This window comes from Ischnura elegans, chromosome 1, assembly GCF_921293095.1.
Source record: "Ischnura elegans chromosome 1, ioIscEleg1.1, whole genome shotgun sequence".
Classification (NCBI taxonomy): Eukaryota; Metazoa; Arthropoda; class Insecta; order Odonata; family Coenagrionidae; genus Ischnura; species Ischnura elegans.
This window is the reverse complement of record NC_060246.1, coordinates 143,035,909-143,147,781: the sequence shown is the minus strand read 5'-3', so window position 1 is coordinate 143,147,781 and position 111,873 is coordinate 143,035,909. Positions and strand designations below refer to the sequence as shown.

The 111,873-nt window shown below is 39.5% G+C and overlaps 1 protein-coding gene across 1 annotated transcript; it reads right to left on the bottom strand.

Moving 5' to 3' along the window:
- Positions 1-5,009: 5,009 nt before the first annotated feature.
- Positions 5,010-70,725, bottom strand: LOC124171386 (alkylglycerol monooxygenase-like). Its single transcript, XM_046550560.1, has 9 exons — positions 70,385-70,725; positions 10,778-10,905; positions 10,083-10,234; positions 9,581-9,684; positions 8,772-8,934; positions 8,043-8,194; positions 7,720-7,854; positions 7,379-7,492; positions 5,010-5,492 (listed from the first exon to the last, which is right to left on the bottom strand). Exons 1-9 carry the CDS (start codon positions 70,571-70,573, stop codon positions 5,229-5,231), a joined length of 1,401 nt encoding a protein of 466 aa, XP_046406516.1. The 5' UTR covers positions 70,574-70,725; the 3' UTR covers positions 5,010-5,228.
- Between the last annotated feature and the right edge of the window lie 41,148 nt (positions 70,726-111,873).

Genomic DNA, 111,873 nt, shown 5'->3' with positions numbered 1-111,873 from the left:
AAAAGTTAATTAGGTTTTTTAATGTTGTACATTTTATACCAGTTGCAGCTGATACTCCTGGGTTCCATCATATTGTACATCCTATCCAAATGACCCTTTTCATTAATTTTTGTGGCTGAAAGTTATGTGCATATTTAGAATTTTTACGTATAAAGTATAATTTCATTCCTTGGATTCCATAAATTCCTTGTGAAATTCAGTTAAAGTGATGGTTACTGTGAAATATATAGTTTCATTGGAATTTAGGGGCAAAATATGAACAAAAAAAACTCCAACATTTTTTTGAAGAAGGAAGAAAATTTTTACTCTAGGGTGTGTTGTTTGTTGTTCGAGATAGAGTTCGGCTTATGTAAGAGTGAGTATCATTGAATCAACTTAGGTCTTTAATACTTAGAATTGAGGCAGTACCGTAATGGATAACCATCACAAAAGATTAAATATTAAGTTTTTGTTTTTTTTGTTGGCATTGTACATATTTCGAACTAAAATTAGAGCAGCATATGAACTACATTTATGGGGATGTAACCAATGTCACGGTTCTAGTTTGCCACTAATTTATCACTGCCCAGCAGTACTGCAAAGGGCTCCTTATATTCAACGGATTAAACTGACGTACTGTGAATCATTGTGACATTAAGGATTCCCGTGGGGGAAATAGATTCTGAGATTAGAGGATTTTCCATGGACCTTATTTCCAAAGAACTGCTGCTCCTTGTAAATCCTTTTCATTTCAAGAAAATTATATAAAGTGCCATGGCTGAGTGGATTATGGTTCCAAAGTTGCAGGTCACATTTAAAGTGGGTTCTTGCCCTTGGTGTCAGGATGTGAATAATCACACACAACTTATTAAAGTATTTACTGCAAAGTTTATTTCCATGTAAAATCCCTATTGCAAGTCAATTTAATGAAAAGATATAAATTTTAAAAAATGTGTACATTAAGAATACCCTAAATTCAAGCCAATGTCTTGGGAAAGAAAGTAGCTACTGGTGATGGCACAAGTGGATAGCTAGGCACTTTGGTAGCATGGGCCATGGTTCGGCAAATACTGACATAAATTATGACTGCACTGTCAGTGAATGACTACAGAGTAACCAGTTATTGATAACTGACCAAGGAAAGACAGCTAAACCAATCTGATTGACCAGAGATGAGTGACTAGTGAAGAGTGTCTAGAGTCTCCTAGCATCTCCATCATGTCATTATGTAGGAAATGTGAAACTAGGACGTTTTCGACAAAGAGGGAGGTTATCCATTCGTGAAAGTGAAAGGTACAGTTCCCGAGACATTGTTTGGCAAAGCTGGTTAATGTCAGACGTCACACAACAACACATTTTAGCATATTTTGGGTGAAATGGAAATCTTCCATCTACCGATCATTCCACTAAGTGGCCTCGATACTCGTCAGCTCTCGATTGGCTACTGGAAAAATTGGCTAAGGTCTACGCAGTCCTAGGTTAATCAGGACGTAACGCACTTGAACACTCCATTGATCAGGGCCCATGTTTATCTGCAGATCATGAAAGTACCTTGCTGATTGTTCATCCAACTTAGCTGGCCAGAGTGTAGTGACTGGGACTTGTGCAGTTTCTCCATAATTTTATGGAATTCTCTGTGATTTAATATTACATATTATGTATTTATATTACAAAAAATATGTCAATTTTTAATTTTGATATTACTTTTTTGTGATACCCAGAACTTTTACATCATAATATTTTAGACCTATTTTAAATTTTAGCTGTGTTACTTCAGGAATATGTACTCTTTCACTAAGCTAAATGCTCATTTATGTTTTATGCAAGCATCATAAACGAACAATTTTTTTCTTCTACCTTTTGTACAAGTTGGCTTTCAGGAAGGCTCTGTGGTATTATCAAACTTATTATGTGATCACTTTCCCTAAGCGTGTTTAGCTTTGTAGTGATTTTGTCCAAAACATTGAATTTTTTCTGTAGTTTAGTGGCTGTTAGAGCATTTTTTGTACCCATTGTTTTACATTTATTTATAACTGTATTTATGATTGTAATTTCTCCTAGCTCCAGGAAGTGTTTCAATTAATATGGAGGAACTTGTTACATAGTTGCCTCCAAACTGAGATCTCTTGCAGACTGATCAAATGCCGTATATATCTGATTATAGTCCCCCTTTTTTCTAAAAATGCCTGTGGTAAAAGTATAGGGACTATATTCCTATGCATTTTTTAAATTTTTTCCTAAAACTGAAGCCTCAAAATAAGGAGGGCTATCGATATCAAAAAGTAAGTAATTTTTAAATTTTGAGTTTAACATGCAGCAATTTAAGTTTCTATAGCTTGCATCATGTTGGTCCATGCTGTGACCATTGTCAACTTTTTCTGCCTATCTCTGTCAACTGTCGTTATTTTTCTTCTACTTGTATATCAGTAGCAACTCAGCCGAAAGACCCTTCTTTCACATGGAAACAGTTTCAAGTATTTCTCTAACTCCTCAAAGTCATTCAGTTCTCTCATGTATTGCTGTGGACTCAATTTCATTGATTTTTTTAGATATTACTCTTGGGTCATTCCTTCATGTTTGGAGGAGGCTGCTGTTGACACTGTGAATCCCAAAAAAAATCTACACAACATTCTTCCACGGATAAGTCGTTAACTGTCTACATTAATTTTACTTATTCCATAGAGGTCTTAAAGGATGCTTTGAAACTGCATATAGCCATGTACAGCAAACTCCTGATTATCCGGGGTAATGATGGGGAGAGGCGGCACCAATAATCAGAAAATACGGATAATCCAAGCACTCATTAATTTCTTGTAATTTTCATCATTTGCGGAAATCAATCAATTATTATCTATGCTCATTTTATGTTATTTTAGATTGCTTTCTTGTATCATTCACAGCTGTCTATTCCCTACCGTGATCTTTTTAGCGGCGATAATGTAATTGTATTCATATTCCTACTGCTTCGTGGAACACCTGGTTTCCGAAAACCATGCGTCTGTGGCTACAAGATCACAGATTCAGAAACATAGTTTGCACGAATGCTTCAAAACCACTTTGCGACGTCGGAAACTATACTGTCAGGCACCACGCTGCGTATTCCCTTCTCAGACAGGTTGCCCGAGATGCAGATCCGTGATCAAAGAGCACAATTGTGCTCCGTGATGCTTGGAAAACAGGAACACCGTACTCCTGTGATGGCAACTGGTGCGCGATCACCCCATCGCCCAGCAGTGGTTATAGGAAACCAGGAGTTAAGGCAAACTGTCTACGTAAGGAGGTGCTTGGCTATGACTCTCACTATCTCTACTTCCACTTCCCTCGCTGCCTTCACTTCTACTATTCCCTTCCTCTCCAGGTTGACATTGACTAATCGCGGCGTAAACATGCCCGAATTTGATGCGGTTGCCCGATGCCCGATGAAATCTGCGGTTCCCTTGGGCTGTATTCAAACATGCGAGTCCAGGGCAATACTTGTGCATTTGTGATGTAAAATATACATATAATGATCGCAGGTAACATTAATTTTCATTTACGATTCATTTACCATTCAAGAATTTTCGAAAATTACTCGAGTTTTTTACCCGCCGTTGATCGTCGTCTGCAATGTCAGATCAGAAGTACTTATAAACTTGAAACATTCTTTGTCAGCAAGTAAATAAAGTAATTCCATTTTACGATGGGAATTCTAATGCAAATAACAGGCCTGGTGTAGCCATGCATTATAATGCTAATATCCTGCGGATTTTGCGTCCGATTTTATTTTTTTTACAAAGACTGCGGAAAACATCGAAGGAGTATGAACTCATGCACAGATAATATGCAACACAGATGAGCCACACCCGGATAATCGGGAGTCTGCTGTGTGCACTGTAATTAGTTAATTGGACTCATGTGAATTTTATGGTTCCTAAAGGTGGTGGTCCTGCTTTTTGTATACCCAAGAATGGTGGAATATGGCCTTAGAAAGAATAGGCTAGTGCATTCCAAAAGTTGCTGAACATTACCGCAAATTAAATTTTGTAGTTTTGCAAAAATGCTTTCTCCAGAACAATTCCTTCAATTATTTGCCTCTGAATTATAAAGATCACTAAAGCCATTCAAGGTATTGAATTCATATGTGCATATGTATAATTTCACAGTGGACACCATGTGTAAGCTAGTATGATTAATATGAAATCTGTCCATCACTGTCATTCATTACCTACCATGTTAATTGAATGTGTTTTCAGCTCTTGTCAGCTCAAGCTCTCCCAATTTTACTCTATAGCCTTTTTTTGCTAATCCTTCATTACATGTTTCCATGCCATGCAATTCAGTATAGAATATGCCATAGCCTTCTTCATCCTGCCATAACCACTTGTAAATATTTATAGCTTGTTATGTTTGCACAGGTGAACATCCTTTAATTCTCAACTTACACTCCCCTGGGGTATCCTAGCTTTGTAAGAATGCTAAGATATCAGTGGCGGATACAGATGGGGGGCGCAGGGGGTGCGCGCCCCTCCCTTGCGGGTCCAGCCGTATTGCCAAACATTGCAGAACCACAATTGACTTTTTTATATCATAAGATGGCAACGTCTTGTATATGTGTATAATTACTTAAATTAAAATTTTATTTTACTCTGCCTGTGACTTGATTATTTTTTATCACGATAAAAGTAAAGGCAACTCAATGTATCTTTTGCGCCCCCTCCTTGAGTGTTTTCTGTATCCGCCACTGTGAGATATCCACTGTATCCTATGAAAATTTTCATACCTTATAGTTGAGAGGAGACTATCAGGTTTTGGCTGAAGAGTTGTCCTTATAATGAACGTTTGCTTAAAATTATAATTATTAAAACTGTTCATCTTGGTAAGGCTACTTTTCTTGATCAGCCGTAAAAATTGAGTAGCAATTTTATTTTTCTACCATTTTAAAGTAGGCCTAAATAAATGATTAAAATTTTTTAACCCACTTCATTAGTAATGTCAATTTAATGCCCAAATATGGTCGGAAACATTTTATAATGTGGAATCAGACAAATCAATTACAACATAAAAAATTTATTAAAAATATACATAAAAATATTTCACTGGTCCCTTCATCGTATCTTGTATATTGCTTGTGCATTCCACTTGCCACTGGCTTTAAGTTTTTGAGTGAGCATTTAAATGCCCTTCTGTTAAAACCACTTAATATTTAGTCAAGCTCCTTAGCTTGCTTGTAAACTATGGTCATTGTGGACGTAATGTGTTTTTTGTCAAAATCAGTCTGTTTTGACTTTAATCTGTAGAATCTTCAAAGATTGAAGAGCCCAGAAGGTACCTGACAGAGCGAATAACACTTGTAGGAAAGCCATGAAATTTCCTACGACAGGTGATCCGTAGTGCTGCACGTAAGATACAAACAAAAGGCATCGCAAAAACTCAAAAGCACAAGCATTTGGACGGTTGTCAAAAAGCATTCCAATGGATGTGAGGGAGATGAGGATGTAGGCACTGAACCAGATAACTGCCAATGGACTCATGCTCTGTAAGAAGAAGAGTCACATTTATATAAATACATGTATAAATTGAAAAATGTAGCTATGTGATTTCAGTCAGGGGCGCAGCTATGAAATTAAGTCTAGGGGGGTTTTCGGCACAATTAATACTGGGGAGTATGGGAGGTATATTATTTATTTACTTTCATCACCCCGAAAAAAGCTCATTTAAGGCCTTTTACATCAGGGGAAATAACATGAAACAAGGACTATCACACACAACCATTCCCTGGGTAGGGGCAACCTACCCAAACGGGACTTGAACCCGTGACCTTCGGTTTGGCAGGGAAGGACTTAACCCTGCCACCGGGGCCAGCAAAGGTATGGGATGCACAAGGGGTAAGCGGGAGGTGGGGGGGGGGCCCTCCCCTAGTAATTTTTTTAACGATAATTGGTTCAAAAGGTGCCCCCTTCGCTGGGCCACTGATTTCAGTTTAAGGAAGTTGTAAGGATACAAATTAATAGCTCAAATAACTGGATTACTGATTAATCTTAAAAATGGATTTGGAATAATTGAAAATCAGAGGCATTATTTCTGTCAGGGAACTCTATATTCATGATCACATCTATACATTCGAATGTTAAGTTAAAAAAAGGTGAAAAATTTTCAGTTTTTTAATTTCATCAATTGGGAATAAAATTTTATGAATCATATATTTTTCCTCTCACTAAGTCTAATTGAAGTTATTAAAGGACTGAAAATGATAAATTTGGTGCAAATAAGGTAAAATGCGCAAAGATGAAAGTGACCATATGAAGTGAAGAAAAAAATGTTGACTGCCTGGCGCTGCGAGAAAGAAAGCACTATTGTGAAGATGTGGCATAGATCAGGGGCGCAGCTAGGAATTAAGGCTGTGGGGGGTTTAGGTGCAATCAATATTGAGGGGTTTGGGGGTGTGGAATACCCGCCATGGTAATTGGGGGGCCCTCCCCCGGAATTTTTTAAATATAAATGGTGAGTTTAATGGCTTTATAAGAGAGTTTTAAAGTATACCGGGACTAGCCGCGGTGATAACTTTTACGGGAGTCACCCGCAATGCACAATCGTGCGAAAGATCCACAGATAAAAATCATTCGCCTTGACCGGGATCCGGATCCCCCGATTTCCGGTCGAGTGCTTTAGCCAGTTAAGCTACCGAGGTGTCATTCTTTCCTGTGGATATTTTCGGACACTACCGGGCAAGATGTAACTGGACTGCTGAGCATATGATGCCACAAGCAGTCCAAATCGAAGGCGAAAGATTTTTTCTCTGTGGATCTTTCGCACGATTGTGCATTGCGGGTAACTCCCGTAAAAGTTATCACCGCAGCTAGTCCCGGAATACTTCAAAACTAGTCTAGAGCGAACACCTCTTTGTGTTCTATGTCCGGGCCTGCTCTCCGGCTGTGGCGCTGTGCGCACGATTTGGACTGCTTGTGGCATCATATGCTCAGCAGCCCAGTTACATCTTGTCCGGTAGTGTCCGAAAATATCCACAGGGAAGAATGACACCTCGGTAGCTTAACTGGCTAAAGCACTCGACCGGAAATCCGGATCCCGGTCAAGGCGAATGACTTTTTCTCTGTGGATCTTTCGCACGTTTATAAGAGATATTTTATTAATTCTTACACTATTCAATTAGTAGTATTAATCCAATTAAGTAAAATGGATTAAACTTAAAAATTTATCTGTGCTCTGGGGGGGGTTTAACCCCCAAAACCCCCACCCCCCTCGCTGTGCCACTGGCATAGATGATTTGCGTATTCAATAACCCCCTCCAATATTTTAGCTCATAGGAATCAATAGCTCAGGCTGTAGAACTCTAACAAAGAATGCTACATTAAGTGCTTTATTATGGGTTTACCAAGGCGATCCTGTTTATTCTAATCCTTACCATGTGTCTAACTGCCAGTTCTTGAAATCCAATGATGACAATGCAGAAGTGCAGCATTAAGTAGAGGTTGCACCAAGTGGGTAGTTTGACATCATACTTTTCTCTCTCTTTCACCTGCCAGGATAAAAGGAACCATTAATAAACTTGTTTATCACTCAGATTTCAGTATATATAAGTACTACGATGCAAAATACTTCCTTATCACTTTTGAAGCAGTTGATTTTACTTTAAGATTACTTTATCATATTCTAAACCATCTAAGATTAATCTTGAGGCATTCATAATTAATTACATAACAAATAACAATCATTGTGATGCCTAATGTCATTTTTGATACATACATCTATCTTATCTTCATCAGCCCCAAGTCTTGGTTTACCCGGAAGCCAACTTGGTCCTTTCCAAATGGCTGCCAGTTTGTTTTGCCATCCTTGCATTGACCTCCATTTTTCTATCACATGCTGATTATAGAATACCTATGGAAAGAGGATGTATGTCAAAATTGTCACATGCATTTCTGATGGCTCATTATACCATTATGTTAAGTTCAAAGACACAAAGGGAATATTGGTGTGAAATTTGACTTGAATAATGCACATGAGAAATCCGTAAGTATCTATTTCCAAGAAAAAAGCTATGTATTACTAAATCATGATTCTCATACCTGAAGCCAAAGAGGATTGAATGATGGGTTGTTTAAGACAAGACCGTAGATGATTTGCTCCCCTTCCTTCTCCGAAGCAAACGTGCCAAATATCCTGTCCCAAATGATGAGGAAACCACCATAGTTCTTATCTAGGCAGTACAAATTGCATCCTGCAAGAATGTTGAAGTTTCTATGAAAAATTGTGTTACAAAATGTACATATTCATAGAATTCATATCCCTCAAATTGTCCTTTTTCTTTTTCAAGCTAAAGGTTAACATAATTATCTTTGTATGGTGCCAAAGTCTTAACATTAGCCGAGTGAAATTATTGTGATGTAAAAATGTGGGAAGAGTTTCATTTAAAAAAGTGTGATTAATACTCAAAACTAGTAATATGTATTCCTATCCTATGACTCAAATGCCTTTATTTTGGAAGTACATACCGCTAAAAGTCACAATTTTGATGATTCTCTGCTTCAGTGATATTATGTAATTGGAATGAGAGAAAGACAGTACATTTGCTCTGAAAAATTCATTTTTAATTCTTTACCAGCTTTTTTATTTGCTGTACAGCAAATAAAAAAGCTGGTAAAGAATTAGGTACGTACCTCTCATCTTTTTTATGATAAGCCTTGAAAATGGAAAATAAAGTTCTAATATGTCATAATAATGGCACATATGTTTTTTATACGAAAGGATGTAAACCTTAGAAACTTTTGGATATGATTTGGTGTGATGTCACTCACCGTGATGCACCCTGTGGTGCCTTGGTGTGTTGAAAACCCACTCCAATGGTCCTAAGGTGTTGATGGCACGAGTGTGCATCCAAAATTGGTAGAGGAGGCTGAAGTGAAGATGAGTGAGGTAGTGAGCTGGAGGCACAAAGAGTGCCATGGGCAGATAGAAGAGCTGCAATAGAAAGAGAGAAGAAAATTAACACCATTAATGATAAAAATTTGTAATGTTTAAAGGGAATATTTTCAGTAGCATGCATGGAAAACAGTGCCAGTCAATCTATCTAGACCAGAGTTCTCATTACGAATGTTAGACTTTTAGGACTGAACTGGGAAAGCTACTTTGAATTATGATGAAGTCTTGTATTTCATGGATATTACAAACCAAGAAAATCTAGGACTTCAAGAATCTAGGACCTTGAAACACATCTGAGAATATTATAAAGCTGGCTGAGAAAATCTGCATTGCAGCAAAGGGTGATGTAGTATGTGATAGTTGCTGGCTACTAACTACTGATAAATTTGTTACTTCAGATAAATTTCATGAGAGAAAATAGAATCCAGATCAAAGAAGTTCTCTCCTCTATTATGCACTCTTTTGACCTAGATGGAAAACAGAAATTAATTTGCCTACGGTGGCAAAGTTAAAACTGGTACTTATATTTGTGTCAATACGAATATTGTAACATATTATATTTCGATTTTTTTAAAACACCTTCAATTTTTTATCGAAAAGTATCATCCCTGAACGAATATATTAGTGACTCTCAGAATCGATTATGATAGCTTGGGAACAATGAAGTCAATAAAATAATACTCACTGATCCACACCAGCCATGTAATATGGACTGCCTCAAGCCAACAGCTAAGTTGTACTCTTCAGAACTGTGGTGAACTTGGTGCTGAGCCCATAAGAAATGGACCTCTATTGTTTGGAAAAAAAATATTTGTTAGAGTTGCTTCATCATTAGTTCATATTTTACATTTGGTCAATGCTATTTTTTATTGTTGATGTTAACCTCTTAAGGTTTCATGTGGTTCCAAAAAGGTTTTTTTTATTTTAAAGAAATCAAAGGTACTTGATTGGAAAGACAGATTACATGTTAAATCAAATTATTGAAAACTCCATAATGTTTTTAAGTACACAGGAGTAGTTATTTATTTTGAATTAGTATTACTTAAAATCCTTAAATAATGCAGTCTGCGGTTAGTGCTAATTTTCTTTTGGCTGGAGATGGGATAAAGTTCCTTCTCTAAAAATACATGTCTTGATTCACCGATCCACCCCTGCAGAGTGGCCAGGCTCTAGGAATTAAATATTACCGTGATTTGCTCTGTGCACCCAGTAGTAGCAAAAGTCCACTGCCAAAAGAGCAATGTACCACGTCCATGGACTGTCCCAAGGGAGGTCCACCACCCTCCACCGATCATATACTAACATGTAGATTGAGCTCTCTGCCCCACGGAATAGAAGCCTAGAATGAGGGAGACAAAAAACTTTAAAATAAATCATCACTTCCACTCTCCAATCCAATTGCTCTTTATGGTAAAACCTCATAATATGGGTTTGGATTAATATGGATTTGAAGTATCAAAAAGCTTTGTGTGAAACAAGTCCACTAAATTGCATGCCACACTCTCTTTGAAATTCTTTTTCATTCAGTAGGAGAATAATAATAAGAGCCAGCCTCGGTGGTGGCGGGGTAACATCCTCGCCTGCCAAACAAGAGGTCACGGGTTTGAGTCCTGCCTGGGTAGATTTCCCCTGTCCAGGACATGGTCGTTCGTGTACGTTTAATCATTAAATTTATTGAATACCCCAATGTAAAATGGCCAACATGAGCTGTATTTGGAGGTTTGGGAATAAAATAACAAAAATAAAAATTATTTATTATTATTTTTGTTATTTTTAAATTTTATTAAATGAAAAATAAATTTTACTAATAAAAATAAATCATTGGAATGAGCATCAGGAGTTATTTGTTGTATGGAGTAATAATATACTTTTTAGTATTTACCTTCCAGTTTCCAGGATGAGACCATGACTGAGGGATGTAATGGTGTCATTGAGGCGATGTCTTGGCTTCCCTTGCAGCCTCAGTACAATATGCTCCAGGATTATTAAGGTTACAAAGTAAGGCCATGACTGTAATAAATGATGGATATTAATGAGTTGCGTACAATTGTAAGGAGAAGTTTTGACAAGATAAATGGCAAGTAAAGTGATATAATTTCACTTGTAAGGAATCAGCATTTTCTCTAATGATAGCTCTTTTTTGCGCAGTTTTTTCTAAGTTAATTTTGGTTTTATGAACCAGCTTAGTTCTTATTCAATCTGAAAATGGTCAAGGTAAAATGTTAACATTAGGCAGTTGTTTTGCTTTTCGACAGGAAAATCATTTTGTAATCGTAAAAATAGTAATTTCACTGCTTTCAGTGGTCCGACCTCCTCTATGGATAAATCGTGAGTCAGAACGTGTAAAAGTAAATTTCAATGAAATTTCTGAAGTGATTGCGAACGAAAGTAAGTGAGAAAAGCTACTGTTAGTTGCGCGTGTGTGCATACTCACTAGGATAAGTTTAAGATATTCCAGATGTATTCGGATGTGCATTAATTAATAACTTATTTTGGTAAGCAAATGCCATTGGAAAAGGATCTGATGGATTGAGAGATGTGTAATTTAAAACAGCCGCAATTAGCAGCTTGTGCTCAAAAAAACTTTATAGTAACAATACTGATGGACCCGAAACTCATATGGCGTATTGCATGTTTATCTTTTTTAGCATGGTTTTGACTTGCTTGCAAATTCGCACATACCACTAAAATGTTAAGGGTCGACGTTAACTTGATTTTATTTTTTACTCTCCATCCAGCCATTTCACTCCTTGAGTCGCCTTCCTTAAATATTGGTTTCATTGCAAAAATGTAATTTTTAAAATTAAAGCATTGGTAAATGTTTTCCTTAAGTAATATATTTTGCTGATTTTTTCGTCGGCAGAAAATCAAGCATTGATAAGGGGGATGGGAAGAAGCATGAGAACATATATGCAACTTAAACACGCGATTTGTTTACTCTTGATGTTATCGAAAGAAATGTGGTGGAATCAAGGTTAATATCAAAGGTAGAAAAAGACAATGCGCGACTTGTTAATCTCCCGCACTTGCCTTTCACGGTTCTTACACGCACTTGGGGGGTCAAGGAATTAGCGTCCGCTGTACTCCTTGAAAGCAGAGGAAAGGTTTGCTTATGCGCTTTGCGATTGCCGACCTCAAAGGGGCCACGAAGGTCCTCCGTCAGAATCATGCCAAATGCGAAAAGGTACGATGATAATGATGATGACGACCTACCAATTTATTGAGGAGAGTTCAATGGATCTTTATCTACCGCGTTGACAAGCGAGGTGTCAGGCAAGTGTAACGCTTAGATGTTTTAGTGAAAGGGAGGCTGAAATACTGTATTTTCTGACATATGGGTGGGAGACAGATGGCTTGTATCCTATAAGAACTTGCGCGACGCAAGAGGAGATCTTTTTGAATGAATTCGCGTTTCTCCGTATGGAGTAGCCTCCCTTCATTTTCGTAAATATATACGGAATTCCAGCGTCACACCGTTCTCTTATTTCGTCTCCTGACTTACTTGCTAAATTACCTCCGCTGTTTACAAATGATTGATATCAGCTCCTGTCACTTAATACTTTCAAACCCAGCTTCTGGGAGCTATTAAAGTTCAAGATTTTTCATAAAATATCTACTCAATCATAATTATTGTGGCAGCTACATGTTTTGCCATTAAAATTTACAGCACAAAAGAACACTTAGTTTAAAATTTTCCTGAATAGAAATGAAAATTTATACATTTTTGATGTTACTTAGAAGCAACAATGGATTATAATGAGTTAATACCAGTGACGTCATGGCAAAATTAGCAGCGCTGGAACTTTTTTTAGAGGTTAAATATTATTCTGTGTGTTTTTTATTACAAGTTATTATTTACATTTTATTTGAAAAAAAAAAACTGTTTTGGTTACGAATTCATGCAGAAATTTTTAGGCAATAAAAATGATGAAAGTGTTTTTGTCTATTACCCTATGTCTTTTATTAACCGTTCCGCCACAATGACACCACTGGTTAATACCGCAACATGTCGGCATATTACGGCTAGTCGGGTGTCGAATTAAATGTTTTAAAGAGGTACTGTTAATCTTTGACTGTTATTTCTTCAGCTGTATCTCCATTCATGCTGAAACTTAGGAATATTTTACTTAGTGCGTGTTACTCCGACGTTTACAATACGTGTTACTCCGACACCCTGCGCTCAAATCCGTACCTCTATGGTAATTTGAAAGTGCGGAAGAGTGACCTTAAACCCAAGGTGGATTCCTATACCTGACAGGGGAGGATGGGGGAATTACGTTGTTGACAGGGGAAATCTTATGTAATCTCGTTGGAGGTTTGGGGCGTCAGAAAATATACTACATTTTCTTATTAGTCTTTTCGTAGTATCTTTGTTTTACGCCAACTAACTGAAAGCTTAAAACATTTTGTTTCAGGACATGTAGAAAGGAATTTATTCGTGGAAGTTGGATGGGTGAATAAATTAGGTATCAGAATTAGCTTTATTTTGGCGCAAAGATCGTAGTGGATTGTCCTAAAGAGATCTTTGACCGTGATAGGACATTACTAAATGTATTTTCATTCAGAAAACACAAGGGTGCTGGGTGAACTAAAAATCCCATCCCCCAGGCCCCTAACCCTCGATGGCTGGATAGAAATCCTACACGTGAGCCACCTCAACACTTAGTTCTGTGTCTTAGTATGAGATGAATTTTTGTGGCAAATATTCTTAGCTTACGTATGGCAAGTCTGTTGTTTCAGATTACTGTATGATTACTTGCCCATTTAAACCAATCACTAATCGGTTGGCTACCAATTACTTGCATTAATTTTATTCAGAAATCAGCTCCGATTACTACTTCCGTGTTGGGGATGTAATCCTGTTCCAGTCAAGGAAATGGAAGGGGTGAATATTCATTCATTTCTAGCATTGAAACTGTGCCGTTTTTCGTATCATATCGCCGTTCATCGATCTGTTCAGAGAAGACGCATCTGGGCACGTGCAACCTTCATACTAGACAAGTGAGACGGGCCTCATATCGCATTCTCTTCCGCTACCTAACGCGTGTCTTTCCTCTGTCGTTAATGCATAGAGTGCGTAGATTTCTGTTACGATAATCGTGATGTATTGGCAGCGGCCATTAGGTCATTAGGCTTTGAAACGAGCGCGACTGTGGAGCAGTGGACTACTTTGTCTTCCGTTAATTGCTTGATGACGTGTTATTGTGCTTTATCTCCCAGGCAATCACGAAACAACCTCGATTTCTACCATACTCGTACAATCATTGGAGAAAAGAGACTTTATTTTATAGAAATATAAATCTTGAGATACGGTGGTGAGCCAAATAGAGACTCTTAGTCATGTGGTCAACTTTATTGTCGATTTTGATTGGAGTTATATTTACGGGCAGTGACGACTTCGAAGTGAAAACGGGCTGTAACATAAAAAGAGGGGGTGGAGAAAGGTAATTAAGGGTTTGTAACAGTGTATTAAGTTCATTTAAGGACGCCTCCTCGTTCTTCTGCCCTCAGGGCGATGCGACGGACCGCCTAGGAAAGCTTTTGTGGTAATCTTCTCGAGTCGTTACTTTCTGCCTGATTCTTTGAAAGGTGATCATCTGAGTGAGTCCAAACTAGGTCATAGCGTGGGAAGAAGACTCTCTCGCGCGTTGTAATGGATGCATCGGGGCAATTACTCAGCGACTGTCGATGATTCGGCTTGATGCACTTGCGTAAATACTCGAGCAGCTGTGCCGTAAGCAGTGAAGGATGCGTGCGATACGAGCGCTCCGTATGATTTGGCATATAAAATTATGATTGAAAAACTAGGATCGTGAGCTACAATATCTATCGAATACAGTAACAAGTTAGCCATGATGACTGCGTAAATGACCTCTAAATTTTTGCCTAGTCTCGTTGGCGAAAAAGAATTAAATTTTTAAATTAAATTTTCGTGCCTTTCATTGGCAAAAATTTTAAGTACGAATGACGAGTTACATCAAATAAGTAAGAAGAAGCAAGCATTAAAGAGGTTGACCGATATAATGACTGATTGGTTCTTGTCTGTTTAAGTTAATGCCTTATCAACGTAGCTCTGCAGTCTATCTTCTTTGTCTAAAGTCTATATTTTCGTGTTCTGAAAGCAGTTTCAACAATTGCCTGATCTGCTAAAGTGGAATACGGACATTCTGGATCCTCGTCTTGTCATCTTCTCCACATGTTTTTCTCCTATTATGCTACTCAGAAAATCATTGCGTCTTACGGAATCACGATCGTTGGGAAAGGCTGCTGTCAGAAAAATTTTTCGTTTCGGGGTGGATTTCTTGAATGGTAAATAAACTTCGAGGGGGGCAGGAAGGAATAGTTTGGAGGGGGGACACCAAATACTATATCCCCCACCAGACATTATGATAGGTTAGACCCTCCCACCGCCCAGGAATGTAGCCCGAAATTGGATTCGCGGGGAGTTAGGTGGTATTTCCCATGCTGACATTTTGTTGAAAATTCGCAAGCTTCATACATTTCATTAACTCAGATATGGATTTAATTTGCTCAATTCTGAAATTTAAATTCATCGTTGGCAGATACTATGAAATGTAGCAGTATGGAAAACCGGAGGGCGAAAGGATAAATTACCCCGCGCTAGTGGTCTCCTCAGCAAAAATTGTCTTCCAGTACAATTTCTTTTAAATAATTTAATGTACTTTTATATTTATGAATTATGATGAGTCAGTGGAACTTGTAGTGCTTATTCCCCTAGTTGTTGACCCATACCTTCCCCCGTTCACTACGGCCTTGTCTTAAGAATTATTTTATTCGCAAAGTTTTTACTTCGATAAGGACTAGCCGACTGGAGTGCCCCACCCGCTCGAAATTCACCCGAAGCCAAAGATTATCTGCCAAACACTCGATTCTGGAGGTCGAACTCGGCGCGAGTGTGAGCTCTCCCGATCCCTGACGAGAATTAAAAGTCGCGCAGCTTTATTGCTGAAAAAACATGCCAGTAGGCCGAGGCCTCGAGGCGACGCCGTCTGTGGGAGGAGGTGGGGAAGGGAGGGGGATGTGGTAGGGGAGGGTATCAAGCGACCGAAGCTCTTTGCTTTGCGTGATTGCTTGTATCACCAAACTTCTGTAAGTCGCCATGGTATTCTGGAGCCAGCTATTGGCGCCGAAGGCCATAGACCAACCCGCCTCATCAATTGGGGGAGAGGATCTGCTTGAGATGCTCCCCAGAATACTTGATATTGAGTCCGTGCGAGACTTAACTAATATGCATCTATTCCTACTTCCTACTTATAAGGTTTTTCAGTGGAAGGGAAGAAGGGCAAGGGACGGCCACGAATAAATTACTCGGGTCAGGTTATAAAGGATATACAAGAGAAGAAATACGTCACTATGAAAAGGCAAGCGGATAGGAGAGAGAAGTGGAGGGCTAAGTCAAACCAATCTCAGAATTGTTGACTAAAGATGATGCATTTTTGATTTTAAATGATATAATATGTAGAAAACGAAGAGTTTTAAATAGAGCTCGATTTAAACATCACTTAAATGAGTGGGACCTGAAATAGTTGAGCAAAGTTTTCCTAGCCAGAGGCAAGAGTCCTTCTTTGGAAGAATTAATAAATGTTCAAAATTTTAAACTCTCTGTTTACAGAACTGAGTTTATTTTAACTTATCTCGCAATGTCACTAAGTACTCTTCATTTTCCTATGGACATGAACTTCGAAAATCATTAAACAAATTAATCTCTTAGTACACTTATGTGCGATAAAAAAGTAGTGAAGCTAATTTCACGAACTTGCAAGCGGTGAAATAATGGGTATACGTGTGCGTTAAAAGAGTTTGTTTTACCATACTGATGTTTGGCTGAAAGAAGAAAAATGTTTGGGAATCTATTGGGCTAGAAAAAGAAACACTTATCGGTAGCCGACGATGAAAGAGCAGTCTCTTGGAAGCTGCCTGAAAGAGAACGTATTCCAAAGTCGTGACTCGGGAGATCTGTGGTGAACTGCATTAAAATTCAATTCGGAGGTCAAAATGATAAATTATGCGGAAACTATGAGATTTTCTCAAAGGAGAGTTGAACTGGATGAGATAAAGAGCCATTCTTCCCATTGATTACAGTAGTTGATGCAGTTGTATTACGATAATTCAGTAATTTTAACTTGTTCCGACTTCCTCGAGGTAAGCTTTGAGGCTAAGATTGAGATTTATAACTTGTGTGCACAACCCCTCAGATTCCTCCTTTCGCTTAAGCTTTCGAAATCGATGTTGCTTTTTTATTTATCTACCTCAATGGTATCTTTTTGCGCAACTAGAGTTATGCATGTTACTGAGGCTGTGGAAAAATGTGCAATGTCTGCTCAAATTATTTTTAAACCTGTGTATGTTTAGTACAACCGTCGTTTTATTTGTTTTCGAGCCAAAGAATTAAATGCTATGGCAATTCCGATCACCACAAGGACTATATTTTGCTGGCCTCGGTGAGTGTGGGGTAAAGTCCTCAGCAGACGAACCGAAGGTCGCGGGTTCTAGTCCCGCAGGGGTAGGTGGACCATATCCAAAGCATGGGTGTCGGTGTGTGTTCTTTTGGTGTGGGTTGCGTTGTACATTGTTTATTTTGGTATCCCCGTTGTATAAGCCTTTATGCGCTGTTTTCGGGGAAGTTGGAAATAAATATGTAAATAAATAAATACTTCAATGGTTCATGCAGTTGTCGAAGATACACGTTAGAAGAATTTGGCTTGGAGGGTGATGTAGGGCAGTACCCACCCCAGGACCACCCACAGGACCTACTCCTGGGGGTTGCTCCAACTTTAGGAGGTACCTAGTGTTTCTCTCCCGGAATTTTTTTTATTTAACCTTCTCAGAACTACTTAAATTAAGCCAATTTTTCTGATGGCATTTTTGTGTAATACTGAAATATTTGATTTTTCGATTTGTCAAGTTTTTATGGGAAGGGGGGTTTCTGGGAGGGGGGGGGCGCCATCCCTATCCCCCTCCCCCGTTGGGATCCCACAATGCGATGGCCAATGGCTTTGCTGCTTCCGTTCGGTGACGTGGAGCTTCGTCATATCTTTGGTGGGCCCCACGCCGAATGGTGGTTGCCAGTTGCGAGGTATCTTCTCGCGCGAGGCCTTGCCTTTTCCCCTTCATCTCTTATCTCTTTTATGGTTGAAAATCTAGAGCTGTTGACGCGCTTCCCGAAGTTGGTTTTCCCTCCTAGAGGGAGCCGTCTTTTATTGAAGCGCTCGATTGTGAAAATCTTTGCCCTCGGCGACAGGTCACCAAGAATGCGGCGACTCTTTTCAGTGGGGAGCATTTTGTCACTCTGGGAATATACGGCACCAAATCATTGGACATGTTTTCGCCGGCTGATGGAGAATCCCGGCTCGTAAAAATGGTTTTGACTTTCTGATATGTTGCGTTACAAGTCTCGAGTATTAAACTTGAAGTTTTTCCATCAAATTTCCGTTTCTTGATTATCCAGTTGACGGCGTTTCATTTTTGTAAACTTAAGTGGCTATAGTAATAATTTTGTCCAGCCAGATTAGGTACTTGTCAAAACTAGTATACTTTTATTAAAAAGCTTTCATTACTACGATAATATTTGATTATTATGTATCTGCAGTATTTCGCTGTAATTCACACTATTGTCCAGCGTTCTGACGGGAGTCGAGCGATTTTCACTTTGCTACGACGATGGTAAAGAACATCAATGTTGTTTGTTAGAAAATAGCTAAGGCCTCAAAATAAACAATTATTGTGATTTTCCATCTACTAGCACCATTTACCACTTTTTGGAAACATCCGCAGTCTGGCCAGAGGAGAACTGTACTAATTGTAAATGTTATTGATAGAATTCATGTAACATTGCTAAAATTCGCTGAGGAGGAATCAAATGCTTCCAGTGAAGCTCGATTAGAGACCCCTAGGCTCGCGAAATCATTAAAGACGCTTCAAAAATATCGAGGAGCGTAACACGCTATCAACACACACATGTAATTCATAGAATAATTCATTGCTGGATTATATTTTCACCCTCTAATAACACTCTTTTCGATTTAGGTATGCCTTTTGTTATTTACGAAATCTTTTATGTTTGTCCAGCATTAATGTGGTCGAGACCACTTTAGATTCTTTAATAATAAATCATTTCATATCAAATGGATTACATTTTAATCATTAACAATTTTAAATTTAATGTAACGAATAAATATATCGAGGAGTAATTTAAACTTAGCTTAATTAACCACAAATACTTTATAATCCACCAAGTTGCAGAAGGGTATCTTTGCATTTATAATTAAAAATTTGCTTACGTACAAAATAGTTTACTAATGGAAACGATTTATTAAGGGAGTTTACTCAAATTATAATGTGGCGAAATTAGATCGCCCATTGTTAATGAGATGTGTGAACAAACTATTAAAGAAAGATGATCTTTCCCACTGAAAAGAAGAGAATAAAATGAAGCATTGAGACAAGTCTTCAATTCCGTCGATAATCACGGGTTGATATATTATTGTTGGGAAAATGTTTTGATATAATCCTAGATCCGTAAAAGGAAAGGCCGAAATCGGTCCCTGATTGGTCATATAAAAAAACCGAGTTTAATGAGGATACACATGAAATTTTCTCTTTTGGTACCTATCTTTAATTCGGTACTTTTTAAGTTTATCAGTTGGTTCAATCGAAAAATTTAACGAAGCCTTCCGTTCCTTCCTGTTCAGTATCATAACTGTACAATAGACGACATTTAACGGGAAGGAATGCCATTCGAACCAATATAAGTCGCAATGATATCGAACTCATCTTTGTAACAACAACCATATTAACGAATTACGAGCTTTGACTCAAAACCTTTGCGTATTTCGGTTTAATTTTATCAACGCCGTGAAGCTGCGTTGATATCACTCTTTATCTATCAGACGCGTGACGTCATGCTAAAGATTCCGAAAAATACGTTTTTATATGTCATTTTTGTGTTCGTCGGACGATAAATTCGAAACGAATTTATACATGAATCATAAAACGGCTTTCTCAAAGTGGAAAAATACTAAAGGACTCTTTAGCATAGATAAAAACTGCCTTTTTCCTATCAATTACACTGCGAAATTTATGCAATAGAGCATAATTACTTTTATAATTTTGAATCTCATTTTTACTAGATCACATCCTGTTTGTCATTGGAACGTACAATGAGGGCGTGGATTGTATATGTAGAATTTAAATGTTAGATCTGAGATGATAAATACTTAAGGTATGACCTGTTGATGAGAATGATGTGAGCTGGATATCTCGTTGCACGATTATATTTATGAAGGCCTTCGGTGAAGTATAAAGTAAAAAGGAGACATTTACAAATGACAATTAATTACTCGTTGTAAAGTCTAAAATGTAGTTTCGGAGGTAAGGTATTTCCACATTAGCTCCCTCACTTGAGAAACCTTAGCATTTAATTGTTCTTGGGTATTCTTATGTTAGCATCTGGATCCAAGATGAAAATACCCAGTTTCCGCAAGTGCTCGGAATCACAGGAGTTGGATTGTCACGGCAGCATAAGCAGACTATTGCATGGTGTCATCTTTTGTGCGCGTGTTCGAAGCATTGAACGAATCGATGCTCGTTAAATCCGTAGACATGAGCGCCTTCTCGTCTCTTCCACCGATATTCGGACATGGGGAAGGGTTTGCCTCAGCCTTGGCCGGACGAAGGCCACGACTCAAGGGACGCGCGGGTCTTCAAAAAAAAAAAGAAATAGCTGTAAATTCACGGAAGTGCTCCTCCAGTTCACCCCTTTTGACCCCTCTGCATGCTTCTCGGATGGCCAGGCCATTGCGATCGCAGATTTATGTCGCATGCGGTGCGGCGTCGCGCGGGAGAGGACACGACCAACCGCGACCTAGGTCATAATCCCGCGTCGAAAGTACGAGAGAGGAGTGCGCGTGAGAGGCGGTTGGCATTGGTTTGGCGGAGGGATGGAGCGTCCTTCGACGGACTTCTCTTCAATCATAACGCTCTCTAACACGTTCGCTCACAATCAGCGTACTACGGTCCAGAATGGATTAACAGAACTCAACACACAAAACAAGCATCTATGTTTAAACGTTCGTAAAACATGGAAAATGTGTCATTTTTGTCTCAGTCCTGCAATCATATTCACATTCTTGATCCGATCGATTTAAAATGTTGAGGAATGATGGCTCAACACATGTGAAGAATCAACATTTACATTTCAGCCGCGAAAAAGCAGTGGCGCAGCCAGGAATTTCATTTGGGGGGGGGGATCCAAAACCAGGGGAGGAAATTTTTGAAAAACAGGATAGTAAGTAGACGGTTTTAAACTAATTTTAACACTTTTCATAATCGAAATAACTTCATTTTTAAAGAAATATTTTGTAAATTCATGATTTTTCAATATTTTGTTTTCTTTTATGACGGAAAATATTTGTGCTTTTATATTTTTGGGGGGCGAGGAGTCCGGACCCACCCCCTGGCTACGCCACTCCGGCAAAGGCCCCAAATATGTGAAATGATTGGGAATTGATGAAGAGGTTTTTAAATTTAATTTTCCAATTAGCTTATCTTTTAATATTAAGATACTCATTATTGTTTTTACAGTTAGATAAAGTAATATATTATATCAATCATGCTATTTTCGTCCAATATGAGTTATTTAGCTTTTAACGTCAATTTCACTCAATTTTCTCGTCAGATCACAAACGGGCGTTCTCTAAAAATCACACAATAGGATACATCCATTTAATTCATTGTAACCTCCAATTGCTAGTGAAATAATGCCATAGATTTAATGCAAATGGGATATAATGCATTGCTGAATACGATAACCATTCGATTCTGATGCCGAGGAGAGATATAAGAGACACCACTTATTATCGCACGAACCGAAATTCATTTTGCATACTTAGATGTCATTTCTCACGCTTTTCACTGCTGATATGAATTCTTCACGGGTTTCCTACCGCGTAAGGTCTTCTACTGCCAACGTTTCAATGGATAAATACTCCATCGTCCTCAGGGCGTCGAAATATGGCGGAGTTATCCATTGATAACCCAAGAGCAGACCTGACCCGGTGGGAAACCCGTGGAGAATTCATCCAATTAATGGAAGAGAAAGAACTAAATCCTTCAGTTTTCTACTAATGCTCAACATTTAGCAAATTTTTTGCAAACGGGATATAGCTATCAGCATAATCAGCATCCGGGGTTGTCAAACCAGTTTTCCGAGCTTTTGCGTATAATTTTGGCCGCATCATCTGGGATTAAAAAGGGAAACGATTTTTGATCGAATATTTTCCCATATGTTTCTAGAAAACATTTCACTTCTTGACTTAGGTATCCAGGTTTACTTGCTTTGTAGCCTCTTGTGTAGCCTTTAACGTCAGCAAGTAAGGTGCAGGAAAGCTCCATGCGTGGAATATCCCGAAACCGGTGAATGTAAACAATCAAAACTATTACGTCTATCTAAAAAAAATCGGCGCGGATTACGTCATGTTACGCCCTAATTCTTCTCGCACGTAGCAGACGGGTGACGTCTTAAGATACGAACAAGATATAAAAAATGATATTCCACATCCTGTTAGGACTTCAAATGAACAGCCGTATTTTATGGCATAAACAGGAGAATGCTTTCTAGTCTCCTTTTATTAAGAATGTCGCTACTCACGCTGCAGGTACTTTCGTTTTTTATTTCCTTCATTTTTGTAGTTTATGCACAGCCTCAAATTAAGTAGCGCATAGGCATTGCTATTTATATTCATTAGCTACAAGTAACCAACAATTAATAAATATTAATAATTATTTGAAATTCTTATAATATATTTTATAATATTTCTTGGAGTTCAGGTAAAAAAAAATATACATAGATATACCCATCAATAATAATAGGTGGCTTTTTTATGTAAAAATATTGTATATCGTTGTCATCTTTGTATTTTATATTGTTCATGTTTTCTCTTTCATAGCCCTGAGGATGATTTTAAATAAATCGAAACGTTGGCTATACCTTGTTTCACATTGACCTAAACTCCAAGAAATATTATAAAATGTATTAAACAAGGTCAAGAATATAAGAGGAAAAAAAATAATTCTTATAATGCGAGATGCGTTGTCGACAAGCTTCTTTTTTCACGAAGTACCTTCAATGTAGGTGAATAAAAATTGCTTGTGATTCTGAGTGGGCCTTTCTCTTGCATTCATTTCCATCCGAAACGTGTTCATCTATGAATCATACTGGTTGGTTTCAAATAAAATTATACTAATCAGGAGGTTTTTACTATACATGACCTTTTAAAATTTTTACTGTGAAATCAAATCGGAGAAACTTCCGGAAAACCTTGTTCAACGCAAGCGGAATAAATAAACGAATCTGCATCTGAAAATATTATTTCAAATATTAATAGTTTAGTACATATTTCAAGTAAGGAATTCTTCGTCGAACATCTACTTTTTTGAAGCTCCTATTACTCGCATTCGCTTCGACATAATTTTAACCTTGATTTTCACTAATTATCTATGATATGTTATAGTAACCAATGCTCATTGTAGAGATACTAACTTTTTCCCATAAAAACCAGCTTAATTATGTGTCTAGATACATTTCTTATATCAGGAATAAAGATGGAGTTCAGACTTGGATATGAATTGCGAGCAAGAAGAGAAATTCAAAGCTAGTTCAATGGATTTATTAAAAAATTAGAAATTTTGTTTGGCAATCATCGGTCCATCCATAGTCGATCTCTTCATCATCATTAGTCAACAATTCTGGGATTGGTTTGACGCAGCTCTCCATTTATATTGTCGATAAACCCATCTAACGATTTGATCGTTGGATTATTCTTCCTCATAGAATAATCCTCCAAGGTCGTTAGTATATTAATTGCGTTTGCTTGGTTTCGCTTATAGTAGGGCCCGCCCGCCTTGTGACGGTGCGGGAATCCTCGTCCCTTCCCTTCCTTCCCCGTCCTTTCCCTGGAGGCGTCGTCGGGCTCCTATCGCGGCGGCGCCTCCTTTCCTTGTTCCTTCCCGTCCTTCCCCTTCTGGTGGCAGAGGAGAAAAGCTAATCGCTTATAGTCCCTGCCCCAGGAGTGTATCCCGCGAACCCGACCCAAGGGTTTCGTTCCTATTGTCGATAAACCCGCGAGAAATCGCTTTCATTCCTCGTCTGGTAGCATTAAAGCAATTCATCCTTCTGTTGGGCCAGAGTGGATTAATGGCATCTAAAGCGATGAGATAAAAGAGAGAATATAAGATTTTATTCCCAATGTAATTATAAATCCTTGACCATCTTGAACGAAGGAAATGAAATGATTCGTGTATTGAAGAGCAGATAACGCACGGAAGATGACTTCAATAAAATATTTAAAGGAAATTATTTCCGTAATCAAGGCACCCCTATTCATCTAGGCCGCAATTGATTCACGTAGTACATGTCATTTCATACTTCAATGATAGCTCAAATCTAAAAACTCTGTTCCACTAGAGAGAATCACTGCGATTTCTCGTTTCATCATCGAGGTGACCGCAGGTAAACTCACACCCATAGACTAGGCCATTCCCTACATGTTACGAAAAGTTTTCCTGAGGCGCATCCTCATTCTAGGTGTCTCTAGGTTTTGGAAATGAATGCGAAAGTCGATATAAGAGCCTGTCCATGAGATCACTCAAGAGGAATACAAACTGGGCACGAGCTAAGGAAGCCAAATGTTATAATAGCGACTAGATTCGAGGCGAATACGAACGAAAGGAAATGAAAGTTTTCTGTCGACTTTCGTGTATCCCGTTTTTTCATGCGCAGTGTGTCACTCACTCAGTGGGAGTCGTGTGTCCTTATCTCATGCTGGACTACCTATCTTGAATGAATTATCAATGAATAACTCCTTCTCAGATAAAAAATATATTTTTTACCTCCTAATAAACTCATTGATGAGTGTTCATTCGATTTTTTTCTGTTTTAGCGTGTAGCCAAAATGTTTGTCTGTTGAGTAATGCCCATAAAATGATCAGAAATGGAAGGTGATGTGATGTATTAATACTCAAATACTCTATTTTATAACGAGATGGAAACATACAAAATTGCACCACGCCTTGTAAGGCCTTGTGGTGGACCGGAATGAACATTTGGAGAAAAAAAATGACGGCTCATCTAATCTATATTATAATTTTCTATTATTCGGCCGTATCCAAATGTGTAAAATGAGTTATCATAGCTATTCAAATTATGTGAAGAATTTAAAGTGAAATGTAAACTTCATGAAATTACATATTCCCTTTTTAGTCCTTTGGTGGGAATGGAAAAGATTTAGATGAGGCGCAAGAGTCATATAGAATATCGACGTGAAAAGAATCGCCCATGAGATTACATGGGAAATCCTCTCAAGACACGCTTAGCTGGATTGAAAGAGAAGTCAAACCTCCTCCTGTGGTCCAATCCGTTACACACTTGTTTCCTCCATAATGCCATCAGGGATAACATTGGCGATGATACTGACGCTAAACCTTGTCGGATATGGCTGTTCCATCTCTAGATCTGAAGCTTGCAATCGAGGTATGTATTACGTTGTGGCGAAAAAATTATTGACTTCAATATAACAAGCAAATTACGTAATAATGTATATTTCAGCAAGTAGTGCTTCTTAGTTAGCGTGTTCCTCGCGATTCACCTGTCCAAAATTTGCCTCTACATAGCTACCCCAATAAAAAGTATACCCCGCAGACAGTGAATACTTGGCTCATCTTCTATATTATTTCTACTATATAGATACCTTTCTCGACTTATACGCAACCAAACTCTACAAATGAGGTACCAAAATGCACAAAATTTATCAGAGAACATGCGACGGCATACCTTACTTCCTAAATATTGCTATTGTTTCCTAAAATTGGTTTTAAATAATAAAAAAACAACAAAAAACCGGTAAATATTCCTGACGTTAACGGCGCACAAACTGATACATTTGTTCATTTGCAACTATATCTCGCATTCTTTAAATAACTTTTATCAAAATACGGCTGATTCCACATTCAAGTCTCCTGATGATACGTAAGTATGAGTCATCATGTGCGTTTAACATAGGATAGTGTTATTACTTCCAATGTTGTGTTTAAAGAGGTCCTCTGACCTCAATTTGCACATGATCATTCCAATTAAATTTGTACATAAGACCCTGCCTTTTTTCTACATTTTAAAATTAGAAACGCTCCTATCCCTCTGTGGACCTGCATTAAAAAAAGCGGGGGAAGCGCTGGGAGCGGGCGCAGCACGCTCGTATCACTTAATTGCGGGCGAATTTCAAACCCTCATTATCAGATTTTCTCATAATTCTACTTAAGTTTGAAGACCACCACTATGGAGATGCGAAAGTTGGATTAAAACTGTTGATAGATGTATTCATTCCGACGAGATTTAGTAGAGGTATTCCACTGTGGATAATTAAAAAGAAGTTTAGGTGAACATCAATCAAAGCTGTAGTTATATATCTGACTGATTAGTTCTGCATTGATTGAAAGAATAACTGAATTCTTGCACAGAATACCTGTTAATGCTTTTGTAAGGGGAAATTCTTCTTTTATATTATTCGTCTTCCGTTTATATATAAAATATATCAAACGATGAGGTTAATTTTCAATGTTGTCATAGCTTCAATTGCGACTAACAAGTAAGTATTAGTAAACGCCTCTGATTATCGTTTATTTGCTTCTCCCTTTGCTTGCAGATGATTCTGGAGACGACAATTTACTTTAACTCTCTCTCTCACCAACTGCAGATCGAATGTCATCAAAACTCAACAAGTTATTTGCATAAGAGATCGATTGAAATGAAAATGAAGGATGGGTGGGATGAAGGACCCACCTACTGTGGCCAAAAATTATCTTTCAAGGGCTGTTCGGTGTGGAATGGCGGAAGTGTTCTGGCCAGTGGATGACTCATTTGGATATTCCTATTGAGCCGTCGAAGGCGTTTACCTCGCCAATTTACAATCGCTCCGTCCTTGATGATTCCATCGCTGTCTGCTCTTCGGTCGCGCCGTTGGAACAGGAGGGTGATTTACACACTTACGTATGCACTGACAACGTAGCGCTCCCTGCAATTCAAGGCCGGTCGTGCCAGCTTTTAGGTACATCTCCACGTGAAAAAAAAGATTGCGTCTCTCACCGGGTCGGATGAATAAAATTTTGATTCATCGCCGTGTATCTCGGCGAATATTCCAGAAGATCCGTTAAGAATATAAATCCGTTATATTCCTTCCTCCTCCGAATTGAATTTAACAACGAGTAAATTTCATGGTAATGTAATGAATAAGGGAGATAATATTGCATATGGTGTGTACATAGCAGTCGTTTCAAGTGCCGTAAAACTTTCTGCATTCATGTTTTTACCCGTCCAGATAACCGGAGTAAAGGCTACATTTAACTATGAGAGTATCGAAGTAACTTCCTGTTATAAATGGTGAATCTAAAACTTACCAGGACAGCACAGTACACGAGGTGACCTACAATTTCATACCACTTATAATTCGGGAATTAAACGGTGGGAAATCTCGGCGCAAAATCTACGGATATCATTTCGTGATATTAAGTCTGATGTTTGAAAGAGTTGGAGGTTTTTGGTAAATCTGGTCAGTAAATATGGATCAGAAATCTCGTTTATTTCGAATTCTCACAAAAAATGAAGCAATACTGCTCCATACTCTTCCGACGATGGGAACATTAATAAGCGATCAAGTATCAAAGAATAGGCTGTTACTTCGAGGTGAAAAAACATATTGTCGAGGCTCGGAATGGGATAGGTTGCTATTTTAACATTTTTATGAGAGAAGAAACTCGTAACTTAGAGGCTGAAAATCGTGAGTTGTGAATGGAAAAACTATTCCCAAATATATATTTATTGTCAGGCACACCCAGAGTTCTGATTTTACTTCCTCGTCGGTCGTAGTCGACTTTCTATTGGACCCAAGCCACCCTCATCCCGTGCCGTGCATTTGAACGAACCTCACGAAAAATGGATGGATTAGAGTCAAGAGTCGTGACATGTGTGATACTTCTGATGAACACGAAGTATAATATTATTCCAAAGGGTCCATGGCGACACGTAATGGGTACCTAAAGAGGGCCTTAGACGTGAGTAAGGTGGCTAATACTGATTATGGCAAAGAAAACATCGGAGACACGTTATTCCGCGCGGCGTGTTCTGGGAATGAATTCCGGCGTGCTCTGGGAATGAATTCCGGCGTGCTCGAATGAATTTGCAGTGCAGGTTAAGTCAGTATTAAGAAACAGCCGCCTTTGCCGTGATATAGGTTCTGTTTGCTACCCGGTCAACTTAGATGCTACCAGTAATTTCGCTGTATAGTATTTATCGTGGTGAATGCTATTAACAACTATTCGACAAACTAATTCAAATTAAGTAAGTATCGTAAGTAGGTAAGTGTCAAATAAAGGAACAAAGTATCTAAGTATATTATAAAAGTATCCAAGTAATTAATAAAGTGATGAGTATGCAGTGCTAACTGTTTGCGTCTCGTTGGAAAGTAAACTACTGATAATTTCTGACCGGTCTCTCAGACAGCGGATCCCCTCCCTCCCATTCGAAGGCCACGAGTTTGAGTCCCGCCGAGGCACTTTTCAGTGGTTCAGGGAATAAATATTTTCGATATTTCTCTTGAAATTTTTTCATAGCCTACAATGTTAAAGACTTTAGTTACAGCTGCTTTTGGGATCTCAATACAAAAATTAACTGATATGAATCGAGATCCGGGTCCGGATTGGTGTGGTGGCGCAAAAATGTTGGTGTACAATACCGAATTTCGGGGTTCGAACTTTCGTCAGGAGCTACCTACGTCAAGTAATATTCCTAACTCTGCCGCGTGAATGGCGGTGAAATACACAAGAATTGCCATGAGAAAAAATTCCCCTGGACCGGGAATCGAACCACGGACCTTTTGCTTTCCGGGCCAATGGGAATTAAAGAACCTGGATAGCGTAGTGGTCTCCACATTGGCCCGGAAAGCCAAAGGTCCGTGTTTCGATTCCCGGTCCAGGCGAATTTTTTCTCATGCCATTTCTAGTATACCTACGTCGAGTTTCTCTAAGACCGAACATTTTTCCCTCCCCTCAAGGACTACAAATAAAAAAGCATAAAAAGTGTAGAAAGGGGGTGATAGTGGCTAAATGTACTGTTAGATTGTAGAAAATGAAATTGTTGCTTGCTTTACAAGTTACATTAAATTATACCGTAAAATAAGGAAAATAAGCGTCTTGAAAATTGGCGATATTATATTTTCCGCTCTACATAATTCTCTTTTACTAGGAAAAGTAGTCGTTTGGCTTTTCTCCTTCTATTTCTCACCTATTTGCTATTCTTTTCAGTGATGACGGCCTTCGAACATTTTTTGATTTCAGCCTTACTTTTTCATGCTTCTCGAGAATTGTGACTGTTTTACCTCTTTTACGCAGCCCTTTCGAGAAGAGATCATAGTATCGTATTTTTCGATGTCGTTATCAAATTTTAAATGTCAATTCCTGAACTGCTAAACTACCTTAGCTAATGGTAGGTACCCATGCCGAAAAATGGTCGAAAAGAATAATTACTCATATATTGCGTAATTACCATTCGTAGGGAAAATAGTTGAAAATTTCACCAAAAATAAATGAAGAATTAATTGCGGTAGAAGTACTTTTCAGCGCTGTTAAAGAATTCCAGACATTTTACTTTTGATTGGGAAACTACCCGCGCTTTACCAGACGGTTTTTATTTTATAGTAAGAGCTATAAAGTATTCATCACTACTCACGAGCAAACACACTGTAGGCGACGGAAACCATTCTATTAGGGAGTGGCTCATACCCTTCGCAAGCTACTCTAGTAAATAATTGGGGCAGCTCTCAATTTGGCGCAGGTAATTGGCGTGCTAAATATTATTGCACGGATGATGTCTGTGTTTGTTAGAGATTCCAAAACGACAAAGCGATTCAATACATATACTTAATTCTAACTCATTCTCAGCACTGTTTACAAAATACTGCATTCATATATTTCACGGGGTCTGCACTCTGTTAAGAACCAAGACGCATCAAAACAAGAGAATACGCAAAGACCACTATGAGTGCTTATAATTGAAAATGATGAGCAGAGATGGAAAGAAAAATAAATATTAGGATAATGGACGAAGGTTAGAGAAAGGCTAAGTCAATAAATCAGCATTTTTCGTAGTTATCTCGTTGTATTTAATATTGTAATGATGTGTTGCCTTTCAAAAAATTAATGTAACAAATCGCCGCTCTGACTGTTCTTCTCAAAAATGGCATGTATGAAGGCAAAAAATATTAACTTTACCTCATTCATCACAAAATATATTCAACTTCGACTTGGAAAAATATGGAAAGGCATGAATAATCAACTAACAACAAAAAAGACAACCTCGAATGGCCGTTAACTACCCAATTAGAAGCATACTTATTTGTGCTTCAAATATCCTATCTCGACGCACAATTCGACTTTTGTATGAGATAAGGGCGTGGCATACCTAATTACAGCACGCGCAAGAGAAGGCCAGCGGGGTTGAAAACAGAAATTGAGGTAACATGGTCGCGAAACAGCTTTCTAAGGAAAATTTCTGTATCTTGACGGGAGCAGCGTGGAAGGGATAAAGTGTACGAGGGGGGTGGAATAGGCAAGCCGTGGCTCTAATAGGTTCATTTATATCGGTAGCTTTCCACTGAAGTTGTCCAAACCTAACTCACAGCGGATCATTCCGGTGCAATTTAGTTCACATTAAAGGAGTTGTGGCGGAACGGAACGATTTTTAAGCGCGTAAGTGCTTTAAGCAGGCGTACTTATTAAAAAAAATGCATTTCCGGCAACTCTTTGAGCCCTTTCTTCCCCGCCTTCTTATTTGGCTGCTTTAGCACCCCCTGATTGCGTCTTTTGTCAGTACTTTAAAAACTATCAACATCATCTGCAAAACAGATATATGCTGATAAATTGTGAAAAAATCCGGGTTGTATTTGTTCACAATTTATCAGAGTTTAATTTAATTTATATATTTTTCTATTTGAAAGCTATCCAATTAAAGTCTCACTTACTTTAAGAATACTCTCAGACAATGGGAGCAAATAAATACCTCGCCTAATAATGTTATCACTCCTATTGCTAGTTATTGTAGAACACTTAACATGTATAATCAAATGAGCCTTGCATTCATGTACTCCTTGAATACGTTACCATATCAATAGGGGATGTAACGCAAGACAGGTCATGCAACAAGCTGTTGGAGCTATCAAGACGAATAAACCGTACGAAATGGATCTCTGTAGAGCAGTAATACACATCGGTAAATATATTTTGACTTACGAAACCTCATTACTTATGCAGTTTGTTCAGATAAATAGGACAAGGCAGGTATAACATTATTAGGAGAATTGCTTTTGATATTTAGGTAGTCGACGCTGCAAGTCTTCCAACGAATGGAACTCAATGCAGTAAATAAAAAAACTCTGGTATACATAAAAAATGGGATCGCAACCTTGTACGGGACAGACACGTGGACTCTATTTTGAGAAAAGACGAGAAATAACTGAGGATATTCGAGAATTAGGCGTAGAAGAAAATGGAGGTGAGTGTAAATGAAAGGGATGTGAACTAGGGAGTACAAATGCTGGGTGATAAAAATCGAAGACGTGGCAGTTTTTTTAAAGCTGAGTAGGCTATAAGGGGGTCGAGGGCAATTGAAATCTCAAAATTGTGGGTTAGATTTATGACAAGTGAGGCAGTGCATATCCTCCAAAGAAGGGCAATGGTACTTTACGAAGAGAGGAATGACACATGCCGAGGCAAAGAAAAATTGTTCTAAGAGACCGAAGGAGTTGCCTCTCTAAATGCGCATAAAACTCATGTCCTGTAGCAGTTGGACTTAAAATGCTGTTATCTGATCCATTAAACGCAAGATACCTTAGATGGGGCTTTCCACGTGGTTGACTGAATATTTTATTCATTATAGGTACCATTCTTCGTCATTTACCCAGCTCATTGCAGAGGATTATGATGGCTAGAAAGTTACTGAGGTGTGTTGTCATGTGAGTCGCGTACTGGAGTGAGCGGCAAGCAACCTTCTGCTCGACCGACTCTGGGATTCCAAACTTGTCTGCTCTCACCACTCGGTGTCGGTAGCTCACCGCATTAGGAACGATTATACGTAGACAGCACGCCTCTTACTTTGTTGCTTGCAGCATCGTGTTCCCATAAGCTTTCGCGAGCATCTCAAGTAGGTTATTGACCTGACCGAGGTCCTTCAAATTCTACCTTCTCCTAGGTAATTTGTCATTGTAACAATCGGTTCATTTACTTTTCGTACCACCAAATATGAACCTCTGCTTAGTCATCACTGTATATTATATTTCATATTTTGTTTTTGAAAAATAGGGGAATGATCGTCATGTTATATCACTCAGTGATTAAGTAGGTTTGGATAGCTGCGGTTAGAGATCCAGACTAAGTTAAATTCTCACAATTAGGCCGTGGGCGTACCCAGCGAGGGGCAGGAGGGGGCAGCTGCCTCCTCCCCCCCCAGAAGCAAAAATCGCAAATGTCTTTAAGGAAAATAATATTTTTATAGAAATAGAAATATAAAATAGAAAGTAATTTTAAAAAAATAATAAAGAGCTGTTACAGTTTCCTTGAATTTGTTGGTTTCATTCACCTTCTCCATGCTTAAATCTTACCTATAGCTTAAACAACCATGGCTTGCCCCCCCCCCCCTCCTAGTTTTGATCCTAGGTACACCCTTGAATTATGCCTTGGGAGGGTGAAAAAATTTATTTAATGAGCACACTTTTTATCGGTAGCAATTTATTTTTTATGATAGACCAGTGGTAATTATTAGCTTGTTTTGTATCACCTTCACTCTGTGATTCATCACAAAGGGTGTTGATAGATGAGGAAAGAGCTCGCCCCAGACTAAGCCATAGGCAGGTGAAATTTACACTATCAGGATTGGGGGACAGGATCCTTCCCTTGGATATCTCGCTCTTAAAGAGTTATGGTTTGGAGGTCCCAAGTCTTCACTCTGGGATTTGAATTCGGGGCCATTATATCAGTGGCAGAATGCACTACCCACTTGACCGACAAGATTCCGAAAGTTGGGATTCTGGTGGTATTAGGGAGATAGACCTGGTGCTGATAAAGAATAACATCAGTTTTTGTAGGAACTGTGGAAATAGAATAGTATTAATTGTAAATACGCTTTTATGGACGGTGTGAGAATGTAAAATGCTCGTATGTTTCAGGGTACACTGGAAGTGACACTTCATGAGGAAATGTATCTTGTGGAGACAGATCAGTCAATGATGCCATTAAATAATGCTTGTTCCAATTTTAGACACGATAGAAATGTCGAGTAAGGTCTTCTAGACTGTCAAAGACTGTCAGTGGATGAAAGTAAGTGTTACAAGGTTTTCTTAGAAAACGGACTTCTTAAAGGGAAATATTTCGATCCTGCCTGAGAGACAGTTGGAATGCAGTCCAACTCGGTCAATTCCTACATTTTAATAATGTATAATCATGAGATATACCAAATTTGCGCTTCAAAAACCGCGGATTTAATATAAGGGTTATAACTAAACTTTGATGGGAGTAAAAGTTTTATTGGAACGACTCTTCTCAAGCCTTATTTCATTATATTCTCCCCATTCCTCCAATGCTGCCGTTCTACGATCGCTAGATGCAAAGGTCGAAATAATTCCTTTCAGAATATTTCGTTAATTCCTAAGAGAGAAGAGTTGTGAATAAAGCGGAAATTATTCTTTGGGAATTTTTTTGTCATCGAAGTTGTTTTCACTGATACTGATGGTGTCAGACGTTAGAAAACTTGTTGGCGAGTCGTAGCGTTATTAATTAGGGTCAAAAAGTCACCAAATATCTATGACTGCGTATTAAAATTTGGAGTCAACAGAGATAACGCTACTTCATGATATTTTCATGTTTACTCTGCGGAGAACTTGAGCCCTGTGAGGATCGACTGTCATGAATTAAGATAGACACATCATATTAACTCAACTCTACTCCTTTTTTTGTGGGGTTTGCACTCTTTGAAGCTGCCACATACTTATAAAAATGATTAATCGGAAATAAAGAAACGTTTCGTAAACCATTAATTTGTATTCTTTGTGATACATGTGTCATAGATGTAGCATTTATAAGTAGTGCCTTAGCGTCATTCATTTTCTCCGACCGGATCGGCTGGGTGCTACATTCGGACGTGATTCAAGATGTCACGTTGCTGCCTCTAATCTCATTTTTCATCCCTAGCGTACGTGACTTCTGGCAAATGAAATTGGGTTTTTGCCAGTGCAAATGGTGTCGCTCGTTGCATGTCTTCAAAATGTCGCCCCAGTAGTGGTGCTCTTTGAAGAAACACCTTCTCTACCACCCATCGTTCTGTTACTACAACGCTTTCCTTGTTACCATACCCGAGAACGTGGGTAATATGTCGTAGTCCAACGGTATATCACTCATGCCAGTGGTAGGTACAGGTTTAATTATAGAAAATTAAACTTACTAAAACATGATATACCATTAATTTAAATGAAAATCGGGTAAGAAGATAATTTTCCGAACCCGGTCACAGATTATATCCATTCACTGCCCACTTACATATCCACCAATTAGGAAGGTCTTATTTTGTTTTATTGACAGGTCTCCATTATTTACACAAAAAACGCTCATATGTATTAGTTTATAAGTAAGCGAGCGATAAGTGTGATGTTGGTACTGATAATAATATTTTATTACCATTTCTCGATTGATGCCTCCTCTTTGATAACGGCATTAATATCCTCGCCTTCTTGGAAAATATCTTATTCTATCTTATATTAAAAATCGTTTTATGTAGATTAATCTTCTTTGCATAGCGGTAATGAGCTACAAAAGACGGCATTTAATTTTTATGTCCTTCATATTTAAAACTGTTTCAAGTTTCCTTGGTTGAGGCAATGACTGAACAAACGAGTCCCTGCCTTTCCCATTTTGATTGCAAATAATTTTACATTCCATCAAAAGCTTGAGGAAAGAAAAAATAATTTATAGTTGACAGTGATGGTGGATTGGTGCTAACTAATAATGGGTATGCCTTTTCTATGAGCGAACCAACGTAGTTTTTCTATTTACATTAATTAAGTAGAAATGAAAGATACACGGTAAACATAGTCTGAACTTATGGTTTTGTTTGCATTTTCGATGCAAAGGCCATCATTTAGGTTCAAGACTGAGGAACTCCATTATATACTTTATAACAGGTATTCCATACTTGCTTCGTAAAGAAAATAGGAATGGGATTCTGATGAAAAAACGCAAAACCACGGGTTGACCACTAGAGAGAAACTTATCTGACGTCTGTCGAGAAAAGCGTGAAAGAAAACAGATCCTTTGCGGAAGGCCACTAGTGTCAGGAAACCGAGAAAACGCGAGGGATAGGCATTCTAACGGAAAAAGTCCCATGCGGCTAATAGTGGAAATGGATGCTATGGGATAGGTTCACGGTGTGAATAAATATTGCTTACTTTCTAGTCTTCTCAACATTTTTGATTGAGCATTCTCTCGTGGCACGTGACTCTATACCCCCTGCGTAGAATGGTAACGAGAAAGATTTATGAATTCTTTCAATTTAAGCGTATGGCATCTAGATTAGCACTAGGTATGGAATCAACCATTTTTATAGGCATCATATCGATTTCACGGTAGTTTGAGGCACTTTTTGTGCAGTTGATGGTAGGAAATCAACATAGGTACATTGAATGAGAAGTGTGGCTACGATAAATTTGTCCACTCCCTAAAGCTGTGAGAATGACGACATTACCAGAAATAACATGCATACTTAGAATTTCTTTTGGCGAGACAAAATTTTATTGAAAACCTTGTTATTCGCTGGGAACATTTGTTCGTGTATTGTGATTGATATTCAATGCCATAATATCGTAAGCAAAAGGTCCGAAGCAAACGTCTGAACTTAATCTGAGCAAATGCACGTTGGTACATTTTTTTGCTGAGTTCATAAACTTTAACCATGTTTATGCTGTGGATGGTATTAACATAAAGGCAAGAGAAGAAGTGAAGTACCTGAGAGTTACGATAACCTCGAACCTCTCCTGGGGAACACGTATAAGGGACAGAGGTGTCATGGTGCCGGAACGCGCCGGAACATCGTTCCGGCACTGGTTAACAAAAGACATAATAGTCAAATAACACTTTTAACAATTTTGTTGCCTTAAAATTACTAATACATTCACCCGTAACAAAAAATGCAATAAAATATAAATAATAACTTGTAATGAAATAACAAACAGAGTAATATTTCACTTCTTAAAAAAGTCAAGGGAAGTGCGTTCCGGCACTGATAATTTTGCCATGACGTCACTGATATTTGCGGCATAGCCCTGAAGAAATTAGGATTCGTCAGGAGTATTATGGGAAGATTTTCGGATGAGAATGTAAAAGAAAGGTGCTATTTCGCACTCGTCCTACCGCACCTTGAATATTCATGCTAGCGTATGGGACCCGGTGCAGAAAGACTCAATCCGCGAACTGAATAAATAACAAAGGAAGGCTGCGCGGCTCGTCAAAAACTGCTGCGGGTGTACAGACAGCGTTACCCAGATGTTAAGTGAATTAGGTCGAGAGCAGCCGGAGTCCGACAGAAGCGATAAATGAAAAGAAATGTTTTGCCGAACGGATAGTTATGGGAATTCGTTTTTCCCTTGAACCAGAAAGTCATAATTTCGTAAGCGCATTTCCTTTATATGTATAAATGGCTGTTGTCCTAACACCCCCTGCCACACGCCTTTTAGGCAGCTTGCGAGGTAGTATGTAGATGTATCCTCAAGGTAATATTTCATGAAGATCGAAACCCGAGCTTTAGGTTGAGTGAAGAAGTGTAGGAGTGCATCATTTTTGTCATTTATACGTTTCATTCGACTTTTAAATGTTATTTGATCTTCCGTCATTCTTAGAGAGCGTTTAGTTATAGGTAAAATTTTGTGCAACTGTCAGAAATAGCACCGAAATTTCTGTTACAATATAATCAATATTTTTCTATTCCCATGAAGCCTTCTCTGGGGTCTTGTAATATGAGAAGATTGCAATGAAAATAATTTAAAGCATCTTATTTTTAGTGGGGCGGCGGTGATGTGCTGTGATAGTGACTAACGCTAGCTAACAATACGTTACGCACGAGGGACCTACAGCTCAAAATTTTCCCTAGGACAAAATAGTGATGAAGGCTTATAGAGAACCCATCGTTGATCGACTTTCAATCAGTGTAATAAAATCTCCAAGCTAACGGTATTTTTTTACGTTAAAGTAGAGTATGTGAAGAGAGGATGATATTTCGGTCATCGGAAGGCAGACAATATCAAGCACAGTTGTCTATTTCATATTCTGCACCATGAGTAACGATTTAAAGTTCTGGGTTTCCTCGTCCTCAATCCGTGACACATTCTGTTTTTTATGACTCTGTCCATGGTTGTGCGACATTACACCAATATCAATTCAGCGTATTTTTAATCGCGCGTGATATTCCCTTGGACGTTAATGTGAAAGGTGATGTCAAGTTCTCCCATCTGTAGATAATTATTATTGGAAAACTTTGTCACTACTCCGTACTCCGGGCCAAGGTTGCGCAAGAATTTTACTTTTACGAGAGTTCCAGAAATTACTCCATGATTACTCGAGCGCAAGATTCATGGTTGTAGCCAAATGGTCATCTTTGATCAATAATACGTATAGGTCGGAAAATATATGTCCTGGTCATATTTCCATGGCGGGACGATACTTGAAGAGCCCAGTGGTGACTGAAATACAACTAAAATCCGTCTTCCATGTAAGTGAGGAGAACATTTTTAAGTTACGGTAGTGTGCGCTGCACCAATATTCAGGCACTTGCGGTAGTAAAGTAAATTACGAAAATGAGCTAGTCGAATGGGTGGATGAATTGGGAATATTTTCAGCATCACGCTCATTAGTAAGGGCAATATTATTTATATCAACCTCGTCAACGAAAGAAACGCATTAAAAACTCCATAGACGTGAAAGTGTTTAAAGAGAATAAAATCGTATTTTAATCATAAACATGAAAAAATATGATATTATATTGGGGTGAAAGTTGCTCTTAGTGAGTAAAATGGAAAGTGAAATATTACAGTGTTTAGGATTACAGATATTAGTATCCAAAACCGGAGGGAGGCTCTCAAAAAAGTCTTTTGACAGTTCAAACACTTTTTTTGGAATTCTTGTCGTCTTTAACGAGTGAAAATTTAACATTTTTTAGTCAGTACTATAATTATTGCTCAATTTTACGACTACATGTACGCATGAGTGGTATACTGAGATTGTTATACTCAGAATTTGATCATTGTATGTGATAAAGTTTGAGTTGACAGCGTGGCGTAGTGATTGTTTGCGAAGGGATGTCTTTCCTCGGAATAATCCAGCTACTCATGCATGCTTTTGATCGGAAAGGTAGCAGACGACGGGGAGTGCGTGGATACCCGCCGGCTTCACCTTGAGCGCCTCGCGGAGGGCGCCGTTGGGGGCGGTGAACGTCCGTCAGCGCCTCGGACGGCGCCGAAGAGTGACGTACCCCCGATTTATGGAGGGATTGCGGCACCAACCCCCGAATCGCTCCTCTCATAGCATCCCCTAATCATCACTCCTCGCCCCATCCATCACCGCTGGCGATGTTGTGGTGAGCGAGGCGCACGTTATGAGTGACTGCGACCGGAATTGACTCCGTCACGTAATAGACACGAGTGGTAAACAGTAGTTACCAGCTTTGCTGGAGTCAAAGCTTTTTCCTCAGTAGACAACTCTATTTTGCCGCACCATGAACCAATAGAAGGTGAGCTCCGAGCTGTTTGGTCGAGTGTGTGTGTGTGTGTGTGTGTTAAATTTTCTCGAACGTAATAATTCAACGTAATCCCTGGGTGAAAGAATTGTTGTGATCAGTATCCTTGTGTTCGGTTTAGGTAGAAGATTAATTTGTTTTATCATTTAGCGCTATTTGCTCCTTGCAACGCCTAATATAACCTTTTAGCTACTAAAAATATTTTTAGATGGCCACCAGTGTTCCTCGAGGTGCATTATGGGTTCTTGCCCCATATGACCTATCCGATTATCCAGCTAACAGCCGATAATGGACTGTTTTACTGCATTAATCACTTTAGTAAGTATAAAAGTTTAAAGCCATTCTCGACCCTGTGATGAGAACTGTTTACTTTTTTATAAACTACGTCTTTTCTCCGCAACTTGAGGCCTAAAGATCCTCTATTGTAAATAAAATGTTTGGCAATCACAAATCCCATTCCCAAGGAGGTGCGAAATCCACTTAGACGGGATTATAACCCGCGACGAGGACTACACGTCGTCGCCAACGAGGCCAAGATAGGCAGAAATTAGTGATGAATTCGCGGTGATATACTTTAAAAAGTATTCCCGGCCGAAATTTTCATTTCGTATGGCTTATCGTCTCTTGTAATAATTCTCAATAAAAACTCTGAAGCAATGGCGATATGCTTTGGGGGGTATGGAATGGCCTCGAGCGGCAACACTCCCCTGTGAGCGGGGGTCCGGGAAAATTTTTGAAGAATGACATCCCTTGAAATACATTTTACATGGTTTTGGCACTAGAAATTTAACTTTCAGCTGGTGCAATGATTATGTTTCAAAACTAGGCAATGTTTTAAACTAACTTTTTAATTTCTCTGAGGCTTTGGGGGGGGGGGGATCTTATCCCCTTATCCACTCGTCCCCCCCCGCATAGTTACACAACTGCTCTGGAGTATGAAAGGTAGAAAAGAATTAGTGTTGCTAAAATAGATGATATGATTCTCATATGTTCTCGCTCTTTAACTCTCACGTTAAAAATGATCTCCTATCTATAAATATTTACATAATCATCAAGACATGCAACCTGGTCGGTTTCACTGAGAGGAATTGAAATCCCCCAAACTTAATATCTCTCAACTAAAAACTCTCAACTCAAAAACTCAAATATCTTAAGAATATTTTGGCAGTTAAACCCGTTTCACTGCGGTTTTCACTGACCTTTGGCAGTTAGAAATTGGCGACGCCAGGATCTTAGTTTGCGTCCCAATGCTTTTCACCCTGATTTGATCTTAAGAGGTGCCGGCGTTGCGCAGTAGGTTATTTAGGGATGTACAGAATTTATTCGCTGAAAACCTGTCGTTGCAGGTTTCGCAGTCGGAATAAAATTTACGACTTTCACTACCAGCTTGGAAACTTGTTCTATAGTTTGAATTGATATATCAAAGCTGCATGTTAAAAGCCGCAGAGAGATGGCGGGCACTTGCTTGACAGAGCAGGCTGAGGTAGAGCGCGAGAGGTTTTGCGGAGTAACCTCTCTATTCTTCACAACGAGTTTTATTGGCCAGTACCACTCAGAAATACATTTCTAAATTGGCTATTCTACTTTCCATTAGGCCATTTTCCCCTCCGTTTTACCCCAACTCTTTACCCTCCTTCCTCAATTCGTCGCATCTAGGAGACGTGAGCGTACACAAGGATTCTAAATCCATTTGTGATCGACCGGCCTTAGCACGCGCATGAAAAAACGAACAACACAACTCCTCAATCCATCGCGCGCCCTTTGAAGCCGACTGCTTTGAACACTTGAATTCCTCTAGGGACATATGTTGAATTTCAAAGTTGGCTTCGAAGGCCGTAAAACACAATGTCCTTCCAGCTCTCCTCTTTCTCCGCAATAATCGGACTTAAGACAACACCCCATTTCAGTTCCAAAATAATATTATTACATAAGCATTCGCGGAAGCTGACGTTTCCTTTCTTTGTTCACATAATCCTGCTCTCTGCGTAACTCCTTACCTCTAACCCACATACTACGCCTCTGAATGATATCGCTCGACGCACTGACCTTTATTAGGGTAGTTATCGTAATTCCTTCAGTAATTCCAAATTCCCAACTTATGGCCGAATCAGCCGTAAAATCTTGCGGAGTCTCCTAGAGGTGCGCTCGGAAATTTCTGCAGAGAAAATATTCGCTTTCATTCGCAGCTATAATTTCTAACCGAGTGATTTAACCAATCGATTTTGCCATAAATTGAACGATACTTCTTCACAAAGGTATCTTAAGATCAAACAGAGCGGCTAAACTAATGTTAGTTATAATATAAATAAAGTTTTTGTGGAGTAAGGAAAGTCTATATCCGCGTCTCATTATATAAATTTGCGATTTGATTTATATAAATCCGCGTTTGATTAATGCGGGCGATCCTGCCAACTCGCGTGTCTGAGATTTTCCTCAGACAAAGTCTTTGAACGCACGGTCGTGTCTGGGTCGCATGTCAAGGAACTAGACAAAAAGCGGGAATCCGGTTGGTATTCCACGGCTGCTCCTATCACCGGTGATTCATGTTTCAAGCGATTGAAAAAGTAAACCAAGGAAATAACACGAATGCTTCCGTAACCAGACGATTAGCTGTATTTCCAGTGTCAAGTTGCTCGAGAGAAAATTATGGAAATTTACTAATCAAATTAAATGAAGAGAACAGACAAACATTAGATAATGTATAATTAGTGAATTTTGCATTCAAAGTAACCCGATCTCATTTCATTATTCATTATGGTTGTCCCAGAATACTGGAACTTATTGCTTAGGAGAGGGAAGAAGTTGGTTCGTGGAAAATGATAAAAGTTATGAATGAATTTTTTTTTAAGGTCTCGGTAGCAACGTTCATGACACCCAAGTTACGAGCTCCTAATCATTCCACGTCATAAGGGAGAGTATACAAGTATTATTAATAATGACGGAGCACGTTGCGGACCTCTGAAATTTGGTATCCAAACAGCAACTTAATTGTTTTGAAATAATTCATGCAGTAAAATTTATTTAGGAGATGAGGAAATAAATTTCATTGGGGGATAATTGATGCAAAAGAAAAGAAATACGTCGCTGTGAAAATGCTTGCAGATAGGAGAGAGGAATGGAGAACTTCGTCAAAAATCTAAGGATTTATGACTAATTTTTTGACAAGTTTCCGCTAGATAATGTTGATGATGATGGGTAATAATAATTTGCATTCCACAAGGCGTCAGTGTGAACTAATCTCCACTTACTCAACGTTTTGTGGATTTTTCAGTTCAGCATGCATCTCATATTTACTGAGGTTTAATTGTAAAGCTTTCATAATAATGCACAAGACCCCTGCGCAACCCTACGCAAGGAAGATGGCCCAAGAAAATTAACACTAACGCCGTAGTTACTGATAAACCTGTCGAATATCGGCCACACCCAAAAAAATCAATGAATGCAACCCGATATTCTGCACCTTGAATTGAATAGAGTCGAGCAGGTGATCTGCTGGTTATGTAACTACCTTCGTCACTCCTTGCGGTCGATCCCGCTTGGAAGGGCGACTTCTCGACCTTAATTCCAATTGAAACGTTCATTCGGATCCGGCGTTCAAGTTTCCGCTACGTATTCTCCCTTGTGTCTGGAATCTCACGGAGAGGGGAGAGGGCGATGCGTGTCGGGTTCAAGATAGCGCGACTGGCCTTCTGAGATCCACTGACACGTGGCTAAATGTATAAACTCTCAGGGTTCAAGCCAGCGGGCACACCTCAATGGAAATGAAGACTGCCGTGGCCTCGCGCATCAAAACGAAACGACGGAACACTAATGTTCTCCACTGACTTATGTTAGAGCTTAAATACTGGGATTGGTAGAACAGGTAAGGTGAGCTCTACGGCTTCATCGACATCGTAAAGCTCGAAATTGCCGAGAATGACTTGTTATCAAGGTAATTATTCAAGGTAGAGATACCTAAATTAGCGAATTATGTTAGTCAATGCAATAAAAATCTCAGAAATTGTACCACCATGGCTCGGAGAAACTGATTAATATCATTTTATAAAGAATAACGAGTTTGTTTCAGAGAAGGATAAACTAGCGTATTCCTGCTGACTTGAAACAGTTTTCTTTTCTTTTCCTCGCGCAAAACGAACGAGAACTTGAATCAATGATTCAATACGGAGGTTACTTGGCAGTTAACGTTATTAGAATTGAATTTCTAGCTATTCTGGGAGAACGCTCATCTACCATTATAAATATTGTGAATAATTAATGCTTTGGGGTCTGCTGCTCCATTGTATCTTTCAGAATCGTAATTCTGAACACAAACCTGTGTATTGCAGAGCACCTTCGCATATGAAGAGGTTTTAATCGCAACGATGTATTTAAGGAATTTGATATTATTTACTGCTGAGTCACAGTTTTACTGCTGGGTATTTTTAATGGTGAAAATGGTATTAAAATTGAAGATTTAATTGTCCACCACGTTCTCCAATGGATGCTGACTTTAATGGACCATTCGCCCCTCGAATGCTCTTTATAACTCGTCGCTATTACTCGTCGCGTCGCATGAAAATCGATAGAGAGAGACTCTTCTATTATCAAACAGCTATTACCTGAAGGAATACGGAGAACGATACTACACAACTTAAAAATATACAGACAGTGGATTACGGGAGATATTAGTTAATCTAGCATGGTATATCATGATAAGCAAATACTTACCTTCTGTGGCATACTTGTTCCAAAACGCAAGCATTCCACTCATAAACGATTACCTCGAGAGGACTATCACTAGTAGTTAGTATAGTACTAGAAAAATACATAATACTTGGTGAAATGGAAATTAGAGGTAGGTAATTACCAATGGCGATACCAGCAGAACATTATTAATTCAGTTTCCTCGTAATTTTATTGTTACATCGCGTAGAAAAAAATTGAATGAAAACGGCGGCTCGGGAAAAAATCGGACCTTATGCTACCCGCATTATGTGTCTATTCCTCTGTGCGGTTGACGTGATTATTATTATAGTATTCTACCGATTAAGGTATATTTCCATGGAGTACTAAAGAAGTAATCTAGGAGACTCCCTTTCCCTCGAGCACTGTCTTCTTCAATTCACTGCAAGGCCTACTCCTTTTCAATATATCTAAATATTCTATTCTCTTCCTCCCCCCTCGTTTATCTAACATTCTACCCTGTACCACCGTTTTCAACGTCCCCTGCCCGCTTAGCTCCATCCGTTCCTTCTGCCTCCTCAGTATCTCATCTATAAGCTGCCTCTCTTCACCCACCATGTCCAGCACTTCGTCGTTTCTCCTCCTCTCTGTGCATTTCACCTACTCCATTCTTCTCCATACCCACATCTCGAATGCCTCCAATCTTCTCTCGTCCTCCTACCTCAGTGTCCACGTTTCCGTACTGCAGAGAGCTGCACTCCAGATAAAACTCTTCACTAACATTTTCTATGAACTCTCACATAAGTTGACGAGATATCAAATAATAAATTGATGATGAATAAAAAATTGCATAGCTAACAAATTACAGCTAAGAAATTTTTTTTCATTAATTTTCCCAGCTCTTTTGACATCCATGCATGCGTTTTGCATTGAAAAACGGAAGCCTATACAGGGGATAATCTTGAATTTTACATGGTCAGTATTGAAAGTGTAAATGAATTTTACTGCGTCGTAATCGACTGGCTCTCCATATCACATTCAATCCTCAACTCATCTCCGTATATTGATTGCATGGAAAACCTAAAGTCTGTGTTTCGATTCCTGGTCTAGGAGAATTTTTTCTCATGGCAATTATTTATGAGTATTTCTCTTGCCAAAATTTTCCATTTCACATAATAATATAATGATTTCTTATAATGATATAAGTTGGGTTATCAGTGATGACCTCTCCTTGTGGTTACTGTGCAGGTACCTTGAGCGCTCTTGTTTGGGAACCATCATGTGTACGTTGAATTGTTGCGGTGGGAATATAGGCCCACTACGTTTCCAAATGCCTTCTTCCTCCGATCCTCGGGATGTTTTTCTTGCGCCACCCACACCAGCGCATACGGGGGGCGCTCGCCTTGTTGTTGTGATCCTCGACTTCGGGGAATGAATGTGTGCAAACATATCATCATCAGCATCATCATCAAGGGAGACTGACAGACGGCTGGGCGTGCGCATGCCAAGGACGCGGTCGTTCGGCGAAAGTGATTTCTCGGGCGATACCGTGATCTGACACGCTGCCGCACCGGTTGCCCCGGAGCGCGCACGCGCCGCGCTGCGGGTCAGAGGCCCGGCGATAGGGCAAGGTGAGCAGGCCAGTGAGGAGGTAGGTCATTCCACTTCGCACTCGCCCACCGGAGTTGGATATGCGCCCGCTGAAATGCACCCCACGAGTACAATCGCTGGATATTCGACGGAGACCCGTTTCTTCCCGAAACTTTCCATTCAACTAACGAAAGGTTATGTCCCAAGGTGATCCAACAATATGTTTATATTAAAAAATCGGAACGAGAAAGAAGTCTGCGCAGTGGCCCGGAAAGCCAAAGGTCCGTTGTTCCATTCGCGGTCCAGGGGAATTTTCCCTCAACGCAATTCATGCATAATTCACCGCCGTTCACGCGGCAGACTTCGAAATATTACACGACGATACGTTTCTAAAATTTTCGTCCGATGGTTTCAATCTTACCCTCGAAAACGGTGATAAACATTAGTATCCCAAGTTACCTCAGTTATCCTTGCTCATGCGGTTTTACTTCCGCTCGACCTACGAAACAAAATTCGACGGATGGCGAGAAATGCCCGTTTGGTCGGAAGTAGTCAGGATAGCCCTAAAATAAAATAATAATGAATGCCAAAGCTGCAATCTCATTTCATAATTTGAATTTCGTTGTGCTCAAGGCATAAACTGCTAACGCCGTTCTTAGCTATGCATTCGATGTCTCACTGTGGCAGCCCATTGTTACGGAAGGCGGCAAATAAATCTGTTAAATTTAGTCGTCGAAGAAAGACTGGACATTACTTTTTATTTATGATTAGATCTGAAGTTTTAGCATCATTAGAAGACTAGATTCTATATCGCATCCGCGTTTTTTTTCCTTCTATTAGGAAAAAGTACAATCACTCTGACTGTTTTTCAGGGTCTGTTGGTAATAATTGCTCCAAAATTCTAGCAAGCATTTTTGAGTTGAAACTTTGAGATGAGTTCTGTCGCCTCAGTGGTCTATCTCTTCTCACCAGCAAACAGAATGGAGTACCTAAGGAAGGGCGGTCCAAACCACACTCTCACAGTTTGAACTGGGACAATCAGTCTGGCGTTAGGGAAACTTCGCGGAGTGCACATAGACGCGCAGTTCAAACACTGATTTCTCTCATTATCGGCACAACTGACGTCAGACAGTTGCGCTGCACAACGTAACATGAACCAATTATTAGGACGACAAGATGAAAATTTTCTGTTGCAGGAAGGAAAGATAAGAGGATATTTTGACGAAAATCATGTCGATCTTTCCCTTTCGGTAATACGAGAAAAATGAAGTGAACGATCACAACTGAACATACTCTACGTCATTATTTTGTTTATCATTCGTATTCGAACTCGCACGATGGAGAAATCGACTTCAGTTCCTTTCGAGATACCAAAATACCTTGTGCAGTATACGTCCGTGCCGCTTGCTCTCGCGTAATCGCTTGCTAAACAAGAAAATTGTGCCGGTGTGATTTACATAAGTAGCATCTTATACCGAAGGCCACGCGGTGAGACGCGGAAATCACGTAGGAAAGTTAACGTAGGAAAAATCGGTGAAACGTACCCCGAAGGATGAAAGAGTCAAGGCTCTCAATATTGGGGAAAATTACGAAAGATTCTTAGAGGGACAGGCATGGAAAGTAAAGGAATTGGCACAGAAAGGTGGAAAATTGAAAGAAGTAGAAAACAAATCTTGAGACTACAACCATAGTAAGTATAGCCAATATTGACCGGTCACGCAGAGATAATTTACCTCGCAAAGTCTATGTAAACTTCGTATTTCAAAGTCGCCCGGTGATTGAGTAATTAACCTCGAGCCCCAAGGTGTTCGAATGAACTTTCCATTGTGATTATTCGTTCCGTCGAGAACCATCCGAGCTGCAGCGCTAATTCCTGTATGGTTACCCTTGGGGAACAGTAGGAATTGTATTTACTGTAAGGAACGGGCCACTTGCATGAATACCACTGAACGAATTTCAGTTGGACCACGTATCAGCTGGTTAGTGGGATCAGTATGTCCTATAATAATACGTTGTACTTTAACTTTTGTAAGCATAATAAAAAGGAAGGATCCATGGGGCTTAGCGCCACGAAGATTACTGATGCATTCAACCAATCCCTTTCGGTAGGAAGAACAGTAATGGAATTTCGACCTAACACGGTATATTATCGTACCCAACTCTGTCGGTCATGGACAGTAAAAGAATCCTTCAGAGAACCTTTTCCGAACCCCTATACGAGGGTAAACTCTTATGTGTCGAGAATAGAACGTTCCTTATCGCCTAGCAGCTGTAAATGGTATTTATAAACAACTTTTTGAGTTGGTTAATGCCCTTGCAAAGTTTCATTAAGATCGGCCCGGCAGTTTTAAAACGGTGGCGTGTCAAAGTTCCCTAGTCGCTGTAAGAGATGGAATTAACTCATGAAAAGTACCGCATCATAATTTTCTACAACTTTCGACGAAGCCTCACCCAGCAAAAATGCGTTACTGAACTTTTTGTTGTTTTTGGCGAAGAAGCGCCATCAAACGTAACCTTTTATCGCTGGTATGCAGAGTTTCAGCGAGGACGCTCAAGCCTCAGTGACGAACCGCGTGAGGGCGACCAAAAACCGCCGTCAATCAAGAAAACGTGGATGCTGTACGTAACATAATTATGGAAGATCGTCATATTGCATACCGTGAGATTCAGGCATCACTAGATATCTCGGGGACCTCAGTTTAAAAGATCTTACACGAAGAGTTAGGTGTTAAAAAATTGGTTTCCCGCTGGATACCGCACCTCCTCACAGAAGAACAGAAAGCAGATCGAGTCAAATGGTGTCGAAAAACTCTACAACGATTCAACTCAGGAGCATCAAAGCACGTTCACAACATCGTAAGTGGAGGTGAACCATGGATCTATAGCTACGAGCCTGAATCGGAACGCCAATCTTCAGTATGGGTCTTCCAAAGTGAGCTCAAACCGGTAAAAGTTGTTCGCTCACGCAGCGTTTCCAAGAAAATCGTCGAATCGTTGCCAAATCAGGGCACGTAGCAACGATTGCTCTTGAAAATCAAAGAAAAGTTAATGCTCAATGGTATACGTCCGTAAGCTTGCCGAAAGTAATCGCCGAGCTTCGGAAAGATAGCCCAAATCGACGCATTACGCTCCATCATGACAATGGAAGCTCACACACACCGCTCGAGTCACAAAGTCGTTTTTGGAACAGCAAAACGTCGAAATTCTTGATCATCCTCCATGCAGCCTGGACTTAAGCCCCTATGATTTTTTCACATTCCCCAGAATCAAGAAAATTCTACGAGGAAAGCGCTTCCAGACGTCCGAAGAAGCGGTTGATGCCTACAAAACAGCCATTTTGACTACCACTACTTCGGAATGGAATAATTGTTATATTGACTGGTTATATCGAATGCAAAAGTGCATTGACTATCGTGGAGAGTACTTTGAAAAACAATTAAAAAAATGCATTATTGTACCTCTTATGGTTTTATTCATTCCCGACGCTTAAAAGGCTACCCACGTACACGGCCATATCTCTCCACTTGTGGATGCTACACGGAACACCTTTCCTAAACAGAATACTGATGATGCGTGAGCGGTTCGGTCATCTCGCTAGATTTTATACGTTCTAGAAGTGTGCTGCCATTAAATGGAGGAAATATTTATCTAAATCCCGCGACAACGGTTGAATTTTATCAGACCATGTCAGCAATGTTCTATATCTCTACGTTGAATTTTATTTCAGTAGACGGATATGAAAGGCAATTTTCTTTCAGATTTAGGATTTCTACAAGTGATCAGTCTTCTTAAGCAAAACATTGAAATACTTTAAAGTAAAAAAAACCTTGTCATTGAGTCGACTGTTGACTTAAAAGCAGTTGTGGTTGTTTTAGGAGTCAGGATGTGGAGAAATAATCGCGTAACTGATTTTTTAATTGTGTAACGGAAATAAAATATTTATAACGAAAAAAATGTTAAAGCAAGACCAAGTCTTCTAACGTGATTATTAAAACGTACCATCGAATTTAATTTAATCTAAACACATGGCATTTGTGGAAAAGTATTAAATGCATTGATAAATCTTGAAATCGCATCACAGCCGGGGAAAAAGATGAGTAGTGCCCTGGGAGAGTGTTTTCTCTGTAGAATTTTGAAAGTAATTCTTCTGCACTTGAATGCGTAAGCAGCGAATTCATCCATGAAGGTAGTGAAATTCAGGCATACATATGACTTAGTTAATATATTATCGGAAAGTCTCGGCATTTTAAATGTGCTCATTTTACATTTATGTTACATAGGTACATTTTTTATTAAGTACACAATAACACAATTCTGCGGTTGACACTGAAAGAAATGAGACAAATATTAATCGGCGTCGATGAAGAAGTGATATGTCAGGATTGTTTGATCTCGCATCTTTTTGATGTGAACCTATTTAAAATTCCATCAAGTATAATTTTTCCACCCGATCGGAAACTTCATCGCAAAATTATACAATGTATCTACATGGTCGATCGGGACTTTCCATTTATGTACTCATGAATGTATTCCAAAAGCTTAGTACCTCTAATCTACCGTCACCCGGAGGGCTCAACAAAGGTTATGGATCCTCGTCGACAGGGAAATGCAAAATTTTCATCGCGGAGGCAACTCGACATCATGCTGTGTCAGGGGCGCAGCTAAGAATTAAGGCTAGGGGGGTTTAGGCGCAACTAATACTTAGGGGTGTTGGGGGTATTACATACACGCCAGGGTAAGCGGAAGTTGCGGGGGCCCTCCTCCAGAATAATTTTAAGTAATGGTTCAAAATAGGGAGTTTTACGGCTTTCTGAGGGATATTTGATTAATCCTAACGCTATTCTATAAATAATATTAATCGAATTAAGAAAAATGGATTAAACTTAAACATTTCTCTGAGCTCTGGGGGGGGGGTTATCCCCCCCCCTCGCTGCGCCAATGTGCTGTGTCAATTGTTTTCCTCACCGGAAAACTCTTGTTTGCAAGAGATGGATGAGTCCTGGTTGTGAATAAATCGTGATTTCGGATGAAATGTGGTAGGATCCATAAGACCATAAATAGAGACATATTTCGGGGGTAGCTCGTTTTTTTCGCATTCATAACGAAGACGGTAATCCTTTCAATCTCCCTCTCTGGATGCCAAGACACGGAGTATCAGAGTTACGCTCCCGACGCCCACTTTGTGACTCGCGTGCTTTGAATTGCTATTTCCGCATAAGGAAGGGATTGAGGCGTATTCTCGCGGATCAGGTGAAGGTCGAAGTCTTATATGCAGAATTTAATGAACCACGGTCTGGCGGCGGAGGCGGCCCCGAGCAGTTGGGCGGCGGATGGTGGCGAGGAGGTTGGCGTAGAGTTCCCGCAGGTCAGAGCATCGACTTTTGAAAACCAAAAATATGAGAATCATCCCTCATGCAGTGGAGGATACATATTGGGGGCGCCCCCCCCCCCTTGTTAGGCCGCCCACAATGCCGAACATTGCATAACCACAATTATAACTTTTTTATCTCATAAGATGGCATTGTCTTATATACGTGTATAATCAATTTCATAAAACTTTTTTAAACTTTTCATGTGACTTTATTATCTTTTTATTACGATAAAAGTAAAGGTAGCTCAATGTATCTTTTGCGCCCCCTCTCCTTGAGTTATTTCTGTATCCGCTACTGCCCCCATACCGAGACATGTCTCCTCTTACATACTTAAAGGAGACAGGGCAGGACCTATTGGAACCCACCCATAATGTGACGAGGCCCACTCACGAGCAGGGAGTCGGCCTCGTCACCTTATGGGATCCTCCCCCGTTGCCTCCACGGCTGCATCTATCAGGGGGAATCGCGGGCACGATCCAGGATTGTGACCCAAACCCTTACGACTGTCTAATCGTACTCACCGCGTCGGCTAGGGATGGAGTGGACTACAGTTAAAGTACCTATTACCCCGTTGCGGAGAGAGACTAAAAAGTGATGTCTGGAGGAGGAGGCCCTTGTAGACTTCATAAATGTCTCACACAATCGAAAAATGTCCTCATAGGTGCAACTGAAGATCTTATTTTACGATTTTTTGTTTGCTATTCCCTTATTTTGAAAAATACCCTGAGGTTTTTTTTACTAGAGATATGCCAGCAATTAAGGCAGGTTTACATGGAACATTTTGCGAATTAACCACCGATTTTCCTCCCCCGAAATTGAACTTCACTCTTCAATACCCGTCAAGGTGTATATCATTCCATGCTATATACTATTTATTTTCTTCTCCCCTTTATTTCCTCTTCCATTCTCGCTAGCCTATAATTCTTACTGTCCAGTAATCCCAATAGAGAAAGTATGTCCCATTTGATATTGTAATGCAAATATTTTTATCATGGCGAGTGAGGAGATAAGAACGAAAAGTTGAGTGTACGACACAGGCGTCAACGTTCACAGTTTTAATTATGTATCGGCACGATAAATACATTTTACTGAACCGGGAATGGAACTAAGGGCCTGTGAATGTCTGACCTATGAGAAGGCAAATAGATTACTCAATATTCTGACTATTGATCCAAAATACCAACAGTCGGTGATCCAGTAGATATTCGTCTTGGCATCCGGTATGTATCCAACCTGCGCTTAGGCGTCAGCCACGTATAACGGCATTTTCTCCATCCTCTGTCACTTAGACCAAACCCATCTCGCTCTTGTTGGCTCTTACGTAACTTTCCCCTTTTCCCGCGGAAGTGATCCCATGTGAACGAGCACTTCCTTATAGCAAATGACCTCAACCAGAAGCCCTTAAGATAGCCAAGTTTGGTGGTTTCCATGTTGCGGCGTGGAGGCGGGACAATCATCCTATCCCAGGCGGAATTCCTTCTCGGAACTAGCTAGTTGGAGTGGACGGCGTGTAATAAGACAGTTTTTCACGAGACAACCTTCCGCAATTCCTGGCGATAATTCCCACGGACTGGCCCTCAGACAACCGCGACCGCAATCTCGGACACCGAATACAGAGATCGATGGCATAAAACCAATGAAAGGCTCCACTCTATGAGAAAATGTGTACAATTTCCACTAATGATGCAAACAAAATGTACCTATATTTAGTACGCAACCCCGGATGATGATCTGTTTCACTGAGTATATTGTACTTATAGCATTTAGAATGCGTTTCCCCAAACTCTTTCTAAAGCCACTTCGTACCTACCCTTTACGCAACCTTTTGCGTAAAAATGTACCCGATTTGAATAATTCCTTGAAATATGTCGCGTATTCATTTATATAGGCTGTTTAAGCTATAGGCGACCTTTTGATAGTAAAAAGGATGCACATTCCGTAAATTTAGTGCAGACAGTTGCCAAATACGCATACATTAACCTAAATTATGGAAAGCCATGACTTTACTAAAAGTATGCTCTGAAATGGAAAAAAACTTTTGACGGCCGTACAAAATGAAAAAAGAATTTTCGGACCAATATAACATGGAATAATGATGATTTAGCGTGTTAGATACAAGAGGCATCGCCATTTTGAATGAAAACGTTTGTAATGGCTCAGCTGATAGCTGACGTAAGGGGTGTCGTCATATGCCGGAGAATTAAATTTATGTAATCCCTATAACCAGTTGTCAAACCCTAGAACGCTAAAACCGTTACAGACACCAGGCGCTTTTGCCTTTGATAGCTTAGAAGACAGGCTTGACAACTGGGAGTCAGCTCACCCGATTAAATCCCTGATGGCGCGTAGTCGTGACTAGAAAGATTTGCGGGACGGTTTGGCGGTCCCTAGCAAGTGGAAAGTCAGATAAAATGGACCGGCCGTGGTTTTGCTGGTTGAACGGGTTTAAACCTTGTCGACCTCCTTTTGCTGTGCAAATTTCCATGTCTGGAGGGATTGGTCAGCTACCATGTGAATTTAAAGCTCCTGAAAATTTTCGATAGTGATCGAGATTTTTCTCCCTTCTTTTACTTTTTACAAACGGGTAGCAGATTAATCTGGCGAAAAATATTTGACAACATCAATAATCCCTGGATTACGTGTATTTGAGCTTAGAATATCTTTTTGGTATTCTGCTACCGACATCGCCACTAATGGTAAGAAATAAAGAAAATATTTTGGTTTCTGAGTGTCGCGTGTGACGAAATGATTTGGATTTCGATACGGCTGTAATCGTGAATCCTTCCTTACGAAAGAACTTAAGACACGATTTATAGCTAATGGATTTTTTTTTACAGATTTGATGGAGAGATCCTTATACATCATTCAGTGGTCCGGTCGCATATGCATCTATAATCTCAGCCGGACATCGTGGCCTATGAAACACACGATTATATAGTGTTAAACACAATTCAAAGCAACGCTCAGCCCAAGCAACGCCCATATTTTACCGTTAATGGTATAATCCCAGTCTATTGCTGTGAGAGTAAAGGACTACGCACGAATTTTCTCTCTTAAGCTTTTTAGGATTAAAAAGCCAATCGAGACACCGTCCCGCTATCCGCAATTACATTTGTGTTCAAAAATGATATTAAAATCACACTGCTCGTGAGCTCGTATTCCCCAAAAGTAGAATATAATAAGGAGAGGGTAAGAATTGCGTCGATTACAAATATTAGGAGCACTAATGACATGGCGTCCTTACTCCGAACGTATTGGGGTACTCACTGGAAGGAGAATAAAATCACCAGCGAAACGGTATGAAAAATACTGGAGGGTAAGAAGTGTTGAATATCGTCTTCAGAGATAACCTGGGCGTGATTGCCTTCATATTGTCAAATTAATTGAATTTCGTAAGCCTAATTAACGAGACGCTTTCTTACATTTCCTGATATTGATTCGTTATATTAAAAAAGCTATCATGATGCCACTAAAAAAAACATAATTCCGGCAGTAAAATTAAATTTTACAAATCAAGTAGTAGGCTGCCTTAAGCCCAAAATATTCAAAAGTGCCCAATATTCATAATTTACACGTATCCCGTACGGAACCTACGCATCTCCTGCGTCTTTCATGCAGCGCGTTTTTGAGAAGAGTTACATAAAAATCGTAATGGTAAAAAATGTGCACTTCACATATCGTTACCAGCAAAATTTTCATGTAAGGAAATAAAAGCAATTCTAAGAGTTATAATATTATCTTTCGAAGAAAGTGGTAATTGTTATGGATTTGGCGATCGTAATATCCACAATTCTGGGCTTCATGCTGGCGAGTAATAGACAACCTTTCGTATGAATTAAATTGTGTACATTGCTATCAATTTTTAATTAACGCCGCAAAATAATTTAGTTGTCTACTGAACGTTCATTGTCCGCAAATAGTTACGGAAACACCATCTAACAAGCATTTTGGAAATTGTTCCATAGAGTTTTAAATATTTGAACTGAAATACATTTACATGGGTTCAAGTGACCAACGACTGATTCCTCATATCCCCCAGGGCATGCTTATGAATGGTAGTTACTTTTACGTCATAGCATTTAGAGAAAAAAAAGAATGATTTGAAATTACAAAATCTTTGAATGCGATATTGTTACTTTGTTACGAATATAGTATCAATGCTAAAAACTCTAGGTGCAGACAGCTCAACGTCATGCGCGAGCATGATTATATTCAGCTAAGACATGAAATCTAAGTAAGTGAGGCAAGGACGGAGAAAAAGTATAATATGGACCTCGCTCAACTCCATCGTCAACCGGGTACCATTACAGAGCGGTAGTAGTAACCTGCACTTTGGAGGAAACGATGAAACACAGGAGTATAATAATCGACACTGGTGAACCTGAGCCATCATTTGACATTCCCATTATTTAACAATGACGATGAATGTCCCGCGGGCGGATGAAATAGACCTAGCTGCTGAAGTAACGACAAGGATAAAGCGAACGATTCGCAGGAACGAACTTATTTCGGTCTTAGATTACGCGTCCTATCTGGCACTTCCTCGTTGGGAATAAATGATGAATCCAGGCCGCCGAGGAAGTAGTAGGGGGGAATGAGAACGTACTGCAATTCCTCCGCGCGCATAAAAACAACACGGCAGCGGTTAAAATTAGAGGGATGCGCCGTCGGAGGAGGGTGAGGTTAGGAGAGAAATAACATGAGCATCGTAGGTGGATATTGTCCATTCCCGCGCGACCCCATAACTTGCTCGGAGGCTGTTGACGGACCCCAAACCATTTTTAGATTTCCTTAATCAGCGCGTGTGATGGGAGGGTGGAGAACCCTCGATCTACTAGAAATTTTACCCGGAGGACGCATCGCTCGTTTCGTCTGGCCGTATATTTTTAATCAATTTTCCTCTCTTCTGCCCCAGGTGAAAAGCGTCACTTTAAAATTTTATTCGTGTTTAGAGTGGACCCTGGTCAAAAATAACCGAATTAATACGAAAATTTAACCTGAAACTAAATGCACCCGTCAGATAATTATACTTGAGAGACAGGCCAATATATAGATGACTCCACTCTGTGCGCTTAGAAACTTTCAGGAATATAGGAAGTTTTGCTTCAGGAAATCGGATTGGTGGAACGGGAGAACACACAGCTTATGATCTTAGTAGAACGACGCACGGAAAATAATCCAATGTCATCCCTCTGATCTAAAATTTACGGATAGAGTAAATAGGTGCCGATTTACTTATGGTACTGTGTTGAACATGAAATAATTTTCCAACTGGCGAATTCGAGCGACATATACGAGAACACATTGTTCATCAATACTAATTACATGAACACGGAGACGCCACATTGCACGCTATGTATCGCCTCCTGTAGGATCGAGGATACTATCGTCGATGAAATTGATTTTGAGTGCCACATCGTCAGCCTTAACACTAAGCTACACGTGCCATTGCTTCTAGCCTTCTCGTTGACCGGCTGTTTCCGCTTCATTCAGGTCAAGCAACCCACTCTGTTTGGATGCTGAGACCAAATCTTAGCGGCGAATTGCGCAAGATCGGCGGCCTCTGGCAGCGTTCCCTTTCCCTGAGTAAATGCCGCTCGTAGAAAAACGTGAGAGGTAAAAATTCCTTAGCAAGTCGTATATAAGGATGATATAGAGACTCTCAAAACGGATGACATCTTATTTTATTATTTTATTCATACGCATCGTCATACTTTTCAAGGAGAATACTCATCGAATCGACCTATTAACTATAAACTTAGGGCTTAAGCGGTGAGGAATGCCTCAAAAGAGTTTACGTAGCACTCGTCGATGTTTATGCGACCAGTGAAAGTAACGGAATATCGTAATCTCCCAGCAGGAGTCAATATCTGGGGATACACTTTGCGAATTCATAGCTATAAAACTATACATTTCCAGTAAAACCGTCACATTTTCTCGTTTACATCTTCGTACAAAAAGTGATGGGAAGATATTTATACCGTATATCGTTAGATTTCTTGTAAACAGATAGGGAAAGTTAGATGAAGTACACTGGAAAAAAGGCTTTAAATAGACCAATCCACATGTCACGGGCTCCCTTGGCCTAGAATTTGATCCAAGAAACAATATAACTTCTGGGGCCGATGGGAATGTTAAAATATAAAAAAGTATTTTCTTGAAAGACTTCTATTCCTCAACGTCAGTCAGGATTGGAAGACAAAAAATAGTCTGAACGAGGTCAATGTTCTGTCGAATGAAGCAAAAGATATTTAAGGAGAGTTCAAGCCATGTTAGGCACACGTATGATGCAATGAGATAAGAAGGAATCTCACACCGGGTGCCCTCTTTAAACCCACTGGCAGCCTTTGTGAAAGTGTTTAAGAAAATTGTCATTGTTTCTACAAACAATGACAATAGGTATGGATTGAAGATAAAACTATGCTGAAGAGCTAGGTTGTGAAATCTCTCCCCGCCATCTCAAGAATAAAGCCATCTATAATTTTTGATGCATTACAGTTAAAAGATCGTGATGCCCACTAATTCTGTCATGACGGATTTAAATACGAATACATCCTTTCAATTTCTCAAACGAGGTAATGACCGAGCAGAAATGGTAACAATACTTTGTATTTCGACGCTTTCTGATATTTAGCAGGCGGAATTGCCAGCTGAAAATGTAGCGTATCCTTCGTGCTTCCTCCTTTTCAAAAGACTAACCACATCTGCGCACTATATCCACTGTGTATAAATTTTTCCTACCTCTGCTATACGTATATCTGCTACAAATTGCACACGGGTATTTTCGATCGACAAGATGCGAAATGCTCGCGATTTAGAAAATAGAAATGAAATACGCATCGGTAGTGCAACAGATTGAGGTTTTATTATTGATGTCAGCTTTGAAATTAAGTACGATACCTCCCACAGCGAAACTCTATCTCGGTATACTTTATCTTAGACTTCTGTGCTGGCATTTCTTGCTATTGATTTTCTTTTTTCATAACCCAAACACGTATTTACTATCATATTTACTTTCGAAACGAAAAGAAGTGCAAGCCTAAGTCGTTAATTATTTGTAACATCCCATCAAGTATGAGTGTTATCAGTTGCAGGTGGTCAAGATAGATCTCCAAAGAGTGTCGTCGCAGACAGCAACTTGTCAATCGTGTCTACTGAAATCGCTAGGCACGATGCTCCATGCAAATTACTTCTACGGAACTGGCTGCACAAATGCCCTTAACCTTCTCCTGAGAAAATTAAAAATTCGAAATTTGCGAGGACCCTGTGGTGCGTAATTAGCCGTGACCCTGGTGAATCCACTAGCTCAGCCAACTTGGCAAAGAAAATGGTGGGTACCGTCACGAGTCAGGGATTGCGTTTCAATCAAGAGTCAGCGAAATACCGAGGTGATTTATTGGAGATTAAAAAAACACGTATCTCTAAGTTTCGAAATCGAGTTTATACTCGAACGAGAATGGCTTATAACGGGTTCTTCATAACCGCCTAAAACACGCCAACACGAAATAGAAAGGAAGATAAAATGTAGTAATTGAAAGCAATAAATTTAGAGATTTTCGTTGTAAGAAAACCGTATATCGCTCTTAAGAACCGCAGCAGCGATGGCGAGAAGATGTCTATTCCAAAACTAAAATGTAGTCCACAAGAATTGACTTTCTCGATATTGTATCGAGGGCAGTAAAAAAGTAGGCTACGTTACCTCCGATACACGTGCTTCGCCAGAGAAGTAAACAAGTTTGAGATACATTGCGGCCTTTTTAAAATCGTACGCTCTTAGCATAAATTCCCTTCCAGCCATCGCATACTGCCCTGAGAGTTGCGACGAAAATATGAATGCCACTCGCAACAAACCTTCAATTTATCCCCCTTTAGGTTCCGTCATACAAATCACATCATACAATGAATTATGCAAATTGAAAAATTCTCTCACAGTTGTCGCAGCTTGAACTGAAACCATAATTACTACACTTGTGGCAATAAATGATTCCAGAATGTATCAATTAGCTTTTCTATTCATACTATGGCGTATTTTTTACTCTTAGCACGAAAATTGTAACATAAGGTCAACCCTGTCCTGCAGCTAAGCGTTTACAGGGATCTTGGATATTTCCCTTTGCCCCCAAAATTCTTATTTTTATCAGCCTCATCATGAAATTCAGCCTATATGAGAGTAAGCTTGTTTATACGGTTATTATTAACCAAAGACCTGTGAGAGATCCGCTGGGTAGGGTCCTTGTTGCCCTGAAGGATTTCACCACATTTATCGTTTAGCCAAACCAGAATCTTCGTTAAAATAAATGCATCATCGACCAAATTTTCGGGTCCTGCCACACTGACAGACGCTTCAATAGAAGAATATCCCAATAGCTCTAGCGAGTCGATGAAGATTAAGAAAGGCCCGGACTTCGAATTCCGAAAATCATGCTCGAAAATCATATCATAATATAAGTACGACGCGCGGCATGCAGATATATTCCGGAAATAGAGCCCTAAAATTCGACGCTATTTTATAAGGCATAAATTGAGTTGTGCGAAACGGGCTTTAACGCAATTTTCGTCTGCCTAAGTCATGGCGTTTTTAACCGCATTTCATCTCGAGTTTGATGTTCATCTAGTATAGTCGTGTACATAGACAGTGTATAACCTCCGTGTAGGAAATGGGAAGAGTTCGGAAAGAGCGATGAAAAGGTCTCTGAACCGTTTTGCAATAAAGACAAGGAGAGAGACATCATGATACTCAAGTATTATTCGTGGCAAGACCTGGCACTGCCAAGACAAACAGCTGTGGTTTACACCTACCTTTTAGCACATGTCGGAACATTACGTATGCCGGAAATATCATCGATCCGTTACATAAGTTATCCATTCGGTGTATGAAAGGTTTTGTCTGTTTTTTTTTCCTAAAATGCGAGGAGAAGTACATCATTTTCACACCACTTGCCGGTAAGAGAAGTTCGGGTAGGCATCAAACGTAAATTATAACTACGTACTCAATATTCGCCTTTGATTGCCATAATATTCCGTGGCGTAGTTAAAGCAAAATAATGCATCGGATTAGGTGAACAATTTAAATGATTCGGCGGACAACCTCTACCACTCAAACCGGTTATTATCAATACCAATGGCGGCACCGATCAAACACATTGGGCACGGGAGCGCTAAAAATGATCCAAAGAAACTAATGATCAATGCGTCAAAAGGATGTGTCAAATTGGGGAAAAAAATGGTCAAGAGGAAATTAAATCTCAGTGGCAGAAATGTGTCACTACATTAAGTAAACCATGAAAGGCTCCGTATTATTAGTCTCATTTAGTGAGTCTATCGTCATGCAGTCTGTCAAAAAATTTCAATTGCTTTGGATGGACAGTTTCAAATCTTATGTAATGCAACAAAAAAAACTCAAAATGAGAACCACCATATAGTTTGAACAATGTTAATACTGCAATTGGGGTACACTAAGATTATCCGAATAAATAACAAAATATGACTGCAATTAACGGAAAAAAATACCTAATTAATTGCCTTGCGATAAAATGATCTTCGGAATACTCCAGTAATTACATCAAAACGAAGAAGACTTTAGATTTAAGTTTTACGCACAATTTAGGAAAAATGCTTGAATTTCCTCTTACAAAGCATCGTGTCATCCAGTAAGTTTTAAATTCTACTATCTCATTAATGTTTACGAATTGTTCGCAGATATTTAACCGATGAAATGAAATCGAAAGACAGATAAGACATACATACATTACATATACTTGCGTAGGGCATAATTGCGATGAAAACTCTGTCATCACGTCTAAAGAATGCTGACATATTTTTTTAAAATGTCGTTTTCTCGAAGGTAAAAAGATAAAGCATGCTAAAATGGGAAAACCATTACGTAAGGAAACTTTTCAAACGTATCAACGAGGTATTACACAGCCCAACCCCGACCACGTGTTATTGCTCTGCCGTAATCAGTGTACATGCTATTTCTTTGGTTTTTATTATACATGAACCTCCGCCAAGAAAATTCAGGGAAAGTCATGGGACTGCAAGTGTCCACATGGGTATCAGTGAGACCGTTTTCATTTTTAGGGGTGTGAATGGGCTCTCACATACCCCATACGGAATTACCCTTCCCGTCCGTACTGCTATTGATTCTCATCCATCTACCTCCTTCTCAACACTTCTTTTGTACCCCAATCCCAGCTCTCTGCATAGATGAACGCTTGGCTCGAAAAGTATAAGGAGATAGCATCCCCGTAATCTAACTTGCTCGTAACTGCATAAACACCATGAAGCTTTCTTTACTTGGATACAATATACACCACGATACAGTCAAGGTTTATGAATCAGCTGCCTCCATGGATTTGGCAGATAAATAAAAACAAAATATATCGGTTAATAAATGCGCAAAAAAGTTAATGCGCACATTATTGCGGTGAAGTGAATTAACTCGCTGTTACCTAATGGCATAAATTCCGCCTGCTTTGGACGTTACGTAACGCTAACTGCGACAGGGAATTACAAACATTCCTGTGGAAAACGAGAGTGCTCAACGATTTCTGTAACGGAGGGAGTTCCGATTTGCTCAGCGAAGTCAGTCCATAAATCACGCATATCTCTTCGGAGAGGAACGATATGACGAGGAGGGATCACTGAATGTCTGAACTTTGAGTGCATGTGGCCATCAAAAAATTGGCGCACGGGGTTTTCCGAGCCTGTCAATACCACAGTGAATTTCCCGCATTCCCAACGATCATCGTAAGCTGAAAAAATCTCTTAATCGCTCAAGTCCCCTCAGTCAAGTCCAACGTTGGGGTTCATGGGAAAGTCATTGTAGGAAGAGATAAGGGGGATAATTTTTTTCCGAAGACCTTCCGCCTCAAGGCGTAGCGCAAACAGTATTCGTATACTATAAATTTGGTGTGAGATGGGCGATCAAGATGTCATTAATCGCTTCTCGAACGTGGAGGAAACTATCGAGGAAAATGTCGAGGTATCGATACTATTGGATGACCAACAGTTGAATAATCTGTGAAATACCATGACCTTGTCTTGATTCGTGGACTTTATAATGCCGACGATTTGAATATTAGATGCTAAATAAAAGTAAGTGAGGGAGGAGAGATATAGTGGAAAGAAATCCTATCTCGCATTTTGTACGTAAACGAGGAAATTTATGGTTGCACACTGCTACAATTCAAAGACACATTTTTAATAGTCATGCACAGTTGTGGTATAAGCAGATAAGTATAATATGATTCAATGAAGAGATGGAAATATTTCCACAAAATTATTTGATAATGTACGCCGCTTTTTGACCTTCGGGTCATTATCAAGTACAGTAAATAGTATATTGTACTTGAGAATGTCCTGAAGGTCGAAACGCGTCGTACATTATCAAATAAATGTGAGGGGAAAATTAAAGTTAAGAGATGCATATGTGATATCATTCTTTTCCGAGGAATAATTTTCATGAATTCTCGGGATTTCCATTTTTTTACTCACTCAAACTAATTCATCCATCCTGACGACAGTGGACGAGTCGTCAGTCAAAACCATGGCGATACACAACTATTTAATTCCCGAGAAAAATTTATGAAAGAGATGCTTCTGTATTTAAAGACCTTAAAAGTAGGAACCCTACTATATATACTGCTCGTCGTGAAGGAATAATGAGATAACCATGGTAAACTACCCGCATAATAAATATCATAAAAAAGTATGTACTGAAAACCTTGATGAAGAGAATGTTCGATTCCAAAAAGCAGGGAGCACAGGACTCAAGTAATAAAAATGGAAGAATAGTATTTCATGATAATGAACTGGATTCAGCGCAGGATTGGCCACAAGTCCTTCACGAATGTCTTATAAAAAGATCTCTGCTTGTCCTGTCGCCTGAATACTATCGGACCAATCGTCGCAAGACCATCATCGGAGTGAGTGAGTATCAACTAGATTACTCAAGACATTAGGATTAGTTGGTATTGTGGTGAGCGCATCCGGCTCTCACCTTGGGGGCCTAGGTTCGATACTTCGTTGCGGCTGTAAGTTTTCTTGTAGTGTAGCTTACTAACCTATGGAAACTTAATGCATGTTTCTTAATTTTATTATTATTTCTAACAGCATATGGTAATATAATTTGTTAGTACACGTGACGTTTTTTGGACCGTGCGGTGTGCATGTGGGAGTCCAATTGCATGCTGGTGATTGATCACTCCCTGCCAAAAAAAGTTTCAGTCCCATACAGTGTAAATATGTAAAGTTCACCATATTACTCCAAATTCTAAAGGTCGTGCACAATCCGATTGTAATAAGTGCACATATTTATTTTTCATCTAGAAGTGCAGGAAGACCTTTATTAGGCAGTGCCAGCCTCACCGCCAGGCATCGCATCGTTGCAAATCATGCAGCCTGTCTTCCACTTCCAGTTTTAGAAAACTATCGCATCGCATTGTTATCACAAGGGATGAGGGGGTTCATTTATAGATAGGTTCACCATATGTCCTTGTAGTTTGTTGTATCTTACAAAAAATATTGACTTCTTAGTATTTAATAATAACTCATAATAAATATCTAATATCGTTGAAAAGGACGGCAGGGACAATTAAAGAGTGAACGCATTACTATAGATTGGACGATTATCACAAAATCAGATAAATTAATCCGGAAACGGAGAGGTGGAAAAATCATTCTTTCCGAGAAGCATAGAATACTATGCTTCTCGGAAAACCCCTCATCTGATTGTCGTTTTCTCGCAGCAGCTCCCACTCGGGTGTATTCTTTATCTTATAGTGATCCTTTTCATCCCGAAGCGATTTATTCTTTGAACACTTCAGATTCAAGGAGAACACCCGAAAGACCAACTTATCATTCGTATAGCCGAGTGCTGATCATCTCAAATTGGACGGAAACTGCCTGTTTTCCGGCAAGTCATCCGATCTTCGTGCATATAACGTGGGATTCTCAGCGCGTGTCCATCCAACTGACCTTCGGTTTGAGTGAAGCAGAACATTATTCATTGAAAACAGAACCATTCATATTCCATCTGCAGGTTAAAAAAACACTCCCTTACTCCCAACAACACCTCTGCCGCAGTTCGTATTCCTGGCTTTGTGCCAATCGCAGTGGTTTATTCTCGTCGGGTAACTCTCGCGCGAAGATCTTCCTACCTCCACTTTCACGGGTTCCAAAATAATTATCCATTCTGCCCAATACCTTGGAAACCCTAATTTGCGATTTTATCACGGATCGTGCGATCAAGGAAGGAAAGATACGCAGTTTCACGGGAACCTAAGAATCGGGAATAAGGGAAAAAATAATATTTTTAAACTAGTAAATTCGGTGATACGAAAAAGTGATTCTGCAAGACACCTCAATGTGCTGAAAACTATATAATGATAGCATATGTTCTCGATGTATTTCTTAGTCAAATACGTTTTTGGTGTATCAATTTTCACTATTGAACGCGATAATTTTTCCTGAGTCCTAATCCAAGAATAATACTGACCGGAGACCTTTCAGTGGCCACTGTGACAGATAAATAAGTATAACGTATTATAACCTTTCTTCAGATCCCAAATTATTGCCATTAGTTGCGCATTATCATTATTAAGTATTGAATCAATTTATTCTGGTATGTTATAATGGTAAACATGACATAAATGAACATTATGTTTACCATTGATTTATCGACCTATCAATGCGCTGGTTGTGGGAAAAAGAGAATGAGGCCAAAGCCTTCCCTTACATGCCGTAGCTAGGCGACAGAACATTATTGCGACTTCCGCTAAGCCCACACAGCAAGGTAGACGGGGTGGAGCACAGTCTTAAGTGGTTTGGTGATTGATGGGTACTTGATTGCGCGAAACTGGATAATAAACCACTGCGATATGCCATGCCCAGCATATGCGATATTCGATCTCTGATATTGTCTCTCGAACTTAAGAAACCATTGTATAGAACGACATCAGTTTTAATGCCACTAATCCGTGTGAGGGGTTTGTAAGCATTTTTTTCCCAAACAGAACTACCTCCAGTAGCAATATGGTAGCTTATATCGATTCTATTCCCCATTACTGCAATTTAGTTAAGTCCCTCCAGCCGTCAGCCCCTCTTCACCCAGGTTATTCTTGAGAGTGCCGCGTTTTTTAGTAAAGAACAAATGAGGCTAGTTTACTAACTAAACTAGCCTCATTTGTTCTTTACTAACTAAATGAGCTAGCTAACAAATGAGGATAGTTTAATAGAAAGTTTACTAGCTTCACTTTTCTAGTATATGCTTACTTCGACTTATCTTCTTATACTACCACTGTACATGACTATTAAAAATGTGTCTTTGAATTGTAGGCGTGTGCTACCATAAATTTCCCCGTTTACGTACAAAATGCGAGTAACACTATCAGTGGCATGAAAAATGAGCCATGAGTAACATTGTCACTTTAACTTACAATTATAGCTCTGTGGATACCTACAAACGATTCAATCACCCACAGTCGGAGTACTAAATTGATTGATTGCTTGTGCTTCTGAATAACAAATACTACTAGAAGAATTCAACTAAAAATCAATCTTCCAGCTCACTCTTTAATGGCCCATGCAAGAGATATTAATACGGGTGACCTTGAGCTTCCTTCAAATTTTCCGATCTTCCGAAAAAAAACCCTCAAATCTCTGACGGGAAATTCGTAAACATTTCTCATATCTCCTATTCAATTTCTCTCGCTATTCACATCGCCCGTCACAATTCTTAAACTGCTCCCGGAGTCCCTAGATTAAGCTTTCTCCAATGCGTCTCAATTTTCAAATCTTTTTTGCAGGTTGTCCCTCCTATCCTCCCATGTGTAGTGCTTTTTCAATTGTCTCCCTCTCATCAACCGCACACTTTCTCTTCTCTCATCCTCACTTCTACTTACCGTATCAAATAAGGTATAATTGCATGCTTTCATCCTTCAGCCTCAAACATGGGTGGAGGGAGAAGAATAACGGGCTGATGGATAGATGGGTGCGGGCTGTCATCATTTTAGGGAAGAAAGGGTATATAACCTCTCTGTTCTCGAATATGTTTCACTTATTTTGTACTATTCGCTTCTTCCACCATAGTGCGTAGGGTCCCTCAAAGCATCGCCGTCGTAGTGAAGATTTCTCGGGCTAAGTTTAAAAGTGAAAGGGATCATTAACGTATAATTACTTAACATTCCGTTAATGTAGCAATTAGGGAGCGAAAAAATGTCTAAACGTCATTTAAAGTTTAAAATTCATCAAATAAGTCGGAGGGAGAAATATATGCGGACTACGACAATGACAATGTAATTTTTTTTTCACGGCGAGCAATTGAAGTGAAGATTTCTCGGGTTTTACCACGGGTCAGACCCTCCATGTCTCCTTCCAACGTTTCGATAAGCAACTCGCCCACTCATCTCCAGGGATTCAGGAATCCAAATCATTCGGAAAACGCTGCTTTGTGAGTTGGCTTAATGTGTCTCGGTGGTTAATCCTATATCACGAAGGATTCACAAAACTGAGTTGTGCGCTTGCAGCGAAGATTGGCAAGTTTTGTGTAAAAGCGGAAGAGATCATTTACGTATAATTACTTAACATTACGATAATGTAGCAATTAGAGAGCGAAAAAATATCTAAACGTCATTTAAAGTCAAATAAGTTGGAGGGGGAAATATATGCAGTCTGCGATAATGATGATGTAATTTTTGTTTCCCCCCCCGCCGGCGATTTCCAATGGATTTTTGGTTTTCTGAATCCCTGAAGACGATGGGCGAGTTGTTCATCGAAACGTTGGAAGGATACATGGAGAACCTAACCCGGTGCAAAACCCGAGAAATCTTCGATTCAATTGTTCGCGTATTAATCAATTAATTATACGTAAATGATCTCTTCCACTTTTAAACTTAGTTGGCGATATTTACTGCAAGGGCACAACTCAGTTATTGTGCTTCCTTCATAAGATAGGATTAATCTTTTAGTTGCACGGAGTCACATTAAGACAACTCACGAAGCAGCGAATTTCGACTCCCCACGAAGGAAAAGTAGCTCAGAAAAAAATAGTCATGGACGTATGAAATAATTATACTTTCGCCAAAACCTAATTTTATATCATTGAATGACAGCGAATGAATTAATGTGTAAATCGCTGGAGTCCGAGTAATAATAGGTTGGAATTATGTGATTTTGCTCGTTTGAGAGGATCAGCGCGTTGACAGGAGACTGGCCTGCAGATCGGGGTCGGTGGAAGGCCTTAACTGCTATCACAACTGGCTGCAAGTAAAGCCGACACTCCCTGGCGCTCTGCCCTTTAAAAAATTGACTTTCCCTCGGGTTTCTCGGTTCCACCCCTCCGAATATCTTAGAGGAAGTTAATCCTCCAGCACAAGTCACCGAAAAAGGCGCATTGCGTGCCCGCATTCACTGAGGAGCCGAGCGATGAATCTTCGGAGGACATTCACTTTCATCAAGACGCGGGTGCTTGCTCTAACGCATCGATTTTAATCTCATCAGCGGCATCAATCCGAAAATTGACTCGCTTAAGTGGTCTATGTCCTCACAACCTAAGAATGGAATGATGCTGTAGGAATTCTGGTTTCTAAAGAAAGTGTGCTACTCTAAAGCAGTGATGGGAAGAGTACCAAAATAATTAACTAATGTCAGTTTTAGTTACTTTTTAAAATCTTTTATCAATTAAAAGAACCCGTCACAATTTATAAAGTAACTAGTTACCGTGAAATTTCGTAAAACCTAGCTTACTAATATATTTATTCAAATGCTTGTACTTTCCGTGAAAAATAACATTATTTGAGTAATATTTACAAAAAATAGTAAATTTTCATAAAATAATTACGTTAAGTTAACGGGAATTCTATGGGGTGATGAAATTTAAAATTTTCGCAATACCGTACATCAACCGAGAAAATTACTTTAAGTATCTAAAGACGTTTACTGCTATTTAGTTGATTATATAATTTCAAGGGATTGGAAACATTGGCTTAACGAAGAAGTTTGACAAGAAACTTTCCTTCTGAAAAAGTGGTTATATGTCATAACGCTGTCTCATTGATTTAGCCACTTCGTTGATTTCCAATCCAATAAGTCAATACTAACTTTCTTGGTCATCACAGTTTTACAGCGTATTTACGGCAGAACTGCCGTATCAAGGTACAGAAATAGTATCCGAGGCTATCACAGCGAATGCAAGTGAATGGGACGTGAATTCACGACCATTACTTGCAAGTATATTTTTTGCCGCGCTGAAACAGTTTGTAGGGAAAGATAACCATGAAAGTTCTATGCAACGATAAAGTTCTATATAAAGATAACCAAATGAGTTTTATCAAACTTCTTCAATTGAGTTAGTTGCAAGTTCAATATCCGCACTAATATTCAGCAATATATTTTGATCCGGCAATTGTTGACATAAGCAAAGCGTGAATGATCTCGCGCCGTGAAGAAGTTTGTAGGATATGAAAGTTTGTACAAAATTATCATAAGCAAATTGATTTTTACCAACCCATAGGCTTCAGTATTATCATAATTAATTAAACACAAAATATAGAACACTTAAGGGTGGATAAATCACGTATTAAAACCCTTTGATGGTCTATAGGGACACGGTTTATCTAAAATGAAAATCAAACGCTTTCAACTAACCGAAGTATCAAGCAAAAAAATAGACTAAACCTTTTAGATAAATTCAAGAGCAGTGTCTTTTCTAACGAAGTTATCCATATTTTACGGACGCCAACATACTACTGAAGATCAGATCATATAAATAAAATAAGAGAGATAGACTGTATAACGGACAGATTCAGAATGTCTTTTTCCACGATCAAAAAGAGATTATAACGGCAGCTTTAGAACTCACAAATAGATTAGACGACTTGTAGTGTAGCCTACAAATTTATGCATAACTTAATGCATGTTTCTGAATTTTATTATTATTTCTAACAGCATATGGTAGTATAATTTGTTAGTATGCGTGACGTTTTTTGGACGGTATGGTGTGCATGTGGGAGTCCAATTGCATGCTGGTGAATGAACCCCCTAACCTAACACCATAGAGGTGGCTCGCAGGGTATTTTGTATATGTAGATGTCCCCCACCATCCCTCTGGATTAGAAATCATCCCCTTTCACAACAAAATGCTACTTCACCAGGAAATCCATAATTTGAGACGCCTCTTTTAAACTCAAGACCACTAAATTATAGATGAGGGAAGACAGGCGCTCACAGTACTGTCCGAGCGTATCGCTACTCAAATAGGGCACACGTGGAAACGGGTCCGCGCTCACCGGTTCATTTACAGTCGCGTGTCTTGACGATCGACGGCGAGGTTTCCATCTCATTCATCAACCGCCACTCACAGTGTATCGGGAACTATTGTGGATAAGAACAAAACAATGTATCAAGCTCCCGGCGACCTTCGAGCGGGGGGACGTCCATTGAAAACGCGAGATCGCTCGCCGAGGAAACTGCGAACGAGAGGAAGCAGAAAAAAAGCACGCAGCACCGCGAAAGGAGGAGGAGGAGGAGTGGACGGCGCACCTCCAGTGACACCCAGAAATAATCGCAAGGTGAAAAGCACTCACTCGAATCATGCTGTGTCATGCTCGACCAGCGATATTCTTTTGTTTTATACTCGTCGTTAAAACGTGCGCGGGATGCAAGGATCGCGGACGTAACGAAGGCGATCTCTCACGCACGCCGGCTCGGCCACCTTGGACCGCGGGCGTACTCTATCGCGCTGCGATGGAAGAGAATGCCTTGTTTTCGCTGCAGCGAGCGACTTCATTGCAAAAGGAGGCTCATTAATGATGCTGCGGAAAGGGAAGGAGGGGAATCCTCTTCAGGGAGAATTAAAACACACAAAAGGCCACGTGCTCTCGCGAAGGGGCTTGAATTTTTTTTCTTACTTGGCCTAAGCGCTCCCATCTAAGGTGATAAAAATAAACAACCCAGACAACGGCTTGTCTCGGTACGGAAAAAAGTAAGTAAAGCGGGACGGAGTAATAATTTTCCTCCCCAGGGTGGAGAGGACGAGGCGTATGATATCTATAAGGTGGGGAGGAGTGTGGGAATAGCGGAGATAGCGGCGAGGAGGAGCGTGAATCAAAAGCATGGGAGGAGGCGAGAGGGGAAGACGTGCGATAGCGCCGAGCGATGCTCCCTCGCGGATGCCACCACACTCCGCGTCCACCGCGACTCCGAAGTCGCATTCGCTGATACACATTTCCATTCGGGAAACGATGGTAGCTTCCCATAGCTTCAACAGGCGCTAAGGACAGCCGAGTGGTCGCTCTATTTCACCATTTAACGTTCAATGGTTTGTCCAACACACATGAGTGGGAGAGAAGCCAAGGGGTACAAGTGATTATTTTTCTAAATCGAGTGAGGTATAGAAATTGATAGAATACATGTACAAAACCTTGGTGGCCAAGGGATAGGATTGAGTCTGTGCTGACATCGAGTCGAAATATATTCACCACTAAATACTTAGTTGATCTCGTTTGTTTTCTTTACCTATTTCATGTACATAACTCTGTTTAGAAAAACAAATCACTGGTACCCCTTGCCTCCTCACCCTCTCACATTAAAATGAAAGGCAGGTGCACTTTTCCACAATAATTGAATCCGTACTTCACATTTGTAACTTTGAGGAAGGGATAGAGGAGTATTAGACAAGCATGAGGAATGGGTGGGAAACAGGCGTACAGTGGAGAGGCAAAACGATGTGAAAAAGTGCAACTACCTTTCATTTCAATTCGTCGAAATTTCACTACATCTCTCCTCAATATAACTTATTGTTCATTACACCCTATGAATCACTTCGTTTTACCCAATGGATAACTAATGCTGTTGCTATGGATATCACTAGTGGAATGCAAGGGGGAAGAGCATTATTTCAACGAGAGGCTTTCCCGATTCACCCGCAACAAAATCTTAAAAAACGTGCACAACCACTGCAACTGGAACTTACCTCGCGGAATATCTCCGGAACTTGCTCTGGGAGCTGGTAGCTCGCCTCGGAGGGCAGGGTGAGGGCGTAGAGGAGGCGCCGGATGGGTTTCGTGGAAGGCCACCAGGACGTCGAGGGCAAGTACTCCATCGGCGTCTCGGGCTCCAGCGACCCGAACGACTCCACGCTGTAGTTGGCCACGTCCTCCATGTAAGCTAGCTGCCTAGATGTGTGTAGCTCGCGTGACGGATGGAAGACAAATGAATTTTTTTATTAAAAAGTCACCACTCCTGTCGTTGGTCCACCTCCTCGGTGGCGTCGTGCTCCTAGCTGTTGGACGCGCCGGGAGACACTGCGGAGGACTCACTGAGTGACTCCTTTTCGTTCCCCCCTCCTGTCGCCCTATCTCCTCCCCCCCTCCAACCATCCCCCCTCCCCTTCGTGACTCCGGTTCCTCCTCTTCCAACCCCCCCATCCCCCTCTCTCCTTCCCCGCGTACTAAAGTCGTCACCCCCTCCCCTTCCTCCCCCCTGGGAGTTACACCTCCCACCCCAGTTTTTTTCCCCCTCCTCACCCCCGGGTTGAACTCTCCACACACACACACACACTCTCCCAAAGCCTCCCCCATTGGCGAAGGTACTTACTCCCCGCACCCCCTCTCGTATTTACACCTCGCCACTCCGTCCATTATCATCCGGCGTGTCTCATTCCTTCCTCCCCTTCCAGAGGAAATTTCCCTCCGCCTTCCCAAACTGGGATTCCCTCTCTCCCCTTTCGCATCGGCGGAATGCATGGGAGAGAGCATTATTTCAACGAGAGGCTTTCCCGATTCTCCTCCCCTTCCGTATTTTATTCTCGTCCTCTGCTTGTGTAGGATAGGGAAATGAATCACAAAGATAATTGCACAGAGTAAGGAGGAGATAACAATATCCGGTTTAATGTCAGGATGTAAACCGTCACGAATAATACGATACTAATTTTTTAAACTCTATCGCTTTCTCAGAGCCTCAACTCGAAGATTTGTTAGGATTGGTCAGCGTAGAGCTCACCTTGGAATAGACCATCTACATCTACATAATACCCTTCTAGCCACCCTTAGGGTGTTTGCTAAGGCGTGATCAATCACTAGTTTTCAGTGTGCAAAAAGAAAAATGTGTTACAAAGCCTTTTATTCCAGAAAGGCACCGCATTTCCATGCACCACCTTGTGCACCAACCGAGGATTTTTGCGTGGAATGCCTGGAAGCTTTACCCGGAATTTGTACTATTGACCTTTTGGCCTAGTTGCCTAACAGTCTACTCACTAGGTTATGGCGCTTACTTTCCTTTTTTATTACAAATTGGCTAGTTGAGATAAGATAAGATAACCAAGGCCAAATACCCGCATAATAAATTTCTTAAAAAAGCACGTACTAAAATCTTTGATGAAAAGAATGTTTCCAAAAAGCAGGGAGCACTGGAATCGAGTAATAAAAATGGAAGAATAGTATTTCATGATAATGAACTGGATTCAGCTCAAGCTTGGCCACAAGTCCTTCACGAATGTCTAGTAAAAAGATCTCTTCTTATCCTGTCGCCCGAATACTATCGGACCTACCGTCGCAAGACCATCATCGGAGTGAGTCGTATCAACTAGATTACTCGAGACATATTACTGCTATAACAAGACGCCACGAGGTTGATGCCTTCATCCACATCTACATAATACCATGCGAGCCACCTCTAGGGTGTTTGGCAGGGGATGATCAATCACCAGCATGCCATTGGACTCCCACATGCACACCACACGGTCCAAAATACGTCACGTATACTAACAAATTATGCTACCATATGCTGATGGACATAATAATAAAATTAAGAAACATGCATTAAGTTTCACATAGGTTAGTAGCCTACACAACAAGTCATGCAATCTATTTATGAGTTCTATCGCCGCCGTTATAATCTCTTATTGATCGTGGGAAAAAAGATATTCTGAATCTGTCCGCTCCACAATCTATCTCTCTTATTTTATTTGTATGATCTGATCTTCCGTAGTATGTTGGCGATCGCAAGATATGGCTAACTTCGTTTAAAAAGACACTGCTCTTGAATTTATCTAAAAGGTTTAGTCTATTTTTCAATCTACGGTCTGACAGAGATTCCCATCTGACTTTATCTACGATGTCAGTCACAGTAACATCGCTATCGCAAGTACATTTCACGTACCTGGCAGCTCTTCTTTGTACGAGTTCTAACCCTGTTATTAAGCCTTTTTCATGGGGGTCCCAAACACTGGCAGCGTATTCTAAATGGGGTCTAACGAGGGAAAAGTAGCTTAAGAAAGATTGATTGCGAACAGGTTGAAAAAGTAGTCCCAGGAAACTGTTTCTGCTCTCCCCACGGGCAAGTAAGTGCATTCGAAAGGGTAGTAATTAACTAACCATCGATATGGAGTTCGATTGGCCTTATTTGGGTGGAGACGATCAACATCTGTGACTTAGGTTTTTTATTCCTATATACAATGATCTTTGTCTCTGGTTGTACACGTGGCAAGATCGTGTTTCGAATTTTAAAGGCATCATCATTCCAGGTCATCAACCCTAGGATTAATATGATTCAGCTGTACATTCTATCCTACACATGTCTATTCTTCCAATTTCCAATAATTGCCTATACTTCGTAATGCACATTATGCACCTCATGCGAGGTATTCCTTGATGTTGTGGGAAGATTTTCGGATGAGAAAGTAAAGGAGAGGTGCTATTTTTCCCTCTTCCGGAATATACAGCGGGCGAGCACATGGGATCCGATGGAGAAAGACTTAATCCGTGAACTTAATAAAGTACTCAGGAAACGCTGCGCGGTTCGTCAAAAACTGCTACGGGCGTACAGAAAGCGTTACACAGATGTTATCCGAATTAGGCTGGCATCCGCTAGAGACTCGGAGGCTAATCACTTTGGCTTAGGTTGCTAGAGCAATTGAAAATAGATATCTTTCGGAGCGACACGCAGAACATCATATTAGAACCCCAATACATTTCCAGGTCCGACAGAACGATATATTAAAGAGAGATATTTTGCCGAACGGACAGATATGGGAATTATTTTTTCCCTCGTATGGTAAAAGACTTGAATAAATGATAGACGTAATTTCGTTAGAACATTTCGATTTTGTGTGTAAACGGCTGGTTTCCTATTACCACCTGGCACTCGTCTTTTTGGCGGCTGGCGGGGTAGTATGTAGATGTACATATAAGTACTGAAATTTGGCGTATGCCTCTTTAAATCTACTTTTATTTTTGAAAACTGTTATTCTCTTATCTACTCTAGTATTGCTCTATTAATATTTTAATTTCTTAAAAAAGCCACGTGATTTTCAATAACTTATTTATTTCGATAAATATATAATTATCCACCTTTACGTATTTTACAATAATTTTTTAATTCGTAGTGATAAGTAAGTTTCTAGCATGAAAATAAAGGCGAGTATAGATAGATAAAGGTGTGGTAAGCTGTTAGTTAATTAATGATAATATCCATACATCTTAATCTATTTCGAGCAGTAGAAAGGCACTACTAGTGAAATGTAATCAAGTGAATACTAATCTTTTTGTACTTTTTATTTGTAAACGGCTGGTGTCCTAACAACCCCGCCACACGACTATTGAAGCAGCTTGCGGGTTAATATGTAGATGTTATTACCACTTTTTCCTCTTATCTGTCTCTTTCCTTCTCCTCATCCCTTGGAAATATTACGTTATTTTTTCCAAACCCCTCTTTGTCGGTAATCCGATAGTGACTCGGTTCCGTCCCCTTCTTATCTTCTATAACACCGCATTTTTCCGTTGTTCTCTTTCTTTTGTAACAACACCGGATGAGAATCTCTGTCAGACCGTAGACTGAAAGCTAGATTAAACCTATTATGTAAATTCAAGCGTAGTTTATTTTCCGACGAAGTTATCCATACATTACGAACGCCAATATACTACGGTAGATCAGATCACATAAATATAATAAAAGACTATCCTGTAGAACAGGCAGATACAGGAAGTCTTTTTGTCAACGATCGATAAGAGGCAGCGTTATGACTTTGTAATAGGTTAGTCGACTTGTAGTGTAGCCTGCTAACTTATACATTCCTTAATGAATATTTCTGAATTTCCCTATTACCTCTGAAAGCAATTTTTTCCAGTTCTACAGCTTCATAGGTATTTGCAGGCCTACTTCCATGAATAGTTGGGAAGTTTTGCCATTTCATGAATGTAGAAGTATAATTTGCCAGTATGAGGGAATTATCTTGCATGCTGCATGATCACCCCCTGCCAAACGCCCTATGGGTGATTCCCAGGGTATTATGTAGATATAGATAAATGTAGAACTTTAGACCATCGCATTTCCGGTAAAATTACTCCCTATTAAATGCAGATGATGTCATTTATTGATGTAGATTCCTTGCTCATTTTCACTCTTCTCTTTTGATGAGTTATTTTTTCGATTTATCTGAATTTGTGAAGAATTCTTCCACAATTGCGTTGATAAAAATGCTCTCCAGTTTGCAGTTTATCGGAAGTCTGTTGATAAATTTCTTGCGTAATGGATTGTTTTCATCAGTTTACTGCAATTATTTTCAGTCTTAGGTAGAACCTTATTCTGTTCATTATATCCCAGAACGCAATTTTTTTCTTCTTCTGGCTTCTAATTTTTCAGTGAACAGCATTCTCATTGCAACTACAAGTTACCGTCGGGAGATGGTAATACTATTTTTATTTTTCCTCATCTACAAATTGGACCTATTCGTTCTGGTGCATGATATCTGGCAAGCCTCCACATTGTAATTTTATAGTGTGTGACGTAATCTCAATCTCATTTTCGGACCCTTCTCTGTCGCTAGCATAGTTTCGACAGCAGAGCCTGAAAGCTTAAAAATGGAAATATTATTTTGCAATTTTTATGGATAACCCACCTCCTTAGAATGGAAAAACAGACCAAATTTCAGGTCATTAAATTAACGGCAGAATTGTGTCCTTGCGTTAACAAACTCGTTTGAGTCTGCAAAATCCTCAGTCAAAGTCACGTGAGAGCCAGGCAAAAGCAAATTATGATCCTGCTGTTTACATCGCATCAAGATGCAGAACACTAGGATACGGTTTGGAATCGGGAATACCACGTAACCCCCTGCTGCGCGTGTTGTCTTCATTTGTGGGAGCACACCTGGCAATGCTTCGAAAAATTTTCACAATCGAGTGCGTCATCCTCATGTTGAAAGTGAACTTCCTCGCACGTTATATTATATCACCCAATGATTTAATACTAAACGGACAGGTACTTCAATGAAGTGAAGTTGCATTTAGAATAAGAATCTCTTATAAATGCATTTGCTAAGCAAATCTGAGCATGACAAAATTCATGTATAAAATGTGAGCTGGGTACGGAATTTTCCTGACGCCAACATACTACGGATGATCAGATAATATAAATAAAATAAGACAGATAGACTGTAGAACAGACGGATTCAGTATGTCTTTCTTTCCACGATCAATATGACATTATAATCGCAGCGTTAGAACTCATAAATAGATTAGATGACTTGTAGAGTAGTCTACTAACTTATGTAAAAGTTAATGCATGTTTCTGAATTATATTATTATTTCTAACAGAAAATGGTAGTATAATTTGTTAGCATGCGTAAGGTTTTTTGGACAGTGTGGTGTGCATGTGGGAGTCCAATTGCATGCTGGTGATTGATCACCCCGTGCCAAACACCCTAGAGGTTGCTCGTAGGGTATTTTGTATATGTAGATGTCATCCACATATTTAATACTAAACGGACAGGTACTACAATGAAGTAAGGCTACATTTAGAACAAGCATCTGTTATAAATTCAGTGCTAAGCAAACCTGAGTATCACAAAATTCAAGCATGAAATCTGAGCTGGGTACTGAATTTTCCTGACCTTAGGGCTAAAGTTTATCTTTTAAATTGCTCGAAACAGTAGCACAGTTTTGAACCTCGAGCTTCGTGATTGGGAATATTGTTATACAGCTCTATAACATCTACATCTACATAATGCCCTGCGAGCCACCTCTAGGGTGTTTGGCAGGGGGTAATCAATCACCAGCATGCAGCATGCAATGGGACTCCCACATTCACACCGAACCGTCCAAAAAACGTGCCGTATACTAACAAACTATACTACTATATGTTGTTAGAAACAATAATTGAATTAAGAAACATGCATTAATTCTTACATAGGTTAGTAGGCTACACTACAAGTCATGCAATCTATTTACGAGTTCTATTGCTGCCGTTATAATCTCTTATTGATCGTGGAAAGAATGGCATTCGGAATCTGTCTGTTATACAATCTATCTCTCTTATTTTATTTATATGATCTGATCTTCCGTAGTATGTTGGCGTCCGTAAGATATAGTTAACTTCGTCAGAAAAGACACTGCTCTTGAATTTATCTAAAAGGTTTAGTCTATTTTTCAATCTAACTCAGTTCTAACTCTGTTATTAAGCCTTTTTCATGAGGGTCCCAAACACTGGCAGCGTATTCCAAATGTGGTCTAAGGAGGGAAAAGTAGCTAATTTCTCTCACTTTGTCGTCGCACTTTCCTAATATTCTTTTAACAAAACCCATTGTACGATTAGCTTGACCGGTTATTTCTCGAATATGTTTATTCCACGATAGATCATTATTGAGTCTAACTCCTAGATATTTCACGGATTCAACAGTCTCTAATTGGGTACCCCGAATTATATAGCTACGTTGTAGGGAGTTGTTCTTCTTCCAGAAATTCATTACGACGCATTTTTTCAAATTTAATTCTAACTACCAAGCATCGCACCAAGCTTGGATAGCAGCAAGGTCATTCGTTAGTTCATCTATATCTTTGCTGGAACGGATTTCTCTGTAAACTACAGCGTCGTCTGCAAATAATCGTACTTTATTGTGTACTACTTCGCCAATGTCGTTTATATAATGAAGGAATAGGAGTGGGCCTATGACACTACCCTGAGGAACGCCAGAAGTGACTCTAACCTCATTGGAGACTGCACCGTCTAATACTACTCTTTGGACGCGGTCGCTCAAAAATTCTCTTATCCAGGAAATGACATCTTCGTCTAGACCGTAAGATTTCAGTTTTATTATTAACTTTCCGTGGGGTACTTTATCAAATGCCTTTTTGGAATCAAGAAAAATCGCGTCTGCTGGAATGTTGACTTCCCCGGAGACTAAAATATCGTGGGTGAAAAGCGCTAACTGAGTTTCGCACGATCTGCTTTCAAGCAAGAACTTTCATGCAAGAACTTTCAAGCATCGCGCCAAGCTTGGATAGCAGCAAGGTCATTCGTTAGTTCATCTATATCTTTGCTGGAACGGATTTCTCTGTAAACTACACGTCGTCATTTTACTGCCATGTCTGCCATGTCACTGCCATTTCGTCGTCATATTACTTCCGTGTTGAGAGCGAACTTTCGCACACGTCATATTATGTCAAACACCGATGAGTAGTTCATAAGTTTTGCCTTTGCATGAATGTGGAAATCGATTTTGTTAGCATGAGTAACATTTTTTATGGCTATGTGGTGTGCATTTGAGAATCGTCTTGCATGCTGCATGCTGGTGATTGATCAACTCTTGCTAAACACGCCAGACGTGGCTGGAAGGGAATTATGTAGACGTAACTGTGCTTTCCACCCACCCACTGCGTAAATGTTCCCGGATTTTCTTAGATTTTCTTACTGCATGTTCTGTTTGTTCTAGGTTTATTGGTAGATTGCTTTCATGAGTAGTTGGCAAGTTTTGGCTTTGCATGATTGCGGAAGTATAATATTTTGGTACGCGTAATATTTTTATGTCCGTTTGGTGTGCATGTGGGAATCCTCTTTATTGCTGGTCATTAAACATTACCTGCCAAACACCCTAGAGGTGGCTCGCAGGGTATTATGAACAAACATGTAAATACTTACACGTAAATTTTACTTTGAATGGTCGGGAGTTTGGTTATATTATGTCTACATCTATATAATACCCTGCGAGCCACCTCTAGGGTGTTTGGCAGGGGGTGATCAATCACCAGCATGCAATAGGGCACACCACGTGGTCCAAAAACGTTAAGGATAATAAAAAATAATACTACCACATTCATGCAAAGGCCAACTACTCATTAATTTAATCTGCCAATAAACCTAGCACACACAAAACATGCTATTATAAATAACAAGAAAATTCACAATCATGCATTAAGGTATACACAAGTTAGTAGATTAAAATACAAGTCATCTAATCTATTGGTGAGTGTTATTCTAGCATCTATTAGTGTATTATATTGCATGCAAGTCAGATGTAAGATTCATGAAAGTTATATGGAAAGATATACATAAATTGGACCTATTCATTCTGGTGTATTACACTTCACATGATAGCACTGCATGGAAATTAAATGGAAATATTTGGGCAAAAATACGAAAGGTACTCCTGTTGCGTTGGTGATGGTTCACACCATGCCAGGCACCTCAATACATCTACTAAATACCCTGTACCCTAAATATCTACATCTCCATCTACGAGGTATCGTGCATGCCATCACCAGGGTGTGTGGAACGGGGTGACACCAGATATACAGCACTCATCCTAATGATAATCAAACACACGCTCCCTTGCCGAATACAGGCCAAGCCCACAGGACAGCACGTTGCAGTTAGACCAGAAATATGGTAGTGCTGAAATACGGTAGAGGACACTCACATGCCACCATGTGAAAAAATTAAGTAATAGAAAAATAATGTTAATAAAAAGTTAATAAATGTAAACGAAAAGTTATCGTAGTGAGTGAATCATTCATGAGTTATAGCATGCCAAGAAATGCATGCAGATAGCTAGTATTACAGTAAGTTATTAATTATACATGCAGAGCCTATTTTACGTAATCCGAGCCAAGCTAACTTAGATCTAAAATATCGCAGGTATTATGGTCCCAAATTGTTCGCCAAAAAACGACATCTAAAATCTATTGGTTCTGCAGTCTATTTCCATATTCATATCCTTGTTATCATTTTTACCATCATAATTAGACTCCTTCAAAATATCTTGAACATCAGGAAAAAAGTATTCTACTGGAAATTTCCGAAAAAGATTTAATCGAAAATTTTCCCTTCCATTGGGTTGACTGTCTCATTCTGAATTCCTCATTAATTCAGTTACACTGCTATGTTTATCCAAATCCAAATGTGGTCCCAGGAGAGAATGATAACATCGCTCGTATAAACTTTCTTAGCATTTTCCAGGAATTATTTTAATAAATACTAATTTACCACTTGCCTGCTCGCAAATTTCCTGAATGTGCTTTCTCCAGGATAAGTCCTAAGTAAGAGTAATTACTTTACACTTAAAGGACTCTAAATTTAATGATTTTGCTCCATTATTTGAATACGTTGCGTTTTTTGGGCCGTGTGGTGTGCATGTGGGAGTCCAATGGGGAACTTGCATGGGTCGCCGATTGCTCTAAAAACTATTTTGAATAAGTAAAATGGATACATTAGCTCCCAGAAATACCTTAAGTTTCTCCATTCATCATCAAAAGAAATAAAAAAATTGACTTTAAAATCGAGAAAAAATTCACTGAGCCGACCACTGCGCGAAGACACCCGAGCGTTGCCGAGGCTACACGTGACGTCATAGGTGCCTAAACAACCGTAGGGAGTTGGTAAATACGCTGAGCGCATGCTGTAAATTTTGTTTTGAGGGAGTATTTAGCCGCTCATATTCACTTTATTTTGTTCGGTTAAACTTGGGCAAGTTTTCCTATTGCTATTGTGCAACGATTATTACTTGGGATATTAATAATGCAACCTCGGGATGATGAAATACAAGCGTTTCACTTCGTATGTTTTAGTTATCAGAAAAATGGATGATAACGTTGCCGTATGTTCGAACAGTACTCTTGAAATTCATCTACATCTAGATAATACCCCGCAAGCCGCCTAAAAGAGGTGTGGCAGGGGGTGTTAGGACACCAGCCTTTTTTTTGGGACACCAAAAATTGATTCCACGACACTCATGGAATTTGTTATGGCAAATCATTGCTATATGTCGGCGGCAAATGGAGATGTAAAAGAAACTTGTAATACTGGAGGATAACGATCGTAAGCTTACGAGCTGTTCTGTTGATTTTGGCAACGCCGTATTAGCGGAGAAGATATCCGTTCTACGGTACGAATTCACCGCAAAACAGTCTGCACACAATCCACATGTGAGATCGCGAATCGGTTCCGCTGCCAACGCACACACACACAAGCTACAACCTATTTCAATAATATAGGTAAATCCATAGACAATATACTAGCATATAACATAAAAATATAGTGGGAAATAGGCAAATACAATTATAGAAAACTGGAAATCACTACCATTCTTATATTTATCACGTACAACTTACAATAATAGAGCTCGTTATGATGAAAACAACAATTTATTCACTGATTTAAATCCTTAAATTAGCCCGCGCAAGTGACACAGGTGACTTTTCTCACTACTATTCATTGAAATAATAAAATAACAAACTTCACGCACTCTTTTGATCTTGATAGCTTGATCGTGAAATGTCATATCTACGGTGAACAACTGAGGTTAACACGCCACTGACAATTTTTACACTACTGTTAGACATTTATCGATAGCGTAATAGCACTTTTTACAATTCAATCACGATGGAACACCGATAACTCTTGGCCGATATTTTTCAAACTTGTCAAACTTCGTGCATTACAACTACTGGCACTGTGATTATTAGATGCCACGTTGAAAATGACACTATTTTGGCACAAAAAATGGTCCTAGATGTCTCCAATCAGCGAGCAAAAGTTGCATTGACTGGAATTCACCTCATAATACAAGCACAGGCAGTCCTAAACGACGATTTCTCCTGTACCTACGATTAAATGGATGAAGTTATTGTATATAATAGCATAGCAGACATAAGTAAACATTGAAATTGTTCTAATTAAATACTTATGATGAATGATATTCCGTTGATAACATCAGCTTACAATTAACGTATCCCCCTTCCAACGGCCGTGGCTCAGACTGCTACAACGATGTTACTTAGATATTATAAAATATTTGGTTTCACTACTCCAGTTTTATATTTTATGTCCTTACTCAGATATTAATATTATAAATAATACAAAATATTAGGCTTTCGAGCCTCTATTGTCGGATATTTATCTTTAAATAGAAAACAATCAACACGTCTCACAAACGGAGCTCTCACAACGGCAGGCAACTATTACAAAAAATCACAACAATACCTTCGTGTGATGTTTAGGCACCTTTGACGTCATCGAGGCTTCGTCGACAGTGGCTTGGAGGGTGAGGGAGTTTTTCCCGCGCTTTAAAATTCGTTATATTTATCATTGAATATCTTGCGAAGGAAAACTCAGATTTACATGCGGTTTTCTTTGTTGAATTCAGAAAATAATTTTCTGTCCGCCTGTGAAATAAAAAAAATTCATGCAAGTTCCTCATTGCATGCTTCATGCTGGTGATTGATCAACCCCTGCCAAACACCCTTGAGGTGGCTCGCTGGGTATTTTGTAGATGTAGATACGTTTCGTTGGGAAATTTCCGCGAAAGATTTAATGTTAATATTTCCATCGCTTGTACTTTCCCATTTTAAAGTCGTTATTAATTCAGTTACACTACTTTGTTTATCGCGGAAATGTTTTCCGTATGTCGCTGATCTCATCTGCATCCTATCTACATCCGAAACCATTCCTTTTTCATACGGGATACGTACACTAGCGGCGTAATCAAAATGGCGTCCTGACAGAGATGAATAGCATCGTTCTTTTACTTTTTCATCGACTTTCCAAGAATTCTTTTAATCCTAATATCGATTTTCCTGCCCGCAAATTTACTGATGTGCTTTCCATAGAATAGGCCCTGCAATTAATACCCTAGATAGATAAATTGCATACGTTTCGTTGGGAAAGTGTTTCTTTTTCCAAAATTCCTTATTACTAAAAACTTGTTAAGATTTAACTCTATTTCCAAGTACCTCACTAATCGTTTAAAGCATTGAGATGTCTCATAAGCGCTATTCTGTCGGACTCCTATTTTTTATATCCCAGTACAGTACTGCTTCGTCCGCGTAAAGGCGAATATTTCTGGATGTATCGGTGGTGATGTTATTAATTTTCAAAAAGAATGAAACGGGACAAAAATGGAGCAGAAGAGGCCATAAATGAGGGTTTAGTCTGTTGAGATACTTGTATGGCACTCAGATCTCACATTCACTCATTAACTCTCATTTTACTGCAGGATGATTTTTAAAAGTTGAAATGATAATCAACTGACTGTACGAATCAAAAACATTAATTAGGATAAGCACCACATTCTGATTATCTTTTTGATTGGAGATGGTAAATAGACTCTGCATGCGTAGTTAAGAATTTTTATACTCGTAAATAATAAAAATCTGTATGATTTTTTCATGTTATAACTCATGTAAATTCACTTACTACGCCAGATTTTCGTTTTTCAATTATTAGCGAGTAGTTTTATTTGCATGGTAGCATGTTCTTGTCCTTAGCACTCTCCTAGTTTCTGGTCTGAATGAGTGTCGTTACCATGAGTGTTCGTGGCCTGTGAGCGTCGAAGAAGTGCGAATCTAATTAATGCTATCTTATGGACGCCAAAATACTCAGCTCGGTAATGAAACATCTAGACGCGCAAAACTTATTAATGGGAAATCAACATGGATTCAGGAAAAACAGATCGTGCGAAACTCAGTTAGCGCTTTTCGCCTACGATATTTTAGTCTCCGGGGAAGACAACATTCCAATAGACGCGATTTTTCTTGATTTCAAAAAGGCATTTGATAAAGTACCCCACGGAAAGTTAATAATAAAACTGAAATCTTATGGTCTAGACGAAGATGTCATTTCCTGGATAAGAGAATTTTTGAGCGACCGCGTCCAAAGAGTAGTATTAGACGGTGCAGTCTCCAATGAGGTTAGAGTCACTTCTGGCGTTCCTCAGGGTAGTGTCATAGGCCCACTCCTATTCCTTCTTTATATAAACGACATTGGCGAAGTAGTACACAATAAAGTACGATTATTTGCAGACGACGCTGTAGTTTACAGAGAAATCCGTTCCAGCAAATATATATAGATGAACTAACAAATGACCTTGCTGCTATCCAAGCTTGGTGCGATGCTTGGTAGTTAGAATTAAATTTGAAAAAATGCGTCGTAATGAATTTCTGGAAGAAGAACAACTCCCTACAACGTAGCTATATAATTCGGGGTACCCAGTTAAAGGCTGTTGAATCCGTGAAATATCTAGGAGTTAGACTCAATAATGATCTATCGTGGAATAAACATATTCGAGAAATAACCGGTCAAGCTAATCGTACAATGGGTTTTGTTAAAAGAATATTAGGAAAGTGCGACGACAAAGTGAGAGAAATTAGCTACTTTTCCCTCCTTAGACCACATTTGGAATACGCTGCCAGTGGTTGGGACCCTCATGAAAAATGCTTAATAACAGAGTTAGAACGCGTGCAAAGAAGAGCTGCCAGGTATGTGAAAGGTCGTTACGATAGTCTTGTTAGTGTAACTGACCTCTTAGATAAACTCGGATTGGAATCTCTGTCGGACCGTAGATTGAAAAATAGACTAAACCTTTTAGATAAATTCAAGAGCAGTGTCTTTTCTGACGAAGTTAACCATATCTTGCGGACGCCAACGTACTACGGAATATCAGATCATATAAATAAAATAAGAGAGATAGATTGCAGAACAGACAGATTCCGAATGTCATTTTTTCCACGATCGATAAGAGATTATAACGGCAGCAATAGAACTCGTAAATAGATTGCATGACTTGTAGTGTAGCCTACTAACCTATGTAAAACTTAATGCATGTTTCTGAATTTCTATTCTATATTCTATTTCTAACAGCATATAGTAGTATAGTTTGTTATTATACGGGACGTTTTTTGGACGGTGTGGTGTGCATGTGGGAGTCCAAATGCATGCTGCATGCTGGTGATTGATCACCCCCTGCCAAACACCCTAGAGGTGGCTCGCAGGGTATTATGTAGATGTAGATGTAGATACTACGCAAGATCAGATCATGTAAATAAAATAAGAGAGATAGACTGTAGAACAGACGGATTCAGAACGTCTTTCTTTCCACGATCAATAAGAGATTATAACGGCAGCGATAGAACTCAAAGATACATTAGATGACCTTTAGTGTAGTCTACTAACATATGTAAAACTTAATGCATGTTTCTTAATTTTATTACTATATATAACAGCATATGGTAGTATAATTTGTTAGTATGAGTGACGTTTGCTGAACAGTGTGGTGTGCATGTGGGATTCCAATTGCATATTGCATGCCGGTGATTGATCACCCTCTGCCAAACACCTTAGAGGTGGCTCGCAGGGTATTATGTAGATGTAGATAGAATGCTAGCATGAGTTCTGCATGCTTCGCATTGATTCACCCCTTGCCACACACCACGGAGGTCGCTTGTACGGTACCTTTTAGATGTAGATGTACACTATATAAAATAAAAAACGTAAGCATGACCGGAAACTTAGAAAAATGGAGCCTTAATCCATGGATCTTAGATATATAACTAATTGTCTTAGTACTATTATAATCATATCATGTTCTTTTAGTCGCTATGCTTGAGGTAAACCCTATTGCTAAATATTTTGTCTATCGCCATTCCTCCGCTTGTTCACTCCTGGTTTTAGACGTTCTATCTGTTGACATCCAATTTCTCAAGGTAAAAATCAAGCACAATCCAAGGTCAAATGAATCTCCAAGAGTTGCATAAATTTTTGATGGCTTTAAATATCTTAGCAGATAGCCTACGCACTTGCTGCAGTCGGGTGATTTAATGGCTCCTTTCTTTACATAATAATAGAATGAGTTGGCATGTTTTAAGTTCATGGAATGTTGGTGAACGGACCGTAAAAGTAGGAATGTGCACCAACCAAGTAACATAAAGGGGCGATAAGTTTCAAAGAAGCTATGAATAAGGCGTGCATATCATCTGGATTCTCTTCGTGATTAAACGAAATTAATGCGACAATCAATTCATCTCTTGCCGTCTTTTTTGCCTCTGTTAATCGTCATTCCAGTTTTTTTAACTACCAAGATATTTCTTAAGATTTACCTTTTTCTCTGTTTATTGATGTTTATGACATCGGTGTGATCGTCTCTCGGGGTTTGCAGAAATATAATTAAAACTACCATTATCACTCTAAACTTTAATTCATTTGAACAACGATAGATTTCCTTGCATTTCTCAGGTTGTGCCGATTTCAAGAGGGACAAAATTTATATCGTTCAGCGACTGATAATCAGGCATCTAATTTATACCCAGTGTAATTATGTGATAACTCAGTAAATACGATTTCTGCCCATTAGTCTACTGTCGTTTGAACAGTGCACATAGAGTTACCTGTTATAAAATAGCTGTATGCATGATTCTGGATTAGGGATCAATATGCATGGATTATATCGATGGCTTCATCCACTTAATTCCTAAGGGTTTTCTCATCGGCAGAAAAGCTGTAAAACTTTTCAATGTGGAAGCACTAGATGATACAAATTCCGGCTTGATGAATAGAAGCGATTTCTTTACGTTTGTACATTATGGTATGGTATTTTTAGGAGGCGATATACAGATGAGGTCATTTGAGACATAAGGGATGGGGAAGGGAAAGTAGGGGAAGAAACACCCGACAACGACATAAGCATGGTCTTAGCGAAAGGTCAAACGTCCCAACCGACGCGACGGATGGAGTGCTGCAATTCAAGGGCTCTCCGCACTGCACTCAAGTAGGGATAGGGCAGTTTCTGCCATTCCCGGTATTTGAGCCCGTCCCCGGGGGCATCTACAAAATACACTGCAAGCTATCTCTAGGGTGTCGGGCAGGGGGTGATAAATGACCAGCACGCACCAGCCATAGAGCCATCCCACCATATTCTTTTCTAATTTTAGCACTATTTCACCTGATTATGATTCGACGTGTCTAACCCTAGGTCGCCCAGTTAAATATGGAAATCGTATTTTTTTTTAAATTTTCCTTGATGATCATAATCTGCCGTTTAACCCACTAATAGTATGTTAGTATAGTGCCATTGGTGTATTGAAATTATGTGAAAAATGATATTCACATCTTCATCAAAATATGAACAGCACCTTCTTGCAGAATTAGCACCAGCAGTATTCACAGATTAGATACCTTCAGTTGTGATGGCTAAAAGGGACTTTTTGTATCCTCGTTAAATCTTCCATAATATGTATTGCCTGCTGTAATTATTTACTAGTTCACCGACCAACATCTACATCTACATAATACCCTACGAGCCACCTCGAGGGTGTTTGGCAGGGGGTGACCAATCACCAACATGCAGCATGCAAGAGGACCGCCATATGCACTCCGCACGGACATAAAAATATTCATCTACATCTACCCGAGGGTGCGCATACTAGCAAAATATACATGCTTATTAATAAAAAAAACTTGCCAATGGTTAGTAATTCCTACAGCAATTACATGCGAGGTTAGGACTATGGAAAAAAAAAGTAATGAGTCATCCTAGAGAGTAACGCCATTAACCATATTAATTGAGACAGCGTTGCTATCCTTAATAGTGCGAGGGAAGAATGGCATTTTAAATCTCTCTGTTTTGCAGTCTATTTCTTTTATTTTCTTCTCATGATCACGTCTACCATAGTACGACGGCAAACGAAGGATATCTACATCTACATAATACCCTGCGAGCCACCTCTAGGGTGTTTGGCTAGGGGTTATCAATCACCAGCATGCAGCATGCAATTGTACTCCCACAAGCACACCACACCGTCCAAAAAACGTCCCGTATACTCAAAAATTATACTACTATATGCTGTTAGAAATAATAATAGAATTAAGAAACAAGCATTAAGTTTTACATATGTTAGTAGGCTACACTACAAGTCATGCAATATATTCATGAGTTCTATCGCTGCCGTTATAATCTCTTATTGATCGTGAAAAAAATGACATTCGGAATCTGTCTGTTCTACAATCTATCTCTCTTATTTTATTTATATGATCTGATCTGATTGATATGGTTCACGTCGACTGAGAAAATATCTTCTGCGAATTTACCAAGTAAATTAAGCCTATACTTCGATCTACGGTCCTGTAAAGATTCCTATCCCAACTCGTGTAACATACTGGAAACGCTGCACTTTCTGTCGTAACAACTCATCACGAATCTGGCCGCCCTGCGCTGTACTCGATTGATTTCAGCTATCAGTCCTACTTTATAAGGGTCCCATTCACTAGCAGCATATTCTAAGTGAGGCCTCACTGGAGTCAGGTAGCTTGTTTTTTTCGCCGTTCTTGAGCATTTACCGAGAATTCTTTTTGCAAACCCCAGTTTACGGTTAGATTTCCCGCATACTTCACGTAAGTATTTTACGAATTCGGCTATTCATAATAGAATCCCTTAAGTGGTGTAACTCCTTCTTGAAGATGTATCATTTTCCCAAAAATTCATCACCATACACTTTTCAAGATTTAATTCCAACTCCAAAGTACTGCACCAGTCATTTATGGTAACTAGGTCCTTTTCTAATGCTAATCTATCGCTATGGTCGTAAAATTCTCTGTGTACAACAACATCATCTGCAAAAAGGCATCTCAGAATTTTAATCTTAATGGATTCTTTGTAATTTGCTTTACATTAACAGGACTCAGAGCAGGCACGAACAAACTACTGCTTTCATGACAAACGTATTTTGGCTACAACATTTTTTGTTTATTCGTGTTTTGGTAACTATTACTTGTATTTTTGAAACTGGGCCCTGAAAGAATAGCATTTCTTGTTAAATTCGCAAAGCTTGTTCCTCTTCGGAAAGTTTCCAGTGGAAAATTTTCAATAACTCATGGAAAGTTTTTAGTCGAGTGACCAAAAGCACTCTAGGGTTTCTGAAAGCACTCGGAATGAGCTTCGGAGGGTTAAGGCATACCAGCGAACCCCGTAAAACTGTAAAAGAAGAATGGGTGACCAGAAGTTGTGCATCGGGAAAACCTGACATGGGTGGCTAATGGTGATTTTGAATCACATTCCACTCCTCCGTTTTTTCTTCCGCTAAGAACTTCCTCTTTGGGGACATTTAAAGATCATTGAACTCCCCTGACAGATGCACTCCACACAACCCTGTGGTATACCTGTCCAAACCCCCGCTCCACCCCTTTTCTCGTTTACCCCAGGTGTCCCACCCCGAATGCACCCACCAGCCACAACCTCGCCCCCTTCCTAGTGTCTCCTACTTAATCTTTTCTCTTATCGTCCTGTCTTTCACCCCCAACTCTGCTGTCCCTGCGACCACTACCTACTCTCTGCAATGAGAATGAGTAGTATTCCGGAAAAATATCTACCTGATACCTTACCTACCTTGCGTGTGCTGTCAATTCTGGCTCCATAAATAAATTCTAACAAGCTTCGCCTTAAAAAAGTTGATTTTAACGGGTTCTTGAATGGCCAAAGTTAATGGTGCATGTCCATTAGGGCGGATCGGAAAAATCCATCTGGCCCAATGAGAAAAAGTTGTGGGACCGATAAAAAATAAAGCCTGAAAAATTTGAGACCTCTAGCTGAACCCCTGACCCTCGCTCAAATGCAATTTAGGGGGGGAGGATCAAAATTCGAAAAATGTAATATTTTTTGGTCATTCCCTATAGATTTTGCCTAGTTACTGATCTTCTAGGGCCAAAATTTCGTTTATTTTGACGTATCTGCCACCTTTTAGCCACAAATAGGTGGCTCGCAAGGTATTATGTAAATGTAGAATAATATCCTGCTGGCCACCGGGGTTTGGCAGCGGGTGATTGAATTCCAACATGCCTCAGGTTCCACAAATACAAGCAACACGAACATAAAATATACTTTAATAACACGAAAACACCCACTTGGAAAGCAAAATTTATTCACGGTCAGTAAATAACGTATTATTAGGTTAAAATAAAGCAAATTATTTTTTTTGAGGTGAAATGCAGGTCAAACAATACCAATAATAAACAAGTTGAAAGAATTAGAAAAAGAAAAAAATTAATAGAACAAAATGTAAGAAGAGAATTCAAAACGTTGAACATTTAAAAAATAGAAATTGAAGAAGAAAAGCATGTTGAGTCGTCCATGCGAATTTATTCGTTAATTTCATTGATCAGGAAACTATACGGTAACTGAGGGTACGAAGAAAGAATGGCAATGTAAATCTCTCTTTTTTGCTGTAGAATTCCTTCATCTTCTTCTCGTGATCTCGTCTACAATAGTATTTACATGTACATAATACCCTGAAAACACCTCTAGGGTGTCTGGTAGGGGGGCGATCAGTCATCAGCATGCAATAGGATTCCCATATGCACACCACGTAGTACAAATAACGTTACGCATGCTAAAAAAATATACTACTGCAATCATTCAAAGACAAAAATTGCCAACTACTCATTAAGTTACCCACTACTCGTTACGATAGTCATGTTAGTGTAACTGACCTCTTAGATAAACTCGGATGGGAATCTCTGTCGGACCGTAGATTGAAAAATAGACTATACCTTTTAGATAATTCAAGAGCAGTGTCTTTTCTGACGAAGTTAACCATATCTTGCGGACGCCAACGTACTACGGAAGATCAGATCATATAAATAAAATAAGAGAGATAGATTGCAGAACAGACAGATTCCGAATGTCATTTTTTCCACGATCAATAAGAGATTATAACGGCAGCAATGGAACATCTACATCTACATCTACACAATACCCCGCGAGCCACCTCTAGGGTGTTTGGCAGGGGGTGATCAATCACCAGCATGCAGCATGCATTTGGACTCACACATGCACACCACACCGTCCAAAAAACGTCCCGTATAATAACAAACTATACTACTATATGCTGTTAGAAATAGAATATAGAATAGAAATACAGAAACATGCATTAAGTTTTACATAGGTTAGTAGGCTACACTACAAGTCATGCAATCTATTTACGAGTTCTAAAAAGGTCCAAAAAGCGTCACGTATACTAACAAATTATACTACCATTTGCTGTTAGAAATAATAATAAAATTAAGAGACATGCATTAAGTTTTAACGGAACGTACTACGGAAGATCAGATCATATAAATAAAATAAGAGAGATAGATTGTAGAACAGACAGATTCCGAATGTCATTTTTTCCACGATCAATAAGAGATTATAATGGCAGCAATAGAACTCTTAAATAGATTGCATGACTTGTAGTGTAGCCTACTAACCTATGTAAAAATTAATGTATCTTTCTTAATTCAATTATTATTTCTAACAGCATATAGTGGTATAGTTTGTTAGTATAGGGGACGTTTTTTGGACGTTGTAGTATGCATGTGGGTGTCCAAATGCATTCTGCATGCTGGTGATTGATCACCCCCTGCCAAATACCCTAAAGGTGGCTCGCAGGGTATTATGTAGATGTAGATGTAGATGTTTTATATAGGTTAGTAGGCTACACTGCAAGTCATGCAATCTATTTATGAGTTCTATCGCTGCCGTTATAATCTCTTATTGATCGTAAGTGTTGTTGTCTCCGGAGACTAAAATTTCGTGGATGAAACGTGCTTACTGGGTTTCTCATTGTATTCTTTTCCTGATCCATGTTGAGTTCTCATTAACAAGTTTTGTGCCTCTAGGAGTTTCATTACTGAGATGACAACAATGTGCTCAAGGACTTAGCTTGAGATGGACGTTAAAGATATCGGTCTGTAATTAGATGGCTGTTCCTTGTCTCCGATGTAGAATATAGGCGTTACATCTTATCATTAGATTACTCGCGTTGCTTGATGGATTCACTGAATATTAACTGAAGGTAGGGGGCAATTTCTGAGGCTATTTCTCTATATAGACGTTAATGGGGCACTAATGTCAAGAGGCGGCATCTTTGGTATGCAGAGATTGTCAACGGTCTCGGGTGAGTTCTCGGAAGGCTCGGTGAACACGCTCTTGAAGTAGGAATTTAATAAATTTGCTTTATCGGAACTGTTTGTCAACACATCTCCATTGTCGTTTCTCAGCGAACATACGGTAGATCGTTTACCTTGAACTTCCCTAACATGACCAAAATGCTTTCGGGTAATCCCGTAACTGCTCGTCAAGTGTTTTTCCTTTAAAATTAGTGAATGCATTACATATTGAGACATGATGGCCTGATGAAGACAATCGTCGAAGGACAGGTGGAAGGCAAGAATGGAAAAGGGAGACCTCGAACAAAATATATGTAACAAGTAAAGAGAGATGTGAAAGAGAAGAAATACGTAGGAGTGAAAAGATTTGCTGATAGGAGAACTTAGTGGAGAGCTGCGTCAAACCAATCCTAGGATTGTTGACCAGTGATGATGATGATCATTCCTGATCGCTTCCTTCGTGGCGGCTTTAGGCAACTTATATTTTTAAATTATAGACTCGCGTTCATTAGCGGATAAATCTGTGATGACTTTTTTAATTTTAGCACGGCACACTCTCTGTCGCCTCAATGATTTTCTCACTTACGCGTCATACCATATCGGTTCACTACCTTAATTTTAGTTTTACTAAAGATGTAGCTTTTTAATCCGGAAGTTACGAACAAAAGAAAAGCTTTCCAACTACTTTTAACTTTATTATTGATTCTTGAATTTTTCAAATGACTCTTAAACCCATCAAAATCAGCTCCTTTAAAAATGAAAACTTTCCGTTCTTTTTTAATATTTTCAGCGGCATTTAGAGAAAACTTAGCAGATACTACCCTATGGTCACTTATTCCTTCAAGGGTACTCATGCTTATTTTCTGATGAGTTATATCCGTCGCTAGTACGTCGAAAATACTGTCTCCTCTGTTAACTACGGATGCTATTTGAAGCATTGCATTTGATGTGAAGGTCGCAAATACTTTATCTCTCCCGCCAGGAATGAATCTATACGTCTCCCAATCTATAGATGGTACGTTGTAATATCCACCTACAATGAAGTTTCTCTCAGGAAACTCCACCTGCCCGTCTACGATTGTGTTCAGGTCTCATAATGTGGCCGATTAAGCTGTCCCGTCTTTTATTTGAGGTTTTCAGAAGACTCCTCTTTTCTCCCTCTCAACTTAGCACTTCTTCATTACTTACTCGGTCAATTCACTTGTCCTTATCATTATTTCGTGGCACCACATTTCAAATGCTTCCACTCTTGACTTCTCTGCTGCTGTCAACGTCCAAGCCTCGCTCGAACAGAGAAACATGCTCCATATCTAGTATCGGATGAATAGGGCAGTTTCCTTCATCAAAGAAAACGAAAGGCATTGATTGCGATTCGTTACCCGCCATTAGTGTATTCATAATATACAAATTATTTGGCTTTATAAATACCGGTTTAGACGAATGCTAATGGTCAATTTTAACCGCATTTGAAAAAGGCCTGATTGGCGCCCATGCGATGCCACTCCACGTGACGTCACAGGGACCTAATTTCTATACAAGTAGATAGGAGTTTTACACCTTCTGAGATTACCAATGTATGCATGAGGCACAGAGCTCGGGGAAACATGTCTTAATAATCACCTATTAAAACTGGCTATGGTCGGAAAGTTTCCTTCGTTTGATAAGGTAGTAATAATCCATTACACTGGACGGCAAAAAATAATTTGTTCTCGAGCCCTGGTACCATTCCTGCCTATTCTTGTGTAAAGTGACCTCCTTAATTAATCCGAATATGACATCCGTTTTCCTCCATCACCCACCATTTTCGGGGGGCAGCCCTCCCTCTGTTTTTCATAACTTTTGCAATTATTTGTTTGAATGAAAAGGATTATATTAAAATTTATATTTCTTACTAGGTTTTATAGAGGTGAAAAGTTCTAAAACATGTTAATTAATGATAAGGATGTAGATTTGAGGGGATTAGTATCCGTTAATGATTTAAAAAACGCATAAAAAATTATAAACCTTTCCTTTTTTCGCAATTTTTTCACTAATTTTCTTCATTTTTCAGCTCCCATTCCATCTTCCTCTACCCGAAATATCCCAGAATGATGGAAAAATATATCCACAGCTCATATTAGTAATAATAAAAATATTTAAGAACACGTAATAGAAAAAATACTGAAAATTTGTGCCAACAGTTCAGAAGGTACGTAACCACGCTTGCGCCCTCAATACCACACGCGCATCAACAAAGAGAAAAATAACAAATGTGAAGAACGGTGTATAACATAAGTAATTTGGTATTTGATTTCCCTTTACACACTGAGGTAGAAGTTTCTCATACAAAAACCAGCAGTACGCCTAATATACATACATACCAACATGCCCGCATTCAACTTCTATGAAAATCTCCTCTCCTTTGGTGATATCTTCATGGAACCGTTCCCGATGTTAATTTGAAACTGCTCCAAAATATTCTATGAAAAGGACCAAGTGTGAATGAAGGAAATGAATTTTTAGTGATATGCTGCAACCCATGGCCTAATAGACCGCATTACCGCGTTGGAGACGATGGTGCGGGAACTTCGGGCCCAGTTTGAAAGGGTGGCTGATACCGCTGAGGGGAATGGTCCGAGGGGTGGTTCTTCGAAAGGTCGCCGTGCCACAGGGGCTGCACGGGTTCGCCCGATTGCAAATAGCGGCTGGTCGATCGAGAGCCTTCCTCGAGGTCCATCTCTCGATGACGGGGTCACGTCACCCCGTAAATCTGAGTTTTGGAGGGTCGTGTCTCGGAGGGACGGTGGTAGTGTCACTCTAAGACGGGGTTTGGGGGATGCTGAGGCAAATCCCGTCCCCGTCTCGAACAGGTACCAGTTGCTGTCGGATGGAAACTCCGAGGTGCCTGACGTGCCTACTCCTACCCCGAAACCGGCACCTAGGAAGGGGCGTCAGAGTGGGAAGGGGGGGATCATAGTGTTAGGGAGTAGCAATGTCCGTCGTGTGATGGTCCCGTTACGGGAGAGGGCAGACCGCGAGGGTGTAAGCGACCGTGTAACATCATGATGTATCCCTGGTGGCGGTGTTCCTCAGGTGACGCAGGCGGTTGGTGCGGCGGTACGGGGCACGAAGTGCTCCAGACTGCGGGTTGTGGCTCATGTCGGCGTCAATGATGCCACCTTCCGTGGATCTGAGGAAATTCTAGATTACCTCCGGGATCTGAATGCCGAAGTGAAGCGGGTGGGTGGGACCATTGGGGTCGGCATAGAGCTTTCAATTTGCAGTCTTGTCCCGAGGATCGATCGTGGCTCTCTGGTTTGGAGCCGAGTGGAAGGCATAAACCAGAGGCTGCGTCGTTTCTGCACGGACATCGGAGCCTCCTTCGTGGATCTTAGGCCGGCAATCCGATCGTGTCGGATCCCTCTGAACGGCCGAGTCGGCTAGTCGTGTAGCGAGTAGCATATTTGAGCACTGTAGGTCTTTTTTAGAGTAGAGAGCAGGGCAGAGTGTAGATATAGTAGTGGGTTGAAAAATAAAGGGGTAAGTTCAAAACTTTTCACAGACAAAAATTCTTCCAGAAATGAGAATAGAGTAGTAGAAAGAAAAATCAGCGTTTCAGGTATTACATTTAAGCATGAAAAGCGTCAGTCGAGCAATACGTTCAAAGGCAGTCAAGGCTCAATTCATATTGATAGTGAGACAATAAGACATGCATTTCCATTTATCAGCGGTATAGAGCCTGTGAATAGTCTATTCGACAAAAGCAAATCAGAATTATTCCCGAATCGCAATAATACTGCTTCCGAAGTTTTAATCGTGGCTGTGGTTAATTGCCGTAGTTTAAGAAATAAGATTCCCGAATTCCACCATTTAATTCATAGTACGAAGTGTAACGTCATTTGTGGAACAGAAAGTTGGCTAACAGATGATGATTCAGACAATGAGATCTTCCCAAAATCGTTCACTGTTTATCGGAAAGATAGAATTAATCGAGTTGGGGGCGGAGTTTTTATAGCTGTAAAGAATTCAATCGTCAGCCAAGCGATAACCGTAACTGAGACCAGCGTTGAATCTGTGTGGTGTTTAATTAAATGTCCAAAATTCAAAACTATTTTATTATGTTCGTATTACAGACCACCTAACTCAGATATAACGTCAATGTTGGATTTTCAAAATCAAATAAACAGCGTAGCATCCAAGTATCCTGAAAGAAACTTGATTGTAGGTGGAGATTTCAACGTACCTTCTATAGATTGGGAGACTTATAGCTTCATTCCTGGTGGGAGGGATAAAGTGATCTGCGAGGCTTTATTACACACATTTACATCTAATTCTTTGTTTCAAATAGCATCCACACCAAACAGAGGAGAAAATATTCTTGATTTATTAGCGACAAATATACCACATCAGGTAGTAAACGTTGGCACTGTCGAAGGAATTAGTGACCACAGGGTAGTAACTGCAAAGTTTTCTCTAAATACCGCTGTAAACTTTAAAAAAGAGCGTAAAGTTTTCATTTTTAAAAGAGCTGATTTTGATGGGTTTAAGGGTCATCTGAAAAATGCTTTCCCCGAGTTTCAAGAATCAGTATTAAAGTTAAATGTAGAGAATACTTGGAAAGCTTTTCTTTCGCTCGTAACTTCGGGAATAAATAGCTACATCCCTAGTAAAACAGTAAAAGAAGGCAGCGAACCGAGATGGTACGACGCGGAAGTGAGAAGATCATTGAGGCGACAGAGAGCGTGTCATGCTAAAATGAAAAAAGTCAGCACGGATTTATCCGCTAATGAACGCGAGCTAATAATTAAAAAATATAGGATGATTAAAGCCGCCACGAAGGAAGCGTTTAGGAATGCGTTCACGAATTTTAAAAGAAAAACACTAGTAGAGCAGTTACAGGATAACCCAAAAGCATTTTGGTCATATGTTAGGGAAGTTCAAGGTAAACGATCTACCGTATGTTCGCTGAGAAACGACAATGGAGATGTGTTGACAAGCAGTTACGATAAAGCCAATTTATTAAATTCCTACTTCAAGAGCGTGTTCACGGAGCCTTCCGAAAACTCACCCGAGACCGATGACAATCCCTGTATACATAAGATGCCAGCTATTGACATTAGTACGCTCGGAATAGAAAATATATTGAAATCGCTTAGTCCAAATAAATCACCTGGTCCAGACGAAATCCCTTCTCGCGTATATAAAGAACTAGCCTCAGAAATTGCCCCTTACTTGCAGTTAATATTCAGTAAATCCATCAAGCAACACGAAGTACCTAATGACTGGAAAATCGCTAATGTAACGCCAATATTTAAAAGTGGAGACAAGGAACAGCCATCTAATTACAGGCCGATATCTTTAACGTCCATCTCTTGCAAAGTCCTTGAACACATCGTAGTCAGCTCGGTAATGAAACACCTAGACGCGCAAAATTATTAATGGGAACTCAACATGGATTCAGGAAAAGCAGATCGTGCGAAACTCAGTTAGCGCTTTTCGCCCACGATATTTTAGTCTCCGGGGAAGACAACATTCCAGTAGACGCGATTTTTCTTGATTTCAAAAAGGCATTTGATAAAGTACCCCACGGAAAGTTAATAATAAAACTGAAATCTTATGGTCTAGACGAAGATGTCATTTCCTGGATTAGAGAATTTCTGAGCGACCGCGTCCAAAGAGTAGTATTAGACGGTGCAGTCTCCAATGAGGTTAGAGTCACTTCTGGCGTTCCTCAGGGTAGTGTCATTGGCCCACTCCTATTCCTTCTTTATATAAACGACTTTGGCGAAGTAGTACACAGTAAGTTACGATTATTTGCAGACGACGCTGTAGTTTACAGAGAAATCCGTTCCAGCAAAGATATAGATGAACTAAGGAATGACCTTGCTGCTATCCAAGCTTGGTGCGATGATTGGCAGTTGGAATTAAATTTGGAAAAATGCGTCGTAATGAATTTCTGGAAGAAGAATAACTCCCTACAGCGTAACTATATCATTCGGGGCACCCAGTTAAAGGCTGTTGAATCCGTGAAATATCTAGGCGTTAGACTCAATAATGATCTATCGTGGAATAAACATATTCGAGAAATAACCGGTCAAGCTAATCGTACAATGGGTTTTGTTAAAAGAATATTAGGAAAGTGCGACGACAAAGTGAGAGAAATTAGCTACTTTTCCCTCCTTAGACCACATTTGGAATACGCTGCCAGTGTTTGGGACCCTCATGAAAAAGGCTTAATAACAGAGTTAGAATGCGTGCAAAGAAGAGCTGCCAGGTATGTGAAAGGTCGTTACGATAGTCTTGTTAGTGTAACTGACCTCTTAGATAAACTCGGATGGGAATCTCTGTCGGACCGTAGATTGAAAAATAGACTAAACCTTTTAGATAAATTCAAGAGCAGTGTCTTTTCTGACGAAGTTAACCATATCTTGCGGACGCCAACGTACTACGGAAAATCAGATCATATAAATAAAATAAGAGAGATAGATTGTAGAACAGACAGATTCCGAATGTCATTTTTTCCACGATCGATAAGAGATTATAACGGCAGCAATAGAACTCGTAAATAGATTGCATGACTTGTAGTGTAGCCTACAAACCTATGTAAAACTTAATGCATGTTTCTGAATTTCTATTCTATATTCTATTTCTAACAGCATATAGTAGTATAGTTTGTTATTATACGGGACGTTTTTTGGACGGTGTGGTGTGCATGTGGGAGTCCAGATGCATGCTGCATGCTGGTGATTGATCACCCCCTGCCAAACACCCTAGAGGTGGCTCGCAGGGTATTATGTAGATGTAGATAGATACGCTGACAGCAATTCCTCGACACATGCGACATAATCATCACTTCTTGGTCACCCAAAAGGTTCTAACACACGTTTCAGAATCCTAGGCAGGCTCAATTTTCTTTATGATTAAGGTGTTTCAGAAACGTCGAATCATGGAAAAGTTTCCTATTCTGGGGGCCCACAAATTTCTTCCTTGGTTTGAGCCTCACTAAAACGAAGACTATAAGTTAAAAATTGAAATTCGGCTCCTGTCTTGTCGATTGCTTTCACAAAATATTTCATCTGTTCTGGTTTGATGTGCAATGGTGGCAAGTGAACATTTTCTGTCGGAACCAGGGAAATATGAGCGACATTTTTATAACCATGTGTGAAGCTTTCTCGCAGAGGCCAGTTCCGTGAGATGTAATATTTTTCTCAGGCGCGGCAGTTGTATTCACAAAGGAAGCAGTTCAGAAGCAGCAATAGTAGTTTGACCAAGTATTTCGTCAATTACTGTAACAAGTGGTACAGCAAACACATGGAGCTTAGTCCTAGCCCTGACCGCCAATTTGGCAGTCAGAGTAAAATTTATATTCAGTTTTAAGAATTAAAGAAATAGGTTATTGTTGCGATGTTTAAGTCAATTCGCCGCAAACATAGCTGAAGCGATGAGGATGATTTTTACACACGCGTAACATATTTACACATTCAATAACGGTAAAAATCGCAACTCAAGCCCATACTGGCATTCACGCGGAAAAAATCGGAGTACAACAACTTTTACGGTTTTGCACAATTTAAACTACTTTGAAAGAAGGACCCTTATCCAGAACACCGAAAGAGTAGACTCTGCGATCATTTGAGGTATACTGAAGGAAGGTGACGACAACTTCAATATACATAATTGATTTGAGAGGCTGATACTTTGTGTAACTCCATGATTAAGGAGAAAGAATACTTTTTAACTCCAATGAGAGTATAAAAATCTCAATCTTATATTATTCGTAAAATTAGAAAGTATTACTTTTCCTTTTTTAGCTACGAAAGCTAGAGATTTGCCGTCCAAGCCTGAGCGGGACAGGCGGGAGAGGCTATCGTAGTGAAGTGAATCTACCGAGCCATTGCTATATTTTTTAATTGTTGTTGCTATGCTATCCAGCAAAACATTTTTACTATTACTGATGTTTCTAGTTGTTTTATATTTTTATCATTCGGGGGAGGAGGAGGATGATGTGAAATTGAAGCTGGAAATTTTTTAATGCGTGAAAATTTGCGAAAAAAATGCAAAATTGATAATTTTTAATGCGTTTTTACACAATTTACGGAGACTAATTCCCCCCAAGTCTACCTCTATACCATAAATATTAATTTTTTAGGATTGTTCTACCCTCAAAACCCCTAGAAAAAATTTAAATGCTAAAATAATCCTTTTAATTCCTCCAAATGACCGAAAAGTTATGAAAATTGGAGGGGGGGAGCTCCCCCGAAAATGGTGGGTGATGGGAAAAAACGGAGTTCATATTCGGATTTAGGAGGTCATTTTTACTGAGAATCAGCAGGAATGGTGTCAGGGCCGATTTTCATGCCGTCCAGTGTAATTAAGCCAAGCGCTACCTACTAGCGGGGTACTCTGCTACCTGCTAGCAGCCTGCATGAGCAGCCTGCGCCTATCGGCGCACATGTCTTCGCCCCAAGGTCACTTCACTTGTGGCAGCGGGAACCAGAGTGACGTCACACGGGCTTTTCCCAGCATTCATACTTAGCCGTCGCGTTTTCGCGCGCTTGAAAATTTTCACTATTCTTTTAATCACGAAAAATAAATATCGTCATTTAACAATCTAAAAGTGTGAAATGCGCACTCCAGGAGTAATAATCTTTCGATTTAGGCAATAAAAAATAAAAGGAAACCACACTATTGTTTCCTTACTGAAATGCTTGTATTCTCAGTTGTAAGAAGATTCCTATTTTTGTAGAAAGCCCTCTTCGCCTGCGCTATTCTACTGTTTCTATCTTACTTCGTGAATCGTTTTTTATTCGACTTCCTAGGGAACAAAACTCTTTTACTTCTTCAATCTTTTGTTTTCCCAACTAAATGTTTATCCTAGCCTCCTCTCTTTTGCTTCTTACTTGTAGTAGTAGCATTGAAATAGTTTTAAAATCGGGTCAGAGTATAACATCCTTTTTGGTGGCGTTCAACTGCAATTGCGTCGGTAAAAGTGACGTATAGTTTACCATGGTATCCCATTTTATCCACTGTGGCGAAACAGTTTTACGTGCCGTGAACGCGATATGCCACCATGGAAACCGCATTATTCAGTCCGCAGATCGGTGATGGGAGAGTGCGTTTCTTATTTAAGCCGAGGGCGCGAGAGGTGTTAATTCAATCAAGACTGCGTATCTTGTTTCTCATCTCGTGCTGCGTGTGGCTTTCTCACTACCTCTGGTCACTGGCTTGCATGGCTAAAGGCTGTGGTTCATTCTTTGAGTTACGTGCGCCGTTCATCGGCCGTCGTCCCTTAGGCAGTAGATTTCTGACCTAAAACTTAACCTGCTATGAAATCCTACCAGCCAGTGCACCACATCTGTTGTTATCTTTGTGGTGGTTGTAGAATAAGGTCATGTTCTGCGGGTACGGATAGAGACCCAAATATTATTGTGAGGATAGGTGGAATTTTATGAAGTCTTGAGTCAAGTACCGTAAAAAAGTACCATTTAGAGTTAACCCCTGAAGACGATGGCAGACTCAGCCATTGAAAGGTTGGGAGAATTAACCCAATACCACACCCGGTGGGAATCCCGAGAAAGTTTTCATCAATCTATGAAGTCTTAATTTTTTATTGATTACCATCAGTTTATATATTTTGAAAGCATTTGCTATTGCATTCTTCACGCTACCTGACGAGTGACCCTCACAAAATGAAACCCACGAAATAATGATTAATATACAATGCTTACAGGATACGTAGAAGACGTTAGGAATTAAAGAAAGTAAAAAATATTGCCTCAGTCTATAATTTTCACATTGTGGAGAATCGCTGTTGTTTCCCTCTAAAATCTTTGTGAGTTTTTATTGTCCTTGGGAACAACTTTTAAAACCGAATCGATCAAAACTGATCGCGTTTATTTCAAGGTATTCAAGGTTTACTAATGGCCATTTCGAAAAGGTGTCGGTTACTCAGATAATGATTATGTTGCGTCTGGAAATTATATGGTGTTTATGAAGCGGTGCTATTGATTAATTTGTACGATTCAGATAGTGGCATCTCATTGTTCAATGGTTATGTTAGCGCCCTGAAGTGAGACAATAGGAGGGAACACTCAAAATTAAAAATTGGTTTTCGTTATTTAAAACCAAAAAGATATGATTGAAAAACACACAAGCCAAATTTTAGAGCTCAAAGTCGATTTTTAACCGAGATAAGTTGCTTTGAAAGTCCGCTCGGAGCTTCGGCCACGCCCACGGCGCGAAACGTATTTCTATTGGCTGACGCCGCGTGACGTGTGAACCTCATGAATGTCGCGAGAGTAATGCTAGAAGAATCCGTAAACACACTGTTTCGTGGAAATAGTGGCCAAAAGTTTATCGTTATGGCGAAACACAATGTTAATTTTGTTCTGGCAGATACCAGAAGTGTACTGACATTATTTACAGGGACTCTGGACAATTTTTCGTCTCAAAAAGAATCATTTCATTGAAATGAAACTTCTTTCGATGAAATGTTTTGAAAGGGACAGTAATCACGGCAGTTATCGTGGATGTTTTAATTTGTGGACTTACCATCATAAAATCCTTTACTTATTACTGGTTTTTAGTTTCCGGATGTAAATTGTGAAATAAATGAACAAATGTGCTATAGCTACAGCTGTTTTCTTGCCCTCTGAAGGGAGGAAATTCGGGGTTCTCTCCGTTTCTTTTAGGATTTGCATTCACATTTCGTTGGAACAGCATTTTTTAAAGCAGAGGTCTCGCTTTGGTCCACCTATGTTCCTGATAAATGTTCAAGTCAGTTTCGTTCTATGAAAAATGGTAAACAATTGTCATCAAAATGAAAGAGTAACTCAGAGATGGGGATTTTTACATGAAAATATCCGTAAGTTCACTTATATTTACATCAGAGTTACACGTACAGTCACTTTCAAAATTTTTAGGACAAATTTTGTGGCACCACTTCTGCTTCTCAAGGAAATTTAGTATCCTATACTCCTTTCGTAGTTATCTGCTGCACCTCGCTGACATTCCGCTTGTGATTATATACATGCACACAAAGGGACAAATTATTTTATGCTGCAAATTTATCATTCCCCATCTATTTACGTAGTGTGTAATGATCATTTCATGAGCATTTACTGCATACTTGCACCGGTTTTTACCCTTAGTGGTTAAAGTAATTATTATATGGTTTTTGACATGCAATGGGTCGCCGCGGCGGTGGGCTAGTGAGCAACGCTTTGAGCTCGGGTAGTTAAGATTGAGGGGTCGGGACTGTCTCTCATAATTTTTTCAGCTCCTTTTCCTTCTTATTAACAGGTTTTTTATAATCGTAATTTCGCTGTATTTGATATTATGCTTTTATTATTGCCGATGCGAAGTTTTAAAATTAAGAGAAAAATGGCGGATAAAACCCTGTCGTTAGCATTTACGTACAGTTTGAAGTCTGGCGAAAGGAGCCACACATTATAAATTTTTCAATGATTCTCTTTCGTTTAATGATAGTTCTAACTATTTGCTAGTATTCATTCAGTAAGTATTTTCCTCCGATTTCTCTGTTTTGTTGTAAGATTTGCAAAGTTATCCTTGTTTATTATTTACTATTTGTTTTTCTATTTATACACCTGGCGGCACCGGGAGTCAAATGTGCTTATTTCTGTTTATTGTGAGTAATTCGATATCGCAGTGTTCCTGGAGTACAAATTTGAGATTATCATGTATTAGTTTGTACTATTTGACACATCACCAGGTTAGCGTCGTAGAATCTTTCCGTTGCAGTGGTTGGCTTTCAATGCGCAAGATAGAAACAAAGAGTGAAAACCAGGGCAAATATGCAGTAAATGCACACGAAATAATCATTATATCAAACATAAATTGAAGCAGAATGATATATTTACAATTAAAAATTAAAATTCCCCGTTGAGTGCGTATATATTTAACACTAGAACCGCTGAACTTTCCAACCCCACCAAAACCGCGGCATGGGACTTTTTTGTCCCATTGACAAAAGACGTTGATACTGTCATGTTTAAGTATAATTGACGGTTTTTTGTGGTTTTTGTGAACAAAACACGTGTTTAGGTAATGTTTAAAACGTTTTGTTAAGTATAACTAGGAATAAAGTAAGCTTATTTTGACAGCAAAATTGTTGTTTGTCAAGAGGGGCGCAGCGCCGGGCAGAGGTGACGCGGCCGGCGCTGCGTGAGTAGGCGGCCGGCGAAGTGCACAGATTATTCCCATCTGCGCTTCTAACTAGCAGAATAACGGTACCTGTGCATCGATCCCCTTCGTAATAAACTGTTATTATGCTAAATACAAAATAAGCGTACAAAAAAACTGAAATTGTATGTTTTCCCCATATGGGACAAAAAAGTCCCATCCCGCGGTTCTAGGTAAGTCGTCGTTTTTCTCGCGAACCAAACATCTTACAATATTTTCGATACAACCGATACGATCGATAAAAAATGAGTGGAATGCAGTCAATTTCAAAAGGATCAAACCACTGGTACATGAATGGCAAACATTTTCAAAGGGCGATGGGACAAAAAAGTCCCGTCCGCGGTTCTAGTGTTAAGCACATACGAAATTTTTGCAATGTGTGGTCAAAGACAACAAAAGGAGTAATGGAAACTAATTCTCTTTGAGAAGCAGAAGAGATTTACATTAAAATGGCCCTCACACATTCTATAACAGCCTATTTCTGAAGGAATATGCAGTCTCCGTGCAGCGTCGTACCACCGCCTTCCCCGGTCTGGGTCGTTTGGCACCACAAAAAATACTATTCTGGCGTTTAACGAGAGGTAAATTTACATCTCGGCATACAACAATATACATAAGGTTTCCTCCCACTCATTTAAAATTCTCCGTTTTATCTAGTATTTACTTATACTCGAAATAACGTATACGACAATGCACTCCTTATGCAAGCGATGCGGACATCATGAGGTTCACACGTCATCAACATGGCGTCGCCCGAGAAATACGTTTTTGGCGCGGAATTCAAATTGAAACTTCAAACTGCTCTAGGGGCGAAATTATTCTGCGCTCAATGGTAAAATTTGGTGAGAGCCTTTCTTAAACTCATTGCTATATAAATCAGACAAAATATTTGGTAGTGTAATCCCTTCTATATTCAAATCAGGAAATATCTTCAACTTTAAAATTCATGTCGAGCTATTTAAAGGTTGTTTCTAAAGAATAACTGACGGAAAATATTATTTTTACTTCCATGGTTGATTTAAAAAAACTTAATTCAAAAAGGCAGTCTTCGGCGGTTAAAGTTAATACTCCACCATATTGGCCTTCCTGGAAACGATTCAAGTATGAAGTCTTACCTTACGAACAAGGTATCACCGATGAAATAGGGAATTTTCTTTAACAAAATCAGTAATAAAACCGTTTTTCGATCAATTAACAGAATTAGACAAATAATTGGGCCTTTTAAGGAAAAATGCCTCTCAACCCTTCAGGATTTTATCACATAAAGTGTAGTTGTGGGTAACGTTATGTTAGCGAACAGGTAGCATAGTTTCCACCAAAGTTAAAGAACACCATCTTCACACTGAGAATTCTAACACATGAATTTCAGCTGCTGCGATCGATTCAACAGAAACGAAACACTCCATAGAATTTGACTGGGCTGAATTAATCGCCTCATCCAACAACTATTTTGAAAGGAAACTTTTTTAATCGATAGAAATAAGGAGACATAAGCTCAATTTCATTAGAGATAGCCGATATGACCTCAGCATTGCATGAAGCGAGTGATGAGCGATATATCGCTAACTGTGATTGAATCACCGTTACTGAAAAGTAGCTGTCACTGTCGGTGATTCAATATTCGAATTCACTGTGATTGAATCACTGGATTCGGTTAAGATAGACCAGACTGCTACCGAGTGGTATGCGATGTATCGCTACCTGTGATTGAAGAGAAGTAGCCGATCACTGCCGGTGACTAAATCGCCAAATACTCTAAATCACTGCGACTGTGAATACGGTGAAGTTAGCTTCGGCAGCTACCATGATGCTACCAACAGTAAAATAAGGATGTCTTATTCATCTTTTATGATGAATAAGATTTTCTGTATGAAGTATACAGCTAACGGTTTGAATCGTGATGGTTTTATTATAAAACATGTTTAAAGAATGGCGACGGGATTTTAATGATTGCCCCTTATCAATTCCTTTACCATATCAAATTTACTTAATTATCGTAATATAAACTCAGAATCTGAACTAGTCCCTCAAAAAAATATTTGGTCTAATTTCACAATTTTCTACAAGTTTAGTCGTCCCTTTTGAGGAGAGCTGATTCCTTGAAAACGTAGCAGGAATAGCAGCGCTACAAATCACCGCAAAGTTTTAAGAGTGATTCATCTTGGTAATCGCAATCACAGTTAAGAATCGCCGTTACTGATGAGTAGAAGTCACAGGTATCGAAGTGATTGGAAATTCACAGTTCCGCTCATCACTACATGAAGCCTATAATTGGGAAGCTAAACAGCCAGCCTATAACCTTCCAGAGGCGGCAGTAGAGACGCTCCGGAATATTCCACCACGCATGGACTAGAACCTTCTGGCAACCGCCCACTCCCTCTGCCGCCGAGCCATTATAACCTAGGCCGCAAACCAACGCTCTTCAGTTGATCGCTTGGCGGGCGCAGATGAATGAGTGCCGATTCATCCTCCGAAACGTCGATCAGGCCTCGGAATAGTGACATCTACATCTACATCTACAAATTACCCTGCGAGCCACCTCTAGGGTGTTTGGCAGGGGGTGATCAATCACCAGCATGCAGCATGCATTTGGACTCCCACATGCACACCACACCGTCCAAGAAACGTCCCGTATAATAACAAATTATACTACTATTTGCTGTTAGAAATAGAATATAGAATAGAAATTCAGAAACATGCAGTAAGTTTTACATAGGTTAGTAGGCTACACTACAAGTCATGCAATCTATTTACGCGCTCCATTGCTGCCGTTATAATCTCTTATTGATCGTGGAAAAAATGACATTCGGAATCTGTCTGTTCTGCAATCTATCTCTCTTATTTTATTTATATGATCTGATCTTCCGTAGTACGTTGGCGTCCGCAAGATATGGTTAACTTCGTCAGAAAAGACACTGCTCTTGAATTTATCTAAAAGGTTTAGTCTATTTTTCAATCTACGGTCCGACAGAGATTCCCATCCGAGTTTATCTAAGAGGTCAGTTACACTAACAAGACTATCGTAACGACCTTTCACATACCTGGCAGCTCTTCTTTGCACGCGTTCTAACTCTGTTATTAAGCCTTTTTCATGAGGGTCCCAAACACTGGCAGCGTATTCCAAATGTGGTCTAACGAGGGAAAAGTAGCTAATTTCTCTCACTTTGTCGTCGCACTTTCCTAATATTCTTTTAACAAAACCCATTTTACGATTAGCTTGACCGGTTATTTCTCGAATATGTTTATTCCACGATAGATCATTATTGAGTCTAACCCCTAGATATTTCACAGATTCAACTGCCTTTAACTGCGCGCCCCGAATGACATAGTTACGCTGTAGGGAGTTATTCTTCTTCCAGAAATTCATTACGACGCATTTTTCCAAATTTAATTCTAACTGCCAAGCATCGCACCAAGCTTGGATAGCAGCAAGGTCATTCGTTAGTTCATCTATATCTTTGCTGGAACGAATTTCTCTGTAAACTACAGCGTCGTCTGCAAATAATCGTAACTTACTCTGCACTACTTCGCCAATGTCGTTTATATAAAGAAGGAATAGGAGTGGGCCAATGACACTACCCTGAGGAACGCCAGAAGTCACTCTAACCTCATTGGAGACTGCACCGTCTAATACTACTCTTTGGACGCGGTCGCTCAGAAATTCTCTAATCCAGGAAATGACATCTTCGTCTAGACCATAAGATTTCAGTTTTATTATTAACTTTCCGTGGGGTACTTTATCAAATGCCTTTTTGAAATCAAGAAAAATCGCGTCTACTGGAATGTTGTCTTCCCCGGAGACTAAAATATCGTGGGCGAAAAGCGCTAACTGAGTTTCGCACGATCTGCTTTTCCTGAATCCATGTTGATTTCCCATTAATAAGTTTTGCGCGTCTAGGTGTTTCATTACCGAGCTGACTACGATGTGTTCAAGGACTTTGCAAGAGATGGACGTTAAAGATATCGGTCTGTAATTAGATGGCTGTTCCTTGTCTCCACTTTAAATATAGGCGTTACATTAGCGATTTTCCAGTCATTAGGTACTTCGTGTTGCTTGATGGATTTACTGAATATTAACTGCAAGTAGGGGGCAAGTTCTGAGGCTAGTTCTTTATATACGCGAGAAGGGATTTCGTCTGGACCAGGTGATTTATTTGGACTAAGCGATTTCAATATATTTTCTATTCCGAGCGTACTAATGTCAATAGCTGGCATCTTATGAATACAGGGATTGTCATCGGTCTCGGGTGAGTTTTCGGAAGGCTCCGTGAACACGCTCTTAAAGTAGGAATTTAATAAATTGGCTTTATCGTAACTGCTTGTCAACACATCTCCATTGTCGTTTCTCAGCGAACATACGGTAGATCGTTTACCTTGAACTTCCCTAACATATGACCAAAATGCTTTTGGGTTATCCTGTAACTGCTCTACTAGTGTTTTTCTTTTAAAATTCGTGAACGACAATTTAACATTAAAATTCGACAACTCGACGCGGTTTCACCCCGAAGACCAAGATAAAATATATAGATAAATACCTTTTAGATGCATTCAAGAGCCGTGTCTTCTCTGACGAAGTTAACAATATCTTACGAACGCCAACATACTACGGTAGATCAGATCATGTAAATAAAATAAGAGAGATAGACTGTAGAAGAGACAGATTTAGAATGTCTTTTTTTCACGATCAATAATGGATTATAACGGCAGCGTTAGAACTCACAAATAGATTAGATGGCTTGTAGTATAACCTACAAATTTATGTATAACTTAATGCATGTTTCTGAATTTTATTATAATTTCTAACAGCATGTGGTAGTATAATTTCTTAGTATGCGTAACGTTTTATGGACCGTGTGGTGTGCATGTGGGAATCCAATTTCATGTTCGTGATTGATCACCCCCTGCCAAACACCCCAGAGGTGGCTCGCAGGGTACTTTGTAGATGTAGATGAGAGTCCATTGATTTTTTAAAAACTGATGACCATTATTTTTGCTTGCGAGATTCTATAAACCAAAGTTTCTGTTCTTTTCGCGGCTGTAATGTATTTCTATGTAATATATGTTTATTTATTTAAATAATAATAGCAGTTCTAACGTACTGACTACTTTTTCCTTGTTTCACTCCTTGAACACCAAATATACAATTTAATCGATCCTAAATTAATTAAGATAAAAGGTATTCCCTTGAATGCCAAGGTCCGTTTTAATCGAAATCATTTGTTGCTAACTTCAATTTTTCTGCTTGAGCATAAAAGAGAGAAATAACACCAGCTTGAGTGCTTTATTCTTGAAACAATATTTGCCATTTGTAAAATCTATTAGCGGTTGGCACAATACAGATAATCAAGGGAAAATGTCATCAAGAGACTAATTTTATTCCAACCCTCCCATCATTGTGGCGTACTATGAATTCCAGTTACAAAAAAATACCCTTTGAAGCGTTCTTTGAAAAAGCTTAAAAATGCTGCATTGCGAGTATTATCAAAATGGCGTTCTAAGCTCATATATTTATGCGAAATTTTCGTCGTCACATTTTGCAGGGAGGAATAAACGAAAAAATACATGTATTGGCAAAATTTACACGTATTTTGTTCTACCTAATTTGAAAAATTCGTATATTCAGCCAAAATTTTTGTGGGATTGTAATTTGTTGATATAGTTTATCATTTTTATATTTTAGGACTTTGCAATCTTCTGTATTTTAATGATGTGTATCATATATTGCATTTAATTACTATGTATCATGTTCATGTTGCATAAAAATTGAGAGGACTTTCTTCCGATTAAAAAAGGAAACAATTCTCGGTCATTCATGTAGAATGCCCGTTTGTAGCCCTGGGTACTGAGAGACATGGTTTTGCTATTCTTTTGCCGCTTCAGTTTTCAAGGATATTTGGCCGATGGTGACTTAATACCAGCATTCCAGATCCAATACGCTAGATGCGCAATTAACGGTTAATGAACAAATTGACAATTCTATGAGTGTAGGTGGTCTGCCTCGGCCATTTTAGCGTGAAAACTGTGGCGCTATATCCCTGTGCCTCCCTTAAGGCCGTTTTACACGGTGCACTCCATTGCGTAATCTGACGTACGTGCGAAGGCGCAATAAAAATTGCGTCGTGTAAAGCGTTGAATTGCGAGAACACATCGAGAATGCGTGGATGCGAGACGGCAAAACAGCCCCTGTTCTAATTTCGAGCTCGCATTCTCGCAATTTTAGCAATTATTTCCGATAGTTTTCGCAGTGGTAACCATGGATATTATTCAGAATATTCTCGTGAACTGTGCAAAAATGCCCCTAATTTTCTACTTATAAATAAGTGCCGGGTGTGAAAATGACAAGTTGTGTGAGAATAAATGTCTGAGTACATGTATGAAATATTTGTTTTGCTACCTTTGAGTGATGTATGATCTTAGGTTTTCCCGGCGTATCAGCTGCAGAAAAGTTTCTCGGGTTTTTCACCGGTTGATGTCTTCCATGTCTCCCGCCGTTTCGAGCAGCGACTTGCTGATCATCCTCAGGGAATCTTCGGAAGATCCCCTGAGGAAGAACAGCAAGTCGCTGCTCGAAACGTCGGGAGACATGGAAGACATCAACTGGTGGAAAACCCGAGAAACCTTTCTTTACCTTTGAGTGATTTGCCGATCATGGTGTCTTGAATAATGCCTCGCGATACTCCATTAGTAGATAAGAAAACGCAAGGAAATATCATTAGAACATCGTCTTTCGCGCATTTATGCATACGTGTTAAGTAATAAACTATAGGAACGTGTGCGACGCATAAACTTTCTTATCCTGCCATACCGGTTTGTTTAATGAGTGAATGATTCATTGATTCGTCTCGAGTGTACGTTCTTTGAACATACATATTAGTTTAAGTTCATGGTAAGATCCATTGCCTTTCCGAATGATATGAGATTCGCCATTTACATATATGTCTCAATATTCTAGAGCAGGGGTCTCCAAAATACGGCCCGCAGGCCGGATCCGGCCCGCGAAGGGCTTTCATCCGGCCCGCGCACTCGTTTCAAGTAGCGCGCGATTCTGGCTCGTTTAACTAAGTCGCCTTCAACTGTTCGTAAATAAGAAATACGCCACCGGATACTTCAGTAGACGTTGGAATCGAATACTTCAGTAATGGGCAAATTTGTTATCCGGCCCGCGGGGCGATTCGGAACTTGGAATGTGGCCCTCGTGGCCTAGTAAATTGGAGACCCCTGTTCTAGAGCATTCCATGAATTTGATAGACGTGAAAAATTTGTAATTTTCGATTATGATTTCCGTCTTATTCCGATTAGTGCGAGTCACGGAAAAGTATAAATTCTAGGTAGTGGTAAAGCAACCATAACTATGCGTGGGATCTTCGTTTCACTTTGCGCTGTTTTACCTTATTAATTATACGCATATTATCGTCTGCTTAAGTTTCAGAATCAAGCCTTTGTGTCAGTGCATTTACTGAAACAGACCAGTATGTCAACAACGGAACGCAGTGAATTTCGTTTGTTCCTTGTTCTAACAAGTAACACGCTACAACAGACGGCAAAATTTCGTGAATGAATGCTTGATTTCGAGTACCGTGAACAGCGGTAACGCATTCGTCTGCGCAATAGTTATTGCACGCAAGATTGAGAAATGAATGCAGCGCTAAACTGCGCAATGACGTACCCGTTGTAAAACGGCCTCTCAGGATATTTTAATTTATATATTGTACAGAATGGTATCAATATTGGTTCGTACTACTAATGCTTTTAATCTTGAAACCTTATCAAATGCGTGAGATCGCCTTTACATTGAGAAATTCTCGTGCGTGTAGGATAGTAGGGAAATTCGTTAAAATTCATCAGTGCATAAGTTAAGCGGATATTTTTCTGTAAAACGTGTAATATAATTGATTAATGAAATCGACTTGTAAGAGTTCAATCATAGATTATTATCCTTTTATCATATTTTTACGAAGTGCTAATGCAAATATATTATCATTGTCGAATGAGATTAGTTACAGAGGTGACAAGGGAGACGTTTCAAAGTTGTGAAATGAGTTGTGCTGGAAATTTCAACTTCGACGAATGATAAAATATGTATTGAACTTAAAATGCTAATTTATTGAGAACTTTGTACGGGCGACATGAATTTATCTAGGTTCCGTCTTTCTACAGCTCTAAGGGTTGGAGAGATGAAATAGGCTGCATATGGGCAATATTTTAAATCCCACTCTTTCCTCCAACAATACGTATTTCAATGAATTGCGCTCTGTGGAACGAATTATTGACCCATTTTCTATATTCCAATAATTTGTCTATATTTATCTATCCGGGTTTTCC

What these genes read in the sequence shown, in the direction of transcription:
- LOC124171386 (XM_046550560.1), bottom strand. Translation starts at nt 70,573, where the DNA reads ATGGAGGACGTGGCCAACTACAGCGTGGAGTCGTTCGGGTCGCTGGAG. An exon ending in TTCCGGAGATATTCCGCGAG is followed by an intron (nt 10,906 to 70,384) that starts GTAAGTTCCAGT and finishes CATTTATTACAG; the next exon opens with TCATGGCCTTACTTTGTAAC. An exon ending in CTCATCCTGGAAACTGGAAG is followed by an intron (nt 10,235 to 10,777) that starts GTAAATACTAAA and finishes CCCTCATTCTAG; the next exon opens with GCTTCTATTCCGTGGGGCAG.